Source organism: Pelecanus crispus, chromosome 6 (assembly GCF_030463565.1).
Source record: "Pelecanus crispus isolate bPelCri1 chromosome 6, bPelCri1.pri, whole genome shotgun sequence".
In the NCBI taxonomy this organism is placed as follows: domain Eukaryota; kingdom Metazoa; phylum Chordata; class Aves; order Pelecaniformes; family Pelecanidae; genus Pelecanus; species Pelecanus crispus.
In genome coordinates this window covers 40651890-40796068 of record NC_134648.1, presented here as the reverse complement: position 1 = coordinate 40796068, position 144179 = coordinate 40651890, and the positions used below count along the sequence as shown (strand labels likewise).

General features: G+C 38.3%; 1 protein-coding gene across 3 annotated transcripts; it reads left to right on the top strand.

The window, feature by feature from the left end:
- Positions 1-34213: 34213 nt before the first annotated feature.
- STXBP6 (syntaxin binding protein 6) lies at positions 34214-126179 on the top strand. Of its 3 annotated transcripts, none has more exons than XM_075712944.1 (5): positions 34214-34367; positions 92500-92630; positions 94430-94595; positions 120674-120810; positions 126156-126179. In XM_075712944.1, exons 1-5 carry the CDS (start codon positions 34214-34216, stop codon positions 126177-126179), a joined length of 612 nt encoding a protein of 203 aa, XP_075569059.1. The 3 variants fall into 3 exon arrangements, with proteins under 3 accessions (XP_075569059.1, XP_075569058.1, XP_075569060.1); XM_075712943.1 differs by having other exon boundaries at positions 120653-120810; XM_075712945.1 differs by lacking the exons at positions 92500-92630; positions 94430-94595 and having other exon boundaries at positions 120653-120810.
- The last annotated feature ends 18000 nt before the right edge of the window (positions 126180-144179 follow it).

Genomic DNA, 144179 nt, shown 5'->3' with positions numbered 1-144179 from the left:
ATTTGGGAGGAGGGGAAGAACAAACACTTGGCCATATGCAATCCACACTTGGAAACTCCCTCTTGGTAATTAATACAAGCTCTAGGATGTTCACAAGCTTCCTCTTGAATTGTTTGCCTTTATGGGCTATTATCTGAGCATATCGACTTTCTCGCTTCATTTAAAGAGACACAATGCTCAGGTCATCATCGTTAGTCGTATATAGAAAGAATTTGATCAGTTGTTGTCAGATTAGTATTACTCTGTGGGAGTGAGTTCCTGTTAGTTCATTTATTTTCTTGAGCTTGTATAGCTTGTTACTGACGCTGTAATAAAAAGTGTCCAAATGTTCTGATATGCCCTGAGGTTACTGACTAGCCTGTTAGCACCTTTGTGACTTTAATATAAACACTTCAATTAGTTTTGTGGAGTGGGAATTTGTTCACTGTAGGTTAGTAAACAGCTCTACCCTCCAACAGCATACACTTTGTTATTTGGTAGGACTCGGTGTTGGGTCATTAGCCTTTCAGGCAGCACGCACTGGAGAAGGGATGGGTGCTCAGAGATGTGCTCCACTTGTGCATGGCGATGCAAAGGGACTTGTTACTGGCTCCCTGGTGGCCATCGGTTCCTTGCTGATATGCAGTTACTGCAGCTGGGCTCTGTACCTGTGGCCTTTGCCGCTTTCCTTCACTGAAAGCAAGTTACAAGATGCAGAGGCCAAAAAAAGTGTCTGGTGTGACCATACATCTTTCCACTGGAAAAGACCAAGAAAAGTACGTACGTTCAGCTGCCCTTAGTCTCTCAAAGACCGGTTTGGAGGTAGGTGTTGAAACTCAGAATTCACAACTTAATTTTGTCATTTTAAAATTTATATCTACAGAAAAGTGATTGCATGAAGAAAGCAATCTGACTTAAAAGTGCAAAAAACCAGATCATCACAGAACAGCTGAGGTTGGATGGGACCTCAGGAGGTCCCTTTTTTGCAGATCTATCATACCTGTCCCTTTAGAAGAAAAACTATGTTAAGATTAGCTTTTTGTTTTGTTTGTTTTGGAAGATGTAGAAAGGAAATTGCTACTTGTAAATTCAGATGTTCACTAGTTAAGACAGAATATCTAACTTAGGAGGCTTTGTTTTGTTCTTTTCCCTTTGTTTTGTAAGCAGATGTCTGAGTGAGGTCAAGGAGGCATTCATAGGTGGAATGGAGTTCTTGTGTTCTAGACCTGAAAAGTTCCTAACATATTTTTTCTGAGCCATCTTAAGTTGGGACCTTTCAGTATTCCATGGGCATGTTTCAGAAATGTTGGTGTTACTTCTCTCCTCTTTCCCTGTGGCTTGTGGCCACACTGTTTTGCTCTCCTGTTATTAGCAGGTTGCATTAACAATCCATACTGTATTAGAAATGGTGGAAGGATGATTCTGTTTCTAGGCAGAAGGAATGGAATTCTTAGTTACTGGAGCTGAAAAATCTGTAATTGTGCCCAAACTATTTGTTTTTGTCTTGATCAGTACAGAAGTTCAATTTCAGTAAAAACACAGTTTCAGTGTGTTGTTTGGGGAAGGATTATTCTTGACTGGTTTTAATAACACTTCAACTTAAGAGAATTGAAGCCATGTGTCAGTTGTTCATTTAAATTTTGAAAACATCAGTTTTGCTGTAGCCTGTATGCATTTGCAGCTATTCAGAAGTGACTGTCAGGGGAGCAAAGAATGATTCACCAGTGTATGAAGTGCTGGATACTTCCCACATTGCTGGTAATGTAGTAAGATCTGTATTTGAAGAATGCAACCAAGAGTGAATATTACATGTTTTAAATAATTTTTGTGCATGACAAACTGGTTTGGGTAGGTTATGTTAGCAGACTGAGGTTCCTTTAAGGTAAGATAGTCAAATCACTTTCAATTTGCCAGGGCCTGAAATTTGCATACAGAAATTCATGATTGAAGTGTGGTATTTGAAGATTCTGACTTAATTTAACTCCTGTGGAAATTAAAGAAGAGGCTGTAGTTGGTTCATTGGGACTTAGGCATGCTTTGTCCCATGGAGTTGCTTTACTTTTCTATATCTTACGTATTTAGGTAGGTTTCAGACACTCCTTTAATGTGTAACTATGGGACTACGTGACATACGTTTCTCAGATGATAAGGCTGTAGTTACAGTATATAATATATTCTTGAAATACCCACATCTAAGATTAAGGATTTTTCTTATGGTGACCAGGTGTATCTTGCAAAGCTGTTAATTAACCTGCAGTTAGATACAGATTGCATTTGTGCTTCAGTCTGTGCTTAAAACTAGAGTCTTTTATGTCAGGCCTTGCGTTGACTCTTGTGAATTGACACTGTCTACTTGAGGCACCTGATTATCCCCTGACCTGAGGTGTCCCCATTTCCCGTCTAGTCAGTGGAAGGAGTTTGACGCCTTGAGGGCATGAATCGGAGCATTGTAGTGTTTCACGAAATAGTAATGGCATTACTTCAGTAAGCAGTATTAGAAAGCCTGAACAGAAATAGCTTTTATGTGAGTTGGGAATAAGGCAATAAAATTTTGTGACTGTACCACGTTAGGTGATGCTAGCTATGTCTGTTGGGTTACATACCATTTACACATCTCAGCACACCACCGTCCCTGCACGCCCCAACTTACCAAGGTGATGCTGAGCTGTGGATGGTTCTTGTCCCTAGCCCAGGGGATCAGTTGCATGGGGGTGTCACTTGAGAAAGCTTTGTAAAGGTAAGAGAATTCATTGATCTGTGAAGTTTCTCAGGATGAAGTTGAGACTTGTAGCTTATTTTTAATGCCTTAATGGCATCTTAAATATTGCATCTAACATCTTAAAATAAAAACAAAACCTGTGTGTCCAGTATGATATTTTAACTCAAAGCCCTTATCTGACAGAAGATTAATATGCCACCCTTTAAAGGAGTAAGAAACCAAAATGCCTATACGTTGATTAAGGAATCTAGTAGATGTGAGATATGTATAGGACACCTTCAGATACTCAGAAGAATTACATAAAAGACTACTAGTTTCAGGTTCTGTTCAGTTGCTTGACAGTGTTTCAGTTTAGGGGACAAGAAGTATGAAGTTAAAATATTTTGGACCCTGGTAGCTCTTCATCTTTTTTTTTTTTCTTTAAAAATCATGCATTTTAACCTCCTAAAAAAGAAAAAAAAGCCTCTGTCAGCTAAGAAATGTCTTGATTCTTTTTACTTTTTTCCATAAAAGAAAAAAAATATATGTATGTGTATATATATATTTTATTTATAATATGTGTACACACACGTTCGTATTGGACTTAGTCATGTCATGTAAAATAAAACTGCTTTGCTTTTTTTTTTGTGGTGGTTATTCTTGTGAAAGAGACAGTAATGTTTTAGAGTGGGAGAATAAGTGCTTATGATAGGCCTTGTAAACTCCTTTGTCATGGTTCCAGATGTCTGTGGGTCCAGTTCTTCTTCTACTTACTTGTGTCTAAATCGTCTAATTCATTCTTCTAATAGAAATGACTGATGATGCATGAGAGTGAGCAGGCCTGGGCTGAGGTAACGCTTGATCCTGTTGTCCTTAGAGTGCAATAACAGTGCTTCTGCATCGCTGTTAGCGGGGGTGATAAGAATGTGTTTGGAACTCTGCTTTCTCTTCCCCACTAGTAGTTTATTAGGGAGCTGACTTGGTTTTCTGGATGTTTGGGTAAATAAAACTGAAATTCTCCAGTGGTATCGGACACTTGGTTTTTTTCATGTTTGTCCCCTATGGAAGCTTGTGAAGCAGTGCATAGTTGAGATGCTGAAAGAGCTTGTGATTAGGTGCTTGTTACATCCCCCTCTGAGAAGTGATCAGGCTGAGGAATGCAGCTGTGCAACGCCTGTAGCTGGGACCTGGCACCTGAGGTCCCACAAGCGCTTACCGTATGCTGAGCTCTCCCATACATCCATGAGCTGGGTGTGGTGAACCCTCATTTGCTGCTGAAGTAAATGACCTTCAGTGAGTCCTTCAAGGTCACGTAATACTTCAGTGGTAAAACTACAATAATAGTGCATCTATTTCCATTTTTATAGGTTGCTGGTGTATCAGACTTTATCTTTTAAGCAAGTCAATAAAAGACTTGAAATCAACTCAGTGTGCATTTGAAGTCCCTTGGTATTTGAATTTGTGGATTTATGTCATGGAGAATCTTGCCCAGTTGGTAAGACAACTTTTTCTCCTTTCCAGATTCTAACAAACCTGTTACTTACATTTCTAGAGTAAAATAGGCAACGATGTGCATGGACTATTACATTTTCTGCTTCTTTCTTTGTGCATCTGTTGTGTCTTGCTCTGTAGTCTGACATAGTTTGTGCATGTACCTTGTCTCTGCACCAGAAGGGAAATGAGATTTCACAGGTGGAGCAATAAAAGCCACCCATGTGAAGGTGTAGCATCTGGGTGTTTCATAGAGGCCTGGTTTAGTAGCCAGAGTTACACGAGTGCAATTGCTCACTTCCTGCTGGTGACAAAGCAGTAAATCCAGGGTTAGTTTCCTGTATGTTCCCTCTATGATGTGGATTTATTTCATGTTCTTAAAACATAGGCTTGTCTGAACTTCAGGACGTGCCCAGCCTTGACATTAGTGCTTGTATTCATTTTTGCCTTATCGTTTCAACATCCTCTCCCCTATTCCCCCCAAAAGGGTGATATGAGGTAGAGGTGACAATTTGTGTCTCTTACGGCTTTGAAAGTGAACCTTGTTCTTCTGAAAGGGGAGGTAAATACACAATTTTGCTGGCTGTAAGAGAAATACCCTTTTTATTTCATTGAGATGCCCTGGAGGGGGACAACAGGGATCAGAAAAGTGGAACCTAGAGTATGAGCTAATGTATTGTAGTAAGCTGTTCTGAATAAACTCTTCTGAAAATAGAAAAGAGGTATCATAGGCCTTTTGGAAAGTGCAGCAGTCCCCCTTTAAACATGTCTGAGATAGAAGAAGTGAGACTTCAGTACCACTGAAAGACAGAGATGTGCAATGAGTAGCCTCTCACACTAAGGTATGGAAGCTGTTGGAGGTGTTTATCTCCTTAATGAACCAGCAGCACTGGTTCAGCTGTCCTCCTCAGATAAGGATTATTCCCATGACCTGGTCTCAGCTGTGTGTTACTGTCTAATCTTGCTCTTTGTATTTTCTGCCTTTGTAACTTTGTCTATTCTTTCAGCATTTCTCATCTTGTCATCCTTTGTATGTCTTTCAATCATCAGGCTGCTTTCTTTCAAAGCTCATTTAGCTGTCCCCTGGGACTTCTGAAGGGACTTAGTAGGTATGTGTTTGCTTGTTGTGCCTCACCTTAAGTGTTAACTTCTGCATCTTTGGACAAAAAATTTTGCCTAGAGGTGGATTTCTTCTGTTGACAGATTAGTTCTCCCCTTTCCTTGTTTTCTTGTTTCCTTATCTAAATAATCAGACTTTTCCAGCTTATCTTGAAAACAAGGTATCTTCTGTGGAGAATGAGATGTGATACTTCTTTTCTAGCTTCCACTTCTCTCTACTTGCCATTTTTCTTCCCATTCACGAAGTATCTTCTGTCGTTCTTGTGAGAGTTGCATACTTTAAATAAAACAATGAAATTATTGATGATAAGGGGTAAAAGGTAAGTGTTCTGTAAATGCCACTGTGGTATGTTCTGGGTCTTTCCAGATATGTTGTTACACTCTGTGACAGGAGGATGTGAAATACTTCACACGCATTGAGTAAATAATAGCTGTTAGGGCTAAACGCTTTTAAATTAGCAGAGCTGGATAACTTGTTCCAGAAAATCCTAAACAAAAAGCTGGAAAAAGTGTGGATAGAATAAGGGGTAGAATTTGGGAATGCAAAATGGAGGGAGGGCCCTGGAGTTATGTTAGATAAGTAACTAAATGGTTGCTCTTTATGGAATAGTGGAGCAAAAGAAACCAATACAGTGCCAATGCTGAAAGGAGAAAATAGGAATGAATGGTCACTGAAAATAAGAAAAAGACAAATTTGGGGTGGTGGGTGGTTATTTGCCTCAGAGTAGGGTGCTGGCAAGTCTAATATATGTATTTTAATACTGTGCGGAGTATTCTGTATGTAATGAAGCTTGAAATTGGAGCAGTGTACATTCAAAGGTAAGAGAAATAGATCTGTTAGTTATCTTTTATTCTTTCATTGAAAGGAGTAATTGATTTCAGTGTAGGATTGCCTGTATAACAAGATACAGGACATTGAAGGGCTGCCTCCTCTTCTGGTTGGTGTTTTTTCTTGTTCTAAAAAGTCTGAGCACTTTAAATGCTGGTAATATCTCTACCATACTTCTGAATTTTCTATTGCACTTCTTTAAAGTTAACCCTGAACAAATAATTTTAGTATACAGAATTTGTAAATTAATTAGACATCTGTATTTGAGACCTCTGCTTTTTAAGAGGTGAACTTGTATCTTTGCATATCCATAATGTGCAGGTTTTTTGTTTGATGTTTGATATTCGTTTGAAAAGTTGGATTTGAATCAAATGTGAATTGTCCTGACTTCAGGTATCTGTAAAAATCTGCTCTGATATAGCGTATGAAGCTGAATAAAACCAATGGTCTGTTTGTAGAGCTTCATTTTGTTAGCAGTACATAGAATACCTTAGAATGGAAGTGGTGTGAGCACTGTTATGTTTTGGATTGGTAATATAAATCCTGATAGATGGTTTATTGATTGGTCTGCTGTTTTGATAGAATAAATCCATATATGGTTTTTTGTCTTTGGACTGAATGGACAGCTGAGGTGGCAAAAAGCACTTCTTGGAAGATTTTTGGAAGGTTTTCTAACACTAGGTCCTTGCTTGATTCCAGGTGAAAATCTTTCAGTTCTCTTTGGGGTTCCTGTGAAACTGTTCTTTCCTGCAGTAAGCAAATAGTCTCTCTCAAATATATAAATGATGCTAGAATTGTCAAGCTGACTGAGCAACTAAAAATAATAAGTTACAAAGAATTCAAAGTATGCATCTGGCTATTAGGGCTATACCCACACTTTTCTGATATCATCCTTATTTGAAAAACGTCTCTCGCTTTCTTCACTTGCTGTGCAGATGGCCATACAAAAGATTGCTCTTTGAACAAAGAATGAAGCATCACCAGGCATAGTAGCTAAAGGCACAGAATGCACTTAATTCTGTTCGCCTCAATCTCAAAATCTCTCTCTTGTGTGGATTTAGAAGAGGTGCCATAACGATGTATCTTTTGAGAAATTGGTATCCTTGTAAAAATGAAATGAAAGCCTTCTAAGAAGTTGGGAGAACAGTATTTGTATCATGCTGTGTGCCTACACTCATGGCTCTTGCATTATAGATGCTGTTTTTTCCAGCGTTGCCTGTCCGTTCTTGCAATACTAACTGTATGAAATCTTGGAGAGACAGAAGGTTCTCAAATAGTAATAGAACCCGTAGCCTTTAAGACATATATACTTTGCAAATGAAATGCTTGTTTCTTTCTTCAGGCAAATGGAGTAAATGGAGTAATGCGTGGCGTGTTGTTTTGGTTTGCTTTTAAGAAAAAAAAGAAATACTAAGTGCTCCCCCGCCCCCCCAATATTTTGGGAGATTAACTTGGAAAAAAATCAGGGGACTCCTGTTTTTCTTCTTTGAAACCTTTCTAACATATAAACAGGAATAATAAAGATTTTTAAGTACTGCAACCTTGATAGTATCCCACTTTTTTAAAAGCATTTGGTGCTGTTGGAATCTTGATGAAAACATCTGAACTTGTGAAAAGCTAGCTACCATAGCTCAGAATGACCAGAGGAAAGCATACATAGATATGTGCATGTACCCATTGCATCATCAGACCCTTTTCAGGGTGATGTTTAGTTGTTCACTTTTTTGAAACTTACTTGCCTATCTGTATGTATTGTGATTCATTGGTGGCCTCACTGTACCTGTTATGCTGGATATTGTCTGTTAGTTTATATTTTGGCTCAGCATCATTCCTCAAATACATACGGTATATCTGCATTGCACGTAAACACTCTATTTAAAAAAAAAAAAAAATCAAAAACCAAAAACATTTTAATCTTTCTCATATCTGCCAAGGCTCGAATTCAGACCTTTTGAGTTTCTTGGTTTGGTTTTTTGGGTGGTTTTTTTTTTTTTTGGGGGGGGGGGTGTATTTGTTTATGTGGGTACTGCTTTGATCTGAGGTGCTGATGAAGATGGAAGAATTCTGTAAGCCACGTAGTCTGTTTTAAAGACTAAAACTTGCCATATTCAAATCTCAGAAAGTTAGAGCTGTGATGGTAACATAACTGATCCTTACCAGAGTAGGGATGAAAATGTTATTTGTAAAGCAAATATGTGCAAAATCAAATGGGTCTGTCTTATTATCTTTGTGGGGTATGGCTAATATTTTTGTTTGTTTGGATTTCTTTGCTTTTGTTTTTTGTTTATACTGTGTTTAATGTATTATATTAATGATAATGTCTATGATAAAATGCATGGCTGAATCCTCATTCCATAGTGGGAGAACTACTGGAAGAGTTGTTAAATATGAAAAATTATCTGTGAGGCTTTAATTACCTGTCTTGAAGATCTCTCTCAGGGATTTCTTCAGTTGTTGAACACAATGAGTACAGAACATCATTGACTTTAAAGATACTTATGTATAGAACAGGATCCTGGCTCTCCATTGAATGCATGACACTTACGGGTTTTCTTCCTCTCAGAGGAGGAAATTTCTCCTTTCTTATGTCTGTCTTGTCCCTGTTGCAGGCTTGTCTTTATGTGAAAATTAATATGACTTCCCTTCCTTTCCTTCTCTTCTTTCCTCCTTATCAATTTTTCTTCTCCTTATCCTGGTGTGTACTTGGATTGCTTTTCTTTTATCTCCTGTTCCCTCCCTTCACCAAATTTCTCTTGGGTATGGCTGGTTAAGAAGACTCTAGTTGCAGCAGGATGCCTACTCAGGTTACAGCATGATTAGAGTGAAAGCTTAATATTAAAAGGAGAAGACCTTAAAGAAAAAAAAAGTGTTAAGCTACCAGTAAAAATGTGCAAAACTTTGATGTTTAACAAGGTGTAGAATGACATGCACATTGCAGTGAAGAGTACCGATCACAAAAGAATATTAATAGCAGTAATCTGAATAAGATTTTAACAATTCTAGGACAAGTTTTCTAGTTGATGAAAATTTGTTTAAAAATACTTTCCTTTTGACTTGAGCATGCATTCTCACAGCTCTCTGCCCTTCCAACTGAATTGTAACAGGGCTCAAAAACCATGAGTTAGGCCATTTTTCTTTCAGAAATGAATAGAGGAGAATTGTGTTTCTGGTGAAGACAGCTCTAGAGCTGTGTACGAGGAAATACTAGATCTGAATTGTTCTTACTGCAGTTGTGAAAAGGCATCAGAGCAGTAAATAATTCTATTGTGTAGCAGCAAAGACAACTAAAGGACAGTAAACATTTGGTTTCAATCTTGAATCTGATTTACATAGTTTATTTAACAAGCCTACCTGCTTTTAGAGTAGAAGAGCAGGCAACTTGCAGTGATTATAAGCTGAGTAGCAGTTTGAGTTGCCATGTGTGCCTTCCTCAGGTTTTTCTACCTTGGGCTTACTGAGTGTGAAACACCTTGAAGCAGTTAACATAACTTGCAAAAGCTAGAAGGAATACTGCATACATTTGAATACTGATCAAACATTTGTCCTTTATTTTAGGTGAGCTTACAGGTATCAGAGTAAACTTAGAAGGCACCAAATGTGCTGGTACACTGAAAGCATGTCTCTTCAGTGTGAACACAGCTGTATGAGCTGGCTTCTTGACTACTGGGAAGTAAGATCCTGAGAAGGGTAAGTCCTCCTAACAGAAGGCAGAGAAAACCTGACAGCGTTTGAAGGACCTAGTTCTTTCTCTCTGTATGTGAAATATAGCTACCATATCTTTGCAGTACAAGGGAGGAGAGAGTTGGGCAACCTTCCTGTCAGAGCTTCAGAGTTCACGCTGACTGGGTTTAAGGGGTTGTATGAAAAAAATCCTGTAATCTGCTGGCAGAGTAATGGTATAGTCAGGGAGTAGGGCTGAAGTCTGCTCTTAATCTGGTTGGGGTGTTGACAAATATGAGAACAAAAAACAAATTACATGGGCCTGAAGGGAAGATGAAATTAATCATATTTCATCCTCACTGAGGACAGCAGTAGTAGCTAGAATAGCCTGTTGATTTCAAGCAAGCTGTGCAGTGTTGATTTAAAAGCCCCTACAGAGGTAGAACCACGTAAGTTTATGAAACTCGTTTCACATGGAGCCTTTGTTCTCCCTTTCACCTATACCCCCTCCATTCATGTTTTGAAGTTATACCTCCAACTTCAATCATACGTGATTGCAGTGTTGTAGGTTTCCCCTGCCCCCTCTCCTTAAATAAAGGTAAGGAAAATAAGGTTTATTACTGTTCTTGTTGAAAGTGTGTTGTTGAGGAATAGCAATGAGGGCATTTTATTAAAACTGTAGAACTATCCTAGATTGCTCTCCCATCAAAACAGTGTTCTTCAAACAAAATGGATTTATGGTTTCTTGCTTTATGAAGTATTCAAAAACGTGGTCTACTAATTTATTTTAATTGGAAGAAATAGGCTCAAAGATGTGGTTGGTTTAAGCATTTTTTTGGAACTAAAGCTATATAAGAAGTGGCAGTTGGTCACTTCTCTGTTACCTTCCCTCCTTCAGGGAGCACACCCAAAAAGTCAATAAACACAGACTTGTATGGGTTGGAGTAGGTAATGTTCGAAGGTTAATGGCATTCACGTCTAACGCTTTGCTTCTAATTCCTTTTCTTCTATACCACCTACATATTGCTGCCCCTTTCCCACCTAAAAAAGTTACATACTTAAGATCCATAAATTGGGCAATTTGATAAATGATTTAATCTCCTATAACAGCTAAGATCATTATCTCTTCTGTCTGTTCAGGTTGTGGAATGAAATTTGGGTATTTGAATCGCTCAGGGCATTCCTCAAAAGTATATCCAAACAGCACAGGACAGGAGTTACAGCTTGACTGAGTTGGAGTAGAGAGTTGTCGAACAGACTGTGGTAGTGTGGTGAAAAAAACAGTATTTCCTTTGTGTCTGGATTATCATAATAATGTTAAAAGATAAAGGACGTTGGTGCTGATATAGCATGAAGATGAAGATTTTTCTTAAACTGCATAATAAAAAGAAACTTTGCAGTAACATCTAAGAGTCAGACAGTTCCTGGCAGACAGCAGAAAGAATTATGACTATATTGATAGTTGCATACACCCCCTGCCCCACCACACACACTTTCTGAAGTGGAGGTGGTGGTTCCTCTCATAGAAGATGATTTCTGAGCTCTTCTGTTAATGTGTGCAACAGTGAGTGCCAGGAAATGGTTCTCTAAAAATGCAGTCTCTTAAGGCAACTGAATGCTTCATTGCAAGCAGTTTTTTTAATCTGCGAGTCAGTAGGCATCAATGCTATTTAATGATTCAAGCTCATGATGGTTCAAGTTTTAAAAGAAAAGCATTGATGTCATACTGAGGCTTGCATAATGTCAGTGCTGGTTGCTTAATGCAGATTATTTCTATGAGTTACTCTAAATTCTAGACTTCATTGGTAATGCAGATACTATACACCGTCTTCTGAAAACAGAAAGGATCCTCTTTTCTGCATTATTTTCAATATCCTAGTTTCAGAGTAACTGAAGAAGGTCCGTTTGCCTACCATTTTCTATCAGTGGCAACAGCAGTGTTCCTAGATATTTCCAATTTGGCAAAAGAAGTTTATGAAGGTAATCAAAGAAAGGCTATTTTGAAATAGAGGAGGAGGAGAAAGGGAGTCTCTCCCTATGGGTGCTGTCACTATGCCCAAGTGTGAACAGCTTGGAAGTCTGTCCTTTGCATATGGATTTTCTCTTTTCCCTTTTTTTCTTGGTTTAATAGTGTGAGTATACTGGAGACAAACCATATAACCCCTCTGTCGTCATATGTGGAAATGCTGTCTCAGAAGAAAAATGGGAAGAGGGAATCTTATGTAGGACAGCAGAAAGATACTAATCATGGTGAACTTCCAGATCTACTGTTTTATTTCAGTATGTTTTCAGTTTGCATCTGTTTATTTACTTGAAACAGAATTACCACTAATTGCTTAGACCTTTCCATTTTTATTTTTAAATTTTGGTTTTGTATTTTGGAGTACTTTGTTCGTAGTAATAAACCACTTGTTAGCCTAAAATGTTACTGTTTGCCAGTGAAATTCATAATATCTTCTGCTTCTTTGGCTTAAAGGAGGAAGTATGCTCTCTGCTCATATATTACTTTTTTGTTTTGTGTGATTGTGCTAAAAGGTGGTAACTGGCACCTTGCTTTTTCATACAATTTAAGGATGCTTTTTAATTAATTTTCTGTGCTGTTCTTCAGGGTAAAGAGTTCACCTATTCAGTCTCACAAGAAACTGAAAGGAAGTTACATGGAATATTACGTGGCTGTTTCTCTTTTGGCAGTGCTTAGTAAGCATGTTTCATCACCGCAGAAAGGCTGTTCAGTCTGAGCCTAATTTTGGAAAACAAGAAAAACTGGTGGCTGTTTCTGTCTGGAACTTCCTTGCTACAAGGCAGAAACTTTGTAACTGAAGGAATGCATTTAATTTGTGTTTGAAGAAATTAATAACCATAAGGAAAAATTTAATATGAGTTGGAATCTTATGTTTTTCATTTGATTTTAGTTGTCACTGGGGAGTGGCTGGATTGATTTAATGCTTCACCTAAATTCTGAGTATGCTCTATGTCTCTGGTCTCCTTCTCCTTTTGGATGCTTGATGGCTCTCACTGTGGATTTTTAGTTAGTGAAAATGACAACTTCAGTATAAATGACAGTTTTCAAATCCACTTTCAAATAGACACTTTTTGTTCGATTTCTTGTAGATTGCATTAATCCTCTTGCACTGTTTTAATGGGTTTGTGGGGTCTCTTTAGCAGTCTGTCTTACACTACTTGTCAGCATCACCGTTTATAGTTCATACAGAGTACCATCTGCTTGCTGCAAAAGTGCTGAGCTATTCTAGCACGGTTGCATGTGACCTATGAGTCTGTTGCATACCTTTATCCTATGCGTAAGCACTGCAGTTACCTTATGTGTCACAGTATGGGCATGAACCCGGTGTGTAACACAGAACGCTGATGCAATAGAGTAATGCTTGGTGGAGCAATGTAATTAAGTGTGATACAAACAGGACGTGTATTTGTCAGACATGAGCTGTTGAGTACAAATAAATGGTCGTCTTTTGGAAGGACAGATGTCGAGTGTTTTGATCTGTCAGGTGCTAGATGACATGATTATCAAGTGCTAAATAGAAAGCTCTTAAATTTTTTTTATGTTTTAAATATGAGTTTAGAATACTGTCATCGTTTAGCCAGGTATTTTATTTTAGCCTTTGTCCTGATCTGTATTTCTTCTAATGCTGTTCAAACTAATTTTATGTTAACACATGGACAATAGTTTCTGGCTTTAAAATGCCAGATTCCTAGTTTTATTACTACTTTTTAAGATACCTATGCACTTTGCATAGGAAGACAGCTTGGTGATGTTTGTGAGTTTGAACTATTACGTAGAAGCAACTGAGCCTTGAGTGGTATAAATGACATTAGTAGTAGCATAGGATAAAAGGGTATTAAAGCAAGCCGAGGAATAGCTTGTTCCCTTTTTTGTCCAATATGCATGAAGTGATGGGTTCTCTTTGGTTTAGACAGATTTAGGAATGACATTTCCTGAGTTTTATCTCCTGGGGGGAAAAATACCTCTGGAAGGTGTTTACCTTGGAGTGGCATTAAAAACAGCTTAGAGAAGTACAAGTGGTAAACGTGTGCTAGAGCTGTCCACAGGAGGGACTGGATCTTTTTAAATGTTTTCCAGGCCTATTTACAGAGTTTCAATATGAATTTGTCTTCTTTCAGAACAAAAACTTCCCCCTGCTCTGTAGCCCTGTCCCCAGAAATAAGTTGAACCATTTTTGATGTTTTCCTACTATCAGTGATTCTTAACTGGTAGTTTGCTGGCAATAGTACTTGTTTATTTATGTTTTGTTGCTGTTTTCTCCTTCAAATCTCAAAATATTGCCTCTTTATGCAACAGAGAAGGCTGAGAAGAATCAGCTTGGTTTATCAACAAGTGGATATAACAGTTCTTGTTTAAAATGGGCACTTATGATCTTCATTTTATACATCCGTGGACCAAAAGTGGACGAAACCTGTGGGAAATAATAAAACCTTTGAAATTCATCAAGGGCTATTATGAAATGACATCAAAATTTCTCATAACTGTTCAGGGAGAAGTTGCAGTCTCTTATTTTATATACAGCTAGCATTTTGAGAGGTAGAATTAATTAAACTATTAAGGTTTGTAGTCAGTGTCTTATCGATAGTTACACTTACTAGTAATCTGTGAAACGATTTTAATTCTTTCTGAACTACTGCACAAATTGCACAAAAAAATTGATTTAAAATGTTAATTTCACTGTTTTGCTTATAACAATGCTAGCTATTTGAAATTTCTTTTTTTTTCTTTCTGTTCAGACATGCTTATAGGTTCAAGGATTTATTTCTCTCTTAACTTAATTCAAGTTTACAGGCTAGAGTCTCTCTGACACTCAGAAGACTGCTCATTGCTGAACCGTATTGAAAGGGAACCATATGGAACTGTGGAGCAAGACCATTTTTTTCATAATTCTCCTTTCTGGCCTGCTCCGTTTATCTTCTCACTAAAATGGGATTATGCCCCCAGGATGTTGGTAAATATTGATAAGGATCAGTTGTAGTCTGAGCAGTTACTTCTGTTATGCATGAACTACTGTGTTTGAATAAGAAGAAACTTTTATTGGCACTGGTATGATGTGTTGCACTCTGTAATTATCATACCGTTGTTAAAGCAGTTATCCGTCTCATCTTGATTTACAGTGGAAGAACTGGCAAGGCTTGGTGGGTCCTTTGCCTCCTATCTAATTTGAATTTCTTGCCAATGTCACCGAACCAATTTTTTAATGTGCTCTTATTAGACTAGAATTGCTCATGTCACTTTTATTTCCCCACTAAATCTCAGCTCAGAGTTTGTCAGAAGGACTAAGTATGTTCTTGCGATGCTGGTGAGTGTTTTGAAGAATGTCATTAGTCACTTTGTCCCTGTGCATTGAGGCTTGCCTTCAGGAGACATGGTGACTAAGGGAGGTGGTGTAGCCTTTCTAGGTCAAAGTCAAAGCAGGCTGCTTCTGTCATTCTGCAGAAGTTTCGCAGCCCTCCCTCGGAAGATCTGTCTGCAATTCTGAAGTCCTTGTTGCCCTTGCTAACCGCAAGTAAGCACAAATTTCTTGATTCAGTGGTATAGCTTTCAGATGCGTTCTGTTGTCCTTCCCGTGGTTGAGCTGCTGGTTCTGGGCAGTCTCTTGAATAATTACCTTTTCTTTGAAGAAGAAAAGTAGCTCAGGCTGGCTACTGCTGCTGGATGGGAGATCCTACTGTGTGCAAGCAATGGTTAGGTGTTTCTGTTTCCTTCCTTGTGCTTCTCTGCTCCCACAGGTTGGCTGTCCTTCACTGGTAGCTTCCACAGTAGTCTCTCTCATGCTATGCAGTCCATTACTTAAACCATCTGAAAGCAAGTAAAAATCAATTTTGTTTGCCCTATTCCTTTGTCTTTCCTTTTCCCTGTCACAGTGAGACTTGGAGTAACTGTGTGACAGCAAAACGGGTGGGTCAATACGGGCCTTGGATCCTGCTTGCTGCTTAGTACATTTACTCAAGCTGTTGTTGATGTACATCATCCTTGTGCAAATAGTTGCTGATGGCTTTGAGTTGCTCTTTTATTTCTCACCTTGGTTAAACCTGGCTGGGCACCCATGGGCTGGTGGCTCCCTGTGGCCAGGGCACCAGGAGCGGTGGGGGCTCCCCGGGGGCTTGCAGCCAGGGCCGGGGCAGCCCCAGCCTGAGGTTGCCACCTCCCTGGGGATGAGGACAAGCCAAGGCCAGGCCAGGCCATCAGCCCACCGGGGTGGGGGGCAGGATCAGGCCCGGTAAGAGCAACCATGGTCAGACAGGGCTGGAGGGATGGGCCGAGGCTGGGCTGGGAGGTGGGCCCGGCTTGGCAGGGCCCATGGCCGGGCAGGGCAGGGCTGTGGGGAGCTGGAGACCGGCCCTGCTGTGGTGTCGCTGGGGCAGGGGCTGATGGCCCCGGGGGCTGAAATGGGGTCCTGCGCCGTGGGCAGGGTGGGGGAGCCCTGCGGTCTGGGCAGGGCCAGTACAGCCTGTCAGGGTCCTGACAAAACCTGTACAAAACTTGAGCTGTAAAATTAAAACAACTAATAGAACTGTTTAAAATGCGGATTTAAATATGAGGGTTTTTACATGAAAAGAGTGAAAGACTGCAGCAGCATTGGTGGCTGTCAGATGTGCAGAAGGCTGGACTTGAGGGTATTTTCTAGCACAGAAAGATCATGAACGTATTGGGGACGTTTTTTGACAACGTAAACCATAGCTTTTTAAAAACTTGACTGGCTATGGCTTTGACATGCTTATTGTAAATTTCTTTTCTCTAAGAATAAGAGGTGCTGTACAATTTTCATATTTCTGCTCTGTCGTGGTTTAACCTCAGCCGGCAACTGAGCACCACACAGCCGCTTGCTCGCTCCCCGACCCCCGGTGTGATGGGGAAGAGAAGCGCAAGAGTAAAAGTGGAAAAATCCCCTTGTGGGTTGAGATAAGAACAGTTTAATAATTGAAATAAAATAGTAATAATAATAATTAAAAAAAATCATACAAAGCAAGTGATACACAGTACAGTTGCTCACCACTTGCCGACTGATGCCCAGCCAGCCCCCAAGCAGTGTCCTCTCCCGGCCAGCTTTCCCCTAGTTTACATACTGAGCATGATGTCATGCAGTATGGAATATGCCTTTGGCCAGTTTGGGTCAGCTGTCCGGGCTGTGCCCCATCCCAGCTTCTTGTGCATCTCCAGCCTTCTCAGTTGGTAGAGCATGAGAAGCTGAAAAGTCTTTGACTTAGTGTAAACGATACTTAGCAACAACTAAAACATCAGTGTGTTACCAACAATATTCTCATCCTAAATCCAAAATGCAGCACTATACCAGCTACTAGGAAGAAAATTAACTCTATCCCAGCCAAAACCAGGACCCTGCTGATGTAACATGAAAGATGTAGCCCTGCGGATACTTTCAATGTACAATTTTCTCTTTCGGTCAGATTGAATGTTATGGAAATAACAGCTTGTCAGTGCTTGTTTGCAGATGTCTTCTGGCAGAATTGTAGTTTACACTTAAACCTTGGCTGAGAAGAGAGGGTTAATTCCAATATTCCCTTCTCCATCCATGTCTTTTCTTCCACCTTTATGCTAAGTAAGAATTAGTATGTGAAGAACTTTGTTCATCTAATTGATGTGCCAAAGATCATATGGTTTACAGCAACAACAAAAAGTCTGTGAGTTTTTCCACACTAATTTTACTTTATATGGTATAAGACAACTTGGTTTTTGCTGTTGGCTGTACATAAAATGAGGTTAGTAGTGCTACATATTTATCTTATTATGGATGTTATGCAAAGCAAATGGTTTTGTGAGAGTATTTTCTTTGATGTACCACAACTGCCTATTCCGTTTGGGAGAAATTTGCTTGCTGATTTACTTCATTTAAGGTAGAAAGTAGACAAAAAGTGGCATAATTCTAATACTGCTTTTCATAGCTCTGAGAATAAATTAATTTCAAATTTATTGGGAAGAATGCAGTGGGAACGTGCCAAAATCACTTCTCTAAACCTAGCAGTTCTCTGGTTATCAGGCAGTGACCAACTGATGGATGTGCTGGTGTATTGAACTTGGTATGATGTAACTGACCTCTAGCTGTTGTGTTCTGTACTGTTGTAGCTTTGTCAGATAGCTGACAATGCCATTAATAGACCTGAATTTAACAGTTGCATGTTGCTTGCTTTGCTGCAGAAGTAGAAAATCAGGGGTGGTAGTGAGGTGGTGATTATAGCTTTTTTTTGGTTTTGTATTTTTCATATCAAAATAAGCATACAGTTTACTAAGGAACTGGTTACATGCATCATACAGTGGTACTAAACTCTTACATCACCAGCGCAAGTTACATCTGTTTCTCAGAGTGATTAGTCTTAGCTTGGGCTACATCTGTAACTCAGATGAGTAAAGGCATACTTGTGTTGGTTAATTGCTGTAGGGTATTTCCAGATTGTTAACATTTCAGCTGCATGGATGCATGTCTCTTCTTGCATTTGGTATGAAAACTGTGAGAAAGATCTTTCCTCTGCAGTACTGAACAGTATCTAGGGCATTCAGTAATGACCAGAGATCCCCTTAAATGCTAGTGAAATGTAATATATTTGAGCATAAATAAAACAATTTGAAGTGAGGAGTTTCTGATGGTGTGTTTGGAGCTGGTTTCTAGCCTCATGGATTTCACTGAAGTATGGGTACTTAGCTTCCAGTAATGTTTTGAAGTGCCAGGTTTTCTTCACTGGGATGCAAATTAGATACACCTTGGAGTAGTGTTACAAAAGAAACTGGATAGGAAGGAGGAAGTATTATATTAGAAAACAATGAGCCATGTGCAGAGGAGGATACAGTGATGACGGGGTGGGGGAGGAGAGCACAAGTGTGCGTCATAAGTAAATTTATCTCTGTTGAACTGGTTGATACTGGGATTCTGTGCATTTTAGGGGTAGACAAAAATAAATATTTTATTTACAGCGAGAAGTGGCAAGCATCATGTAGCGGTTACTTCTCTTAAGTTAGCGTAACTCCACTGATGTTATTCAAGTGTGTAGTGAGAAAGACTTAAAAATTAGTTAATTAACAAAACTTTCTAAATGAAAACACTACTGTTTTGATGTCAAACTGAGCAATGCTGAAAGTTATTTCTTTCAATTTCGTTATCTGTTAATAAACTGCACTTGGGCCTTAGTTTAATTTCATGTCACAATAAACAAATAATAGTAGTTTTTGCTGCATAAGACCTATGGAAGTAAAAACTTTAAAGCCAAAACCCTGAATATTTAGAAGTTACACATTTTTACAGATTATAACTGGGAAATGAAATCTTTATTGGCAAGACAGTGTTTTCTTTTTCCTAAATAAGTTGTTCAAGCATCAGCAGCATCCACTGCCATTTCAGTTTTAACACAATAGGATTTAGAAAAGATAAGGCGAGAGCATGACTGTCATGCTTTATCTTCTGCGTACAAAGTGAAGCCTGATATTTTTGAGCTAGACATACTGAAGGAATTAATTCATCATAAACAAAACATCTGTCTCCCCAGCAATTTTTTTTGCTGGGATTGGAATGAGTCATGGGTTTGGGAACTGTGCTGGTCTCAGCGCAATGAGATCACCAGAAGACTTAAGGGTTTTCACTGTGCTTTCCAAAAAGAAAAAATGTATTGTGAAGTCAGTAAAACTTACCTTCTTTTTACACTTGCACATGGCCTTCTACTTTTGAGCCTTTACTATACTAGGAACTCTCTTCCAGGAGAGCAGTTTCCTTTTTTCCCTGTTAAAAGGATTGAAGGGACTTGGACAAAATTTTCTGTATTAGTAAAAGTAAGAATCTGAATACAATTGAGAGGGGAAATGAAGAATATGGCAAGAGTGGTGAGGAACAGCATGTTGTTGCCAGTTCAGTTTTGACGTAAATTTATACATGGGTAAATACCATCAGTGAGGGAAGAACTGGCAAATAGTAGTACAGAAATGTTTTGAAGAAAATCAGATTTTAAACACAAACTACTTGAAAAGCAGTATTATGGCACTAGTTAGATGGAAAATGGTTGTTTCTTCTTCTGGCAGACTGTGGGTTCTCTCTGCTCTCCTGATAGGAGGTGGTGATGTTATATGGGTTGAAGAAAGAAGTTTTACCTCTTCATCTGGAATGTGGAGAACTTCTTAAAATCTCTTGCAGCAAAATATTTCATAACTGCTACTTGCCAAGATCTTCTAAATCAGGGGCCTTTTGCACTTGGGGTTATTATACTCAATTTTTTTATTGGTATTTCAATGAATGTTCTCGGTCTCCCATCCTCCCTTCTTCACTGCAAGATGGGATTGCTCTCTTCTGTAAGCTTCTTCACTGTACCCATACTGTTTTGACAAACATACATTTGTTTCACCTGTATCTCTTTTTTCCTGTAACTGTGCAAATTTTGTTGTAATGAAAAAGAGAACAATGAGAGAGAGAAACAGAACCGAGGGAAAAACAGGTGATGCAACTGCTCACCAGCCGCCAACTGATGCCCAGCCAGTTCCCGAGAAGCGATCCCTGCTCCCCGGCCAACCCCCGCCCAGTTTACATGCTGAGCATGATGTCATATGGTATGGAACATCCCTTTGGTCAGTTTGGATCAATGGTCTTGGCTGTGCCCCCTCCCAGCTTCTTGTGCACCTGGCAGAGCATGGGAAGCTGAAAAAGTCCTTGACTAGTGTAAGCACTACGTAGCAATGACTAAAACATCAGTGTGTTATGACCATTATTCTCATACTAAATCCAAAACTCAGCACTATGCCAGCTACTAGGAAGAAAATTAACTCTATCCCAGCCAAAACCAGGAGAGAAAGTTGTTCTTTTCTTCTTTCAAACAGCTTGTTTGCTAAATCTCGTTAGCCACTATGAAATGAATGTGTTTGAAGTAAGTTGTCATAGTGATTTAATCTAATGAATGGACAAGTGTTGGTTTCTGAAGCCCTGCTTATTTACATACTGACTGTGTGAAATAAAAGATAAAGTGAAGTTTGATTTGGATCACTGATGTTATTAATTTTTTTTAATGTAGCTTATTTTGTAGGTGGGTGGTTTTCAGGAGTGGCAAGTCTGGAGATAATGCTAATGATATCTTTATGAATTTTTTGGTTTGTATCGTTCTTCTCTGTCCGCAGAATATATGAAAGGAAAAGCCTATAGCAAAGAGATCAGTTGGTCGAGTAAAAGATATACTTGTAAAGCTTTCTGGATGCCGGGTGTGACAGGTAATTAATAATTGCTTTTAACTACTTATCATGATTGTTAGACTACTTGAAAGGCAAAGTAGTTGAACAGTTTTGAATAAACCATGGTGTTAGGAAGAGTAGAGGTGACATGTCCTGTTGAGTAAAGAAAGAAAAAGAAGCTGTGGAGAGGAGTCTATAGGTTCATTGTAACAGGCACCATCACATCATTGTCTCTGAGACCTCAGTTAGGATTCAAGAATAATCAAGTTTAAGAATGTCATTCTCAGGCTAAAGGCATTTCCAAAGGCACCTACAGAGGTGAGGGTAAGGATTCAAGACTGAATTAACACAGTGAACTGCAGATTATTGCCAAAAGTAGTGCATATTCCCACCAGTTCCACTGTGTTGATACTAATGATGTGCTGCTGCAAATTTTAGTGTAGGATTAGTGTTCTGATGAATTGGCAAAAAACTGGCAGGTGAAGGATGTTGACTGCTTTATTTGGCAGCATCCTGCAGTTAAGCTGGCATAAGATGGTGCTAAAAAGCTTCTTTTGTCTGAGGATGGGACTGGACTGGATTCTTTGTGAAACATTTTCCTACTTGTAACTGGATGTTTCTGTCCTTGAGCAATTGTCTCAGTTGCTAATACTGCATAGTGGTTGGTTTTGCACACGTGGAGGATTTTCATGAGGCTGTTCATGCTGGAATAAGAATATTACATTTAAGAGAAGTATGTATCTACATGGGTTCCTCTTCTAGGCTACACACAATGGGGGATGTATGGCTGGCAGTTGTTTTCTCTGAGACTGTATTCAGATGTCTTAGATCAAGATGCAATCTATCTGGTTTTGTTGCTCTTGCAGAAAGTATTTGTGGGATAAAAATCATAAGACTGTATGGGATATGTGGTTGTTCTTTCAGATGGATGACATTTTATCTAAGGGTGTTGTCATGTAAAAATTTTTTTTTGGATGGTTTCTGGTACTAAACAGTTTGAAGGTTGGAGATGCCATTTTGTAATATCAGTGTTTACAGCTCAGTACTAGATGTGGGATGTATTAAGTTGATTTTGGCACAGAATCGTTGCAGATAATTTGTTGCTGTGGACGTTGTCAATTATTATACTTATGAATTTGATGGGGGGAGATCGAAATTCTTAGTCCATTTGAAAATGTGTATTTCTAAATTTGGTGTACTTCTAGTGCTGTAAGTATCTTTGTGTAAGCCTGTGAAGATATGCTGAGAGATGATGTCGTTTTGAGGTCCATAGCTGTGCCGACTGTTTAGAGACAACGTAAATTATTCACAGTAAAGTTGTGAGTGAGATTAAGATTGGAAAAATATGTGATACACTGAGCTGGTATCTTCTGGGATCAGTCTAATGAAAGATGTATATTGTATGTTTTGGTTTGTGGGTTGGTTTTTGTTTGGTGGTGGTGGTTTTTTTTTTTAAACAGCCCTCCTACTTTGTCACATGAAGTGGGTAGATGCCTAAGGGTTATAAATGTAAGTTCTGTGAGCAAGAAGCATAGAATCACTCCTAAATTTATTAAATGAATGCTGCAGGTCTTTTGTGTTGTATCGTCCTGTCCTGTTCTCCCTTCCTTGGATAGGATGTTTCTTACACAAGCTTAGGTGCCACTGTTTGGTTCACCTTCTCCTGCCTCTGTGTTGTATTCTCTCAGTTCAGGCGTGCGACGCGCACGTAATTATTTGAAGTGAAAACGTTAAGAGAAAGGTATTCCACTGTCTTCCTCTTTTGGGAAAATGCAAAAAAACATAATAGAAAGAACTAGAGAAGGATGGGTTTTGTTTGTTTTGGCTATCTATCTTCCCTTCTTTCATCCCTCCCTGTGCTATTACACTGTTGATCTCAAAATTCAGTGTAGAACTGTAAAATGTTACTATGTGTTTTACAGGTATCCCAAAGGTTGATTAATATCAGTGTGGTATGTGAGAGATTTTAATCTAAAACTTAGTATTTTGTCCAGATTCATAAATCTGATTGAAGCTTTCACATCCTCAAGAAGTTACTACTTGGTCCCTGAAAGGAGTGCAGAGGGGGGAAGCTTAATGCAAATGTTTAATGGAAATTTTCTGGTTGTTAAAATAGAATACTTCTACCACTGATCGCTGATTGCAAATTACTATGAAAGCATCAAGGGAGAGGAAAAAGCCAGTAGTTTTCCTTCGAGCTTTTCTCAGATTTCTGTGAGACTAAACAACAAGCCATTCATTTAAGAAAAAAAAAAAAAAAAATCTTCAAACATACAAGGTCTCTTTGCAGTGTTGGGTGGTTTGGGTTTGTTTTTTCCCCCCCCCTGAATTGTGTCAGGAGTGCAGAGTAAAGCAATCAAACATAGTGGGGGGATAAAAGCCATGGATGGCATTTTCAATAATTCCTGAGATGATAACATCCCTTGAACAAAACACTGGAGCAGAGCAGTTTTTTGTAATTTCTTCAGTATGCAGGACTCTCCGCGGTTTCGCAAGCTTTATTGGGCTCACCTATTTTTGAAGTGGGTGATGCTTACTGTTGGAGGATTCCTGGGAAGAAGTATGCAGTATGTCAGAAATGTGTTCGGCTTGTGTTATTTGCCAGAAAGAAAACTGTATTTAGTTAACTGCTAGAAAATATCAGTACACTGCCAACAGATGGCTTAAGCCTTTTACACAGTTCTTGTTTTCCCCTCAAGTAAAACGTTGGTGTAATACTTTACAGAGGTGTCTCTGCCCTTACAGAGATTCTGATATCCCCAGAACCCGATATATTCCATTCTTAAAAGAATTATGCATTTTGCTAGTAAGTGATTTTGCTCACACATTTGGAGTGATTGGAAAAAAATACTTATACTTACCAGAGAAAGTTGGTTCACGTTGGATGGATGAAATAGAATGCTTTAATCCCTTGATGTTATGTCTTATCCCATTGTATTACTCTGCTGCTGTACTCTTCCCTAGTATTAAAATAATATAAAGGAACATAATGATAAAGAGTTTACTTCCTTTTTTTCAGATGTGGGTGTTGGAGGTTGCAGTTCAGAAAACTGAAAATTGTCAGCCTGAGACACCTGACTTTGTTTCCTGCTTCTCCTTTGGAATATTTCATTTAATAGATGACTGTAATGTGTAGAAATTTGCAGTTTGTACCAATACCAGATATGTGAGGAGGAACAGAAATGGGACTGTGAAGATTTGGAAAACATGATTTAAGAGCGTACTGAGGTATACTAGTTGTCGTCAGCCAGTGGCAAGAGTACTGCGTGCTAGCTGTTAGCTGTTTGGGGTTTTTTTTCTTTAAAACACCTTCAACTAATACTGTAGTAATATCCTATCTCTCTGGCAACCTGTACACCAAATTACGAATCCATTTAACATTGGATTTTTCAGTGATCAGCACTCAGTACTTGCAGAGTTTGTCCTTACTGAGCAGCTGTGATTGTTCATGCTTAAAATCAGCTTCCTGTGAGATGTCTTGCCAGAGTAGCTGCCGTAACTTAGTGTGTTCTAGTTATGTAGGATATACTGCAGTAATAGCATTGAGTAATATTTTTGTATATACCTATATGCAGCACGTTCTGATTTAGTGTAGAAATTGTACTGCATGCTAACAGAGCCTAACTTCCAGCCTGCCTTTTTGCTATGCCTCTTTTTAACCCAACAAATAATTGAATCGGTATACCAAGAAATTTGCTCCTATCTTGAGACATGTTTGTTCTTACCAGGGAGAAGACCCCTATAGACTGTTTATACTTGTTTCTTTGTTACAAGTTTTGGTTTTGAAAAATTTTGTCTAGGTTGGCTCTGTGCCATGTTTTCAGTAAGCCAATTCCGCTATTTGATGAAAGCTCCTGACATTTAAGGTTTTGCCTTTAAACTGCAGTTTCATGATCCTTGTAAACTAATACTGCTGGTGCATAAGGCAGTCCTCATCTTAGCCCTGCTCTTCCTTCCCATGTGCTGACACACAGCTGGGTAGTGAACTGAGTCAGGGAGCTGATCCAAGTAAAAACTAATCACTATTTTCCTTTTAAATGGGATTAAACCTGGATTAATTCTCATCTAGTTCACTGCACTACCATGTAAGTACTTGTGTTGTCATAAGAAAGAAAAGTGCACAGGCAAATCGATCATTTCTGTCAGCACAAATGCATGAGGTGGGCATAAATTAAATGTGAGACAACACAAACTGGTGAAGGAAACTGTTCATGCTCCAAACTGCAGTCCTTCAAGCCAGTTTCTCTCTCCCTGGGGAATGTGAGCTGCTCCTTCTTACCATTGCAAAAAAACAAAAAAAGAACAAACCCTATTTTTAAGGAACTAGAGAGTGATTGGAGAGAGAACTCCAAAAAAAAAAAAAAAAAAAACCAAACAAAAAACCCCACACAAACAAAAAAACCCCAAACCACCAAACCAAAAAAAAACCCCACAAAAAAACCCGTCAAACCAATTGATTTGGTTTTGTGTTAAAGTATTAGGCCATGTGAATAAGTTGGAACTGGAAGATGTATCTTAACTTTAATGGTGCCTTTGATACTGTCTCGTGACGTTAGTCATGAGTGAACTAAGGAAATCAAGTTCACATGGAAATAATATTAAGATGTAGGAACACAAAAATCATTGTAGCAGAGGAGTTGGTATCTTTCTAGTTCTAATTGGAGGAGTGAAGGGGGGCTGTGCTGGGCCTCAGACAATTCTAACTGACTGAAGTGATGGCACACAGAATAGAATCATAGAATCATAAAATGCTTTGGGTTGGAAGGGACCTTGAGAGATCATCGAGCCCAACCCCCCTGCAGTAAGCAGGGATTGAACCTGTGAACTTGGCGTTATTAGCACCATGTTCTAACCAACTGAGCTAACCCGGCTGGTCCTGACTTTTGTTGGGTGTCAATCTAGAGACCTGCAAGTGTTGAAAGACAGGATTGGAATTTAAAATGATCTTACAGTATTGGAGAAATAGCCTGAAATTAGTAAGTACAAAAATCCCCTGTTAAGTGGGAATAATTAGTTATCAGATGTCAAATGTCTTTTTTTCAGAAAAAGATCAAAGAACATGGTAGATGTTGAACTGAAGCTCTTGTCTTTTGCTGACCAGTTGGAAAAGATCTATGTATGGCAGTAGCTGTATAAGCAGGGGTGTTCACTCTGAGGACTATAACGTAGAGAATCATAGAATATCTTGAGTTGGAAGGGACACATAAGGATCACAGAGTTCAAGTCCCTGCTTCTGGCAGGACTACCTAAAACTAAACCATGTGACTAACAGCATTGTCCAGATGCTCCTTAAACTCTGACAGGCTTGGTGCCGTGACCACTTCCCTGGGCCTGTTCCAGTGACCAACCGCGTAGTTCTTCCAGTTGACTCTGGTGCCATAAATGAAGTTGTGAGTCCAGAGTTGAGGATTGCATTTCAAAAAAGATGTAAGACAATGGGAAAGGGTTTAGAGAGGTGAGGTGTCTGCAATAAGAAATCTGTGAGGAATGACGGAAGCAACTGTGATAGTTCAGCCTGCAAATAAAAGTCTAAGGGCAGATATAATAACTGGTCTTAACATATAAAAATATCTAAAAGGTCATAAGAATCAAGCTGACTTCTTAAGACTATAATTTTCAATGTTGCTATGCAGAAGTAGTAGTTCTTACTGCTACAAATGTTCCAGTGTCCTGAAGTAATAAACACAACTTTCCACAAATGCAAATGTGGTCTTTCTGGGGCTTTGTTATAACATCTGGCAGTTCCTAAGTTTCTCTGTGAATATCTTTGTGAGATTCAAAACGTTCTTCTTTCAGAAAGATGACTCCAGTGGCAGTCTTCCCAAGCAGTTCTTGGTTGCCTTCAGTAAACAGTTTTGTTGTTTGGGTAGTGCTGCTTAATGTGGCGTTGTCCATCCCTATTTTCAAATTCATACATTCTGAAACAGTAACGACTTTCAGATTTTGGGACTCCTCTAATGAAAACCTCTCTGAGTGGGTCCCCAGCTGTTGCTCTTCCCTCCCTGGGGCATCTCCCAGAAGCACCCCCAGCTTTCCGTATGGGGTCTGGGGGAAGGCATGTTTAGGGAACGCTGCTGCTTTTGGCACTTAAGAAAATGCTTAGAGAATGAAGTCCACAATGTCCACCAGTTCTTGCATTACGCTTTTATTAACTTCTTATGTGTGTAGTCTTGATCCAAAATGCTATGAAAACATAAGCAGCAATTAATTTTAATTTGCTGCAGTTCGTGAATATATGGTCATTTCCTTGCATGCCTGTTTAAAGCAGTCTGCTGCTAACTGTCTGCAGCTGTTCACACACAGAATTCCAGTACAGAAATGTTATACATCTTATATTTGAGTTGGGTTTTTCCACTTTGCAGTATTGTCAGTTCACTTCAGAATTAACATCCTTTTGTGAGCAAAGTTTAGCTGGGACCTACCATACTGTTTACTCTAGGACATTAGCTGCTAGATCTGGAATTGCTGTGTTCTTGTTAGAACCAGAAAAAAAATGTTTGACCTGGAATATACAGTAACCCATCCATCAATATGCCTCTTCGGTGCCTTCTTGTACTGCCTTCTACTTAATTTTCTGTACCTCTTGGGGAGAGTTTGGGGGCACAGAGTCTGAAAAGAACCAAGTGGTTTTGCATCTTCTGCTTTGGCTACCATCTGGCTTGAGGAAGTAACAGTACTGGTTACGGTGATGCTGCATGTATGCCTCTCACTCAGCAGTAATACACCTTTACTAGAGCAAAGTGCAAGAATGAAAGCAGCTGCTCGTGTCTTCTACGTGAAAGTGGAACTGGTTCTCATTTACCCACTTGTGGGATTTCTGTGATGTGCCTGATAATCTGTCATTGTAAGTAGGTGGGGCGTTTTTGTGGGTGATGGAGGGAGGTAAACAAAACTAGGTCAACCTTTTTTATTTTTTAAAAGGATTGTGTTATGGCCTGCCAGATTGAGGCGCTGGATGATGTAAACTCAAAGGTACCTTTCTGTTCTGCACCCCTTTTTTATCACTTCACTTCTTTATGAATACATATTCCATTCAGGGCTCTTGATGCATTTGATCTCTTTAGATCCATAGGTCTATACAACTTGCACAGAACTCGGATCACCTTCCTTTGGGATGAAAGGTTGTAGGAATTGCTCAAGGCCTCAGGCTGCCTGCCTCAGGTGAAGAAACATGTCAAACATCAATATTTAGGCACTTAACTGCTTCTGTCTGACTTTAACATACTACTACTGTGCACTTTGTCCCTCTGTTGTTGTTTTTTTTTCTTGGCTAAAAACATAACATATTCTCAGGACACGAAGTACAGTTCCCATTCCTTTTGCTTGTTCTAGGAGTCTTTTGAGAGATTCATAGATCATTCAAACCAGGCTGCTTTAAGGGATCAGTAAACAATGCTGGAACGCTATTAAATCCCTGTAACCAAACCATCGCTTGCTTAAAAACAAAGTTAGGACTGTTTGTATTTTTAACTTACGGTACATTCTGCCTGACATTGGTCTTGGATCAGATGGGCTACAATATAAAGCCTCTGTAGACTCCACTTAAAAGAAAGAAAAAAGTCACTTCACTGCAAGAAAGACTCAAGTTTTAGATTTAGGAGCCACTGCTCTCCAAAGTCTGCTCATGTCCAGTTCAGCTTGATTGGGTAGAGACTTTACTTTGTAATTATATATGTAATTAAAACCACATTTCTTGTTTCTATTTTAAATTGCCACAAATACAGTTTACAATTTCATAATTTTCATATTCTAGAATTAATATTTTATTCAAATGAACCAGTTGTCACTGAAAGCTTATTTGAAAAAATGAATTGGAAATGTGACTGCCTACATATAACTCTGGAGAGTGATTTTTTTTTTTTTTTTTCCAGTAAATACCTGTGAAAGTCCTGAAGTCATGTTAGTAGGATGTAATTGAGTTTTTCTGGCCTGTACAGTGGCTGTCACTATTGTCCTAATTTAAACAAAAGTCTCTCAAGCAGAGTTAGATTCTGCAAACAGGAGGATGACAGAGGATATTCTGATTTTCTTGTTACGTTCTATCCTTTTACAGATTTTTACCTTGACTGTTTTAGAGTAAGGTTGATCTACTGGTTTAATCCTTGTTTGCAGAGCTAATTAAACTTGGTGTTATTCCTTTAGGATAGAGTTAAGCTTAATAAATCTATTGCAAACCAACGTTAGAAATTGTATGTTCTAATATTTGCTTTTTAAGGATTTATAAATTATTTGCCTTGGTTTAGCAATGATTTTGTGCCTCTCCAAAGTTGTACTAGCTATTTGTTTGAGACGACAACAAATAAAGAATTTTGATGAAAGGTAATGATCAAACAGGTCTCAGCATTTCCAGCAAGTAAATACCAAGCAGTTATCACAATAGCAGAAGCTGGGCTTTTAGTAATGGTGTCTTGCAATGATTTCCTAAAGTAGATGCCTTCTGTCAGGATGGTGGCTTTATTAAAAGCAGATTTGAGTGCTTGCTAGAGCTACCAGTGTAGCCCCGTCATAGTTGGTTGCTCAGATGATTTCACACTGCAGGCAGCATTTCAGTGCTTAGCCTGTCCTGTGAGCCCATTCCTCTTTGTGATTAAACTAAAGATCCTTGAAAACAGCAAGACTTAACGTACTGAACATGTTTTCTTTTTTTGGAAAACATTACTTGCTCTTCCTTCTCTGGCTTCTTCCTTCATTTCTCCTTGCTAATTTACTACTATGTAGATTCTGCATGCTGAGGATTAGTTTCCCCGGTTCCTTCTGTGTACCAATACCTCAACAAAGATACTGTAAATCTCCTTTTTTCCACTTACTTGCATGGTCCTATAAAACATCTGGATGTAACGATAAGTCAGCCGCTTGCTGGCTGTCTGCCTGAAATAGTCGGAGATTCTAGCTGACCAGAAAATGGTCCAAGTTTTTTGTTACTGATCATGTGGGATCTGTGAAAGTATCAGCTTAAGTACCTTGGTTCTATTTAGTATCTGTTTTTAGAAATTACCTTTTATCCCCGTCCCCTCACACACACATATAGAAGAATGGTCAGCTCTTCCTGGGATGAGGCTTTAGTGATAGAAATACCACAGAGGAGAATTGCAGCAGAGACAAATCTTAGGAGATGTAAATGGGCAGTGTGTTACAGGCACTAGTTCAAATCTGCACAGGAATCTTCCCTCTTGGGCACTTCTGAGCGCTGGGGGCACAGTGTAAATGTTGACATCCTCTTCCATAACACTGTAATGGCTGGAGTGAAAATCTGCAGGAGGAAAATGGAATTTTCTTTGTTCAGCCAAAAGCATCATTATAATAATTTGAGCAGAATTAAGTATGTGGAACAAAGAAAGCATGTGAGGCAGGAAACACGGGATCTCTTCAAAGACTGACAATTACTGAAACGTTTAAATCCCTCTTGCCACAGAGGGGTAAACGTTGTGAAGAGTAATGCACAGTCTCAGAGTGCTCAGAGATCCTCCAATAAAAGTTTCAACTTTTCAGGCATTTTATATTCAAGTGTGGGGGCAACTGTTTGCATTCTGAAGTGTGTGAGTCCGCATGGGCCATGAATGGAAACTACTGATGGTTAGAATTCATCCTGGAATGTGTGCCAAGGACAAACATTACTGTGTAAAGAAATCTGCATGTACTACATGAAGTTTTGCATGTACAGCCAGCATCTTTTTTTTTTTTTTTAAGATGAAAAGAGGAGTTTTTGTTGGAGAATGGGAGAAATTGACTTATTCATGTTCCTTGAGCAAGTCTTCCATGTATTTTAGTAAGACTAGTAAAAAGATTCCATTACACCCGCTTTTGAAAAAGAAGAGTGCTGGAATGCTTTACTTAAGACTTTAATATAACCTTTGCTTTTCATAGAATCATAGAATGTCTCAATTTGAAAGGGACCCGTAAGGATTATTGAGTCCAACTCCCATAGATCTACCAGTAAATATGGAGAAGGTAGCTTATGTAAACCCAGCTGCTGGTTTTTTTTGATTTACGAAAACCAATTTCATCCAAACTATATGGACAGCTTAATCTCAGAAGTCTCTATCCAGGCACACTTAGTTGTTTTCTTTTTTAAATAAATAGGCTTTTGTGGTTTGTGCCAGTGTCAGTTTCCACATTAGATTCAGCAATCATATCAAGTAACACTGCATTAGATTAATTGGTTAATTCTGGCATCTGAGGCTGTTGCAGACCAAGTATTGGGAACAGAAGGATCACAACCTCCTAGGCAGTGAGTGCATGCTTTAGTCGGAGGTTCCAGTTACAACATTTGGTGTCTACAGCATCTGTCTGTGTACAACTTCTGGCAGATGTCTATACAACCAGCGTAATCACAAAGCAAATATTGGCATGCGGCAATAAACTGCAATATTTGATTGTTCTATGTCATGTCTTCTGTGTCTCTACTGAAAGAGGAGATTTAATCTGTCTTGGGATATTGCATTGAGCTAGGCTTTATTTGAAGTTGGATTTGTATGTTTGTGCGTAAAAGCACTTCCATTAAGAGAGAGGTGTATACATAGAGATGTATGTTAATTAAATCTCCTAGGTTTTGCATTTATTTTGGGTTATTGTCTATGTGGCAGTCATTCCAGTTTCATGCTGTAAGTTGCAGTGCACATATGAAGCAAAATGATTTGGGAAATCTATGAAATAGGATTTGGATAGTGTCTCTTGTTTGGCTTGCCTCTTGTTCAGCAGAGTCTTATCGAATGCAGCTATATGCAGTGAGACCTATTGCTTGTAATATCCTTAAAGGAAATCTTGAAGTACTATATGACAGTTTTGAGGCTATAAACCAATGACATTTTCTGCTACAACCAGTTGTAGGTAGGGAAAATTTATATCCTCTCTTAATCCAGGAAGCCTTTATATCACTGAGTATATCTTTGAAATCACACTTTATTTTGCAGCGTGTGAACCTCAAGAAAACATCTGAGGACATCTATTCAACAATTCAGTTGCAGAATAAACAGCATCAGATTGTGGCAAGCTGGAGAACACTTTTTCAGTTGGCTGTGACTTGGGTACATTTTTACCTGACAGCATTTGTGTGTGTTTTCCCCATAAGCTATTTATTGAAAATTCTTTAAGCATGTGAAGGTCTGAGACTGAAGTTATTTTTGTGAAGTTTATCATTCTTTATCTCGGTCAGAAGGAGGGCTGTGTGAGTAAACCCATGGTCATTGACAGTGGCCTTGAATTAAGGAGGAAAAAAACCCAACCACAAAAAACCCCACCAAAAACAAAAACCCACAACCAACATCCGCCCCCCGCCCCCCCCCCCCCCCCCCCCAAAAAAAAAACAAAACCCCAACAAAATAGCAAAAAAACAAAAACTGTTCATAACCTGCTAGCAGCTCACATGCTGGTATAAGATATACTGCAAATATTTTCATATTTCATAATACAGAAGAGGAGAAAATTATGGTATAATGAACATGAATGTGAAAACAACCATTTCTAATTAGCTAGCAGGTAAAATTATTCTTGTAAGTCTTTTTCATGTTGGTATATTTGTTGTTAAATGATAGGTAATTTACATGGCAGGAGTTATGAAATCACATCTTTTCAGGAGCTGCGCATTCTTTCTCCCTTTGAAATCATCTGGATTTTTCTTTTGATGGGGCCATTTTTAAAATGCAATTGATTTTTGTAAAGGTGCATGTAAAATAACTTAATACTAAAACTTGTCAGAATTTGCACACCTCAATATTGTTTAACTGAGGTACAGTATTACAGATTATTTTGGCAAAGGATTCTGTTTGTGTCCTGAAATAAATTGGTGGTGAATTTCATTTGGACTAATTTGTGCTCTTTCACACCTCCATGAATACAGCTGCTTTTTTTTTTTTTTTTTTAAAGATAAGGGAATATCATAAATAAGTGCCAACAAAATGTCGAGACTGAAAGTATTAAGACAATTACTTTGCTGATAGTATGCACACTAAAAATAATGGATCCATGACTCTTTTGGCTTCATAATCTGATTTGACTGGAATTTATCTATGTTTAGTAATAGTTAAGTTGTGTCAAATATAAAATGATCCCACAGGCAGAATTTTGGCTTCAGCAGCTGAGACCTGAAGATTATCTTATGCTAAGAAAGCTAAGGAGGTCAAAAAAGGTCTGTGGGCTTGAAAGTCTTAATAATACGCAGATATGGAGTGTAATGTATGTGTATTGGAGGATCATTGTATTTGAACAAGTAAAAGGGGCATTCGGCAGTCTCTGTCAGTGGGACCTAAATACTTATTAACAGATTTCAGTGCAGAACTAATTGGAGTTATAACTGTGGTGCTTTCTAGAAAAAGAGCCTGTTAATATCCCCTCTGTAACTGAATTCTCTCTCCTTTAGTTAGGCTCCTCTGAAAGCTGTGGTCAGATCTACCTTTATTTTGCTGGACATGCCTGAATAAGCAGCTGCTTTCTCCCTCCCTGTTCTCTACAGGGTTTCCTCCCCCGGCAAATGTCTCTCCTAAGTTGACTGCGCTGTTTTCTTATGAAACGCATTGAGGAACTGACCTGGGTCAAAATTACTTAGCAGAAAAGAGGAAGTGTGGTTTTGTCTGCATGAACCCTGATGCTTTCCCTGACACTCTTTCTGTGCAGTTGCCCAGTTGGTACTTACAGAGGAGTTGAGGGGATGAGGTGCTAAAGCTGCAAGAGGTGCAGGAGCTGCTTGATCAAGTACTGTCACCAAGAGCAGTGCTCCTGAACGAGCAGTCTTACTGAGTCTGAAGCTTTCTGTATCTTCTGTGAATGCAACTTGTCTGCCAGCACAACCAAGCCTGGAGAGGACGCTGATGAACTCAACCACCATGTTCCTTCCCTATGCCCTTGCAGTGCTTTCCCTGTCTGTGTGGAACAGATGAGCTTCCCTCCAGTTACTGGAGAGGGAATTAATGAAGCTTTTATGCTGCATGAAGTTACAGGATGTCACTCTGAGAAGATTTTACATCATACTGAAGTGGTAGCATGGACAGCTTCTGCCCAAAATAAGCTACGTTAGTTTAAGAGAATTTGAGAAGTGTGGAGGACAGCTTCAGTGAAGACTCTTAGATACTTTGAAAATTCTACCTCTAAGTGCATGAAATTATTTTCTAAATTCTTTGAATCATTAAAACTTTATTTGAAGGTCAGAACTGCTAATGCCCATGTAAGTTAGCTGAACTTTCATATAACATTAGAAACTCCTAAATTTTTTTTATTTATTATTTTATTTTTAGAGAGCAGCAGTCTGCTATATTTGTGATCTACAATGAATGCCAAATCTGCAATCAGCAAAGAAATTTTTGCCCCACATGATGAAAGGATGCTGGGAGCCGTCCAAGTGAAAAGAAGAACAAAAAAAAAGATTCCTTTCCTAGCTACTGGGGGTCAGGGTGAATATTTAACATACATCTGCCTGTCAGGTAAGATTAATGATTTTGACATCCAGTTATCTGTTTTGGTTTATCTTTGATTAACTGATTAGATGTTATCGGTAACCATAAAGAGCTGGGTGACTCAAATCTTAATAACATAACCAGAGAATTATGGCGCTTGTGCCTTTAATCTTGAGAAAACCATATGCTCAAGGCTGTTAATATTTATACCATACAATAAATGGAACAGGTGGTTTCATTGTTTAAGAAATTAGGTGTTCTCTCAAAGCATAGCTGCAGCGTATGAACAAATATTTGGTAAGTCTTTGCTTAAGATCTTTCTCAGAGGGATGAACTTCACAATGTATTTCCTTTTAATGCCCTGAAATTTTTTTTTTTTAAGCAAATATGCTTTTGTCTTCTTTTCATATTTGCCTCTGTGTGTTACGAGCTCTTTGGATACTTAGATATGCAACTTTCAGTTAGAATATTTTCAGTTCATGGAACAGAACAGTGGTGCTATGTGTCAATCACCTGACTTTAAAAGGGATGAAGATGGAAATATTTGGATTGAAGAAGAAAAAGATGTGTAAAGACATGTTTTTTGAGAGGTCACAGGGAACAGGGAGAACTGATCTATTTGTTACTGATGTGTTCAGATGAAATTAATTTTAGTTTCTCCAAGGCCAAACCAGCACTCGTGAGAGTCTGGGTTTCAGGAACAGGGTACGTAGTAGCTGTATGATGTTTTGCTTTATATTTTTACCCTTTCTAATAAAAGTAAAGCTCTACTTAATTTTTTTTTTTTAATGTGTATAAATTATACTCATTGATTGGATAACTTGTGGTTAACTGTGGTATCATAGGTTTTTGGCTGGCCTTTTTTTTATGTTTTGACTACTTTCTGGTTATTGTAGTGAAATTTACCTTAATTAAGATTATGTCTCAAGGCAGTTGGAAAGCAGTTTGTGATCCTGATTTGCTTGTAGTTTATACCTATTTTCAAACTTAGAGTGGAATTCAGTTGCCTGGAAGTAGGCATTCAGTGCATTTCTAGGTTTCTTGCCCTTCCTCCAGGTAGCTCTTTAGAAAGACACAAATCCGTTGTAGTTTATATGTCTGCCAGCTGAGTGTGTGACTATCTTTGGTATCCTAGGGTGATTTAGGCACTTAAGTTTTTATGCGTATCAGTTGTTGCCTTTGAGTGTGTGCGTCTTACTGGAGGTAAAACATGGTCAGAGGAAGAATCATAGAATCATAGAATGGTTTGGGTTGCAAGGGACCTTTAAACCAATCCCCCTGCAATGAGCAGGGTCATCTGCAAGTCAATCAGGTTGCTCAGAGCCCTGTCCAACCTGACCTTGAATGTTTCCATGGATGGCGCATCTATGTCTCTGGGCAACTTGTTGCAGTGTTTTGCCACCCGCATAGTAAAAAATTTCTTCCTTATATCTAGTGTGAATCTACCCTCTTGCAGTTTAAAACCATTACCCCTTGTCCGATTGCAACAGGCCCTGCTAAAAATTCTGTCCCCGTCTTTCTTATAAGTCCCCCTAAGTACTGAAAGGCTGTAATAAGGTCTCCCCAGAGCCTTCTCTTCTCCAGGCTGAACAACCCCAACTCTCTCAGCCTTTCTTCATAGGAGAGGTGTTCCATCCCTCTGATCATCTTTGTGGCCCTCCCCTGGATCCTCTGCAACAGGTCCATGTCTCTCCTGTACTGAAGACTCCAGAGCTGGACGCAGTAGTCTAGGTGGGGTCTCATGAGAGCAGAGTAGAGGGGCAGAATCACCTCCCTCATCCTGCTTCCTGCTGGCCATGCTTCTTTTGATGCAGCCCAGGATACAGTTGCCTTTCTGGGCTGTGAACACACATTGTTGGTTCATGTCCAACTTTTCATCCACCAGTACCCCCAAGTCCTCCTCTGCAGGGCTGCTCTCAATCCCTTCATCCCCCCCCAGCCTGTATTGATACTGGCGGTTGCCCCAGCCCAGGTGCAGGACCTTACACTTAGCCTTCTTGAACCTCATGAGTTTCATACAGGCCCAGTTCTCAAGCTTGTCCAGGTCCCTCTGGATGGCATCCCATCTCTCAGGAGTGTCAGCTGCACCACTCAGCTTGGTGTTGTCTGCAAACTTGCTGAGCATGCACTCAATCCCTCTGTCGATGTCATTTGTCGATGTTGGTGTCGATATTAAACAGTACTGGTCCCAATACAGACCCCTGAGGGACACCACTTGTCACTGATCTCCATTTGGATATCGAGCAGTTGATCACTACCCTCTGGATGCAACCATCCAACCAATTCCTCATCTGCCGAACAGTCTACCCATCAGATCCATATCTCCCCATTTCAGAGAGAAGGACGTTGTGGGGAACCATGTCAAAGGCCTTACAGAAGTCCAGACGATGTCTGTTGCTTTTTCCTTGTCCACTGATGCAGTCACTCCATCATAGAAGGCCACTAGGTTGGTCAGGCAGGACTTGCCCGTAGTGAAGCCATGCTGGTTGTCTCAAATTACCTCCCTGTCCCCCATGTGCCTTAGCATAGCTTCTAGGGGGACCTGTTCGATGATTTTTTTCCCAGGCTGACAGGTTGGTAGTTCCCAGGGTCCTCCTTTCTACCCTTTTTAAAAACGGTTGCAATGTCTCCCTTTTTCCAGTCACCAGGGACTTCACCTGACTGCCATGACTTTTCAGATATCATGGAGAGTAGCTTGGCAACTACATCAGCCAATTCCCTCAGTACTCTGGAATGCATCTCATCAGGTCTTATAGACTTATGTATGTTCAGGTTCCTCAGGTGGTCTCGAACCTGATCTCTTACTTTGCTCCCCCGGTCCTTGTCTTGTGGTCCATCCACTCAAGAGGTATGGGAAGAGAGGCTGCTGGTGAAGACTGAGGCAAAAAATTTGTTGAGCACCTCAGCCTTCTCCTCATCCATCATTAGCAGTTTGCCAGTCATGTTCATCGGGGAGGGGTACGCTTTCTTTAACTTTTCTTTTCTGGCTGACATACCTGTACAAGCCCTTATTATTATTCTTTGCATCCATTGCCAAGTTCAGCTCCAGCCATGCCCTGGTCTTTCTGACCCCATCCTTACACAACTGGGCAGTGTCCCTGTACTCTTCCCAGGATACCTGTCCCTGCTTCCACTGCCTGTGTATTTCCTTCTAGCCCTTTAGTTTCGCTAGCAGGTCTCAACTCATCTATGCCAGTCACTTGCCTTCCTTTCCTGACTTCTTACACCTGGGGATATAGAGCTCTTACCCTCTATGGAAAGCATCCTTAAATATCTGTGAGCTCTGTTCTGTTCCCATGTCCCTGAGGGCAGTTTCCCAGGGTGTCCTATTGACTAATTCCTTGAACAGCTGGCAGTTTGCTTTCCTAAAATTCAGGGTCCTGAGTTTACTCTTCGCTTGACCCATATCCCTCAGGACTGCAAACTCCACCAGAACACGATCACTGCAGCCCAGGCTGCCTCTGTTCTTAATGTCACCGATTAGCTCACTTGCATTGGTGACCATCGGGTCCAGTATCGCATACTCTCTGGTAGGGCTGTCTATTACTTGGCTTGAGAAGCTCTCATCCGTGCACTCCAGCAGTCCCCTGGATTGCTTACTGCTCACTGTGCTATTTTTTTCCAGCAGGTGGTTGAAGTCCCCCAGCAGCATGAGAGCCTGTGAGTGTGATGCCTCCTGTAGCTGGCGTAAGAAGGCTTTGTCAGTAGGCTCCCCTTGATCAGGTGGCCTGTAGTAAACACCAACCACAAGGTTCCCTTTGTTGCCTGTCTCCTAATTCTTAGCCATAAGCAACCTGCTTGTGGCTGTTCTTCAGAGACAGCTCTTCACAGTCTATCCATTTCTTGATTAGAGGGCAACCCTTGCACCCTTCCTTCCTTGCCTGTCCCTTCTGAACAGCCTGTAGCCATTGATAGCCACACTCCAGTCCTGGGATTCATCCCACCAAGTTTCAATAATGGCAACTAGGTCATAGCTTTCTAGCAGCATGGTGGCTTCCAACTCCTGTTTGTTTCCCATGCTGCATGCATTGGTGTAAAGGCACTTCAGCTGTGCTATTGGCCATCTCAGCTTCTCAGAGGAACACACCTTAATTCCTTTGAGGTACTTCACCGGTGTTTCCCTGTTGGCTCGCATTGCCTCAGAAGCCCTTGGCTCATCTCCAGTCACTTCGTGTGCTCCAGCACCCAGCGCATCTCAGAACAACAGGCTGAGGGCCCTTGCTAGCACCCTGTCTGACCTTGGCATGTTGTCCCACAGCTTGTCACAGGCAAGCCTGATATTATCCCTCTCCCCCTTCCAGTCTAGTTTAAAGCTCTGTCAGTGAGGCCTGCTAGCTCGTGAGCAAAGACCTTCTTCCCCTTTTGAGAAGGCTGAATCCCATCTGATGCCAGCAGGCCTGGTGCCACATAAAGCATCCCATTATCAAAAAACCCAAAGTTGTGGTGGTGGCACCAGCCATGGAGCCATGTATTAGTAGACTGGGTCAGTCTGTTTCTTCCAATGTCACTGCCTGCAGCTGGAAGGATAGAGGAAAAAATGACCTGTGCTCCAGATTCCCTTACCAACTGCCCCAAGGCCCTGAAGTCTCTTTTGATTGCCCTTGGACTATGTCTTGTTGCTTCATCGCCACCCAAGAAGTGCTCTGTGAATCTCGGAAGACTGCAATTATTTTTTGGACTAAGTGAAAGATAGTGTTTCATGGACTCTTTCAAATTTTTTTCCACTGAAAACTGTGTTAAAACTTTCAAAACGTAGGAAGTAAAACCCAGTGACTCTGCTAATGGTATAAGACATCACACACATGCACACAAAATATACATTTATTGAAGGTTACTGAATGAAATGTTATTTATATGCATATGTACAAATGCTTATGTTAAAATACAAGCTGCAGAGTATATGCACACACATACTGAGGACAGTGAGACAAAACAGAAGACTTCTCATTTCCAGCTGAGTGTTCTGCTTGTTATTTTCCCCATATACAGAGCTTCAAGGAAGGGTTTAAAAACTGATTTCCCAAGGCTGTTCCCTAGACTTGTGGTTGGGATACTCTTTTTAGATGTAAGGACTGCAGGTTTCAATCCTCTCAGCTTGTAGAAGAAACTGAATCTAGGTCTCCCATCTTTTAAAAAGCATTCAAATCGCCAACCTTTTGAAGTGAAGCTCATCTCTTCTTCCTTTGGTAGTCAAATTTTTCAAGTGTCAGTCCAATTTTTTTTCCAAGTCATCTTATTTTAAAGAACAATCCTGTTCTAGGGCCCTACAGTCAGTTTTGGAATACCCAGGTGTTTGATACCCATGTTCCTGAGGAACCGTTAGGGGTGTGATCTGTGTTTATAGTTTTCTGTAGGCTAACCCTATTCAGTAGATGGATTTTTTTTTTTTTTTTTTAAATTGCCATTCTAGGGAACCTAGCCCTCCTTCAGCTCCCCCACCTCCATGTTGATGTGTAGCAGACAACATGGATTTTAAGAGACTGAATGATCCTAGATGCATCTAATGTGTTTCTGGAACAGAATAACATATTATGAGTAAGGAAGAAACAGCAGGTGTCCTGACTTCAGCAGAGTTTCTCACTGATGACAAGGAGAAGCATTCAGGATCTAAATAAAATCACTGTATGGTGGGCACCAAAAAGCTGCATAATTGTATTGGGAGAGCCCTCATGCACGGTTCACTATTAGTGGGGTTTTGCAGGGATCTGAGACCAGTTGTTTTATATACATTTATAGTTTATATTATGGAATCATAGAATGTACAGTATAATTGGTAATTTCAGTAGACAACGAAGTGATTAGGGAGAGAACTGCCTGGCTGTGTTTTTGTTTGAGGGTGGTATTAGAGTTCCAAACAGTCTGATCAGAACAATGATGCAATTCAATAGAGTCAAGTGCAATTAGTTATTTAGTCAGGAATAATCAATGGCACAAAACTAAGGGGTAGGGAACAACTGTTTCTGCCACTGTGGTTAAAGGAAATTGTGACAAGGATAAACCATGGGTTTTTGCTATTCCTGATGGCTGTGAAGCAATAATGGTTTTAGTTGCAGCAAGAAGTTGTTACAAATAAAACGTTTTCCTTTCGTAAGGGTAAGTTGATGATGGGATGGTAGTTTAGCTGTGTCCCCAAGTGGTCTAAGATGAACTGTGTCTTGGGATAACAGAATATACTTGGTGACCTTCCATTTTTCTGTGATTTGGTACAATGAATGAGACACGATGGTGGCTGCCCCTGGATTTTAGTTCCCATTTCAAGAGACACATGCTTTAATGCAGTGTTGCAACATCTATCTTGGAAACACCTTTATTAGCCTTTGACTCTTGTCCTATTTTTCCCAGGTTTGATATGTATTAATTAAATGTAGTGACTGGAATATCTTTATGTTCTTTGTTTCCTTGGACTAATTCAGTTTGGCCTTTGCTAAAAAGAGTTTGTTAATTTACTGTTTAGAACTGAATTTGTCAGTTAAAAGAACACACATAGAAACTGACTTGTAAGTGACTTATAAATATTTGGAGATGTAAAATATCCTGCCTAGTTGTAGTTTTGTTCAAGATATAGGATACAGAAAACTAAACATCAGCCATTGTGATAACTACTTTTATTTACTGCTCAGTTTGTAACTGACAAATTGCACTAATTGTTATAATCAGAGCTAAATGTTTTTCTTTCTGTGTTGAATGGAAGATACATTATATCATAATCGTTGTCTATGTGCATTTTTGTAAGCATGGATAGAGATGCTGAGCAGGGTGAATGCCCTTAGGCCTCAAAGAGATGGGATAGTGAAGCATTAAAAGAATCAAATATTGAACAGAGCAAGATGGAGCTTCCTTAAAATTTATATTTGAAGTACGTACTGGATTTTTTTTATTTGACTGAATTGGTTAGAAGGAAATACTCATTAATGTTCCAAGAAGCCCATCATCTGAAACTGGAGACAGGTTAAAGAAAGAAAGCTGTAGCAAGACTGTTTGCCAGACTAGTGGAAACTGAGCAGCTGGGTTACCTGCAACCTTCTAGCCTGCTGTAGTGGTGGGGCTGGCCAAGTTAGACTGGCAAGCAGAGCCAAGAGAGGTCTTTTGGGAGTTATTTAGTTGAAGAACAGCAAGAAAGGAGTAGACAGATGGGAAACACAGAGGTGGGGTGGCTGTAGGCAGAACAGAGAAGATGAAAACTGGGAATTTTTTTTTTTAAACGTTAGAAGAGGATTTAACACAGAGAAAAGACAAGAAATTCAGAGCTGAAAGTGGGTATTTATCACCTCCTCCACACTAGCAGACCTAGTGACAGTTATTGGATCAGATCTAAGCTTTAATTTTGTCATCATTGTCTTATATAATTGAAACATTTTTTTTAAATTAGTTCTTAGCCTTATTTAGAATTCTGAATTAAGTATAAAATACTTAAAAGGTCATTTCAGAAATATAGGACACTGGCAATATCTCCTACTTGCTTGTGCACTGTTCTGTGTGTATTATTTCCTTTGACACCCTATCATTACGGTTTTTAAGTAACTTCTAATATTTAAAAAGGTTTTTAATTTGTTATAGCGCATTGGAAGTGTTCCAGTTCTACATATGGATGTGGCATTGACCTTTCAGGACTAAAATTCTATTGCAGTTGCAATGAACTGAATGAACCAGATGGTTCCTTTTGAACCTGAATTCCTGTGTGTCATAACACTTTCAGCTTAGCTGCACCGCTCTTTCTAGTCCTCCTGCTGAAAAGCTTGGGATTTGACTGTAAAGCTAAAGTTGTTTAAAACTGAGAGTAGAACTTTTTCCCCCTGTGGTTACAAGTTTAATAGTGTTATTAACATAGCGTCAGTTCAGGGTGGTTTTTTGGATGGCTTGTATGCAAAAGTACAATCTATCAAGAAAGGTGCTAGAAACGCTAAAAGGAAATACAAAGCAATCATAAGAAATTATATACAAAAATAAGATGTACATGCAGTGGGAGAGTGTGTAGGTTTTTCTTCCTTCGTTAAGATCATAGAATAGTCTGGGTTGGAAAAGACCTTTAAGATCATCCAGTCCAACCATTAACCTACACTACCAAGCCCACCTAAACCAATCAAGGGTAGACTAGACTAAACCATATCCCGAAGTGCCACATCTACCTGTTTTTTGAACACTTCCAGGGATGGGGACTCCACCACCTCTCTGGGCAGCCTGTTCCAATGCTTGACCACCCTTTCCGTAAAGAAATTTTTCCTAATTTCCAACCTAAACCTCCCCTGGCGCAGCTTGAGCCCATTTCCTCTTGTCCTATCGCTAACTACATGGGAGAAGAGACCAACACCCACCTCACTACAACCTCCTTTCAGGCAGTTGTAGAGAGCGATAAGGTCTCCCCTCAGCCTCCTCTTCTCCAGGCTAAACAACCCCAGTTCCCTCAGCCGCTCCTCATAAGACTTGTTCTCCAGACCCTTCACCAGCCTTGTTGCCCATCTCTGAACACGCTCCAGCACGTCAATGTCTTTCTTGTATTGAGGGGCCCAAAACTGGACACAGGATTCCAGGTGCGGCCTCACCAGCGCCGAGTACAGGGGGACAATCACCTCCCTGCTCCTGCTGGCCACACTATTCCTGATACAAGCCGGGATGCTGTTGGCCTTCTTGGCCACCTGGGCACACTGCTGGCTCATGTTCAGCCGGCTGTCGACCAACACCCCCAGGTCCTTTTTGGCCAGGCAGCTTTCCAGCCACTCTTCCCCAAGCCTGTAGTGTTGCATGGGGTTGTTGTGACCGAAGTGCAGGACCCGGCACTTGGCTTTGTTGAACCTCATACAGCTGGCCACGGCCCATCGATCTAGCCTGTCCAGGTCCCTCTGCAGGGCCATCCTACCCTCGAGCAGATTGACACTCCCCACCCAGCTTGGTGTTGTCTGCAAACTTACTGAGGGCACACTTGATCCCCTCATCCAGATCATTGATAAAGATATTGAACAAGGCTGGCCCTAAAACAGAGCCCTGGGGAACACCGCTCGTGACCACCTGCCAACTGGACTTAACACCATTAACCACAACTCTCTGGGCTTGGCCACCCAACCAGTTCTTTACCAAGCGAAGAGTATGCCTGTCCAAGCTGTGAGCTGCCAGCTTCCCGAGGAGGATATTATGCGAGACGGTGTCAAAGGCTTTGCTAAAGTCCAGGTAGATGACATCCACAGCCTTTCCATCATCTACCAGGTGGGTCACCAGGTCATAGAAGGAGATCGATTTAACCTTATTAACCTAATATAACTATATATTATAACTATATTATATATAATACTACTTATATAACCTAAGATTTAACCTTATTGACCACGTCACAGACTTTTTCAAAAGACAGGCACTAAATAGCTTGGCTGTTACAGTTACCCCAGAAGCTTGACTGATTAGCTTAAGTAGTTCTGTGAACATCCTCATTTGTGCTTTTACAGCACACTTACTTCAGCAGATATCTAACCACACCACTTGGTTACACTTCCAACATAAGCTTTGTATTCTGGTTTTTGCCCCTAGAGTCAATGGTGCTGTGAAGTTGATTTTCCAAATACGAATTTGTTCCTCCCATGCTGGCTGCTCATGGAATAGAATACTATCCAGGAATGACCTGTATCTCTTGCTCCTTTGAAGGTCACCTGACATGGCTGCCAGAAATTGGCCATAATTTCATGGGGAGTTCAAGGGCAGATTAAGTGCAATTGAGTTTTCAACACAGTAGCTGAAGTGAAAATTGGAAAGTAGCGAGAAGGAGCTTCATATCAAAAGAATTCAGTTTTCTCCTAATGTGTTCTCATTTTCCGTTTGAGTTTTGCTACTGTACTGAAGTGACAATCTCCCAATTTATTGTCTGTACTTTTTTTTTTGAAGAAAATATCCCATTTTCAGGAGCTTACACTGCAGAGGATTCTCAGGGTTCCTTCTCAGGACATGAGAAACTAAAATGAACTTAATTTTCCACTGACTTTCCAGGAGAATGCTGTAATTACCTCCCCACAGGGTGTATTGATGTATTACTGCATATTGGGGGGGGGGGGGGGGGGGGGGGGGGGAGCATTTCCCCTCTGCTTAAATGTTAAGGAGTGAGAATAGTACTTCAGTGTTCATGGTCAGACACAGGGCATTCGCTTTGAGTCTGACCCACTTAGATGTCTGTCGTGGTTTAACCCCAACCGGCAGCTAAGCACCACGCAGCCGCTCACTCACTCCCCCCTGACCCGGTGGGATGGGGTGAGAAAAACTCCTGGGTTGGGATAAAAACAGTTTAATAATTGAAATAAAATAAAGTAAAATAGTAGTAGTAATAATAACAATAAAATACTACTAGTAATAATAATATGCAAAGCAAGCAATGCACAATGCAATTGCTCACCACCCACTGACCGATATTCAGACAGTTCCCGAGCAGTGATCGCTGCTCCCCGGCCAACCCCCCCCCCCCCCCCCCCCCCCCCAGTTTATATACGGAGCATGGCATCATATGGTATGGAATAGCCCTTTGGTCAGTTTGGATCAACTATTCTGGCTGTGCCCCCTCCCAGTTTCATGTGCACCTGGCAGAGCATGGGAAGCTGAAAAGTCCTTGACTAGCATAAGCAGTACTCAGCAACAACTAAAACATCAGCGTGTTATCAACATATTCTCATCCTAAACCCAAAACACAGCACTATGCCAGCTACTAGGAAGATAATTAAGTATCCCAGCCGAAACCAGGACAATGTCAGACTCTCCACTGAATGTTCAATTATATATGCAAAATAGAACATGATTGACGTGAGAGATTCAGTCAGCCCAGAAGAACATGCATACCTAATGGTCGTCCAGTCTTCTGCAAGCTCTGACCTCGACAGCTGTTTGCAGACAGCTGCAGAGCAGTTGTGGTGCTTTCCTTAGCTCCATGGACCCACATTGGCACAGCAGGCTGAACATCTGGGCATAGGTTGGTATGTTCAATCAGGGATCGGGGAGATATTTCTGGTACCTGTACTTAACGCAAGGGCTACCTGTTGCAGATGGTGGCTTTGACGTAAACACTTATATTCCGTCCCTCGGAGAAGAGGGATGTTGAGTATTCCTATGTCTCAGATCTGAGTTCCTTGAGTACTAACCATGAGTATGAAAAGCGTGGCTGCCCTCACCAATTCTCTGCCTAACACTTTTGCATTTTATTTGAAAATACCTGATAATTTTCTGATGGCCAATGGAGAAACTATTCCAGATTTTAATGGACAGGACTCTGCAGTGTAGAAAATGTAGAAAATAAATTACTGTTCATTCTTTATTGGTTTTTTTAATGTCAAAGCACAGACATATTGAAGACTTTCTTCAGTTGGCTACTGATCCCTCTAAAACCTTCTCATTGTACAGAGTCAGTGGCTGCTTTTGCTGCCAATTACTCGGAGATCTACCCTACACAGATTTTGTGCAAATTTTGCATCCATGTGACTAAGTCAAAGTGATACAATTTGCTAGTGTAGGTAGAGTTGAAGTTATGTGACATTCTGTGGTTTCCACATACATGTAGTTAGGTTCGAGTTTAATGGCAACTTCTTCGTGTTTATTCCTGGACTTCTGTGGACTGATGCCTCTGACTGCCTTCCTAGTGCCTACACTGGTGTTCATGTGTCCATATAGTGAGCTGACCATAGCAGCTCACTGAAGCTTTCTACCAGTGCTCGTGCAGCTGAACTGGTGCAAATATGTGAACAAGAATCTCTGGCCATGAGAAATGAACAACTTCAGTTGACTTTCGCTCATATGAAACCATTAAGACTAACATTACAGTTGTAAAAAAATACAGTACAGTGATGAAAATGCTTTGAGCAAACCATTTTTTTTTATTTTTAAATACATTATTACGTAGATTTTTTTTTCAGAGTAGCTTCAGCACAGAGGAATAAAAATCAGTAATATTGCTATTTTCTGATGAATAAGCTACTGATTTTTTTTTCCCCATTTGCCAGATACCTTTGATATGCTTGGATATAAATGTGTTGGCATATACCTATGTAAAATGCAGTCATACTAAATCCTTTTATTTTTATTCAGTCTTCATACAGTAACTGTTTTACCACCAGAAAGTACGTAAATATATTCAAGTGTTGTCAGCCTTCACATGACATTTCATATATACTGTATCTTGTTTCTGCATTTCCATTTTTTTGTTTGTATTTTCAGGTTAGAAAATCTGGGAAACAAATTTCTGGGTGTGTACAGCACACCATCTGTATAATACTTAGTGTATAATTGGAGCTTGTAGAAGACATTTGAATATTTAGTTTTAGTCCTTCTAGCCATGGTTCAATCTTGAAAAATTGGCTTTCCTCATCTGGGGAAATACTTCGTTCACTGAAGAAGCTTTCCAGGAAACAAGCTGAAGTATGTAAGCTCTTCAGTGAAATTTAAGGGCATGTGTGAGAATTCCTTAAGTGAGTCAGGAGGCTGTGGCAGACATTAAAAAGGGTCAAGAACTATGTTGTTTTCAATATGTATGGTTTTGCCTTGAAACTTTCAATGTTTGGAGGGTGGGATAATCTCATTCCACTTTCTTCTTTGCTTTTCTCCATTAATTTAGAAAGAAAATATTTATCATTCCAGTGCTTATCAGTTCTACTTCTGAATGTGATAATGCCCTCTTGGATTGTGTACATGGTAGATTACTCTGTTTTCTTTATCACCAAGTGTGTTTTAGGCTGGTGTTTATATTTGTTGTTTAGCAAAGTTTTATTTCCAGTGATTATATCAAATTCAAAAATTTCATTAAATGCTATACAAAAAAACCCCCATGCTTACTGACTGTGTAAGGATTACTATAAAGTCAATTTCTGCATAACGTAAATTCTCAGTGGGAAAACATTTGCATCATGAAATATGCAAGAATGATTATGGCCTTTCATGGACGGATACATTTTTCCCTTTATTAACATTGCTTCAGAAGTCAGTCTGAGGGGAGTTAAAATCCTTTCTAAAAGCAATAGGATTGAAGCAAATAGGTCTCTTCAGCACCCCTACCTTGTCTTTACTAAGGTTTCATTTAACCTTGATGAACAGTCATAGGAGTTTGAAGGAATTCTCTGACGTTTACTCTGCCTCTACTTCTCCTTTTGAAATAGCAACCCAAAAATCATCAAAAGCTTTTGGTTAAAATTCTTTGAGTTATATAAATTTTACTGAATTATTTTTAAAATAAGGAAATAGAAGTTTACATATGCAGAGGCATTACATTATCATTAACCTTTCTGTGGGGTGATCTAAGGTCTGTTACAACCTTGATGTTTTCTGTTCTAAGAGAAATAAAAAAATAAATAAAGTCCAAGGGATGTTTCAGACTTCCTGTTCCCTACCATGAGCCTCTAACCAGGCGTGTGTGTTGCTCTGGGTTCAGGTGTTAGCTGTGGTGGTTTTTTTTGTGTGTGTTTTGTTTTAAAAAACAATAACAACCTAAGTATTGTACTGTGTTTTGTGGTGAAAATGCAAATCCTTTTTTTCATGAGCCAGAATAGGGAAAAAAATAAGCAAGCTTCTCTTCCTTCCACTTCTTCTAAGGGTAAAGTTTGTAACCATCACTGTCTCATCTTGGTAATGGCTTCTTTAAGATGAAGGTTTAATCATTGAGGTACCTGTAGGGCAAATTAATGTCTAGCTCCTCTTGCTGTGTGCTCAATGACCTATATTCACTGCTCTGAATTGACCATTAAGTTGGTGAAGGAGAGCACTGATATTTTTTTGAATTGTTGCTTAACACGGTTACATTCATGTAGTGTACTCTGTGTGTCTAAATAAACATATATTAAAAGTATACATATGTATGAAGCTTCCATCTACTCTTAGCTGCAAGCGTCAGGGCCTGTAGAAACTATGGAAGCAGTTGTTTCCAGTAGCGCTGCTGGATTGTAACTGGCTGTGCTTAGAGGTATCTATCTTGTGTTGTGGCTTGGAAGACTGGCAGCACAGGCAAGGGTAATGCTTGTCTCAAAAATAGCTTCCCTGTTGCATCACAGCTCAGTGAATTTGCCACGATGTTGATGTTTTGGGTGCAGTGCTGATATTAAACTGTCAAAATATGATTGCCTTCATCTACTTACAGTAAGTGATTATGATACTGAATACAGTGCTTAGCCAAGCCTCTTTTCCCTTATTTATCAGAACATGTTTTGTCTTTGTTAGGTGTTTCTCATGTTTTAACTCCATGGTTCTCAAAAGGAGTTCTAGAAGTCCAAATATCACCTGCTTTTAATGATAATAAATGCCAAATTCCATTTTATAAAAGGATTTTAAAAATCTGTAGTCATGTAAGGGTCTCTGAAAAACTTCCAGTGATCAAATTGTAGAAGTGAAAAACTGATGGCTTTTGGGTGGAAGCCAGATTAACCTTCTGTTCTTCATTATTGATCTTCTTGTATTTATTTACAATAGAAGAGGGGAAATGATGAACTACTTTGGCGGGTAGGCTACGTTTGTTGATCATATTCAGAGTAATACCCTTAATATATGTTGATACTCTGATCCCTCCTGGCTCCAAATTGTTCAACTTAATGTAACCAGTACTTTTTCACAAGAATTTTGTGTAGGAGGGAATCTTGTTATAGCAAAGCTACAGAATTGCGTATTTGAAAGCGTCTGGTCTAAGATTAGTGGACTCTTTTTTTTTTTTTTTTCTTTCTTAAAGTGGAGAAAGAATGTATCTGTGCTCCCGTGCATCCCCCCAACACACTATTTGCTCTAATTTGCCTGCAGGAAATATTTGCTAAATTGCAAGCTGAAGGTGTGCAGTTATGTGTCTGCTGTTTAGCTCTTTTTTTCCTTCCTTTTTTTTTTTCGGAATAGAATTGTAGCAGATTGATAAAGCTTAACAGTTAACTATTGTGCATTGCTTTCAGTTTTATAAAATGATGTGTCAATCCAGGGAACTTCTGTTACTAATGTTGCTGTCAGTTTTATTCAGAATTGAGCTTTTGGAATTGCTTTTCTCTCCACCTCATGCATACATGGACTCCTTGGAAAGATTTCCAAAATCCCACATGAGATTATCTTGGAAAAATAAGAAAGGAAAAAAACATGAGCAAAACAAAACCATAGAAAACTTGATGGGAAAAGTGAGGCATCAGATCTGTTCATTTAGTCACATACAATTTTGCAGTAATCAAAAGGTATAGGTTTAATATTCATAAATACAGAGCCTGCATTGATGCAATAAGTTTTACGCATAAAACAAGTTGGTTGCAAAGCTGTGTGTTGGAAGGTGTACACTGGAAGCTGTATATTGCCCCATTCACCATAAAAGAAGCTTGATGAGGTTATTCTGAGTTGGAATTTGTAGCCTTTTCCATGGAGGCATCGAAAAATTGCTGTGAAGGCTTACACAAAGTAGTTAGGTTGCAGACTTTCTTTTCCCCCCTCCATGTTCAGAAGAGGATGGTGGCTCTGTAGTACTTTATCTGTTCATTGGAATTACTTGTGTTGGGTAGGTTTGTATTCCTCAAGAACTGGCAGTAGCTTCCTTCAGTGAGTGAGTGCCGCATATTTCACTGCAGTGTTTTGCCCGGAACATGGCAGATGCTCGCATCAAGTTTAATGCCAGGTTAAAATGTTTTAATGTCATGCTGTCTTTGGAAGCAATTTGTTTGTTCTTTGTCCAAGCGAGGCTTTTGGCAGGGCTTGGTGCTATCTTATATGTGATAAAAATGCAGAACTCGAAGTGAGGATGTACTAAACAATATTTCATTGTAACTATTGCTTCAGGTTTAAGTATAGCAACTATGCGCATAAGACCTGTGTGAGTATCCTCTAATTGCTGGCTTTGGTGGAAACCATTTTCATTGTGCCATGGCAAAACCGGTATGTTTTGCTTTGAGGTAGGATTCATTTTGAACAGTTTTCTTAGTTTTCATGGTATTTCTAATACCCTGACTCACTGCGTTGGGGATTGTTGAACTTGAATCATACCGGGCAGAAAACATCTGGATTGTTCCCTTGCGGTTGCACTTCAGAAAGCATTTCTGTCAGTTGCTGTGTAGCGCTCTCTCAGTAGTTGTATCAGCTTATAAAGAAAACCAGAAGTTCTCTTTCTGCCTGACCAGTGGCTGGTGTATTATGGACTCTTTTAGTAGATAAATATAAGATTAAATTTTTATCCTTTTATAGTATTCCAAGCTGTAGGAGTCAAATCCTGTAAGTTTTCATCATACTTCTGACCTTTGAAGACTGTACTATCAAATAATACTCAGTGCAGAGCAGCACGTAAGAAGTACTTAACAAAGGAATTGCTAAGCCAATTAGAATATTACATCAAGCTTCTCTATCATTAGGTAGGTTTTCTTGTTGCCTCAACAAAGAAAAAGATGAATAATGCAGTCCTGATCTCTAAATACTTTCTGTTTGTGATTTTAATCTATAAATAATCTTTTTGAAGTGAGTTAAATAGAAGAACAGATCAGAACTGAAGCCTGATCTGCTGCGATTTGCTTGTATCCCTCAGTTTATCCAAACTTCTGCCACAGGAGCTCAGATACTAATCAAGTAGCATGCCACCTATAAAATACAGTGGGGAGGGAATTTTGAACTAATTTTGTCCAATTCTCCCTCACTGGTGTAATAGATAAACATTTCTAGCTGTAGCAATAAAAACAAGGTCATGGTCTCATGCATGTATATATGCTACCACAAACAATTGTTCTGCATTTACAGTAGGCAGTGTTTTTCCTCCAACCTACTTAATGTAAGATTTTTACGTAACTTGGTTTTTGTAGTCTGATTATGCATATCCTAACAAGAAGGAAAAAACAACATATCAAGGGTGGGGAGGCTGAGAGAATATAAACTATGCAAAGCTTTGTTGGCCTTGTATCAGGGAGGAGCCTACCCGTTTGTCCAAGTTAAAACAATCTCTAGTAACTGTTTAGCTGGAACAACTTCATAGAGAAAGTCTGGCACACCCTGTCAGCTGCTCTTTTGCTGTGTTCCTCAGCAGCACACAGTAACTTTCAGTAGCCCCAGGGAATGATGGAGTTAAAACCCTACTGCAGCTCAAATTCTCTAACATTAGTGTTTTGAAGAAAACTTCATTTAGGTGAAATTTTTAAGGGGTAGGTCTGAGATAGCTGTATAATATTGTGGAACATATGCATCAGACAGTGAAGTTTCTCAGGCAGTTTTATCCCCTAAATCTGGGTGGCTATTGGAAAATGGCTTTAAGCATCTAATTGTCCTTCCATGTTGTCTCCTCAGACGTGTCTTCAGAGGACAGACTCAGCTGGAAGGGAAGCTGCAACATAAACTTCTTGGTGGATGAAATAACTAGTAAATGCTTTTAATGGATAATATGATGTCAGCCCCTGCCGTGTTAGTTTTCTTAAATATCTGCCTCTTGTCACTCTGTGGAACACAATAGTTACAGCAAGAGCAGTTTTCTGTGACTGGAACAATCACTTGGAAGAGAACAGAACTGTTAAAAAAAATACTCTCTTGCTTCTAGCGAGAGAAGCATTTACACAAAGTATTCAAAGCATTTGCACAAAGTATGCTTTTCCTGAGTGAGGTGAAAATTGAAACCTTTAAATAAACAAAAGCTTTCAACCTCCAGTCGTTGTGTTCATTCACCTGCATTAATGATTCCTAAAGAAGTCTTGGGTGTTCAAGTGTCTGGGATTATAAAAAATTGTCTAAACCACTATCTGATAAGATTTTTGGCAGCTGAATTTTGTTAAATTTACTTAAAAGGAAGACAGCAAGAGTTAGGCAGCAAACTTCTGTAAAAGTTCTGAAACAATTTGTGTTCTGTTTTATTTTTGTATTTGGATATCATGGTTTCTTTTAAGAATAGCTTTCTTAAGTTTAGCCCACATAAATTTAGCATACAAATACACACATCATCCTTCAGCTGTACCATCTGCCTGAGGGAACGCTGGTTATTTACCCAGTGTTCATTCTATAATGGAAGGTAGTTGGGAAGCAAAAGAACAAAAATTGTCCTCAATTTTGGAGAACATAAAGTTGGAAAAGACTTGGTGGGATACTTTGAAATTTTTCAGGAGTTGGAAAAAGGGATGGCTTGGACCATGGCATTTGAAAGATTCTAAACTGATAGACCACTCTGTGTGTTGCATGATAAAGCCATGAAGTATTCATGTTTTATTCAGTGGGACTCCCAAACAATTCTAATGTTTTTTTTTTTTGTAAATTTAAATTTTAAAAAAAGTTTTCCTGTCCTGTCCCCAGGTACTGTCCATGTCATCATATCTATCCCTCCCTCCTTCCCCCCCCCGCCCCCAAAAAAAAAAAAAAAATTGCCTTTGGATATGTCAAGTTCTTGAAGTAGTGATTAGTGGTCGTAGCAGACTGTCTAAAGTGATAAGTATCAACTTTAACCAAAGGTGAGGTTTGTTTGTTTTCTAGCTAGAAACTGATGTAGCCTAATAAAACATTTTCGTGCTAATGTCAAATAGTGGTTTTTTTTTTGTTGTTTTTTTTTGTTTTTTTTTTTTTGTTCTTGGCCAGGGGGAGAGGTCCGGAGGGGAAGAGCAGAATGGAAATAATCAGTGTGTGTGACTGCACAAGCTGGTAGAACTGCAGACTTCTCTTGACTCTAGTGATGTTTTGCAGCATGATGTTGCCATTTTGCAAGACAGGTCTTTCAGTCCATACTGAGATACTGTGAGGACTAAAGAACTTTATCACTAACTTCCAGTGGCAGTGGGGTTTTTGTGATCCAGGTGATGAGAAATAACATAGATTTCATTACAGGCTCTAACTGCCTTTTAAATATGACAAAAATGTCTCTTCAGTTATATTCCAGTCCTTATGTTACAATAATCGTAGAATGGCAGCACAGCCCAGGTTGGAAGGGACCTTGAAAGATCATCTGGTCCAACCTTTAGTCATTAAAGAGTGTATTCAAAAAAATAGTGTCTGGTGAGACAGTGGTGTCATTCAGGCAATCTGCTCGAATTATTCAGAGGAGCGGTCTAAATGGTAGAATTACTGTCAAGAATTGTATTAACGATTCATTTAGATAGCACAGTCTCAAGGAGTTGAGTAATCAGAGGTGTACTATTGCTTTGTATCACTTCGGACTCAAAATTTAATGAAGTGGAGAAAATATCATAGGAGTTATTTGTATTTGTGACTTTCTACAGCTCAGCTTTTCCTGTTGTAAGCATTTACCCATAACCTATGGTTGCAGACTGTTTCAGCTGGGCACTTTCTTAATGGACTCCATAAAGACTGTTCTCACCTCTCTGCTTACTGTGGTTGCATTCAGACATTCATTCTTCCCATTTTCTCATTTCTTTTTTTTTTTTTGGTTTTTTTTTTTTTAAATACACCTACATGATTTAGGGGAGTCACCTTGGTTTCATGCTGTCTTTCTCCTTTTTGCATAACTAAAATGCCTTGAAAGGCTGGGAAAATGTTTGAAATGCCCTTCTTCTCTAAGTAGCTCCTATTTTCAAACCAGCCAACCTATTGTGGACAGCTTCTTTTAGTCTTATTTGTGGAAAACTTCAGCAATGTTTCTGTGTATTACTTCTACTTTTAAAATACTACTTTTTCTTTATGGTTAGCTAATTGGATTCTTTCTGCGGCCATTTATATTGCCTTTTTCTATCTCAACTGCTTTCTGTCAGCTGATTCTCTGTGATTCTCTTAGGCTGCAGCACCTTCTTGGAGAAATTTCTGTCACTAAACGTAGTTCCTTCACTCAAGTTAATTCTCGTTTTAATTTTGCGCACTTCCTTCCTGAATGTGAATATTCACTAGTAACAAGCCATTGTCATCTTGCCGCTATTTCTGCTTAACTCAATTTCCAGCTGTCCAGCTCTACATAAGCATCTACCCCTTTTTTTTTTTTTTAAAATAAGTATAACATAACACTGTTCTTCCTCTGTCAACTGTTGTTTGTGCCAACCTCTTTCATTCCGAACAGACTAGTAATGTTGCTGATGGTCTTTTAACCTGATTTTCCCATCCCATTTTACCTTCTCGCTCTTTTTAAGCAGTCTGCTCTTCTGACTTTTCTGTCTTACAGTCAAGCTCTTTAAATTTCAATACCTCCCTCATCTGCTCTCTTGGACCATATTTTGGTTTGTTTTGCTTTGTTTTTCCTCTTTCCCTTTGTTTCTAGAATCCTGCTACAGCTGTAAACCCAGGCTTCCGCTATGCCATTTCCGTGAAAATTTGATATCCTATCACTTGGCTTAGTTCCCTGCTCAGGAGGAATCATTTGGAGTGCAGAATTCCTATTTCTTATTCTCCTTGCACTCTATGCCTTCAGCTGAATGGGATGTTTGCTGTTTCTCTTGGGTTGTGTGAACTCTGTGCTCTGTTAGTGTCTATTGGGAGGTCAAGAGGTATCATTCGGCTGATTTGTGTAATACTTGATTAAAACAGTCCTAACACGAGCTTGTCAGCTCTCTACTGGGAGGGTCACATAGCAGAAGGGCAGAGAAATTGTTCCTGAAAAATGGGTTGGGTTTTTTTGGCCACAGAGCCTGGTTTTAAAGCCATTTGGAAAATTAAGAAGTGCACCAGAATAGCAAAGAATAAGTGTTAGAGCAGCCTTGTAGATCTATATTTTTTGCTGTGCATGTGTTGTCATTAGGACATGTTTGTGGGGATGGATCAGTGGAAACACCTGTGGTGCATTCTCTTAACTGTTTGGGGTTCAGCTGTAAAGTTGTGCTTTAGTTACTTGTGCTCTGGGTTCCTTTTCACCTGTTTAAGCATATTACTCCTTCCCTCTAGGAGAACTTTTTGGCTTCACTGTTGTTCATGCTTCATTCTCTTTTGCATATTAATCTCAACAGAAGGAGAATTTACAGCTTCTTCCTTGCTTTTTACACAGTGTTGTCCATAAGTAGTTTCATGTATATGTATAAAAAAATAGTCTATTACATTTTCCTTGTGTTGAGGCTTCAGTGAACAACACAGGAGAGAGGAATACAAATTGATGTGTTTCAACATATCCATACTCATATGTTTTAAAATTAGCTTTAGACCTAGTTTGTCTATTTGTTATAAGTTGTCTCACAGCACTTCTTGCAAGAGAGTATGGATAAAAATTGAGTAATACAGTGACTTAATTTTTTTCTTTTTCATAAATTGATTTATCTCTGATAGTGTGACATGTCAATAACACAGTTTGTCAAATATCTGTATGTATATAGAATGTAGAATAAAAGAAAGGCATATTCTTTGGGCCTTGAGGTGCTGCCTAAGCAGACACTTTCTCTTAAATCCTAACAGGAATGCATCAGTTTGAAGGCTGGTTTTGAAATGATTTTCCCTAAGTATAGAAATGGTTTTGAAAGGATGGGTTTTGTTTCATTTTGAGCATAATACAAATATGTCAAGAATTGGATGGAATTGATATTCAATAAATTCTGGAAACTTAATATAATATATGCGCATGCAACTTTGTCAAGCTATGTCTTGACTGTGCTTTTATCTGTCAAAGCAATCTGACTCAGAGTACACATAGAATTTCCTAGAATAGGAATAACATCTTAAAATAAGGGACACGTCAGTCAAGTTATTTTTACTGAACCAGTAGTTTCATAATCTAGTTATCAATATTCTTGAAACAAAGGCAGTTACCACCAAGTTGCGAAGTGACTATAAGCTTGCATAAGGGGTAGTAGTGTAAGGAAAAGGGGTAGACTGCCCACTTCTAATGTTTCTGTTACAAAACTAAGAATTCTTGTCTAATTTTTCAGGTCTAGTCTTTGACACTGAGTGGTTGCAACTTATATAGAAATTAGTTTTGTCTTACTGGATAGCGAGTACCAAAAGATAAGTTAGAAGAACCCTTAAATCATAATGTAGCTGATTGCAGGGTTACCTTTCCACAGAGAATGCTGTTTCCTTATTGCCTGAAACGTTGGGTAGTGCTTTGTTTCATTTTTTAAAGCAAATGGAAGCAGGACCTTTATGAGGTACAGACAGTAGGGAATCTCAGGGGACAACTGATGCCACGCTGTGCATGGTAGGGTGTGCAGCCTCCATCACTAGAAGGGTGCAGCTGTGCAACTGCTCTGCTCGCATCCACTGTGTGGCCAGATCTTCAAGTGCAGTATCACCACCCACAGGAGAGTGAGGCTCAGAGCCTCTGGGGCACATTTTCATAAATTTGGTATTTTAGCTAATGGTATTCATAATTATTTTATTGAAATTGAATCTGGATTAAGGGAGTAGCGGGAAGAAATCATTCACTGGGAATGATGATGGCTGCAGAACATCCAAAATGTGATAAAGGAAGGTATCAGGATACTATTTCTGAATATTTCAAATACCATGGGGGTCTGCAAGGTTTTCTTCACTGCTATAATACAGTATGGAAAGAACAAACAATAGAAGTAATGAATTAGCTTGCATTCCCTTTGGTGTTGACCATAATGAATTGAACAAGCAGACTGAGGCACGTAAAAGGAGATTGATTTACTAAACTGATGTATGTCAATATGTGCAAACCCTGTGCTGATAGGTTCTAGAATCTGGAAGAGGTCATAATACTTGAGAGGTAAAAGGTGATTCTTATGGACGTCTCTAAAAAATTGGGTGTGCTTTGAAAGCAAATGCTGAGTGATATGATTTGTGTTACCCCTTTCCACCTGTGCAACTTTGGGATTCTTTTGTTGCTCTGAAATGCAGAGAATGTTCTCAAATGACTTTGTCATCTTCACCCTATCTTTTTTGTTGTACCAGCAAGTGCTTGATGTACAGTGGATAACGGTATTGATAATTTATAAGAATTTAATGTTGTTTTCTTCCAGGTTCAGTGTGTTAGCTGTTTGAGATGCACTGTCCAAGGAAGTTGGTGAGGTGTAAGGAAGCATAACCCAGGCAAGGGTGGGTGGAGATAGAGAAAAGAACTGTAGTTCTATCTGCAGCCAGTGTATCCTGCTGACAGTACAGCTGATCTATAAAATGAGGTGGATACTACCATATCCAGTTCAACCAAATCTTATTTTATTTTGTATCTGATATACGGTGTCTGCATTTGCTCAGAACGTCATTAAAGTTATTACACAGGTGGTTTGGTCTCTGTTGTGCCCGACCTGCTGTTGGATTGTTTGAACTTGGTTATTAGTGTTCTACTGGAGTGCTAACAGGGATAATCACACACCTATTAGGTGGGTTTTCTTTAGATAAGACATTTGAATTTATTGTTCTAGGAAACTTTGACCTTTTATTTATAAAAATGTTTTGATGCACTGGAGGAGAACAGAAGTTTACATTTTCCCAGGAGTAATTCCTAGTCCTAAGAATACTGGACCACTGCTGCACCCAAATACTTGGTTATTCAGTATACTCTGACATACTGCCTGGAAAAATCTTCCTTTGAAGACTGAAAGGTGGTTATCATGTAAGGTCCTGCTATTCTGATTCCTATTTGACTATAATTTCAGAACTGTTTACTTTCAGTCATAGATTATATGTAAACACTAAAAACCCAAACCCCAAGCCCTTAATACTGTTATCCGGAACCTCCGTCTGTGATAACAAACAATACTGTATCTGTGGTCCCATAACGTTAAATCATTCAGCAGGAAGATCTCTTATGTAATAATCTGTAACCTCAGTCTACAGATTAGCATTGTTTATCATAATGCAGTAATGAAGTTTAATAATTTCCTACTCATGCATTGCTGTATTTTTTAAATCTACAGGGTCATCCACATGATAATCACTCTTGGCTGTGTCTTGTCTGTATTATGTATTCCACAGAATCTCTGCTGGTAACATTTGTATAAGCTTTCAAGATGCACCTGCTGCTTATATTATTAAATCCTTTTCGTTATGTATTCTTTATATAAGTATAAATACACATAGCTTAAATAACAATGGCAAGAGAACTTATTGCAGTCTGGGGCTAAACAACTGCAATTTGTGTAGTATTGTGCAGTATGCTATGTTCAGTTTTAAAGTTTGACATCATTAATATACCAAGAATCTGCTATGAACTTGCTGTATAATTTCCAAAATTAAACTTAAGGCTGAGCTTCATAGGATGGTAGAATGAATCATTAAGAGGCTGGGATTCCTATTAAAGCTAACTGATTAGTATACTATATTGTCAAAAGAAAGCCCTCAAAGTGATATTAATCTGAGGACAATGGTAGTAGGTACAGTATGAAATTCCGATTTAAAAATCGACTATTAAAAAAAAAATCTAAATATCTTTAGTACTGGGTATTAGGATTTATTATTTTTTCATGGAAAATCTTCTAAACAAAAGAGCCACCCCTCTGCAAAACCCTACCTATAATACCGTGCATTTTCTAATCTCTCGAGGTATGACCCTTTCTGAGAATTGTTCAGCACAAAAATTGGTCTGCACTGCATATGTAGAAAGAATTACAGGAACTTTAAGTAGATACTGAGGTGGTTGATTTTTCTCAAACAGCTACAAGCGGGTGGTGGTGGGGAAGTAACTCAGCCAAGTATCAGTTTGTTTCTACTCCAGGTACTTGAACTGTCTGATGTCATTCCAGGCCATGGGCTTTTGAATCCATGTTTATTTGCTCTATTGAGAGAAGTATATGCAACTCCAATAGCTCTTTATCTTTTTCAGTGAAGGAGTATTTGAGTGAGATTTTTGTGGTATTGAGGAGGACTCCAGGCAATCTTAAGCAGAATTCCTGTGTTTCTACATCAGATTTCCAGAAAAATATGTATGAAAGCACACGCATTGCAAGTCCTGAAGTGTGTGTCGTGGTTTAACCCCAGCCAGCAACTAAGCACCACGCAGCTGTTCGCTCACTCCCCCTGCCCCGGTGGGATGGGGGAGAGAATCAGAGGAGTAAGAGTGAGAAAACGCCTGGGCTGAGATAAGAACAGTTTAATAATTGAAATAAAATAAAGTAAAATAGTAGTAGTAATAATAAAAATATAATAGTAATAACAATATACAAAGCAAGTGATGCACAATGCAGTTGCTCACCACCCACCAACCAATACCCAGACAGTTCCCGAGCAGTGATTGCTGCCCCCTGGCCAACTCCTTGCAGCTTATATACCAAGCATGACATCATATGGTATGGAATAGCCCTTTGGTCAGTTTGGATGAACTATTCTGGCTGTGCCCCCTCCCAGTTTCTTGTGCACCTGGCAGAGCATGGGAAGCTGAAAAGTCCTTGACTAGCATAAGCAGTACTTAGCAACAACTAAAACATCAGTGTGTTATCAGCATTATTCTCATACTGAATCCAAACCACAGCACTATGCCTGCTACTAGGAAGAAAATGAACTCTATCCCAGCTGAAACCAGGACAGTGTGTTAGATGAACTGCAAGTGCACAATCAGTGCACACATTGTACAGGTGTTTCTCAGGATCCTGGTATATTGTTCAGTCTCAGTCTCACCTGAGCAACAAATTGTGTGGGAGACCTCATGCAAGTATTCAGAGTCTTCAGCTTATGTTTAGGGAAGACTTCCAGATGGAAAGAGGAGGATTATCTGAGGAAATCTGAACGTAGGGCAGGTCTGTTTCTTAGGTTTGTTTTATTTTCAGTGTTCTGGAAATTGACTTGCTTTATAAAGAAAACATTGGAATAATGGCCTTGTTTGATAATGTTAAAATAATTGACCTGCAAGAGATGACAGATACTTACATAGAATTTTTTTAAAAGCTTACTGTACTCTTATATTGTGTTTTAGGATTTGGGGACCAAGTGCGAATCAGCCTGGATTATTGTGGTTTAATTTGATTTTCCAGATTAGAACACTTTATCTTGTCTTACCCCAATTTGTAATCAAATGCATCTAGTGGATCCTCTTTCTGCATACGTGGAACACAGTATCTTAAACAGATTCATAAAGCCATGTTTTCCCATTCCTGTCTGAACAGGAATATCCCTAGCAATGACCCAGAGAACTTGACACAGCATTGATATAGGTACATACTGAACTATGTACACTTTTTTCAACTGTAATGATTTGGGTGAGTTTAGTAATATATCCAGTGGTGCTTATTGTTCTGATTGTTATAAGGCTTTAATTACCTATTTCATTTTGTAACAGTTACAGCCAAGTCCTAACTGGCAGTGCTGCCATGGGAAGGTGTACTTTAATGCTCTATTGTCAGTGCTTTTGTTAAGGAGAGCAGTTTCTGGCTAATCTAGCAGTAAAAAATAGATTAGGTGTTACCCCTGAACAAAAATTGCATACTATTTATTTTAATGATTAGCAAATTGTTGTTATATTGGTGGGTGAATTGGAAAGTAGATAGGGTCCTAAGGCAGTAAGGTTTATTCAGCAGTTGCATTTACAAAAATAAAGGAATTGACGACTTCTAGGAAATGTGCTTGACAATAACTCCAAACAACTATTTGCTGAAATGAATAGTTCCCTCTTCTAATCTCATATATTAAGCTGTCATAATTTTAGGTAAAGTCATTGGGTGAAGTATTTAAATGAATTAAATGCTGTAAGGTATAGTTCCAGTCAAATATACTAGCTTGAATAGTATAATAGGAAACACAAGTCAAGAAACTGTTTTAAACTAGCCAGTAGGGTTTGTTTCCTTCAGGCAAGTAAATTACTGTGGTTTCATTTTTGACAACTTCATTGCTTCTTTCTCAAGCTGCAGAGTTTTGGTTGTTTTTACTTTTCTTTCTTCAAATAGTTTGAACCAACCATTAAATCAACAGGAAGGCCATAACTTGAACCAAAATGTAGAAAACATAGAAGAAACTCAGTCTTTAATCTGTCTAGTCTCGCCTCTCTGGTAGGATAGGTCCCAGAATACTGCCCAGCAAACTGAGGTTGAATTGGTATTTAGTCAGCTCTTACCCAGTGTAACGGGGGACTGACACAGTCCAGGTCATGGAAAACAAGTAATTAGCTCAATAATGTATAATGTACTGGGGGATGTGTCAGAATGGGGGGGGACCCCAAACCAAAACCAACCAACCAAAAAAAAAAAAACCCCAAAACCCACCCAAAAACAAACAAAAAAAAACCAACAAAAAACAACCTGCAAACAAACAAAACCACCACCACAAAACCCCAAACAAAAACCATAGGTCTGAAAGGAGTCTGCAAATCAAGTCCTTCAGCATAAGTCTTCACTCTTAATGTTTTGGTGGCAGTTTTAGGGAGTTGCTGTTCTCTCCCACTCCAATGGCACTGCAGTTTGTGCGGTCGTATACTGACCCAGGTCACGAACTGATTCAACTGAAAAATATTTTTCTTTTCCTGTGTTCTTTTCCAGCCTGCTCACTTTGCAGTCTGGCTTTCTGTGACTATGAAACCCACAGTATGGGACATAGTGAAAGCCAAGGCAGTGGGAGGAGGTAGCTGGCAGCAGTACCTCATTTAAGGAGTAGAGGTACCAAGCTTCTAACCATAGTTGGTATTGTCTCTGCACTGCAGGTCTTGTTTGGTGCTGGTACAAATCCTGAACAAACTGATTCCATGCATTTGTGCAAAACTGTATTTGAGCTTGGTGAGGTCTTCGTGAACAAGTTATGCATTTATCAAAAGTAAAATCAAAATGGGAACAAAGTGAAATTCACAAGGCTTGAGGTATTGTGCAAGGGTTTTCTTAAGCAGTACCTATTACTGTGACCTTAATACTTACTTCAGTTATGCTTTTTATCCAAAGACTGGAACAGTAGTTCACATAGCCTTCCCCAGAGTCATGTGTACTAGGGTAGGTGTTCAGAGGAAGCTAAGGGGCACAACAGCCCTTTACGTAAAGGAGGTGTTAGCAAGCTGCTCAGTGTTCTCAGCCACAGAATGGCAGCTCACAAGCCAAGTAAGTGTTCAGCTTTGTTGCACAGGCCTCTCAAGGATGGTTGTCTGTGTCCCATTGTAAAGATGATATCTGTCTTATAGGCATTTATCCCTGCCAGAATTATGTGAAATGTGTGATTTATTTCCTTGGACTGTTGTTGTTTATTTGCCACTGATTGAAGATTTAGTAAGTATCAACATTGTAGATGGTCTCAAATCTTCATTTTTATATTTATTGCAATGAATTAACTAAATTAATATTATATTTATTGCAAAAGTAGCTGTATAATATCTCCATCCTCATCTTTCTAAGGAGAAATGTTGTTTCTGATTGGCAATATCAGGTGAGTCTGGTAGAGCATATGGCATTACTAGTTTTCCTGTCGCATTCTGATCCTTGTGAGTATCTCATGGTGAGATGTAAGTAAAGAACTGCTTCCTTCTTAAGGAAAAGTATTGCATCAGGTAGCATCCCTTTTCCTGGGTTTTTATGCAAGTATGGTGCTAATGTGTGTGTGTTCCATGGGTAGGAAAGAAAGCTGTGTAGCTTGAAGGTCTTTTATTACCGCACGGATGACCTTTCTGCAAGGTCTGTTTAAAACGAAATTAATAGCTCTTTTGTGTGGATAATTTGACAAACACAGAAGGGTGGAAAAGTTTCTGTCCCTTTTTTAGATCACTCTTTAAAATGCCTAGTGTATGTGGGTGATGTAGCTGTGAAACATCACTTGGCTGATGAAGCATTTCAGCTCTCCTGAAGAGAAACTGATGTGGATCAATTATTTGCTTTAAGGTAATTTGATCCTAGTTATTTTCTTACAACCTTGATGGTCATATTCAATACCTGTTATTCTGGGAATGGTCTGGCCTCACTCAGCATGTAAAATCAACTGAATCAGACATCCCTTTAAAATAAAATTAAACCCAAGAAGCCTTACTATTCCCATGGTATTGTCCAGTACTCTTTGAGCATGTGTAAACTATCGGGAAGCTTCTTTAATCAGTCTGTTCATCAGTACTGTACTTAGTGATATGCTTCATGCTGTTGAGTTTGACTAGGGAGAGTGAGACATTAAGATAAAACCCTTTGAATGGGATAGGCCTGCTCTGCTCCCTTCCCCTGTAATTTTAGTCCTTGCATCCTTTCAATCCGAATGCCTTTTCTTTCCCTGATGTTGTAGTTTCTATAGCTATTCTGGATCACATTCAACTTCTTGTGTTGGCAGTCTTTGCAATTATACCATATTCAGTAAATCTCTGACAAGGCTAAATTGACTTCTGAAGAGCCTTTTGAAGGCCTCATTACCATCAGTTTCTGTCCTGACATGCTAATAGGGACACACCCCTGCACTTCTAGCAGTGCCAAAGAATTAATTGCTTGAATACCTGTCCCTATGCAGTATAAATTTTCTAGGATAGTGCTTATTTCTTTTAGTTTCAAATAGCATATTCTTCACAGCTGTGGTGGAGTGGGTCTGTGGAAACCTGGAACTAGGATGCAGATGTGTTTACTTAAGAACTTTTAAACCAACTGATGCAGCAACTTACTGCTTGTAATCTTGTGGATTTAAGATTCTAGTTCATATAAGAGCCATCAAATGTTATAAACAGCTGTTGCAGTAGTTAGGCAGGTCAGATGATAGGTACTAATTACTGTATCCCAGTGATTCCCAGATACTCTGATGTCCCGTTTATAGTTTCATGAACAGAGACTGAGTTCTGAAAGAAAAGTTACTGCTTCTTGAAAAGCCAGTGGCAGAGAAAGTGCCAGGCAGGGGAGAACTTGAACGGGAATGCTGCAATGGTTTTTAATGCATAATTTCAAATTAAGTCTTTTGATTTCTCAAATGGTCATGTGAAAAGATGGAAGGGGGGAATGAAACCCCTTAAAGCAAGGGGTTCTATTTCTTGATCCTTTTTTTATTTATTTCAGAGGAAAGCAAAGTAACTTAGGTTTTAGTGCAGCATCTTGCCTAGCAGCAGAATGCTGTTCTGAGTGAACATAAACTGAAATGGTAGTGTTTGCAACAGGTCACTAACTAAGAATAATTACTAGATGGAAAAGGAAATTAAATGGACATCTGTGAAACAATGAAACATTTCTCATTAAGAGAATTAGCCTGTAGGGTGGAGTATTCCTCCTGGCACCTTTTTTTTTCCCCTTTTAAGATGCTGTGTCTAACTGCTACTATTAATGTGTACTTATGTAATTAAGCTAATGAATGCTGGTAAATTTTTAAAACTTGTGTTTCTAGGAGATTCCTGTGGTGTTATTTTCTCTTAACTTTCACTCTGAAGCAGCTTAAATAATGTAATGTCTTTATTACTACTTTTTTTCTTTTCCATTTTCATGTTTTACAAAGGCTTGGGACTCGGAAATTTCCAACTGATTTTCCAGCTTAGTTTCAGTGGGACGCAGGGTCAGATGTGCAGGAATTATGGTAGCTGTTGACATTCTGCTGCTATTGTAAATTCTTTGAAGTTGTGAAAATGAATCTTCATGGTGTGAAACAAACCCTGTGTGTTTTTTTGGGGTTTTTTTGGTTTTTTTGGGGTTTTTTTGTTTGGTTTTTTTTTTTAATATAAAACTGAAAACTCAACTTAAATGCTTAGAACTTCATTAAGTACCCAGGTTTTTGCATTTTCGTTTCAAACACTTTTTACATTTCAGCTTTGTTTCCAGCTTATAACACTATTCTGAAATTTAAATTTATTTACTCAACAAGGTTCCATTATGTAAGATAAAGGTTTGTTGAACAGGGTTTGTGTTTGCAGGGACTGATCTCTGAATATTAATTGGGTTTTTTACTGCTTCTGTGGAAAAATAGTGAAATTCCACCCCCACCCCCCTCCCCCCCCGCCCTGGAAATTCTTTAGCAACAACTCTGTCTAAGTTTTTTCATTTCAAAGGAATTTAATAAATACTATGTCTGACTTTTCTAGAAGGAAAAGTTATGGAAGTACACTGTACCTCCTTGGTGGGTAGAGGAGGACAGAGATAGAAGTTTGACTTGCTTTGAATTATCTCTGTCTCCTCAAAATGTGTGCTTATCTGAAGGAAACAAAACATTTATGTGATTTATTGGTTGAGCTTTTTTGTACAAAAATTGATTCCTAATGTTAGACACCCAACTGCAAATTGTAAACCACAATAACAAAACAGGTCTTGATACAGCGTAGTGAGTTCTTTCAGGCTGAGCAAATCAAAGCAGTTATTTATTATTGAAGCAGGACATGGTTTGACACTGTGTGGTTGAAATCTGTTTATACAAACAAAAAAAAAAAATAGTGTGTGTATAAGACAGTGGCTTGGAACTGTTTTCCTCCTGACACACCGCCCAGAGACATAGAGCTCTGATATAGTTATCTCTTGATGGTTGGGGACGTCTGGCTGTGAAATGGTGTGGAAGAGAACTGTTAGGGGAAAATAGAGTGTGACAAAGCTTCTTGTCATGTTCTCCTTTTATCTTGACTTAAGAAGGTTGTCATGCCGTTGTTGCAGGGCTCTGATAGGAAAGGGAAGTGTTACAAGTCTGAACTCTGCAGACAGTAGTGGCATGTAGTACAAACGTGCAGTTCAGTTAAGCATTGAGAAACAGTGATATATGGGCTGCAATCCTTAATTTTCCAGCCCCAGTTCCTGAAACTGTGTATAGCTGAGCTCGGTAATGTAAATAACCTTTGATTCGAAATGAGAGAGACTTTCACTTGCTTATACCAGTATGCTTTAGACTTTTACAATATTCTTTTCACTGCTCAGCATCTTGCTTTAGCCATTTTGAGTCCTTTAAGGACTTCACAGAAGGCAGCTGAGAAATAATTCTCACTTTTCTTTTTTTCCCCTCAAAGTCAACTAAGCATTTGGTAACTTGCAAAGAAACATGAGTCAACAGATTTGGATTTTATTCTATAGTGGGTTTTGATTGAATAGTGTAGTGCATGTCTGTAAGGAAGAGTTTGTCTATGACTGGTTGCTCTGTAACAGCGATACTGAAAAGGATTCATCTAGCCCCATTTTCTTTGATACTGGCTAATAACGAGTACTTGGAAAGCAAAGACAAGGAAAGGACAAAGAAACATCAATATATTCGCTAATATATTTTCTAGCTGCTTCCTAAATCTTAGAATTACTGAACCTGATACTGGATCTTTACAATTTTTTTGAAGGATCCTTTTTTGCAAGCTTGTCTAATCAATGTTTAAATTCATGTACATTTTCTAATGTTTTATGACAATACTTCATAGAATCATAGAATGCTTTGGGTTGGAAGGGACCTTTAGAAGTCATCTAGCCTAACCCCCCTGCAGTGAGCAGGGACAGCTTCCACTAGATCAGGTTGCTCAGAGCCCCGTCCAACCTGACCTTGAATGTTGCCAGGGATGGGGTCTCCACTGCCTCTCTGGGCAACCTGTTCCAGTGCTTCACCACCCTCATTGTAAAAAATTTCTTCCTTATATCCAGTCTAAATCTACCCTCCTTCAGTTTAAAACAATTACTCCTTGTCCTGCCACAACAAGCCTTGTTTAAAAAGATTGTCCCCATGTTTCCTATAGGCCCCCTTTAAGTACTGAAAGGCCGCAATAAGGTCTCCTCACAGCCTTCTCTTCTCCAGGCTGAACAACCCCAACTCTCTCAGCCTGGCCTCATAGGAGAGGTGCTCCAGCCCTCGGATCATTTTTGTGGCCCTCTTCTGGACCCACTCCAGCAGGTCCATGTCCTTCTTGTGCTGAGGGCCCCGGAGCTGGACGCAGTACTGCAGGTGAGGTCTCACCAGAGCAGAGTAGAGGGGCAGAATCACCTCCCTTGACCTGCTGGCCATGCTGCTTTGGATGCAGCCCAGGATATGATTGGCTTTCTGGGCTGCAAGCACACATTGTTGGCTCGTATCCAGCTTTTCGTCCACCAGTACCCCAAGTCCTCCTCTTGCTCTTAATCCCTTCATCCCCCAGCCTGTATTCATCTCGGGGGTTGTGCCGTGCCAGGTGCAGGACCTTGCACTTGGCCTTGTTGAACCTCATGAGGTTCACACAGGCCCACCTCTCCAGCTTGTCCAGGTCCCCTTGGATGACATCTCGTCCTTCTGGCGTGTCAACTGCACCACTCAGCTTGGTGTCATCTGCAAACTTGCTGAGGGTGCACTCAATCCCACTATGTCATTGATGAGGATATTGAACAGCACTGGTCACAGTACGGACCCCTGAGGGACTCCACTTGTCACCAGTCTCCATTTGGACATCGAGCAGTTGACCACTACCCTCTGGATGCGACCATCTAACCAATTCCTTATCCACCAAACAGTCCACCCATCAAATCCATATCTCTCCAATTTAGAGAGAAGGATGTTGTGGGGGACTGTGGAAGGCTTTACAGAAGTCCAAATAGATGACATCCGTTGTTTTTCCCTTGTCCACTGATGCAGTCACTCTATCATAGAAAGCCACTAGGTTGGTCAGGCAGGACTTGCCCTTGGTGAATCCGTGCTGGCTGTCTTGAGTCACCTCCATGTGCTTTAGCATGCTTCTAGGGGGATCTGTTCCATGATCTTCCCAGGCACAGAGGTGAGGCTGACAGGTTGCTAGTTCCTAGGGTCCTCCTTTCTTCCCTTTTTAAAAGTTGGCCCAATGTTTCCCTTTTTCCAGTCAGCAGGGACTTCACCTGACTGCCATGACTTTTCAAATATCATGAAGAGTGGCTTGGCAGCTACATCAGCCAATTCCCTCAGGACTCTGGGATGCATCTCATCAGGTCCCATAGACTTGTGTACGTTCAGGTTCCTCAGGTGGTGTCAAACCTCATCTTCCATGTTACATGGTTTAATTTTGAATTGCATGTGTTTTCTTTGATTAACTTAATTTAATGCCTTGTAGTTACGGTGAGAAACTGTGAGGAAAAACTGAATAGTTATTCCCTATTCATTATCTTCATGCCATTCCTGAAGTTAGGACTTAGATTATACTCCTCCCCTGCCTTCACCGTTCCCAGTGTTTAGCACTCTTTTTTCTAGTTTGAAAAATGATACTTTTATTTTCTCATTGCAAAATTTCCCTCCACAATCTTTGATCATTCTTGTTACGTTACTTTGTATTGCTTCTAGGTTTACTTTACCTTGTACCAGATGGAAGTACACCTACAGTGTTACTGAACGCATACATGGGTATCTTAATTGTTGTAAAGATCTTAAGTAAAATATATTTAAATCAAATTATATAATATGGACTATAGAAACATGTGCTGCATTATAATAAAAGATGTGTAATTAGGAAAATAATATTGCTCTTGTGAGTTGGAACTTAACCTTGTTGTAAAACTGACCTATTTAATTTGAGATAAAGCCTTTGTCAGATGATGGTTATTTAATAATTTCTCCATTTTGTATTTCTCTTTTCTTCTTCCTATCAGATAATATTACATCTTGTTGAAATGGTCAGTGGTTCCTTTTAAAACTGATGATACCAGAGTCTTTACAAACCTTTTGTTTTGTTTATTGGGTTTAGTGTTTCTGGTTTTGCTTCTAAACTTGAACTTTTTGAGTGGAGTTATATTGATTCATTGCTGTGGTACTAATAATGTCTTGTCCAGAAAAGATTCAGTAGGTTAGCTAGCTTCCAAGCTACAAAAATCACTTGTGAGTCTGTAAAATTGTCTCTGCATAAGAAAAAGGTATTATATAAGAATATTAGTTAAGACAAAGGGTTTTTCTAATCTAGATGAGAGTAGTCTTAATAAAGTTGCGCAGAGAAAAAAAACCCAAAAACAAAACCAAAACAAAAAAAATCTAAATAGATATGGTTGGGGTAAAGGGGGGAACAGTCTAAAATCTGTTTATTAGAAGTAGCTGTTCTCTGAAATAAGTCCTGGTTCAACTCTGGGTGGTGTTTAGGCATTAAAAAACTGTAGAAATAGATACTTACGGAAAATGTTTTCTGCTTGTAATGCTTACATTTATTTACAGAGTATCCTGTTACAGTATTTGCCAAGACTTTTTTTTTTTTTTTTTTTAAATATGAGGATTCTTAATAAATACAAGAAACCACCCACTGGAACCGCTAGTGATAGTGAAATTGCTTCTTTTCTTGCTTTGGCAGAACTTTGTTGTCCTCTTGCTTCTTAAATCTGTAAAACATCTGATTGATTTGCGTCAGCTGATGAGCGGATTTAAAGGCCATGTGTTTAAATTGAAGCTGGATGGGGACTTATGCCCTCTTGACAGCCTATTGACCAACTGGACAGACCACAGTCCATGGAGAGGGACTTCATGTCTTTTGTCTTCAATAAATGATAGCTCTCAGTAAAATAGGGTGTCTTTTGGTAAGTCACTTTTGGTTTTAGTAGAGGGATAGTGATACATCAAAAGCTTATCATTTTACAGTATTTTAATTCTTTAAGTCTGAGTTAAGACTGCTATATTGTTTTTGTGGAATTATAAAAGCTTTATTCACTAAAATGAGTACTTTTGAGGGGTCATTTTGATAATGTAAATCAGTTTAAATCACTGGACAAAGCTGTTGAAGCTTGAGTTTAGTGACAAAACCTGGCTTTTTTCAGGAGGATTATTTTAGGAAGCTTATATTAGGAAGCTGTGTATTAGGAAGCTTTGACCCTGGCCGCCTTGGTCAGCTCTCATCATACAATTTCTGAATGTTATATTAAAAATATGGCTATGCCTGTCATTGATCTGTAAGTGTACCATTTTCTTTCTTAATGCTTTTAAACTAAATGATGTTCTAAATTTTACCATTTAAGAACTTGGTTCATCTTGATACCACATGGCAAATGTAATTTCAAAGGATGTTGTGCAGTAACTTTTTTCTTACATAAACTTAAGATCTGTATCAGTAATTGATTTACCAGGAAATCTTTCCTAATCTGCAATGGAAATACGTAGTATTACTAATAGGAGGTGTAGGAAGTAGTGACAATTTACTTTATGATGCTGTCTGTTGGAAAGGCTATTTTTAGACTGTTGGAAGAGTCTAAAAAACTGGGAGAGAGTAATTAACTTTATACATTTGTACACTTGGAAGTATGTCTCAATTATAGAGATACACACAACAAAAAAACATAGAATGTGGTAAAATCTGTAAGTATCTTCCAAAATATATTCTTAATTTATGTAGCATAAACAGAAATACTTCAGGGAGTATCTTAGTGAGGTACTTTGATGTAACTTTTGATCAGTGATCAGAATTTACTTTCTGAATTGCCAAAGCGGCATACAAGTACATGTGTTACAGTGATACTGATCCGGTTCATGAATGCATCACTCAGGAACAGTCCCACTTTTTTTGATTTGTCTACAGCTAATAATAATTTAACAAATGCAACTGCATTTTTATTATAATTTTATATAATAATTTATATTGAGCTTTTTTATTTTAAAAAGGCAAACTATTGGTTTTTGAGAACATGGCTAATTACTGGTTTCTTTAGCTACTACTGTAAGGGTTTAATATTTTTAAGACTTTCAGCAAGCTCCAAAAGAATTTTATTTCAAATAGGGTAAACGCTTGAGGAAACTGAAAAAGCTGTGGAGTTATTACTGCCAGTACTGTAGTTCAAGTTTAAGGCCATTCTGTTCACATCTTAACCAATTTCAATGTAGTTTCAAGCCCTTGAAAAACACATTGATACATATAAACTAAGCAATTTACAGCAGATATATTTTCTTCTTTGCTGCACCATTTAACTGGTTTTATCAATGAGTATTTATGTAGGACTTTAACAGGGTAATTACAGGATAGCCTTCATAGACTAGGCAGCAGACAAGCCAACACTCATGGTGATTTTTGGCTCTAAACTATGCAGTGGGAAGCAGCTATTAGCAGCAAAATTTACAAGCAATGAGGCTCAGAAAAATTGAATATATTAATACTGTGTATTAGAGAACAGGAAAATCAAGCAAATGCTCTACCATACATACAATATCAGATTAGACATAGGAGCTTTCCTTTCAGGATGGGATTTGTCTGGTTCAGGGGTATATAAAGCAGAGAATAAGAAACACACTCCAAAAAGTCATAATCAAGCCAAATAAATGTTTAAAAATGCATACAAATACAAAAAATGCATGTAACTTGCATAGTAATAAATTTCATACAAGAAAAATAGGAATTGGTTAGTTGTATGTTGAAATTCTGGTTGTTAGTACTGGTATTTGGAGATTGTTCTTTTTCTTGATATTAATTTAAATTGAATAGGGAGAAGTGGGTAATTTGGTAGAAATGTTGTGGCTTTTTTCTTTTACTTAATCCCTTCGCTTTAAAGTGCTTGCAATTTTTACAGAGTACTCAGCACACTAAAAATTGATCAGAAGAAAATGCTGACATCAACTAAGAGGACAGTTAAGTTGAATAATAGAATTATTTCTGAGTAATAGGTACGTAATTTCTATGTATTTTTAGAGTCCATTCAAGCTTTCGCTCTAAGCTTATGTAAACATTACTTAAATTGAAATTTGGAAATCTGCTCAGTGGTAGGCCCTTGGACACTGTGTTTAGCATTGTATAGTTGGTCTGATTTTAAGTGTTAGGCCCTGAGCCTTCAATAATTAAGTAATGCTAAAGCAGAATATTGGTGAGGGTAAAAATTACGTATTATATAAAATTGACATCAAAAGACAGAAGATCTCTAGCTCACTGTTCTGCATTACAACAGTAAATCAATGTATCGATGCTTGTAATGGAATTTATAAATCCTCAAGTAAATCTGATATCACTCAGTTATCATATGGGAACGTAGTCCTGTAGAAGTGTAGCACAGCTTTCAACGCTCTGCCTTTCTGTCCTTGCAGGCAGATAGGGTAATTTGGAGTGGAGAGGTGGACTGTGAGGTGAGGGGAAGAGCTGGGGGGACCACGGGGCTCAAAGGTGTGATTCTGTGTCTCCTCAGTGGAGTCTAACTGGCCAGTTGCTGGTGGCATAGCGCAGAGGCTGGTGCTGGAGCCGATCCTAGTTCAGGTCCGTGTCTATGACCAGGGCAACGGGACGTGCTGTGCTTCCCTCAGGTGTGCAGGTGGTACCAAATTGGAAGGGAGTAGTCAATACACAGGGAGGGCGATAGGACTTTTAATAAGCGGCATCTAGATGGGGGAATGGGACGACAGGAACTTCATGACGTTCAACGAAGACAAACGTGGGCAGCACCGGGGCTGGAATAATCCACTGCTCGGGCTGGGGCCTGGCTGGTTGAGTCGGGAGCAGCCTTGTGGGAAAGACCAGCTGGCTAGGGGTCGGTGGACCACCCTTGCAGCAGTGAAGATGAACTGCATGGTGAGCTCCATTAGCAGGAGCGTAGCCTGCAGGTCAGCAGGAGTGATTATTCTCCTCTACTGGCTATATGGGACTGCATCTGGAAACCTGTTTTCAGTCTCCTAGTGTAAGTCGTGTACTGTTAAACTTCAGAGTCTAGCGCAAGTCATAGAATCATAGAACGCTTTGGGTTGGAAGGGACCTTGAGAGATCATCGAGCCCAACCCCCCCTGCAGTAAGCAGGGATTGAACCTGTGAACTTGGCGTTACTAGCACCGTGTTCTAACCAACTGAGCTAACCCAGCTGGTCCAGCAAAGGTATTTAGGAAGCTGTAGCATATAACAGGAGGAGAGACTGAGGAAACTGGTTTTGTTTAGAAAAGATCAAAAGAGAAGACAAGGCCGGGTGTGGGGGGGATATCTAATTGCAGCCTTCCATTCCCTAAATGTTTCATGGTTGTAGAGAAGGTAGAACTAGATTCTTGTCAGATGTGTACGGTAGAAAAATAGGAGGCAAAGGTGACAAGTCACAGTCGGAGAAATCCCAATCAGTTAAAAGGGAAAAGAAAAAAACCAAAAAATTAAAATCACCATGGGAAAGTGATGTTATGCACTTAGTTTTACTATGTTTTGCTACTAAGCAACCTCACTGAATGTTAATGTTTGCCCTGCTTTGGGCAGGGGTTTGACTAGATGACCTTGAGAGGTCTGTTTCAATTCTGTGATTCTGAATTGAAAAAACAAGCAGGCAGTGGTGGAGAAACTGCAGCATGTTTAGACAAAGCAATTCCAGTCTGTTAAGAAATCACAAATGTTTTGGGAATCCGAGTGCTGTGTACAACAGGAGCTTCTTTAAAGCTTCAGAATGGAATTGGAACAGGTAAAAAAACTTTTCTGGAGGAAGAGGAAAATACTAGATTTAGGTTAAATGTCTTTAAGAACATGCTGGGTGCTTCCTAAGGCTGTCACTGATATCAGCGGACATTTTTGGTTGTGGGGTTTTTTGGTTTTTTTTTTTCCTTCTGGACATTGAGTTTGGAGATACTTGTTAGTCATGAATTAACTTTGCTTTTAATGACAAGTACATTACATAAGAACTAGGATGCTGGTAAATGCAAGACATTTAGTGAGAGAGGGAAGCTTCTATCAAGATAAAACTAAACTGATTTTATCCTTGTTCCTGATAAGCATTGCCAAAAGTATCACTGCTCAGTCATAAGTTTGTTGATTATCTTTTCCAAAATTTAGCAGTGAAGTGTAGCGAGATTGTAACAATATCATGCTGTGAAGGAAATTGCATTTGATTTTAACTTTCCCAGGTTAATCTCCCTCATGAGGAAATTTCACAGTAAAGTCTTATTTATTAAAGTTGATATTTGAATCTTACTTTACTTTTCAATGATGGCTGTTACTTGTTCGTTCTGTAACTGTTGGTTGGATGTGGTTTTATTTGGCGTGTTTCTGTGCCTTAGTGTAGAATGGGTGTACCTAATGTGTTTTGCTTTAGGTTAAATGTTGCAACAGACATATGAAAGTGAACACAAATTGCCCATTTTCTCATGACTTCTGCAGCAAGTGTGCTGAGCCTTCTTGCTAGGTTACTGTAGACACAAGAAGTAGTCTCATTTAGGGACTCTGTTTTAAAGAAGTCAGAATAATTATTTTCTTCTGGTCTTGTTTGATTCTTCTAGTGTCTGGCTGGAAGAAACCAAATGCATTTTCCATATCAAGCATGTTTCCAGAGAGTTTTTTGTAAAACGTGTAGCGTGGTAGAGGTTATCCACACTGTTATCTCCAGTGCACTGCAAGGGACCAGGGGAAGAGGGGGGGAAAAAAAAAAAAAATCAGTCATGAGACAATAAAATGTCTTGAGACAAGAAAGCTGTCAGATTTCAGTTTGCAGGTTGTGCGTCTCTTTAGAAGTAGTTGGTTTTAGAGATCATAACTTCAAATATACGCTTTTAGAAAACCCACTGGAATTTGTTGAGTTGTTTTTACATCATTAACATTCTTGCCAGGTACCAAATTTGCCTGATTGTATGCTGGTCTGCACCTCATTTCTTACCACGGAGAAGCTAAAAATCAGAAGAATCAAGTACAGGGAGATGTAATGAGCAGTTCGTCCATTTTAAAATAAATCCCTCATATTGCATTCTGCAGTGAATACATAGTGACAGCAGTAGGAACAAATCTGCAAGGTGTTACGGTGATGCTTCTAGTATCAGCTCACTTTATGTTCAGACGCTTTTTGTGTAAGGACACATTCAGTGAAATGCAGATTGGGTTTTTTTGCATCATTTGCATCATTTTTTCATACCCAGGTTTTCTTAGCTTATTCCCCCTCCACCCCCAGTTTAAAGTGATCCTACTGTATTTCTCCTGGTTTGGGAATTATTTGTCCTCCAGATACTACCATGGATTAGGGGTTTTTTTGCACCATTGTAGCATTGTATTTTTCCTGTCCTGATATGTGACTGTTTGTGGGAATAACTCTTTTCTTAATTTGATTGCAGTAGTACTAATGTCCTCTGTACAACCACCTACCAAGACAGCAGGTAGCCCCACTCTGTTACAGCTCTTGTACCAACAATCACAGCATGACTGTAAGCTAAGGGGGCACACCTGCTGACACAAGTTTGAACTATTGAGTTGTCCTGATTGTATAACTTTTGCTAGATAGTGAAACTATTTAAAATATTTAAGATACTTGATTTCTGTGAACTATACTTCCTTCATGTTTCATGCCAGTTCTTTTTCTTTGATGGTTTGTTTTTTTGTTTTTTTGGGTTTTTTTTTCTCCTTCACAGATCTTTCAAACTGTTGCGTTTGTCTGCTTCCGAGTATCTTTGGTTTTAACCTTTGAAGGTACAGGGAGTCAGGATCTGAGAAACAACTGGGTTTTTTCCTTCCAACTGTTTTGGTTTGGCTATAAACGTAAATGTGTTACTCATACACACAATTTGCAAAAGAAAATAATTGGTTTTCCCCTCTCAAAGACTGATACTAGTGTACTGTGTCTGGGAATGCTATGGATATTGCTTTAAAGAAAATACTCTTTCCTTGGTGTGTGAGTTTCCTTTATGTTATCCTTTGTGTACTGTCAATTCATTTATACTTTCACTGGCTGTTTTCTGGTAGGAAATTGATCCAATTCAGTCATGCAAAACACACATTTCCAGCCAAATAATTCATAGTTATCTACTTGGACAGATAAAATCCTATTGTTCAGATGATTTAAAAACAAAAAAACCCAAACCCACCACCAACAACAACAAAAAAACACCCGAAAAAAACGAAATCCAAGCAGTAGTGCTTTTAACAGACATGGATTTATTCATGCTTTGGGGTTTTTTGTGTTTTGGGTTGGGGTTGTTTGTTGTTTTGCAAAGCAGATGCCTGGACTACATGTGTAACAGTTTTGCTGCATTTTATACTTTTCTGCAGAAGAGGTTTTGTCTTTCTCTTGTTTTTCCATAAAGTGTGCCACAGCAGACCAAGCTTAGATGAGACAGTACTGAAACACTGATATGCTGATCTGTTTTAAACCAGGCATTAGTATGCATTCCCTGTCCATAGAGCTTAACTGAGAGGACCCCAGTCATTAGCTCAGTTGGCCCTGTGTAGGGATGATTAACAACCCTTCAAAAGGCCAACTCAGTTCATAAAACGTGGATGTTGATGTCTTCTTTTGCAGCTCTTGGTGCATACACTTCACTAATTATCTCCTGATGCCATCATTCAACCTCTAGAAAAACCAAGGTCTTGTATTTTAGTCTATATATTGGAAGTGTTGAAAATAGTTGCTAATTTCTTGCCCTGTGAAGGAGGAGAAGGACTTTTGTGGTTGCATCTTATTGGAGGAGGGAGAGAGTCACTGTTTGTAATCTCTGAGGAAAAAAATGACATATCAGTAAAATCTCTATACAGTATCAAAATTGTCTTTGACAGTTGAAAGAAGCGCATGCTATAGCACTTGGGTGCTATACTACTGAATGCTTCCTATTGATCTTAAATGGAATGGTGACCACTAGTGTATAGTATAAAAATAACTTTTTGAAAGTTCTGATTTCATTTTTAACCAATTCTTTGGGTTTCTATTTATTTATGGTGTGAATGAGATTTTTGCTTTTGGGGGTCCATGTATTTTAATGTTTTTTGTTGTTTTTTTTTTCCTTTGGGGGCTTTGTGACTTGATAATTGATACTTGGTAGAGGGAAATTGGACTGTACATCTGTAGTAGCTTCTATTGTTGGCATTTACAGACAGTAGACAAAATTAGTGAGATCTGTACAAGTTTGTTAAATAACACTTCGGTATTGACCTGGGACCCAAAACAAAACTTTAAAGTGTTTCCAAACTCTTTTCTCTCTTGGCTTCATGTCGCATTTCAGCTATGATAGGTCTGGCCTCTTAATGTATCGCATAATGTGTCAAAAATTATTTCATGGCCTTTGGGTCTGTTAGTTTTTCCTTCTCTGCTCTCTATCCATTTTGGTAGGATCACAGTGCTTAGAAGGCTTTAGTGAGTGTGTATTAACCTGAAAATTACTTTCATTACAAGCCAAGCTAAAGAGGAGAAAATAATTGTAGGTTGTTGTTTGGTTAGGGGTTTTTTTTTTTTATTTGGTTTTGGTTTTTTTGTTTGTTTGAGGTTTGGTCGTACAAAGGGGAGCAACAGTAACAGTAGTGTGTAACATAACAAAAGTATAAGAGACTTTTTTTTATCTGTTTAGGTGGTTTTAGTACTTTTACCAGTGGGCAGTTTCCTGTGTTCTGTTTTTCTTTGGAAACAGTTGTCCTCTCCGGCAGGCCAAGCACTGACACAGTCCAACTGAACTATTGGCAAACTGTTAATGTGCTGAGGAGCAAACAGTGAATCCTGTCAGATGAAAAATGTGAAAATATTACTGTGAAACATACTCACATTACATGGATTTTAACAATCCCGTTTGATTAAGACCATAATTTCCTATGTTTAGTAAAGACAGTGCTTGTGATCGTTGCAATTACTGGAAACAGGTTTTTTCAGTTACAACTAATAACATGTCTCTAAGCTGGTAATGACTTTCTTTTGGGGGGGGGCAGTATGAAATATTAATAGTTGTTTTTGGTTTTATGAAATGTAATGAAAAGGATGTTGTCACTCATAGTAGTGCAGTAAATGTGTACAGTACAGTAGAAAAATAAGGTCAGCTGCAAAGGCCTCTTGCTATCAGGATCTATAACGTGCAAAGAAATAACGTTGAGTCACTCAGTTTTTGTGCTCTAAAAGAAATTAATGAAGAAAACTCCTTTTGTAACACTGGCAGTATAGATTATTTTTCAGAGGAATTTTCAAAGGAAAAATTTTCACAAAGGAAAAGCTACTATAAGCAGTAAAATATTAAAGCAAATTAAAAATTAATGCTACATTAGCACAGTAAGTCATTAAAAGGTTTTTAAGGTACTATTTTCTATTTAAAAAGTGTAAGAGTTATTTCTAGTCTAGATTCTTTTTTTTTCTTTTTTTTGAGCCATTTCTATGTCTGCAGGGTATCTATTTTTCTCATTAAGCATGAGTCATCAATTGTATCTTAAAACTGTTTCCAAGTTTTTCTTTGGTTTGAAATTTCATGTGTTAAGTAATAGCCAGGGGCTATTACTTCAGGTGAGGTTTTCATAGCTTCACAACTGAGATTAAATCTGAATCCAAATTTCATTAAATTGAGTTACTACTAAAGAGAAGAGCATAGTCTTCGACATTACTGCAAAGAAAATTTGGGGCCTATAAGGACTACCCGGAGTATATTCCTTTAAGAAGTATGCCTATAAAATAGCAGTAGTTAATCCTGTAATATACGCAGCTATGCATTTTAAGATACACAAATCAATAGGCCTTCTTCAAATGGAAAAGAATGCAAACTGGAAAAAGAGCTGGTGAGAAAGAAGCTGGTGGCATGCACTTGAGATGTTTAGTCTTACCTTTGTATGCATGCCCATATACAAACGTAATGAGGAAGGTAGTTCATGTACCCAAACATTGCATGGTAAGTAATAAGGTAAACTTTATCCTTTGATATCTTTTTAATTGTGTTTTTCTGCCTGCAAGTTACCTATTTCAGTGAACCCTTTAGAAAATGGAAATAGCAGATTGAATACCAGTTTGATCGCTTGCTATTCATTACACTACACCATATTAAATAGCATAGATTAAAGCTACTAGGTTAAATGAGATTAAATCCACACCTGATCACATTAAATCTAGTAGATTTAATGAACCTGCTGAAAATCTTTGAGGTCAGTAAAATCCTTGATGAAGAGAACTGCAAACAATTTCTCTGAGGTTTCTTATAACTAGTTATGGGGAAGCACAGATACAGACACTTTAAAAATACAATTTGTAACTGACTTGCTGAGAGTCCATGGAAGAAAGCTGCAGAAAGCTGTGCATCTGCTACAGCAGCTTTTGGCTTTTCTGACAATATATGGGGTATTTCCATATAACTCATTTTACTATGATGTCTTGTATCTATGATTTTCACTATTTGGCTTTTGTTCAGCTGAGCAGTCTGAGAATGTACCTGTTCAAAATGAACAACCGAGTATTTTCAAAATTTAAGTACATCATCATAAATCACTAGTCCATGTGACTTCAGAAAGTTAGCCTTTTACGTAAAGTTTGGAAGATGTGGCTCACATAAACTTCCAATTGACAGAGGTGATCTTCACCTTAAGCTTGTGGTAGTTATATAGTCTATGTTCTGGGGTATGGAAGCTGTTAGGGATGTCCTTCAGCTGTCCCCTAATTGCATATCAAAGTGAGACCTACCTGTGCACAATTCTCTCCTGCCACAAAATGCTCCCTGATAGACCTTTCTTTGGTAGAGTACCTTTTAAAATTACTGTTCAAGGAGCTGTATTTCATTCTTTGATTGCTGTGGCCTCGTTAAGGGGAGTGATTAAGTTGGAGAAATAAAACCTGTTAAGATTGTTTGCTAACAGTGTGCATGCTTTCCTTTCTCTTTTACTGTTAAACCTGTTTGTCTTACTCTCTACAACAGATTTTTTTACCAGTTTCTGGGTTTTTTCTTCTTTAAAGGCTAGGAAAGTTCTGTGATTAGAAATAGTAGACTTATCCTTGGTAAAGAGAGACAAGTGATGCTTTGGAGAGTTTTCCCAAAGAATAGTAAATATGAGAAAACTGTCATTTAAGTAAAATTTTCAGTCCTACCATTGCAAGATTGTGCAATGGCAAATGAGAGTGGTTTTATTCAAATCAAACTATCTGAGTTAAAAGAAGCACATTTTACAGGGGTGCTCTGAGATTCAGGGCTTTGCAGAGGACTTTAATAATAGTAGTAACAATTCAGATGCCAAGTATTTACTTTTTAGTTTCTGCTCTGGTCCCTTACAGTGAAATCTTTTATGTCAATAAAGGGAACTGTATGCAGGTAACTTAAGATACTACATACAGTAACTGAATGCTATCTGCACATAGCACCTTTAAATAAAATCTAGTTCACTGCAGGTGTGAAATTTGTAGTGTGGAATATAGAATGAAAATTTTTCTTGCGGTTCAAACGTGTTTCTACAGAGTCTAATGAGGGATATATTCGTACTGGGTATGTTTGATCTGTGAACGTACCTAGGATCCAAGTACTAAGAAAAAAGAGTAGCTGTTTATAACATGGGTAAAATCTGTGAAGCTAAGATACTCGGATTCGAGTGTCTGTTCAAAGCTTGAGAAATGATGTATCTTCACACAGTTAAACTATATTGCTGAAGGTCTTTCTGCATTGGTTTTGCTTTTCTGAAGATACTGACCAAATTAGTCAGCAATTGATACTTGCTGTGTTTAAAAAAAAAAAAAAAAAAAAAGCCATTCAAATGGTCCTACTGAAATGCATTCAGGTGCAATGGTGGTGTGCTGTGTTCTGAAAATGATTTCTTATAACATGAAGTACACATTTGCTTTGCTGTTGATTTCAGTAAATGTTATGAAGTAACCTTTTCAAGTTAGTTTTCAATATGTTTAATATATATTGTGTATTAACAAATACACAAGAGTTCCAGAGTTTGTTGTGGGGCCTTTGTTGTTTGTTTCCATACCAGTAGCAGAAGGCTGCATTTCCTTAGTTCATACCATAAATACTTTTATTTCACTCTTCCTTCACAACATTTTAGTGTGACAATGGAAGGTACCTATATCATGTGATTCACTGACCCATTCTTGTAGGTTCTGAGCGGCTAATGATTTCTTTGCCACAAAAATCATGCGGCCTTAATGCATGTGCCTTCAGTAGGATCAGGATTGTGTTGAGTATTTTGGAGTGTGCAGCCAGGGAAGCAGGGAGTGGAGAATTGAATTAGACTTTTGCTTTCCTGTTTTTGCTGTCTAACAAGAAAGGGGACCAAAATGGAACTATTGCTTTAAATGGTCTACCATATTTTTCTTCATGTTTATTTTTCCATGTATTTTTAGAGTTGTAACCAGTTGTTCAGTGTTTGTCACTCTCATTTTTCTGGTGTTGCCTGTGGCTGTTTGTTTGCTCTCTGTTTATTGTGGTAGGGCCTTTCGATGTCAGTCTGTAAGTAAGCGCGTTGGTAAAGTACTAAAGTACACATATACTTCAGCTTCTAGACACTTTAATTACCTGCATCTTGTTCATGAAGTGAAACAAGCTCAGTGGGTAGCTGCAATAAATCAATAGTTGAAAGAGAAAAAGGCAATTTGAGAAACACCGTCACTGTAGAAATCTAAAATGGAGCAAGAGAGTAAAGCATAGTGGAAAAGGATGGAGGCTAAATACACAACCGAAGCGTTGGGTCCCAGTTCAGCAAGACACTTACTTCTGTAAAATGGACTTTTGCAGCACTTTTTAAGTTAGCCTCATTAGGGTCTCAGTTTTACCTGGTTTTCGAATCACTAGTCATGTGCTTAAAGATTTCAAAATTTTAAATATTACTTGCGTATGACCTTCCATGTCATAGTCTCAATGTGCTTTGCCAGCCAAATTGGCATAAAAATAAGTGGAGATGCCTTCTGACCCTGAAATGTTGTTGTTGAACAGCACATGGAAATAGTCATGAACATCTTGGCAAGAGACCATGCTGTGTCTCTTCAGATAATTGAGGCCGTAGAGAATATTTGTGAAGGTTTAAGAAACTCTCTGTTTATTTTGTGGGTCATGTCAAGAATACTTGTTGGTTGATGCCATTGAAAAAGAGGCCTTAACCACTGAACTCAGCGTGCAAGAGCAAGCATTGAAAACGGTTGGTTGCCCATGGGTAGAGAACTGATTTCCAGAAGCATGATGGGCATTGGAAGCATGACAAGGACACTGTCTGCTGAACTGTCCATAAAACACCGCACAGGATTCTGTCCCATGGAGGTTTTGGTCTTACCTCTAAACTGCCTTGATGGTGGTTAATACATAAATTTGTGAAGATTGGTGTCTAAAGTTAATTGGTTGCATTCACGCTTTTTAAAGCAGTTAAATTGGGGGGGGTAAGATTGCATTTCAGAAATCTGATCATTCATATATATATATGAAAAAAGTATTACTCTCTGGAATACTACTGGATACGTAGGATAGAGATGGGACCTGCTGATATGTCAAATATCCTTTGGATTTGTGTAAAACACATAACGTGTGCGTTCTCTCAGATCTAGTAATAGTGGTACTGGTAGTCTTATTTTTATAAACTGAAATCAAGATCAAAATATTCAGAATATATATACTTTAGAGATTTCCCCCCCCACTTTTACATCTCAGGCTAAGTGCTACCTGAAATATATATGCTGCTTGCTGTATTTCATTTTAGTTGTCTGCAGAAAATAATTCGGACAGCAAAAAAAAAAAAAAGCACGTAAAAGCATCCCTTCACAGTAATTATCACACTTCCGGCAATAAGATGCAAGAGAGGCTGGATATCTGGCTTCTGCTGAGTAAACGGGTTATGTACTGTGGGTAGAGTACTTCATAGGTTGAGATACTGTTTCTTGTTGAATGGACAGGATTTAAATAACTGGTTTCAGTTAAAATAATGTATGATGATAACTTGGGATTGCAGCCGTTGGCCCACTTGTTTTTCTTCCTGTCTGGCCTCTCCTTTAGTCACCCCCTGTATTTCCCCACATATGTGTTTGTGGGGTTTTTCTTGTTTTGGTTTGGTTTGTATGTGTGTTTGGTTTTTAATTTCTTCATAATCTGAAGTAATCAAAGTCTGCCAGCCTTTTTTAGTTGCTTATATTAAAACTTGGATGCTATCATGCCCCATGTGAATGTGAAGACTTTTGTAGAATTGTGTCCATCTGAAAGTTTGAGTCCTAAGAATATGGAATAATTTGCCTGCTGCTGTTCTGACTTAAGCCATTGTATAGCAAAAGCTACGGACTTTGTATTGAACAGTAATAAAGTCCTTTCTTGCATCTGCTGTGTGCAAAGTATTTTCTTTAGTAGTAGTCTCATCTACTGTATTTTTGGTCATGGATTAAGTACAAAATCAAGAAAAGAGCACAGTTTTATAAGTCACTTTAAAAGCTCCAGTAAGCACTCTGCCCTGTTACAACAGGGTCCTCTTACACTGTAGAATCTTAAAAGCCTGTCAAGTTATCTAAGCGAACATATAAATGGAGAACTATTTCATAATACTGTACTTTTTGTGCGAGTTACTGAGTAATGAATTTGAACCTTAATTTTCCAGAGCCTCTTCCTGCCCCTCAGGACACTTGCTGTGAAGTTCAAACATTGTTTTCAGGCTGGTGAGGTAATTCCTAGTGTACTCTCTGCATGCGGATGCACATCTGTTAACTTGTATGGGAATTACGCCAAATTCCACTTATTAAGAGTAGAAGTGTGTTCATGGTGTTGACTTTAACTGGCTCTCCATAGTTGCAGGTGCGGAAGTGCCTAGAATGTGATAAAAGGAGTATCTCAAGCCACCCACACAGATACTCACTGTGGTCTGTATCTTGAGCTTTGATTCTAAACTAGATTGAGGTGGGATTTTCTGAAGTGTGTGTAAATGCTTACACAGCTATTTAAAGTGTCCTGTTCGGCAAAGTCTGTGTAGGATGCTGCCTTCCTTTTAAGGGAGGGAGAGCAAAGAAGTTTGAAGCTGTAAATGATCCAGACTAATGCAGAGGGGCGCATGCTATCGTGGGCTGAAATTCTCAGTCACCAAATACCTTACAGTTCAGAGGTAAGGCTCTACCATCCCAGGATACGGTGAACTACTAATGTGAAATGCTCTAGGCCAGAATCAGCAGGAGCTCTGAGTTGGTTGAGAGGTCCCTGATGAATACTTTGGTCCCTAGGTTGTAAGGAAGTCATTCCTCTTCCGTGGGACATGGCTGGAATACCTATTATCTTCCCTTGCAGCAACAGTGCCTTGGTAGATATGTCAGAGCACCATCCTGTCCTCCTAACTAGATTTTAACTCAAAAGGTATACACAACTCAAATCTGCTACATTTGTAGACTCTTGAGATATTTCTAGTCAAAAACAGCTGACGGTCCACCTGCATGAAAAAGGAGATGGGAAAAGTTTGAAAGTTGGCTGCTTTGCAATATGGAGTAGTAAAAGGCAATTCCAACAAAACCTGGAAGTTCAGTCGTCATTCTGGAAGTGAATATGTGTTTAATAAGATTCCTTTCCAAATATTTGCAGTTAAGCAGAAGCTTCCTCTCTGGCTATAAAATGAAGTCTGCCGTTCTTTCCACTGTTAACTGCATCTGTCTATGTAACTGTGACAATATGAAAAGCAGTTGCTTTGGTGTCAATACCTTAAACTATATTGCTGTCATATATGAAGAATAATTTAAGCAACCTATTAATTTATAACTGCAATACTTCTGTCTTTTTAGCTTTAAAAATTTGATAGGAATGAAAAATGAGTCTGTCAAGAAACTGTAAAGACTGTAATGTGTGTGGTATGATGGGGGCTTAAAGTGTTTGAATGGGCATAAAAAGTATCTTTGAAGACATTTACATGGTTCTGTGAAAAGGAAATATAATGGAAAACCAGGTGCAAAACTGAAAGGCAAGGCACCCTGCCTATAAGCAGCAGTTTGTTATTAATGTACTCGGTGTGTTTGGAAAATATACAGGCTCTTGCTTCAGGCTTATAGGACTTCATGGTATCTTAGACATGGGGAAAACAATTTTTTTCATTGCAACGCAAGGCAATCTTTTTTTTATGCTTATTTTTTATTTTTTTTGTTTGTTTGTTTGAAGATACCAGAAAACTTTTGTCTAGTCTTTCATCTTGGGAAGATAGCACATACCTTAATCTGAATTTCCAGGGTAACTAGGTTTGGGGTTTTTTTTTTTAATATTTTATTTTTGTTTTACTGTTCAGCAGATAAGCATAACTTGTATGTAGAAAGAAAAAATATTACTTAAATAAAACTATATTTTGAATAATATATGGATAAACCTTAATTGAGATACATATTTTGTACATTTTTATCTGGAAAGCAATGAGAGTGAGGCTGGCAACTTGTTACGGACAGTGATGCAGTAGATGCTGATTTAAGCAGACAGATGATGCAAATTGTTTGTTATTTGAACTGTTGGGAAGGTCTCTGGGAAAAACGGTATGTGTTTAGACTTACGAGTAGTTTGCCTCTGTATCTGAGAGCTTCTCTTTTTGTGTTTTCCAATTTGATGTCAAAACATTAAGGTGTGCCTGAAGAAACAGAAGGAATTAATTTTTGATTAAACTGCTGTGTATTTAGGGCTGCTGACATCCCCTTGTCCTATTTGGCAAGTGGAGAAGGTGAGAACTGTGCAGCTTCTCCCTGCTTTCAGCTTCTTAGATCCAGATGGTGAGAAAGCAGCATTGTCAAAGGAAGGAAAGACGGCAAAAGTAGGAAATGCAATTCCGAGTAGTCAAGCCTCAACTTGTCAGCCATTTTGATACCTGGCAAGCCTTGACCAGCAAGTGGGAACTTAAACCTGCCCCAGTTTTAGCTGCTTTTGTTTATTTTCAGTGAGAATAGCTGTCTCTTACTGCAAACATACCCCTTTTTTTCTGTACCTAAAATTAGTGCTGGAGGTGGCAACGTAAATCTGGGTTCTTATTAGCACTGTCTTCTCAGAGCATCTCTTTGTGTTATAGATAGCTGAGGTCTAAGAACCATGTCAGGTACAAAGATTGCAGGAGGGTAGCAGTTGGACAACCACAGTGGGGTGGCTCAAAGTTCTAGAATTAATTTAGACTCCACATTAAATCAGTGCTTAGTTGAAACTGCTCTGAGAAAACATGAAATACTACAAGTGTGGTGTTCAAACTCAAAGCTGGAGTTGATAGACAGCACAGCTCATAACCATCATGTGAAGTAGAGACTGGAAATAGTTTTCCTGAAATCCACATGGTATACTAAGACAGTTTCATGTATCTGGACCTTATTCTTTAATACCTGAATAGGTCAGAATGTACCCTTTTGCTCCATCTTACTTAATCCTCAGCTTCATTTGTCTGATTGTTGGAAAGTTGCTTTCAGAAATTCTGGAAGTTGCTCACCAAGGCCATCTTTTGCTTATAGGACCATGTGGTCTGAACAGTAGTAGTTCAAACTACCTTGGAGCACTGCAGAACAGCAATAATACAAGCTTCTACTATTGTAACGGTTGAGGGATGTGTTATTTAGTGTCCTTTCCCCTGTCTAGACCCCATTTCCTCACTCTGGGAATAAAGCACGGAGAGTAAGATTTTTGAGCTGTGTGGAGAAACAGTTGTAAGGTTGCTCTGGTGACAGAAGGAAGAGCTCCTCATGTTGGAGGAATAGAGATAAATGGGGTTTTATTGCTTTGGAATGATGTAGGTGAGAATAGCAAACGAGGCTCAGTCCTTATAGATACGTTGTTGGTGTTGTCTTTTGTTTGAGCGCTTGTACTTTATGACCTTTGCAAGAAAGAAATCTGTCTTGGGTTTCCTCAGACTTCTGAGGTATTTCCACAAGTTACTCGTCCTTTGTCCTCTGAATACAAAAACTCAAACGTTGCAGAATTGAGTAGCAATTGGACAAAGAAACAAAAAAGTCACTATTTTTTTGACGGTCAAAAACTGCAGACCGTCAGCCTAACTGGTAGCCATAGCTTACTAGCATTTTGTACGTGACTGTCAGAATTTTAGTCAATGAGCTTTTTGCAAGTTTATGAAATAGTTGTTTCTTTGGTGGCTGGGAGTGAGGGGACACACAGAATGAGAATTAGATGTAATTGCACAAACAGAAGTCTAGAGGGAGAAGACAGGTTTTCCATATGTAACTCTGCAGAACTGGAAAGTATAGAGGAGTAATTATTTCTGTCACAGTCTGTTCATAACCTACTTTTTTTCCTTAAGAACTGGCTTGAAAAAAAAATGCATGTCTGCCACAAATACTAATACGTAATTCTATTTCCTAATAAAATATGTATCAGATATTAAATAATATTTTTAATTAAAATGTGCTGCTGCTTTTAAATTTGCTCTTTTTATTCTGACTGAATCAAAAGCTGTTTAGGAAACTCCTGGCTGTTTTTAGACTTAGTTGTACTGTGGAAAGAAGAGTTTTGCTTTAGGGCAACATTTCTACAACAAGGTAGGAATGATTAAATTCTAGATACAGTGACTATGAAATCATATCACACTGCCATGGTATTGAGTTCAACTTTTTCTTCATCAAACAGGCCTTTTTTTAAAAGGCTTTAGACTGTCTTGAGTGCATTCTAAAGATTTTTTTTCCATTATTAATTATTAACAGCCAGTTTGACAAACTTCACATCATTGGTTATTTGTGAGTTGAGGGATGAATATCCACTGTACAGGATTTGACATACAGATATATTATGCTGATCTAACATTAAATTGATGAATAGTTTTGGATTGAGCTACACAGATAGCCAGTGCCTTCAGTAGACTTCTGCAGGCCCACTCAGGAGTGAGTCTGTCATGTTCACAAATGAAAACATTTTGTAGATGAAAGTAATTTTTTGAGTGATCTTACTTCATTTGCATTATTTTCTCCATTTCCTCCCCCATCTCCGCAAGAGCGAGTGACACAATAGCAATAAAAGTTTAAGGCTGCTTAATTTATTAATCGGAGCAGTGCCCAGATAAAAAAAAAATCTTGTTAGAATGTGAACAGTTGCAGCAGTCACTGCCTGCTTCAAGACTTTGTACTTTTTAATTTCTCCCTTCAGCAGTTATTTCAGTCATTCAGCACTTCAGAATTACACTGCAGTATGACTAGAAATTTTGTGAGGCAATCAAGCCATTTGTCATAAGATTCCTAATTACCTAGAGTTTGAGTTATTAAATACACAGATCCAAATTTAAAGAACATCCAAAACAAACACAGATATTCAGAGTCAAGACTTCAAGGACAGACATTGCTTTTAAAATACGCATTTCAAATCTGATAAAATAAATAAGAGTTCATAGTGTGGTGGTTTAGAGCTTTGAGACTGTTTGTTTTTCAAGGCCAAGTATTTTGGGGTAGGTATTTAAGGAATTAACCATTCTTCATTATTTCATCTTTTCCATTCAAGTAAAGATACTTTAGAAGACTGAAAAAATAAAGGAAATATATTCTAGACTGCAGATGAGATGAAGTTGGACTGTGACTTTAGTCTCCATTAGCTTTCTGTGTGAAGAGCTGTATTGATTTGCTGCTATAGGTGCTAGACATGCACATGGTACTGGATTCTAGCTGAGGTCTGGAATTCAAATACATTTGTTTCCATGTGTTCCAAACAATGAGAACAGTGACTTTCCTGACTATGTCACAGCATTCTCTAAAGCTAATTCTGATCTGACTATTTCTGCCTCGTATTCTATGATCTGCTTTTGAAACAGAGTATTTCACTTAAATGTGTGCCTCATCCTTTAACAAACTCTTTGAAACTTAATACTGTAACTTATTTTTATTTATGATGCAAAATTGTTAATAATGTCTTCAACCCCAGAAGAAATAGTGCTGTTTCTGACTTGAATTCTGGTTGTATGTTAAACTAGTGTTTAAAAAACCCCAAAAAAACAACAACAAAAAAAACCACACCAAAAACACCCACCAAATTCACAGTGGTTTTCGTCATAAATTGCTGTAGCTGAGTTCTCACACATTCTTTCTTACTTTACCAATAACTATATGTTCCTTTTAAAAATAAATAAATAAAAATTAAAAAAGCTTATTTCATAGAATCATAGAATGCTTTGGGTTGGAAGGGACCTTGAGAGATCATCGAGCCCAACCCCCCTGCAGTGAGCAGGGATTGAACCTGCGAACTTGGCGTTATTAGCATCATGCTCTAACCAACTGAGCTAACCCGGCTGGTCTTTATTTGCATCTGATGAGATACAGAAATACCATATGGACCTATCATCTATTGATGGGTTACAAATAAATGTGCTTTGTCCACACTACTACGGCTTCATATTTTGAAGGCATAATGTTAAGTTCTGTTACCAAAAAACAGGCAAAGCAAACAGAAACCCCACCTAAAATTGAAGCATAACTTAAATATTGTCTTTTATTTTATTAAAGTAGATAATGATTGTGGAAGATTTTAGCAGATGCATCTGAAGGACTTGTCAGAGAGGGAATGTGGCTAGGAGTATGTAATTGCTTCCAGTTTTTTTCAGATCTAAGAAAAGACTTATTACATGTTTACAAGGTAACACCCACTCAGTGGCTTGCGTGGAGGTGCTCTAGTTTGCAGAGCAACATAATGAGCAGCTAGTGAGGATGGTTTTTGCAGCTGCCAAAGAGCTTCACAGAGTTGTAATGACTGCCATACCACTGTCAAGCTGTCACGGACTAAATGAACATTTTAAAGCACGTTTGGTGGATTCGTGGGTAGCTGGTTTTTTGAATGTTCTGGAAATGCTAGCTTTTTCCTAAAATCCCAAGACACAAAAGGTGAAATGCAACTACATCTGTTTGGCTGTGCACAATTATTACAAGTGTGAGACCTAAAGGTAGAACTGCTGTTTTTCCAAGAGGATCACATCAGCTAACTGAATGTCTACCCAGGATGACTGAGATACCCAAGACTCTTAGAAGCTCTTCTGTAGAAGAGCAGCCCTCTCAGCCTCTCCCAGACTTACTGTGTGGTGGATGATATAGAAACAGTCATCTAATTAAGATGTTTTTATAGTTGATCACTAATAGGCATTTTCAAGAGTTTATGAAGTTTAGGCGCTTAATGTGATGTTCTTCTGCCAAAGTACGGAGTACTGATGGCTCCAGCTGAAGGCAGAGCCCCTGTTCATTGGTTATCAGAAGTGCTATACAGAGAGGTTTGGAGAATTGGATTTTGGATATGTGAAATCAGCCAAACAATTTACGGAGATGTTGAGATTAGACATTTAGTGTTTAACTATGGTATCTGTAAAATTTGGTGTTTTCACCTTGAAATGACCCCTGGTTTTCAGAGCGCTAGAATGTATGCCATGTAGAAGCCTTCAGAGCAGTGAGAAGTTGTATTAAAGTTGAAGGCTATACATCTCATAATTGATTATCCATCAGATTCTGAGGGGGAAAAAATAGCGTTTGATCGCATAATTGTTCTGTCTAGCTCTTCGTGATTTTGAACGCTTTGTTTTGCAGTGCTACTGGTGTTAATTCTATATGTGGCTTATGTATAGTGTACACAGCTTTTTAATATGTGGCTCATTTAGCAGTAGATTATTGCCTGTTTTGTGTGGAAAGGGAATAATCCACAGACCATAAATCTTGAGCCACTGTTAGATAGCCTTCTATTAGTACTGCTTTGTAGAAAATATGTGAAACTCAGTCCAGTGGAGTGCTGTAGAGTCTGCCAATGGGATTGCTGGGGTTGGCAAGAAAAGATGTGAGTAAATATTAGGAAGAGTGAATTCAGGGAAGGTGGGGACATGAGTCTGTGGTCTGCTTGTGTAACTTGAATTTGTTTCCTACTCAGTGGTGTGTAATCTTGCAGTAAAAACAGAACCTGTATATACTATGTAAGTATAGATAGGATGCCTGTCGCCTCTGCTTTATTGATGTTGTTAGGCTTGGGTGCATAGGCCATTGAGCAATCAATGAATCTTTTAATACTAATCTCTCTTCTTAGTAATATCTAGTCATTGCACTTCAGTAGTTGTTCTGATCTAATTTTGCTGTTCCCTTTTTGAAGCTACATTGATTTTTTTCTCTGTTCTGTACCATTTGATGTGCGATTCTGAATCGCATACTGCACCAGTTTGGCTCTCAGTGCTTCAACTGATGATTAAGAGACTTCTGGCAAGCTGCTTATTACATTCTTATCAATAGTCTAGTCAATATATTGCATACAACTATGCTTTCTATTCCAAAGTAACTTAAAAACAATTATCTGCCATGTGGAATGTTAGTATCTGATTTTTTAAAATTTTTTTTACCTATTAAAATTTCCTTGGAAATGAATTTTCTGTTTATTAAATTAAGTTCTCATAAGGGTGCTTGGACTTTCATAAGCACAGATACACACTGAACTGGAAATGTGTAGATCTGAGACATTGAAAAGAACTTTTCATATTAATATGAACTTGCTAATCTATTCCGAAATATTTTTAACATCAAGACAGTGATCTATGCATTAGTAAATTTTCATTCTAAGAAACAAGATTAACTTTTTAACTTTACGGAATGATGAGGTATTACATCAATGTTAACTTACTGTATAACTGTGCCCCTGAGTGCAGAAGTGTATGCAGCACGCATCTTCAGAGTGGGAAGTCTGTTAGTTTTCCCAGTTATTTGGTTAAAGGGGGTACACAAAAATCAGCAATCTTGCTGTTTAAGTCTTGATTATTTTAAAAGCCACCTTTAACTGGCAGCATCTAAAAGCAGAGCAAAGTGACTTTTCCAGTACTACTCTTTTTGGAGTACCATATGTATAAAAGGGTTTTTGGAAGTAAAGAGTTTAAGGAGAAAAATAAATGACACACCAGCTTTAGTAGATTGTGCAGTACAATGAGTCTACAAATTATTTCTTCACAGAAAGTGGAAATGTGTTTGAAAGTGACTTAACATACAGCAATAGATGAATAACATGTAAATAAAATACAGGTTATGACTGTAGAAAGTGCCTAAAACTGCTTATAAAACTTTCATGGAGGTTAAAAGTTATACTGATTAAAAGAAAATTTATTTGTTTAGAGAAAAAGTCTAATACTGGAAGCCAGTTTTCCTGCTGTTGAAAAGTTAGCTTTAATGTTTAAATACTCTCTGAAAACCTGATGCTGAGTTAAGGATACACTGATTGGAGTGTTTTCTGTTGCTTTTTTTTTTTTTTTTTTTTTTTAAAGCAGAGATGTCCTGCATGACTGACTTTGTGGGATTTTTTTAACATAAATTTTGTTTATAACAAGTAAGATTGTTCTCATTTATGGTCTTTGTTTGTGGTACCTAATATTGGGGGGCGGGGGGGGTGTTGAGTGACCTTTAGTTCCTTAATTCTTATAACTGTATTTTTCACAGACTATTGTCTGGTTGGGTGGGTTTACTTTCTCAGTGCAGTAAGTGCATATACTATGTCTGTTGACTGGAAATTGGGAATTGAGTGTCATGGATGTTAGTGGTGTTATAGAAGCGTGACCTACACGTGACATGTTGTGAAAAGACTGGAGAAATCTGTTTTTTTTTTTTTTCCAATCAATCACCAACATGAAAGTCAGTCTAAAGTAACAGGTTTTTTTTAAAAAAGGTGCATAAATGGACTTAGACTTAGATGGAGATGTCTTCTTTCTTTTTTTTTATGTTCTGTTGTCTAAAATGACAAGAAGAGAAAGACATGAATAAGAGGCTGGGTATGAGAAACCTCTGCTAATTAGCATGGAGAAAAGAGAACAGTAAGGTGATTGTAAGAATGCAGATGGAAAGACCTTTGGTTTAGTTCTGGGGTTTTTTTACAGGATGTTGGCAACTTAAGCTGATAATGGCTAAAATATATCCAATTTTGAGTAGTATAATGCTTGTTTGGCGTTGTGCCATCATCCTGACAATAAGGAATGTGCTTTTCAGTATGTTATCCAGGAAAGGAAATGTGTTCTACTGTCAGAATCAGTGACATGTATTTACTTTGTGGGACATTGTAGAAAATACACTAGCAAACCAGCTACTGATACACTGAACTAAATGGCACATTCCTGAAACGTTAAACCCATTTCAGTTATATGGCTTTTTTTTTTTTTCTTTTATATGTTCAGTGACGAACAAGAAACCAGCTCAAGCATCTATTACGAAGGTGAAGCAATTTGAAGGCTCTACGTCTTTTGTCAGGAGAACGCAGTGGATGCTCGAGCAGCTTCGCCAGGTCAATGGTATAGACCCTAATCGGGTGAGTTCGAACAGTTCTAGAAAATGAAAATTGAGCTCTTCTTATATTTGTGAATCAGGAATTCTTTCACTATTCAAAAGGTGTCTGGACAGATAAGACACAGGTTTAAGTGCAAATTCTCAAAAAAGAAATAACTCAATGGAATATGTGAAATAGATTTTAATGGAAAGATGGGAGGAGGCCAAAACTCAGTCATACGGGTTTTTTTCTTCCTGTCTTTCCCTACTTTTCTTCCTACTCTCTCTCTCTTATTTGTAAACAGAAAAATAACAGCCTTGTTTGCCTTGTCTTCAGCTATAAGCCTCTTGGGGTCCATTTTGGCATGCAGCTGTGTTGTAAGATAGAGCAGTAAGTAGAAGCCAGGACAGGAGAGGTTACTGAGGTTGAAGTTTGTGAAATACTGTGAACCTTGCATTTTTTCTAGAACAGTCCTCTCCTCAGATACTTCTGCATTTCTTAGCTTTTTCTACAAGGGGTGGTAGTATGGTTTAGTTGCCAATGGCACGTGAACACTGATTTAAACAAAACAAACAAACAAAAAAACCCCAAAACAAACAAAAAAGCAAACAACCCCACCCACTAAATAGTTCTGGAATGTGGAATAGACAGCCTGCCTTTGAGCTGTCACAAGACAAACTTGTACTAATATGTAATAAGCTTATGAATACAAATCTTCAGTAGTAAAACAGCTGAATTAGAAGTTAGGAATGTGGCTTGTACTGTGTGATCACCAAGTGACTTACTGTGTTCATTGTACAGCAGAATATGTTTGTGACCCCCTTGGTTTGGTCAAAGCTGTTCTCTGATCAGACACCTAAGCATCTTAACAATGGTGCACCAAATTCTGTTACTACCCAGTAAAGTCTCTTGTACGAAAAAAGAAGCCCTTTGGCCACGGCCCTATGAAATGCAGGGCATGGAATTAGATTTTCTCTAGGTAAAGGGACAATGAAAACATGAGTAGTGACAAATGGATAAGGGATATGAGTTTTAGGCCCTTTCCCAGGATCTGCTATGCAGCTATGTAAATAACAGATACTTGGGATACTCTCGGATTGAAATTCCTAACAAGTTCTTAAGCTTAGAGATGTTCCTTTCAAACTTGTCTTTCAGTGATTCCTAGTGTCATTGATTCAAAAAAGCATTTACTAGATTAGATTACAAAACAATATTTAGCAAACTCTTTCATAAAATCCATCTATTTTGGCAGTTGATGCATGCTATAGAGCTGGGCTTTGATTTGTTCTCGGAGTGTTCTTTTGTTCGTGTTATCCTGAGACCTATGCAACACTTTATCATAATACATTAAATACAATAACCAGGACTTGCTATTTGTTTTCCTTCTTTGGTTGAGCATCGAGAGCAGAACCACATCTTCTATAATACAGTGTGAAAGTAGATTTTGTGCTGAGAGGCACAAATCCTTGCGTAATATAGAAGACACAAGTAACTATGTATCTGGATTTCTTACAAGGATTTCTTACAAGGATTTCTTACGAGATTCTGACTTTTAATTTTTTGGTCTGAAGTATTTTTGTTTTCAGGTATTTTTGTAACAGGTGAATATTCCTCATTAAAAATGCCTGCAATAAAAAACTTCCTGCCTGTTTTGGGTTTTTTTTTTAATCCAAAAATATGCAAAGGAAAAATAATCCCAGGATGGTCTTGAAGTTGCATGACCTTTGTGCTTTTTCCAACATCGTACCTTTTAAAATAATAGCTCTACATCTTTCTCGAAATCATTTCAAAAAGTGGAATAATAGTAGTGTGGTTTTTGTTTTTTTTTTTTTTTCTTCTAGGATTCCCCAGAATTTGATTTACTATTTGAAAATGCTTTTGACCAATGGGTAGCAAGCACAGCTTCAGAAAAATGCACATTCTTTCAGGTTCTACATCACACTTGTCAGCGATACCTTACAGACAAGAAGCCAGAATTTATCAATTGCCAGTCTAAAATTATGGGAGGTAAGTTAATCGAAGCTGGAGTACTTTGTACAGTTGGACATGAAATGATTTGCACGAGAGTTGTTCTGTGCTCAAATGAGCTTGCAGTCTAATGACATCTTGAAATCATGGGTCCAAATATGCTAACCTCACATTGGTGAACTTCTAGGTTTCAACATTTCTCCATCAAACACAACTTCACACTATTCCGCTGTCTTTGCTTTCCTAGTCTACAGTTCTAGGGGCAACATTCCCTACCCAACATGTGAGAAGTTGATCTCCTCCCTCTTTTTAGCAGCCTTGATTTCGATTTGTCTCTCTACTTTTGTTCATCCAGAAACATTTCTGGGTAGCCTGAAACATTTCCTACTAAAAGCCTGTTCTGCATTGCCATTTCCTCACAAGTCTGTGAAAAAGTGGTTATTACTAAACTTCCTATGGGTTTTTTGGAATTTACCTTGATCTTGACAGAGATGAGTTAGTTTAGAGTTTTGTTACATTTAAGTCACATCGCTTAAGGTGAATTTCCAGGATTAGACTAAAAAACGCCTGGGTAGGTAAAAAAAGTCTGGTCAGTATGTGAAATTGGTATTTACCATCTATGTCCCGAGCAACAAAATCTCTTTTTTGGGGAGGATTTTCACGTATTTCATGAAGTGTTCTTTAGGATAATAAACTGGTTTAGTTGTTCCCTTGGACTGAAATTTCTGAAAATAGTCTCCTTTTTGTCTCCTCCAAAATAGAACACTTTTTTAAACTCTTACACCTCCCATGTTCTGCACAGATGGAATAAAAAATTTGTTTTTCTCAATGAGTCTCCAAACTGTAGAAGAGAAGTGTAAGCTGCCTTGGTGTTTTGTTTCTTCCCCCCAATAGACATCAGTTATAAATATGGCAAGCCTTACTCAGTTCTTTCTGGTAATTCTCCTCTCATAAATCTAGAATGCATTCCTGTGTGCTATTATCAGAACTATATTTTGTGCAGCCACCTTTATATGTTCTTTTTTCCGGCTGTTATTTTGTCTTGTATCCCTTTTGTCTAAAACACCAAAGCTAAACTTGAGGAAGGGGGAAATAATCTCCAGTTTAGTGCTTACATTTTAGCTACTGATACAGAGGTTACCACTGATTTTGCATTCATAAGTCAGAACTGTTCTGTCAATCATCCTTTTCTTCTAGTGTCTTCTCAAACTAAGAAAAAAGGCACAAAATTTCTTGTGAACTTCCTGTCTCGCTTTTTCCCCTTCCACGTAAATAGGACTTCCTTTGTTTTCTTTTTTGTGTGATAGGGAGGAGTAGTTTCTGCACTGATGGGAGAAGATACCCTCTACTGTTCTTCCATTTCATATGGAAGAAATCTCATATCAAGCCTTTCTTTGTCATCTGTGTGCTAAAGATGCTCACTTCCATCCTTCCTGCTGATAAGTCAGTATTAATAAACAACCACACATTTCAGCCTCTGAAATTATTTTATTCTCATAAGCTTGACCTGTCCAAAATTGAGTTCCTGATTCAACTGGCCCAAATATTAACCTTTATCCTAAACAAGAGTTATCACAGTGGAGGAGAAGAAAAAAAATTACCACTGAGGTTCATAAACTTCTGCTTGACCTCTACTTTTTCAACATGCTAAACCCTACCATGTCCCATGAACATTGTCCCATGACATTGTCCCCATGAAGCATACCCACATTCTCTCTATTACAGCTTCATAGCTAAAATGGGCTTATTCAGCCATCCTCCAGTACCAGATGCTGACTGTTTCCATATTCCTTGCCTGTCATTCTGACTCCACACAGATGCGGTCTGTGTGTATACGCACACGGTACAGACTATGGATATGGTACAGGGCCAGGGACTAATAAATCTCCTCATGGATACAGTGCTTCTGCTGTTCTTCATGCTGTCAACTTTTTCCTTACACTGGGTTACAGACTCCCTGTGGATAAGTTTAAATTTGACAGAAACTATGATAACTGTAAACCAAGTAATAGTTGACCTAAATTCCAGTGATTTTCTGTATGGCAACCTCACTGAGCAATGGGAAGTCTACCAAAATATGGGGGAAAAAAAAAAAAACCCCAAGAGTCCTCATTAGCAAATAACGGGTATCAGTAATTATAAAAGGCAATGCAATCATATTATTGGAAATCGTCTTGTAATATGTAAGGTGCAGTAGTCTGTTTAAACATCTGCTGTTCCTTTCAGTATTCAGATTGGTATTCTTAATGCAGTGCTAAGTTTTCTACAGAAATACTGTATCTATACTGTAATTACAAGCTATGCTGGTATGTTCATGCATACGGATAAATTCTTATTCAGTTCCAAAAGCGCTGTTCTAGCACCCATGCTGGTATTTCTGGAAAATATAGTTAGTTATGAAAAAACAGTTGAAACTAGCTTTTCAAATCAAATTTTTTTGAGTTGTGGAAATATTTTTTTGTTGTTGTTTAAACAACTACGTTGTTTAGTGTTTTTCCTAATGTTCTAGTGTACATGGGAATATATTTCACTAATCTTTCCATCATCTTCAAAAGCTTTTGCATTATTTAATATTTAAATGTATTTATCTAGTGGAGCCATGCTTCTTCCACCGATTAAAAATAAATAAATGTCACAGCAGCTTTGAAGTATCTCCCAGTTAAAGGCAGGTCTCCTTGGTAATATGTAATACTGCGAAGTGAGTTCAGTCACTGCTTTATGTTAGTTCATCTGCCTCAAAGTAACAGACTAAGTAATTAAGTGACTAGAAGTAGTACCATTCATTGACTTTAGAAGGTGTTCTGCAAGTTGGTAGTTGGCAGGCTCAGACACTGGGGAGATACCTGTGGTTCTGCTAGTCCTTTTTGAAGCCCAGGGATGGGCCAACTTTTTATCAAAACCCATTTAGTCTGAAACCTGCAGTATCAGTGTTTTTTATGGAAAATACAGTGAAATACGTTGTTGATCTCAAATTCATCCTGACTGGTAAAAGTAAGGTCCAGCTGTAGCTGAGCAAACCAAAGAACAAATACCTGAGGATATAGCTTGAAATGAATTAAAATCAGTTCAGAATTTGCAACTTGGTTTTTATGTTGTTATTGTTTTGTTGGGGTATTTTGCTAATTAGCCAGAGTCGTATATTCCAATCATTCTTAAACCTTAGTGCGGTCAGATTTCAGATGAAGCGTGTCACTTCATCCCCTCTACCAATGTAGCATTTATGTTTTAAGTGATATTCTTTTGAACTTTCTTGGGGGATGTGAAAAGTAGTATTTTTTTTGGATGGTTAGTCAGTTTGACTTCTAATACCCTACAAGTATTTTTTAAATACATTATTAGAATATCTATATATGCATACATGCCTATATATGTTATGATATAGATATGCACATCCTATATGTAATGTGTATCTTGTATCTAATGCATATTTTCAAAAACAAAAAAAAAATGGCACCAAAGAGCACCTCCTTCCAAGTGGAACTGAAGATAAAAGAACTTGAAGGGCTTGTTTACAAGCTTACTTATCTTATTGAGCCTTATTCCTTCCTAAAGGATATGAGTGAAGAAAGTGAAATTCATACGGCTTCTGTTTCTGCAGGAAGTGCTTAGCTGTTTAGCCGTAAGTAAATACGGGTGTCCCTGTGGAACTGCAGACCCTCTTCATTGCCTTCTTCCTTTTACCTCCCCCCTCCACTCTCTCTCCCCTTCCCTCCCTCCCTCCCCCCGCTGCAGGCCAGAGTTCTGCCCCTTATTCTTCTTCTCCAGAACCATTTTTTGCTTTATTTTCATTTGAATGGTACATAAGGATATAGTCTGCAGAGTTAAATAGGCTAGACTGTTTTCTGTAACTTGATTAATGACATTAGTAATTATAGCAATAATGAGAACTGATTAAAGGTGTGGGTGCTAATTCTGAGAACAAAGAACAAATTCAAATTTAGGAAGAGTGTAACAAGATTTCTCCCACTAGTGTCTTGTGCTAAATATTTCAAGTTTGTCTTTTGTTTAGAATTTAGAAGAGCTGTCTCCATAGCATACGTGCATTCTGGATGTTACTTTGGAAAGGAAAGGCAAGGCAGGCATTTGGGGGTAGAAGGTTTTTTGACTGAGGTAGGAAATATTTTCTACTTTTGTATCTATCTAACGTATGGGCTCTGATACTGGAATATGTCTAATTTGGGGTATCTTTGTGTTATGTTAATTGTGACTGAGTGGCCAAATTAATCAGATTGTATTGTTTTTACATCAGTAATGTAAAAAACAAAGTTGGAGATGCATGGTGTGCAGCAAATTTGTCTTCTACAGGTTGTGTTCATTAGAACGACTTAATTCTTGACATAACATTAGGCTGGTACTGAGGATGAATTTGACTCCGATTTCTGGATAGAACCCTGTGATACAGCATTTGAAGATCTTCAAAGATTAATTCTGGGCCTATAAGAATAAACAGTTGCTGCCACCTTTAGATACGTATTAGAAATGCATAATCCTTGGAAAGGAGCAAGACCTCAGGTTGAAGGAAGATGATCATCTTGTGATTTTTTTTGTTTTAAGTTTTGTCCTTCCTATATGCTTTTGTTTTAACAGTCATTCTGCTGAATTAATTAAAATATTCTTAGAAGCCCAAAGTAATGACATCTTTGCCTCTGTAACCTTTTCTCTGGGACAACTGGCAGGAGTTATTCATGGACCATTCTTTTTCTCCTCCAAGAATATATTGCCAGTGTGAGAATGGTAATGAGTACTTCTTTTTTCATATGCTATTGACTCAGCTTACCACATTTGAGACCTGGTAAGCATATAGAGGTGTTTACCACACTGTGCAAGATTAATGACTGACTAAAGGAGATGAACAAAAACTTGCCATTAGGAATCAAGGTGGGAAGAAAGACGATTGCTCCCCTCCCTCCTGTCAAATACCTGGTAGTTGTTGGTTTCAGTTCTTACCTGATAGCCTCTGAAAAAAAGTGTGTAATTGAACATATTATTCTTACAGACTTTCATTTGTAAATTAATTCTGATGCAAATGAATTTGACAAAAAAAAAAAAAAGATAAAAAGATGAAGTACCTACTGTGTTATTTTGGTGGTGGTTTGCTGTTTTGAAATCACCGATCAGATGAATCTTAGCAATGTTTCTGTACAGGAACAACAAATTTTTTTGTATTTGATTAAGATAATTCTTGCCAATGTATACCAAATACTCAGTTGTTTGCTTTAGAGAAAATAAAGGCCACTGTCAGTCTAGAGATTGAAATATTAGAAATAAATTTTCTGCTGCCAAAGACCATTTCAGGTGCTTGCTTTTATGCCCTGCATGTTCATGTCAAGATCAATTCTGCCTTACCACTTTTTTATTTAACTGGATTGAATTTAGTTATCTGAAGCATAAAAGCCATGTGTTGAGATCAGACTGGATAAGAATAGTTGAGTGCTTGTTCCACAGAAGTATTGCATATAATCAGAGCTCTAAATTAATTTTTAAAAATGGGAATCTTGGGAAAAAAAAATACATTAAGTTCTTGTAAAATCTTTAGGGGTACATAAAATGAGAAGGGATGTATACAGTATAAAGTTTGGTTCCTTTTTGATCTGTATAAATCAGAGACGAGATAACATAGAAAGCATTAGGCAATATATTTTCTTGCCTTTTCTGAAGAGTGAGGGTCTAAGTGAGGTGTTATCTTCAAGATGCAGAATATTACTGTGTGTCATAGAAATGGGAAATTTGTGTCAAATTATCAGATTTTTGGCGTTCACAGAGCCAGAATGGAGTTCTGTGCTTTTGTAGTAATTACTGATTCTGAAAGTTCCTGGTTGGTTAGACTTTCACTAAGTATAAATATTATTTAGTATTGAAAATATTACTAACATAGGTTAATATTGATTTTTATAGATCTATTATATTAGAGTTTAAAGTTTTCAAGTTTAAATAAATTTCTCAGTTTGGAAGAGAGTAAAGGTTGTGGTAATATGAAATTGATCCTAATTAGATACTTCCTTAATTTATAGCCGATCCACAATAACATCCTGTCCAGGCATCAATGCCAGTATTTTAAAAAAAAGTACATTTGAAATAGAGAAGATAAGTTTTTCTGAAAGACATTTGTGACCTGTCAATTTGTCTCTTAATCTTTGTGCTATATATTCTTCAGACTTTAGTTATTAATTTCTAATTTCTGTAATTTTGACTAAACTTCAAACTTCAGTACAGTATTTTGGAGGCAGGAAGGTGCTGACATCAATACTATATGGTGATGTTGAACCCTAGAAGAAACCAAAGTGTGTGAATGTAATTGGCTTGATGCATTACAGTGAACACTAGAGATCACATCCTCCAGCTATAAAGTTATTGTATTTCAGATGAAAAGCAACTGCTTGGCTTCCTAAACTAATGATGACATTGCTAAAAAGTCTGCAGCATCTTTGAAATGCTCGCTGTGGGTAGCTGCTGTTTGCTGTGCTTCTGTCGTGGTTTAACCCCAGCCGGCGGGGTTCAACCACCCAGCTGCTTGCTCACTCACCCCCGCCCCAGTGGCATGGGGGAGAGAATCGGAAGGGTAAAAGTAAGAAAACTCGTGGGTTGACATAAGAGCAGTTTAATAGTTGAAATAAAATAGAAATAATAATAATAGTAGTGATAATAAAATGGTGAAAAGGAAAACACCAAGAAAAGGAACAAAACCCAGAAAAAAACAAATGATGCAACTGCTCACCACCCACCGACGAATGCCCAGCCAGCGCCTGCGCAGTGGTCACTGTCCCCCAGCCAATTGCCCCCAGTTTATATACTGAGCATGATGTCATATGGTACGGAATATTGGCCAGTTTGGATCAACTATCTTGGCTGTGCCCCCTCCCAGCTTCTTGTGCACCTTGCAGAGCATGGGAAGCTAAAAAAGTCAATAGTGTCAGCACTACTTGGCAACAACTAAACCATCAGCGTGTTATCAACATTATTCTCATACTAAATCCAAAACACAGCACTATGCCAGCTACTAGGAGGAAATTAACTGTAACCCAGCTGAAACCAGGAGAGCTTCCCTAAAGAAAATTGCTGATAAATATGATGAAGAAAAGTTAATGTTTTTTTTTCTTTACTGATTGATTGGTCTTAGCACACCTGAGTTACTACATATTCAGTTTGTCAGTCCTGTAAATGCGCTTCACGGACTATTTGAGGTGCTTCTTACCGCACAGGTGGATTTTATCTTAAATGTAATTTAGGATCATAGTGGCAAAGCTATTCACTGCCAGTTCGATCCTGATTTGTTTTATGGAGATACTTTTTATTGCTTTGCTTTGCATAGCTTCATTAGTTTAGTGGTTTTAATAGATTTTTTTTTTGAAGGTACAAGTCTGATTTACACATACTCAGTATATTTATAGGTATATAGATATATTTGTGTATAGCTAAAACGTATGTTTGGGTTTGTGTATGTATTTTATAGCGTTTTGGAATTACCAGTATTTGCTTAAAACAGATGCTTGTTCTGTTTTGATGCTGCTGTGCATTAATTGATCAGTGAAAGCTGTCTCCTGGTCACCTTTGTGTGTAACCATGCAGACCAGCCAGAGTTCCTTCGTCCTTAATGAAACTTTTTGATCTACCTATACTCTGACATGGAAAGGTGATTGTCCATGTTCATAATGACTTCAAAACTATTAGAAATGGAAAACAGAATTGCTTCTCTTACTCTTTTAAAAAAGAAAAAAAGCAGCCTTGGGTGATTGCCAAATGAAATCTTTAAAAAGGAAAACTGCACCACCTGAATGCCCAGCTGTTTCAAAAGCTAAAATCCTCCTTTTCTGTTCCTGCAACCTGGTATTTCTTGTGTTTCTTCTTTAGGACTCTGTTACTTCATTTAATGCAGCCATTTTTCCCAGCCTGGAAAGTGAATGCAAGTGGTGCATCTATAGTAATAACTGAAAATAAACTACTGAAAATACCTGTATGGGACACACTTTTGTGTGAATCCAAATCCATTTCTTAATATTTGTGAGCTTCTTAAGTCCTTGAGAAGGAATTTTGTATAAATTCTTAGGTTGCTTGAGACAAAAAGACTCAAATGAAGCATTAAATAACAGTTTGTCTTAAAATTAGTGCCCAACCATTTGACCTCATCGTGTTTGAAAGTCACACAGCCACTAGCTCATTTGAAAAGCATTGCTCAGAACCATCTGGTGCTTAATGAATTGATACCTATTTTTTTCAGAGTATCTTTTTGAATTGTGATTCTTTCCAGTTTCAGTCGGAAAGGATAGGACTTGATCTGTCTCCAGAATCACTTGATCTTCTGGGTAAAAATCCTATATGCCATATTTTTCATCAACAGTCCCTTTTGAAGTTATAAGGCAATGACATTACTATACATCTGAATGAAGTAAATATGAAGTGTAAATTATCTTGTCCAGCATTATTTCCATTCCAGAAAATCATTCTAAATTTAGTACAGTGTAGCCCTTCATAACTAGCAGGAATTCAGTAGCGTTGATATTTTCAGTCTTCAGTACTTGTCCTGTTGAGACAGATGGGAACAATCCAGTATATATATCCCCACCATTTGGTTTCACAGCAATGGCTCTCTTGCTGCTTTGACAGCGTAGGTCATTTTTCTTCTGAAGGATTTTAGCATCTCCTTAGTCTTTCACAGTTCCCATATTGGGATAAGAATGCATAGAAGACCTTGTTTGGATAACCTTATTTACTAACATTTAATTTTTCTAACATTTGGATTTTCTTTCCGATTGTTCACATGCAAAGTTAATTTAATAGCTGCATTTTAATTTGTAGTATCTGTAGGATATGGGCTGTGGGCATTTTTGTTGGTTTTTATTTGTTTTTGTTTTGTGGGGGTGTTTTGGTTTGTTTATGAGTGACTATGGCTTACATTTTGCCTTCTTGTAAACGTGGTATTTGAAAACACAGAACTTAGAATATGTCACTACAGCAGAAAAAAAAACCAGGTTTGTTTTCCCTCTGGCTTATGTTCTTGTAGTTCAAAAAACCTTTGAATATGGCTGACCTTCCCAGGTTCAGGGCTTCCAAAAATTAATTGGAAAACAGTATTTAAATGTTGGAAAAGTCCATGCTAAATCTATGTAAAGGTGAGGCAAATGACTCAGTTAAACTACATTGTCTATCTCTAGACTTTCTGGGAACTGAGGGGAAGGAGGATAAAAAAAATGTTATTCAGCATCTGGGATGCTGGGAGGTGATCCCCTTGTTCCACAATGTAACAAAACATAATCCTTTCCAGGTCACCTGGAGTAGAACTTCCAGATTCAGGAGACTGGTTAGAGCAATAAGGGAGTAGAACAACTAAAATTACTTCTTTATGTGTTAATACGTAGTTAATTTTGTGTCAGCAAAACTAAATCTACAACAAAGAAATACTCTTAAGTATTTTATTGCTGAACAGTGTTCCCTCCGTGTTTTCATCTCTCTCTCTCTCCCTCCCCTGTATTTCAATTCTGTGTGCATAACTGTTTGAAAAAAAGTCTGCTGGCAATGCTGTTGGATAAAATAACCCATTCTAATTCTGTCTAATTCTGTTTTCCACCACCAATTTTAACAGCCATTCCATCCTAGCTTAATTATATATAGCCATTGTCCACATTTGAATAGAATGTCAGTCTCTGTTCTTCTTTGGCGTAGAAAAAAAAGCTAGTTTCTGGGTGTCTAGCATCTTTCATCTGGTTTCCAAATGAACGCATATATGAAAACTTCCTCCTAACCCAGGTTTTTAAACTGTTCACATTTCTAACCTGGAAGAGGTAAATTAAAATACGAAGTTGTAGACCATCAGTCTAGGTAGCAGATAAATAGGAAAATGTCTTCCAGGCTACTCAAGCCATTTGAAAAATAACTTATAAAATTTAGTTGCAATGACTTGATATTTTTATGATTCCTATTCATGGATTAGCATTATTGTTTAATATAAAATATAAGAAATAGAACAATGTATGTAGTCTTGATGATGTCTTAGACCAAAGCGTTAGGTGTTTGCTGTTCAGAATTACTTCCCTTACAAAAGGATTGTTTCAGAATGCCTGCTGTGGCATGAGAGTAATTTTCTAAGGATATAATTTATTGATTTGCTGTCTGTCTTTCTCTTCACAGTATTTAAACTCTCTCATAAAATGCAAAACAGATTGGATCTACATTGCCTTCACTCACTGTAGACTTTAATGCATTGCATTACATCTGTGCAGCTGTAGAACATCTTGAGGGGAGAAGAGGCTTGGTATGGACACCACTGTTTTGATTCCCAGGGGTGGAATCAAATCTGAAATTACAATCCCTAAAATCACTTAACTTTCCCATTATTGAAGGTTAGAAGCTGGTTCTAGCTACTGAAAGACCAGTTATACTGGCTAATTGTGATAGATCCTGTGCTGCCATCAGGCTACAAACAAATTTTGTAAAGACATTTGTCTCATCTCTACATTGTTAGAAATATTTCTTCATTAAAATAATACATAATTGATGGATCTATGAAATATTTTCCATTCTCTCTCCACTGCCAGACTACTAAGAAGATATAACATCAAATGGTTTCTTTCCCTCTTTGCCTTTATTTACATTTGACAAAAATATAAAATGAGTACCTTGGCCTGGTTGCTGTTTCTGCTTACCAGTACATACCCTCAGTTTGCACACCTATATAAACACTATTCTTTCCTCTGTTTCTTTCTCCTCTCCTTCCCCCTCTAAAGGACTAGTGCTGAAATGATGCTTTAAGACAGTTGTGGATTTGAACAGGAGAGTACAGAAGGTAAAGTTCTCTCTAGTGTTGACTTAAGCTTGCAGTTAGAAGAGACATTGCTATTCTGACCTGGACAGATTTTTAGTAGCATATCCTTCCACTCCTGCTGAGTTAAGATCAGTAATATCTTTCAGACTTCCCTTACGCCCTGCTTCAGGGGGGGTAGCATAGCAGACTCCGCTTCATTCACTGTGAACTTCAGCTTGAAGTTACTTAGCTGTTGAGCACCTGGATGCTGTGATTGTTCTGCGTGTTTCCTGCTTGATAGTGCGCAAAAGTGAGGAACCTTTATTCCATCAGTGTCTCATTTAGAACATTTCCACAAAGCTATGATAAAAAAGCTCATGCAGACAAGTTGGGCGTAACTCTACTAGTAAGTAGAGTACTATCAGTAGTCTAGTTATAGCAGTCTTGAAATCAGAGCATTTACTTAGGTCCTCAGGTGGACCTTGCAGCCTCTTCTGAGCTTTGTGCATTGTTGTGGTTTAACCCCAGTCAGCAACTAAGCACCACACAGCCACTCACTCAACATCCCCCTGCCGAGGTGGGTTGGGGGAGAGGATTGGAAAAAAAAGTAAAACCTGTGGGTTAAGATAAAACCAGTTTAATAGGACAGCAGAGGAAAAGAAGGTAGTAGTAGTAATAATAATGATAAAAGAATATGCAAAGCAACTGCTGCACAATGCAATTCCTCACCACCTGCTGACCAGTGCCCAGCCAGTCCCTGAGCAGCGATCGCTACCCCCCGGCCCACTCCCTCCAGTTTATATACTGAGCATGACGTCATACGGTATGGAATACCCCTTCGGTCAGTTTGGATCAGCTGGCCTGGCTGTGCCCCCTCCCAGCTTCTTGTGCACCTGGCAGAGCAGGGGAAGCTAAAAAGTCCTTGACTAGAGTAAGCATGACTTAACCCACTGATGTTTTAGTTGTTGCTATCAGCATTATTCTCATACTAAATCCAAAACTCAGCACTATACCAGCTACTAGGAAGAAAATTAACTCTATCCCAGATGAAACCAGGACATGCATCTGTGATGATCTTATCTGCAAGACCCTGGATAGCTAGCAGTCCAGATCTGGAATGGCTACGTACTCTGCAGTCATTGCAGGAATCTGAAATATAGACACATTCTTCAGTGAGTCAATCCAGAAAGAGTACAGAGCTTCCTTTTTTAGCTTCCTTTCCAGCAAATAGGTTAAAACCAGGGCTAAAATGAAAAGTGGGATGTTACTCACTAGACTGATCTTTTTGGTTGGTTGGTTGCTTTTTTGTAGACCTTAAAATGTACCTTGCAAATCTAAAGAGCTGACATGGCTAATGAGAGCAGAGGAAGAAACTGATCTCAGTTGTCAATAAAGCTTATCTAGTGTTGTTGTTTGCTGATGAAGGTTTTGCAGCTGAAGAGTTAGGATTATCATTTTGCCTCCTATATTCTTTATAATCAGTAGGACCTTTTTAAAAGTATAATGTTACCATTCACGAGGTATTTTTTGTTACTGTTAGAAATATCTTGGAAGCATCTGTTTAACTCCCAGAATGTAGATATTACTTAACTCATAGCAGGAATAAAATATGCTCTTTCCTCATGTGAGAAGTGGGATATGTTAAACTTGGCTTTTTTTTGGCCTTAAAAGTACAAGATTACAGACATATAAAAAGAATTTGTATGCAGACGTAAATAACAGATTGAAAAACAATGAAGTGACAAACTAGGATTATATTAGAACATGTTGTTACAGCATAAAATTCTAAATTACTAGAATTAATGTTACAGGCTTCATTTCAGATGTTGCAAATCAGGAAGACTGAAAAGGATGGGATCATATTTTAAGAAGATTATAGAGGTTTAAAGAATGCTTATAACCCACTGTTTGTTTTTAATTTTTTCCTTTCTCTCTTCTGTGCTTTGAACAAAATACCAAATTAGATGGATTTTTAATCTAAAAGATCTCTGCTTCAAAATAATATGCAATACTTGCCTGCATTTTTCTATTCACAGCTGTCCTTGGCGACTATTGGCATTAATGGGTATTAAAAGATTCATTTGTGTTGGAAGAAATTGCCTACCCTACATCAAAACAGAGAAAAGTACTGTAATCGGTCTTAATTAGAGATTACTTCTTACTCTGAAACCTGCATTACTTTCCTGAGCAGAATCAGATTTTTACAAAGGTGGAACACTGATCCGTGACTTAAGAGTACAGTGACTCTTCATGTTGCATGATCACTACGAGGTAAACTAAGCGCAGAATATGTACCACTTCTAACAGTTACCAGACTTTGGTAACTAATGTTTCTTTTGAAGGTCATAAACTTTCCAGATTCAGGTGTAAAGACCTGCCAAAGTGTTTTGTTTATTTCCAAAGAAGGTGAAAGTCCATGGAAATCCTCCTGTTCAGGCTGAGCTGGGAGATTTCTAGATTTTAAGGCTTAAATTTAAGCTGGGAAGGACATTATCCTTGAAAGGTAGATTGAGAAATCGATGTTCAGATTTAAATCTGCAGCTTAAAGTATTTCAAAGTTATAATTAAATTAATAAATTCAGTGAAGATACTACTTTCTATGAATGTTCTGTCTTTCAGATCACTTAGTCATCGTTTCTGGCTGATAATTTAAATATTGAAATTATCTAGAGAACATTCCATTCATGTGACATGGGAATTCATTAATTTGTGAGAGGGAATGATCTAATAGGATTACAATCACAGAAATACTATTTCTGTAATCTACTTAATAACTCGAGCTGTTTAATAAGGCTTTCGCGTGGCTTTAAGAGAGTTCAGAAACCTTTTATCTGTTTGGTTCTTTTTAGCAGCAGTTTCCTCTTTTATTCAAAAGAGCTCCTAAAGGAGGCTGTCAGTGCCAATACACGTGAAAGGATGTGTAACAGTGATGTGTGACAGTCACTTGGCAGGGAGGTGAGAGGGATGAAGGAGGAGGGGAAGGACGTGTTTGTCCTGTTGACCTTTATGATCAGCTGTTAGATTACAGTAGTGATGGAAAGCCTTGGGCTAATGATAGTTGTAGGAACTGTAAATCTCTGATAATGATGGTTTTAAGAAAACAAGTATGCTCAGTAAGGAGAGGCAGCTTATGGAAGTGTGAAGTGCCACCATCAGTTGGAACTTCATCAGTCTAAATATTTTGATTTTGAAATACCTAAGCTTTCTGAGTTAAAAGCCTAGAGTTCACTTAGGCCTTTATTACTGTTTTAGTGTTTCTGGTGGGTCATTCCACACACAGCTGTTCATTGTGGTGAGCAGTTTCCATGACAATTTCAGTGAAGAGATTTACCTTCATGTCTTCGCTGCTGTGTTGCAGTAGTGAACAGCTGTTAATTTTTTTTAAATGGCATAATTCTTTCTCCTAACAAAATTTATTGTTTTGATTGCTGAATCTGGCTATATGTGGGAGTCACCTGATCCTTGACAGCCTAGGGGAAACTTTCAGACTAGAGAAACTTGTAACTTCCTCTTTCCCCTTTTTCCTGGAAAAACATCCCTTTCTAGGCAGTTGAATTCCCATCTGAACAATGCCAGGTAAAAAACCTGAGCTTCCTGTGGTTGCTCTCTTCTTTCTGAAGTGGTGTTTTCAGTGGTACAGTACAGTTTGGAGGGTGGAGGAGGAGGTGGCTTTTGTGAAGTGCTCTCTAAAAGACTGACTAATCAGATACAAGCTACATTCAAGTTGATCTTTACTATTGACGGTAGCTGATCAAAACAGATGGGAGAAATGTGCACAATTAACAGAGAAAACATTCAGACATAAACATAGTCGTACCAGTCCTTGGTGACTGGGGTGTTCCTAAAAGATTGGCCTTAAATGTATATAGCTCCTAGGTTACCAGATAACATTCTCCGTGAGGGCAGCTGCTCTTGCACAGCCGGTCAGTCTCAGGCCAGATACTGCATTTTTCATTTGATGTGTTCAAGCCATTGCTCTTGACTGACTCCATCCTGACCTTGACCAATATACAGACTGAGTTTGTAGCAAACACGGAATTTTCAAAGTCACCTACCTGATTAAGGAGTGTGAATCTGTTGACAAATACACCGTGTTCCATGCCTCCATTGCAGCAGGTTAGTGCATTATGTTCTCAATAATAATTAACACTACTTAATCAGAAGCTCAATCAATAGTATTGACACAGTGACTGTAAGCAGTACCTTTGTTTAGAAGAATCCTGTGTTTTATCTTCAGGGCATGCTGCTACTTGATTCTCCCACCCACCATAAAAGAAATGTCAATACTTTGGTGAACTGAATATCATAGAATCATTTAGGTTGGAAAAGACCTTCAAGATCATCCAGTCCAACCATTAACCTAACATTACCAAGTCCACCACTAAACCAATTAAGGGTAGAGTAGCAATTTCGTGTTTCCTGGCTTGGTAGCTGGATTATTTTTAATGAAAGTAAAAACTAGAAATCATTAAGGTTGGAAAGGATCTCTAAGATCATCAGTCCAGCCATCAACCCAACACCACCATGCCCACTAAACCATGTTCCAAAGTGCCACGTCTGCACGTTTTTTGAACACTGCCAGGGACGGTGACTCCACCACCTCTCTGGGCAGCTTGTTCCAATGTTGACTGCCCTTTCTGTGAAGAAATTTTTCCTAATATCCAATCGAAATCTTCCCTGACACAGCTTGAGCCCATAGTTGAAACAAATTTGAAGTTGAAACAAAACAAAACAACAAAAAAATCTGCATCTGGAGATGTGTAAACCCTTTGGATTGTTATGACAGGGAAAAGGTGAATTAGGCTTTGTATTATATTTGGCTGGGATGGAGCTCATTTTCTTCATAGCGGCCAGTATAGTGCTATGTTTTAGATTTGTGACCAAAACTGTGTTGATAACACACCAGTGTTTTAGGTGAGCAGTGCTTACAGTGTCAAGGCCTTCTCAGTTTCTCATTCTGCCTGCCCCTAGTGAGTAAGCTGGGAGGGGACACAACCAGGGAAGCTGACCCAAATTGACCAAGGAGATACTCCATGCCATTTATCAGCATGCTCAGCAATAAGAACTGGGAGGGCGGGCAGCGACTACCTTATTGCTCAGGGACTGGCTGGGCATTGGGCAGCTGGTGGTGAGTGATTGTTTTTGCATCATCTGGTTTTTGTTGTTTCCCCCCCTCCCCCCAAATTGGTTTTATCTCAACCTTTGAGTTTTCTTGCTTTTGCCCTTCTGGTTCTCTTCCCCCATCCCACTGGGTGGGAGTAAGCAAGCAGCTAGGTGGGAGCTTACCTGCCAGCCAGGGTCAACCCACCACAGGCTTTCATTCAAAATAGATTTTTTTTTTTCATATTAAATATAACTCTCTGTAGTAGTCACTGTCTTTTTATGCTATATGAAATCTGTTTCCTCTTTCTAAATATTCCTTATAGAAAATTGTTCTGATTTTTAGTAGAATTTGATTGGAAATTTCAGCTTGTGGTCATGAAGATATGTAGAAATATAGGACTTTGCCTATGGGCAGAAATTGCTGAAAGGTTTCGACCAAACAACCCATACTTTTTCTTTATAGGATGACATTAATGTCAGTAAAAATCCACATTGAAGTTATCCCATTTCCAGTGATTTTACCAGTGAGCTGACAGAAAGCAGCAAAGCTCATAAGCTTTTTCAGTATTCACAACTTTCACAGCTCTCCACTTGTGGCCCAAATATAACTTCATTTAAGATAAATGTTTAAATTTGGCATCTCACTCTCAAACAGAAGCTTGCCATGGTGTGGAGCTGCTGTTGTTTTAATTGCACATTATTCTACTTGACAGGTTGGCTGTAATAGTGGCATTCCTGTAGAATTCCATAACTTTTCCAGAGTAAGCCCCTTTAACGCATAATTGTCATAATGGGCAAATATCACTGCTCAGTAAGATTTTTAGACTTTATTGGTTCTATAATCCCCAAGAACATTACCCTTTTTAGAGAATAAATTAGGCTTTCTTCCTTCAAGGTTTTCAAAGTTACTACGTATAAAGTCTTTTCCAGCTTGGATCTTTAGATACGAAGTTTTTCCCAAAGGTGTGAAATTCTGTGTATGTGGCCTGTATTTGATATACTGGGTTAATAATCTTGACTGTAACTGTTTATCATTAATATGAGCACTAATATTAACTATCAGCATTAAATGTTATTTAATACTGATTTTATCAGGATTTATCTGTAAGATATTTGCTTAAATGTAGTAAAAGTAACAGCAAAATCCCCTCCGCCCCCTCCCAAGGATTAACAACATTTTGAGCAAAGTAAAGATAAGAGACAAATTCCTACAATAAATTGAAGCAAAGATATGTTAAGTGATTTTTTTTCTGATTTTACTGTTTGAAATTTGAATCAGTAATTTGATCAGATAAGTCTCTTCATGCCTAGTGCAGGCACTCTTAAGAAACACTTTTCATATGCAGATGTTCTCTTCCTTTTCTTGGCCTTTGTCGGATTTTCTGTAGAGAAAATCTTTTTTGATCCTTTTTCTCCACATTTGAATCTGGTCTTACTTAGGTGACCCAACACAGTAATAATTCTAAAGCTTTACATAACACGTTTCACATTATAATCTATGCAACATAGCTTTCTTTTAGTATCTGTAAGGACACTTATCTTTTCAGTCAACACAAATAATCTGTGTGTATAAAAGCATTTATATTAGTTTAACTGTTCAAAAGTATGAATAGTTTACTCGACACCGTTGCTATGGAGTACTGAATAAAACAGAAAAGAATCTCAGTAGATCAGGAGGTATTCTCATTATGAAGAGATATCATAAATTAAAAATCTTTTTTTTTAACTTTAATAGCCCCTATGTTGTTTAATGTCACTATTTAAAATAAAAGGGCACTAGCATCAGAGATAATACTTCCATTTTCTTCCAACTGTGGCAAAAAAGCTTATCCTACTCAACTGTCCATGGAAGTGATTTTTATGGTCCCTTGCAGAACCATAAAAAGGGTGGGTTTTTTGTAATATGGCTCTTTATAAATCTAAGATTTTGCAAGCCACATTGAGAAATTTGGATACACCTTGCTTGTTAGAAATAAAAATATGGAACTGTTGAACCCTTAAGGTAATTAAGGTAATCTTTTTTTTTTTTTTAAGACCTCATCTTCTCCATTTGATTAAATTTTATTCCCTATGCTCTGCAGAAGTCATTCTGTTCATGTGCTGCTTTCAGGTTTTGGTCAGCTAATGGTCTGCTGTGTTTCATGCTACTTGATTTTCTTTCATTTGTGTGGTTCTGGTTAGGATATGTTAAAATAGGGGAGAAACAGCAGGGATCATCCAGATGCATGTATTTGGTATATTTAGAGATGATGTTATTTGGCCAGCTAAAAGTGGGGTCGGTTCTTTTCTTAGAGAAGTTTATGAAAAGAATTCAATCAAGATGATACAGGCAAAGATATTCTTTGTCTCATGAAATCCCCAAAGCCACAATAGTTGGAGACTTGGAAAATATGCTAGGTAAGTATCACTATATATTTACCTTGCTGTAAAACTTTTTTGAAAGCATCTGCTGATTCTTGTAATTTTCTTAAATGTCCATCAATTTTTGTTAAGCAACACCTTCAGGAGTTTTCTTGGAACATAATGAACATTCAGATAAGATCAGACCAAAATCTGTTTAGCCTGGTATTTTGTCTTTGATAGCAGTGATCACCTTAATTCATTATTCGCCAAACAAAATTACCAATTGCTAATGCTTTTGGGGAGAGGGAGGGATATGCATCCTAAAGGAAAGGTTTACAGCATTTAAACCGGTTAAAGCATGATTGTCTGAAGGAGATTGAACAGCTGGCTTCAGTATAGTTTGTATCTGTAGCTAGACTGATTAAAGTGAAAGTAAAATTAAATAATAATATGGCCATTAGACATGTTACTGTTGGCAAGCACTGCTAACTGTAACTCAGGATTGAGACTTCTGTGACTTGTTCTAGCTATTGTGAGTCCAAAGTAATGTTGTAGGAATTGTTTGATTTCTGCTATGTTCAGAAAGACGCTAGTTTTTCTGAGGAGCAAATCCCAGCTCTCATCCTTGAACACGGAGAGAAGTTTTGCAGTGGAGCTGCTTGTACTCTAGTAGATTTAGGGGAGGTTTAGGGAAGCCTGCATCAGGGGTGTTCATGGGCTGCAGCCTGCAGATCCTGGTTACTCACAAGCTGTTGATCAACACTGCTGGTGGAAATATTTAGCTGGAACAAGTACAAATTCCCACACAGCCGCCCACATGAGAGGATTTCTTCCCCCTCAATTTCCTGCTGCTTGAGCCACAGTACCTTCAGCTTTAGCACAATAAACATTATCTCTGGCAGAGAGATAACCTACCAGAAACAGAATGCTAAAATAGCAGCCTTTCACTAACAAAAAGACATTAAGTGTTTAAAAAAAAAAAAAAAGTTTCATTATGACTAGTGTGAGCTGCCATACTGGTAGATTTGAAAACTTTTTTCCTCCAGTCTGTTAAAACTTTTTAAAGAAGTAGTGAATGAGTTTACGATCAAGGAAATACTGTGGATCTTTGCTGTGCAGTAATTATGGGTAGGTGTTTTGCAAAACCTTTTATGAAAACCAAGATGGAGGTAGATAAAAAAGGTTTGACAATTCAAAAAGAAAAAAAAAAACAAACAAAAAACCCCCCAAAAACCCCAAACAAACAAAAAAACCCAAACCCAAACCACTTCTACTTTGAGACATGCAAATGACTGTAGTAATTTTTATCAGGCCTGGAATTTGAAAATGAATCCTTGACATCGACAACCAAGACAATATCCAACATGAATAGCCATATTATGTGTAGAACTGAAGATTAAATGAGGTTTTCATGAGTTTGAATTCTGTTTGCAGCCATAGACAAGCTTTGGTATTTTACAATTATTTGAACCAGGTAATAATTCTGTGCTGAAAACTTTAGTTGCTAGTTAACTTGAAACACATTTTCTTACCTTTGTAAGGCTATTGAGCAAATCCTTGGGAAAAACCTTTCTAGACACAGAGAGGGCAAGGAATGCTGGCACCAGAGATTTGTTAAAAGCAAATTGTTCCCAACCAGCTTGTCTTCTGTGATGAAGTGACTGGCTTGGTGGATGAAGGGAGAGCAGTAGATGTCATTTTCCTTGACTTCAGTAAGACATTCAACACTGTCTCCTCTAGCATCATCATAGCAAAGCTGGGGAAGTACAGACTGGATAGGTAGACAGCAAGGTGGGTGGACATCAAGGGTAATCATCAGCAGTTCAAAGTCCAAATGGTAGCCAGTTGCTATAGGCGTTCCTTTTAAGTCAGCACCAAGGCCTATGCTATTTAACAGCCTGGATGACAGCATGAAATGCTAAGAGAGACCTAAGAAATTAACTGTGGTTCTTTAAGGAAAAAAATTAACTTCATGATATTTCTGAAGTTCATTTAACAATAGATGTATTATCTTTAAAAATCACAGAAATACTTGACCTGAAATTACTGTTTCGAGCATTTTTCCCATGCTTAGGTAGCTTGCCGGTAAGAGATTTGGAACCTGAGAACACAAATTATTGGCAAACTGAGGTTTTTTTCTTTGTAATTTTACTTATAATTTAGTCAAATTTTATGTATGTGTATGAAGTCTAATAATAATCCTTGGTATGAAGGGTTAGAAAACTTATAACTAAGCAAAGAATTTAAACCTGGTCTGATATATATGTAAGTCAAAAGCATCATCATTAATTTTAGATGGAAATTGAAAAGGTGATTTATTTTCAAAATTCCCTTTTGAAGCTATATTCTGTCTTTGTCACCTCCATTTTTGAGGAGTGATGAGATAAACTGGAAAGTAATCTTAGTTCCTAGCTATAATTAGAAATACAGACTTACGGTTTCTTTCACTGTTCTTTGTCAGGAAACCCAGAATTTATATTCATCTCTTCCCCTCTTAGTGGGTTTTTTTTTTTTTTAATATCTATTTGGCTTTTGTCAGTTTAAACTGTTTTTTCAGTAAGTGTTTTGAAGTAACTTGGGAAGAGAAATAATGCTATACTATACAGCCTCTTCCCTTCTTCAGACCACTTTCCCTACTTACAAAAGCATCTCTGTGATACTGCCTTCTTTCACAAGGATATGTTCTTTAATTGTTCAGCACCATTCTCTTCTCCCTAGAGTCCTTTAGTTTTGTGTTGATGTTTTAATTGTTCAATGCTTTTGGCTCTTAAGTGATGAGTGCACAGGCAGTTAACGAAACACGAAACAGCGAAGGAGAAAAAAGCCATTCTTCGTATTTACAATCAGTGTTTCCAAACGTCTGTTGAACTTTTAGTGGCACCAGTATATGCGAGTGTAAATATCGTGTAGGCATATAGAATAATGATGTTGTGATAGAGGTCGTCTTGTTAATGAACTTGAACTGATTGTCATTATGATTTTAACCTTTATTCAGTGATAAAGGTCCAGTTTTATGCAGTTCAATGGGAACCATAAATACCTGTTTTCTTTAAATTAAAAAAAAGCTTTCATGTGACAGACGGGACTTCTTAATTATCGTAGCTAATTGCACTTATTTCCTTCTCAGAAGAAGGTAGTTGCTAAATGCTGTATTCATGCATATACAATTAAAAAGTGAATGCTTGCATTTACAAATCAGTCACTGTAGAGTCTTACCACTAATGTACAGATAAATCCCTGCACTGAACTGAAATACATTTGATACGGCTAATAGAGAATGCAATGAACCTTTTATGAGTGTGTGATAAAACAAATCATGCAAAATAAATAATGGTATCTCTAGAGACCAATTGCTTTCTTCAACAAATAGACTGGTTCCCATGCTGATTGATAATATCTCTGTATCTTTCAGGTAGTGGGTATGGTGGGTTAAGGATGTAATTTTCTCTTGCACATGATAAAAGGCTTAAAGCAATGCCACCTGCTTTCATGGGCTGCAAGACCTTCTGATACAGCTTGTGATCGTAAGAACCAAAAATTTAAAAATTAGTCTGAGAGGAGCTGCAGTGCTTCCTGCAAAGTGTTATTTCTTCCGTTTTTATGTCTGTAAGTAAGTAACACTGCTAGGATCACTGGTCTAAAGTGCTCACCCAAGGGCTGCTACCCTTCTGCTGTTTCTGCACCTTCAGGCCCCAATAACATTATGTATAATTATACAGGTCACTAACTGAATTTTCTAAGGGGAGAGAGGAGTTTAATTCCAATAGTTTATATTTTGCTAGAGCAAATTCAAAATAAAATGTATAATTTGCTTAGCAAATTGGATTACCAAGCTGTGTAGCTGTTGATTGATTTGGAAATCTGCATGTTCTTTCCTCTGGGTAGATGACTTCAGATAATAAGACAAAAAGTATTACAGAAGAAAAAGCTGTATTAGAAATTACCTTATTAAGCCACTTGTTGGAGTAACTGAAAATAAATTAGCAGTATGTTTCTGTGCTTTTGTATATAGCAAAATTAAACTGAAGAAACCCACTGCATTAAGCTTGATTTTAGTTTCAAACTGAAGTTGTCCTAAACATACATGTTTTGTTGATACTAAAATTAGTATTAACCTTATACTTTATATTAAACTCAGTATAAATACATATTTTCCCCATGTTATCTGGCAGTATTTGCTCCACTCAGTGAGTCTGCAGGTGCTCTTAGATTGCAAAACTGTGTGCTTGCCCTTAGTAGAGACTCAAAAAAAAAAGTTGTTTAATAAAATGACAAAATACATAAACTTTTCTATTTTCCTTCCATGTTTATTTGAAAAAGTCTGTAGTATCAGCTGCTGGGTCTGTTCTACAGAGCTATAGAAAGCTGTATGTGCTCCAGAAATGGGAGGATCTCCATGTACCTTAGAAAACACAGCAACACAAGCATGTGACACTTTCTGCTCGCAGTGAAGGCTGTAGCCATGCAAGATTTGAGATCACAGGCCCTTGGAGTTGAACATCTTGGGAACAATGCATGTTTTTTCCTACTGTAAACAACCTGGAACATCAGCTGACCCATACCCGTATTTTGGTGGCGATTAGCTCATCTTGCAAGTGTTACAAAATCTCTTTCCTGAGAAGATGTACATGAAAAGCTGTTCAAGGTCTTCCATTGAGGAGCTTGTGTCTCTAAACTGGTAGATGAGAACTGAAATCCCTCAGACTCTTCATAGAGCAGGGGAAAAAAAAAAAAAAGGGGGTGGTTAACAGTAGTTGTCACATCTTTGTAAAAACTAGGCAAAGATGGAAAACAGTCTTTCCAGACTCTAGGAAAGAGATGTTGTCCATCACATTTCTTTAGGTTTTTCTTCAGTGGCTCAGTGCAGCTGGCTGGCATAAGCTGGGTACCTAAGTGAGTACAGTTCAGGTAGTTTAGTTGTTCAGTCATGGAACAAACTTCTCTGGAGATCTTGAATCACAGTAGTTATCTCCTGAAGAACAGCTTAAAAATTTTGCAGATTGTAGGTGATTTGTTCATAGGAATGATTCTCCAGTACATCCAGTACAAGTGTTGCTATTCTTGCAATGCTACTAATATAAGGACGAGGCATAGTCAATCATACCAGCAACCACCTACACGTGCTCTAGAAATACACTGATGAAATTCAATAGACTACTGACACATGGGTTTCTGTATTGCTCATAGATTAGAGTGGATTTTTTTTTTATTGTTTTACTGACATTCCATTGGAAAAGATTATCCAAAAGTAGTTCTCCAAAACAGTCTCAGAATAACAGCTTCTGCAAGTCACTGCCCATATTAAAATACAGCAGATTTTACCTGGAGAGAACACAATATTGTATTAGCTAAAAAGAAAAACAATTATTATCATTGTGCCAAACTTGCAAGTTTGTTCTTCTCTGCTGAAAACAATGTGGAGAAATAGATACCAATCTTTGGCCACAAATCCTGGTATTTTCAGGAATATAGAAAATACAGAATATTTTTGTTCTACAATTTCCTATTGACATTGACAGAAGGTCAGCAATATGATAACTTCTACTCGCCAGCACATTTTAAGACTCCAGAAGATGCTTAGTTTTATAAAGCTCTCCATGTACCCTGCTTCCCTTGAATTCAGCCGAAGCTTTGTGATCTTGCAAAGCAACAATAGAGTTAATCCAGTGTTGAGAGCTTTTAAAACTCTCATCCTAGAAAACTAGCACTGATTTATACAAGACGTTAAAGCCTTCAGATCACACCACCAAAAAAGGGAAACTATTTCCAGTGCAGCGTTGCCTAGTACGTGTGTTTATTGGAAAAGCTACCTGAACAGAAGCCAAAATAATCTCCTAAGAACTGGCTTTAAACAAGCAAATTATGAACAAAATAACAATTGACTGAAAAATCCTGAAGTAAGGAAGTATACAATATTTAAAGTTGTTTGGTTTTATTATCAGACTCCTCAGTGTCTGAAGAGAGACCACTTGAAACGATAGTTTTGTTTCTGTCTCTGCAAGTTCTACCTCACAGTATTCTCAGATATTAACCTCTTCAATGTTAATGCCAATCGTTATTTTCCTTTTCTAAATGCAGCCTCTTTGTTCCATGCAACAGTAGAAAAAAACAAACATGTAGCTGTTCCACATCCTATACGTCCATTATTTTTAATTACTAATGTGAAAAATATAACAATATTGGTATACAGGAGACCAGAGTGCTCTTTGCTTGGTATTTCTCATACTGACTCATCATATGTGAGTCATTGTGTGTAGGTTCTTGGGTCCCTCCCCCACCTCCATAGTTTGATACTAGTTGTGTTTTAGTTTAATAAAATTTTAAGGCAGTTTTTTATCTCAAGAGTTCCCACATGTGCAGCTTGTACTGTTGTTCCGCAGGCTACCTGGGGCAACCTTCAGTTGCGCTCTTCATTGTTCACTTGCATTATCTGTAAAATTAGTCTGAATGAGTCTTCTGTTCTTTTTCTTTATGAAAATAATAGCAAAATAACCCTTCAAATGAATGTTTGGGTTTTATTTTTTAACCTGGCAATATTTTTGAAGTAGACACGCTTTTCAGATTAATGATAAAAGCAGTAGGTTTGTGTTTATTTTCACTTGTCTTTGTATGTCCATAAGAACAGCAGACTTTGTTATAACAGCAGATTTGCTGTAGTGTTCGGTTCAGCTTCGTGTGTTGAACTAGTTTCATACCTTTACCAGCATAATTCATTTGAAAGTGTTATATGTTTGGTTTTAATGCTGTGAAAAAAGGCTCTGTGTGATTACAATATTTGGGGCAGTTTAGAAAACTGTGTGCCTAGTGGTTAATACTCTCTCTGTATTGGCTTTCTGGCTTTGTATATGTCTAGACAACAAATTCCTAGATAACAAATTCCCTGTAAGGTAGGTTAAGTTTTTAAAGCTTGTGGAGGAGACCACACTTTTGCTGAAAAGGGTAAAGGATAGGACAAAATAACTTTTTTTTTTTGGTTCTACATGTATTTTAATATGTACCAGTTCATACTGCTGTGTGTAACATTCTCTGAAGAGTTTTCAGTTTGTACTGTGGTTCATATCATAAACATTCATCAGCAGTTTGTTCCAGATCTTTCTGGATAATCCCTTCTGTTGAGAAGCAGTATAGAAAGGAGTACTGAAAAGAGTGAGCATTTAAAAGGGATAAAGGTAGAGGAGAAGTGCAATTCTGTTGAAAAGTTGAAGAAAATACTGCATTGTGTTCCAGAGAAGAAACAGAGACACTGAGAAGTTGATGTGGATGGTAAAGCTAAAGGCCTAGAAGATACTGTCCCTTGCTGGGACTTTGAATACCAAGGTTTAAATAAAGTACATTGTCACATGAAACATGGCTGGTGCTCCATGTGAAGGGTCAAAGGTAGATAGATCAGAGCAGCATAAAATAACTGTAGTAACAGTGTTTAGGGTGCACTTGTAAATGAAATATTATTATAATAATTACAATATGGAAAAAATGGTGAATTCATACAGGCATGTCCTGCAGCGTCAATCATTTATTCTCTAGGGAAATAGTGTAACTTCCAAAGAAAGTTAATCTATATTAACATGAATGTTGTGAAGAAGCTGTGTGCACTTGTGAAGGTTTCATTGATTTAGTAGAATGGCTTCCTGAAATGATGTATGAGCATAAAGCTTAAAAAAAAACCCCCACATAGTATGTCCACTGCTTCCGTATATTCCCTGAGTATTATTTTGCCATACGGTACTTATTTATAATTTGCCAATAACACAGTTTGAATGAGAAAACAATAACTTATCCCATTATCCAAAATGCAGCTAGATGGTAAACTAGCAGATAACACATCAGCTCTAGAACATTTTAAATGACAATAATTGTATTTAATACAAAGCATATATATATTTGGATGTTCTAATAGTTTCTTTTGGTATTGCAGGAAACAGCATACTCCATTCAGCAGCAGACAGTGTGACAAGCGCAGTACAGAAGGCAAGTCAGGCTTTGAATGAGCGTGGTGAGAGGCTAGGTCGAGCAGAAGAAAAGACAGAGGAGCTGAAAAACAGTGCTCAGCAGTTTGCAGAAACTGCACACAAGGTAAGATTTTGGTGGGATAAGGCTCTCAGTAGGTTAAAGACACACATTCCTTTATTTTGAGAGGAGGAAGCTCTAGAAAGAATTGCAGTCAATCAGTGTTTACAAACAGCTTGCTGTTTTCCTTGATACTGTTCCTCACTTGGCAGATTCTGGTCTATAACCTCCTCTGTGCATAGATCTGAGGTTTGCTGCATTTCCACTTGAATTGGAACTATCTATCTTCACCTTCCTGAAGCCTATTTAAAATCCGTCTTCCCACTGCTGTTTGGTACTATTCCTCATACTCTGTGCAGCAGTATAGTGAAATTATCGTTAATCCCCTTTGATAAGCAGTCATAGGCCTGTGACTATCTGTTTCTGAAGACAGATCTTTTTATGTCTGGAAATATATTTATGAGGATATCGAGGAAATGTTCTGCCTCAGGAATGTATGGACATTCCCTGTTCTTGGTGGAATGTATTGATAGTACTATGCCTGTTGCTTCTGCATGTGCATAATGGTGCTGAGCTTCCATCTCTGACAAATTCTAGGCATCCACAGCATTCAATTTGGTGGATGTGTAACACATCCATAGCAGAGAGAATGCTTTTCAAAAAAAAAGGTAAAAGTTTTCTGAACATGAGCAACCATTTCAGCATGCAAGTTTGATAGTTTTGCTGCTTAGCACATGTGTTACACTTTATCATGCTTATGCCAAAAAATGCCTGGCTACTGCATTAACACTAGAAATCCTGGATTGGTATCTTCCACTTCTGTTCAAACCTGTCTTATGTAGTTTTTAAAATGTCACAAAACATTTTTTTAAAAAACTTTTTTTAACATTTACTGGGATAATCCTCTACTTGGTGGCCTGTTTAGATTAGCATGGTTCAGCTTAGTGGCCTGAGCATGGTACGAGCCTGCTCTTGGACTCTTCCATCTAACACCACCGCCTTCCCCGCCCAGTGATGATAACTATGGCAACTTAGAAAACCAACCTTAAACAGCAGCTACCACTGCTTTAGGATAAGGGCCAGAAGGTTTGCTACTTTAGAATAAAGCATAGCATGCTGTTTGGTAGGGAGTTCAAAAATTACAAATGCCTCTGATAGTTGGGCCACTATGAATCTTGAGTAAGATTTGAATAGGTTTCATTAGTGTGTGTTGCCCTTTCATCTTCCATATGTGCAGAACAGCAGTTCCACAGATGAAGGCATGCTGTGAACAGAAACAAATCTTTTCAACAGGTTCTGTTAGGAAAATCTTATTTTAAAAATCTCAGGATTAAAGGATGCAGTATTGTAATAAAAATTCTATCTTTGATAGCCTGTGCTGTACCATGTTTAGAAATAAAAGTTTACAAAATCCTAATATAACAATTCAAAACCAAAATTGGATAGAAACATAGCAGGAATGGTGGAGAAGCTAAAAAATCCACAATACAAGTATTTTATTTTTTTAATCAAAAAATATGGGAAAATTCTCAATCTGGATTTTGTACATAGTCATTTGAGTTTACATGTCTCTGTGGCAGTAAGTGAGAACAGTTTCTTCAGGAAATGTCTAAGTGATGCAGAATAGAAAAGGATAATCTCTCTTTGGACTGTGTACCAGACTGACATTTATGAAACCTTCCTGCCAGTCCAGTTCTACAGATTACCAATCTTCCTCAGATGAGCATGAGGCCATGTGCTGTTGAAGCTATCCCAATTGCCAGCTGCCTGAAACAGGAATGTGACAGTCTTTCAGTGGATGATGGATAAGGATTTGCAATAAATGCTTGGGTTTGTCTTTTTAACAAAAAAATAACATCTTTGTGTTTGAAAAAAACATAATACAGCTTAGGTCTTAGAGGACTACAAATGAATGCTTGTCATTTTAATGATCATAAGGATAACTTAGTAAAATGGGGTTTACAACATTTTTTTTTAACTCGCAGATTTTTCTGTATTGGTGCCCTAAGTCCTGAATTGTATCTTAGAGGTGCAGTAGTCCTGCAATTCCTCTACTGTTAATGTCACAAAAATGCATAGGGCAGCCACCCAGGAATGTATTAGTTAGAGAGCCCGTTGTTTTATGGTGGTGTGCTTTGGTTTGCAAGAGAGTTTTGTTAGGGGTTTGGTGGAGCATTTAGGAATAAGTACAGTATTGTTTATTATTAATGCTTCTCTGGGTAAGTCTTTGAGGGCAATTGCTACTCAGACCTTAGATGTCTGTACACAAAAGAAAACACATTACTCCAGTGAAGCCAGGAAAGCGATGTCCAGCTGTGCTGGTTATATGGCAAAATTGTAACTTTCTGGCAAAACAGTGATAGTGAAGAGAAAGGCACCAATTTTAACTTACTAGTATTTGTGAATACTTTGTGTCAGCAAAGCAGAGTTCCCATTTTGTTTGCTTTATAGTTGCCTTCAGTAAAACAGTAAAAGTACTTTGAATTATTGTCAGCCCATAATTAATTTCACCACTATAGTATCATGACTGGATACAGGTTTCTCTTACAGCTTAATTTGTGTGTCTGGATGTTACGTGGGCAACAAACAGGGGGAGTTGGAAGCCGTTACGCAGCTGGAAAACTATGATACACTTGCAATCACAGAAACATGGTGGGGTGACTCATGCAACTGGAGTGCTGCAGTGGATGGCTATAAACCCTTCAGAAGGGGTAGGGAAGGAGGGAGAGGTGGTGGGGTAGCCCTGTATGTTAGGGAGTGTTTAGATTGTCTAGAGCTTGGTGATGGTGACGATAGGGTTGAGTGTTTATGGGTAAGAATCAGGGGAAAGGCCAATAAGGCAGATATCGTGGTGTTACAGACCATACAACAAGGATGAAGAGGCAGATGAAATATTCTATAAGCAGCTGGGAGAAGTCTCATGATCGCTAGCCCTTGTTCTCGTGGGGGACTTCGACTTACCAGATATCTGCTGGAAATACAGTATAGCAGAGACGAAACAGTCTAGGAGGTTCCTGGGGTGTGTGGAAGATAATGGAGTTGTGAATGGAGTTAAATCCAGTTGGTGGCCAGTCACAAGTAGTGTTCCCCGGGGCTCAGTATTGGAGCCAGTTCTGTTTAATATCTTCATGAATGATCTGGACAAGGGGATTGAGTGCACCCTCAGTAAGTTTGCAGACAACACCAAGCTGGGTGGGAGTGTTGATTTGCTTGAGGATGGAAAGGCTCTACAGAGGGATCTGGACAGGCTGGATCGATGGGCCAAAGCTAATTGTATGAGGTTCAACGAGGCTAAGTGCCAGGTCCTGCACCTGGGTAACAACAACCCCATGCAATGCTACAGGTTTGGGGAAGAGTGACTGGAAAGCCACCTGGCCAAAAAGGACCTGGGGGTGTTGGTCGACAGCCAGCTGAACATGAGCCAGCAGTGTGCCCAGGTGGCCAAGAAGGCCAACAGCATCCTGGCTTGTATCAGGAATAGTGTGGCCAGCAGGAGCAGGGAGGTGATTGTCCCCCTGTACTCGGCGCTGGTGAGGCCGCACCTGGAATCCTGTGTCCAGTTTTGGGCCCCTCAATACAAGAAAGACATTGACGTGCTGGAGCGTGTTCAGAGAAGGGCAACAAAGCTGGTGAAGGGTCTGGAGCACAGGTCCTATGAGGAGCGGCTGAGGGAACTGGGATTGTTTTAGTCTGGAGAAGAGGAGGCTGAGGGGAGACCTTATTGCTCTCTACAACTACCTGAAAGGAGGTTGTAGTGAGGTGGGTGTTGGTCTCTTCTCCCAAGTAACAAGTGATAGGATGAGAGGAAATGGCCTCGAGTGGCACCAGGGGAGATTTAGATTGGATATTAGGAAAAATTTCTTCATGGAAAGGATAGTCAAGCATTAGAACAGGCTGCCCAGAGAGGTGGCTGAGTCACCATCCCTGGAGGTATTTAAAAGACATGTAGAAGTATCACTTAGGGCTATCGTTTAGTGGTGGACTTGGCAGTGTTTGGTTTACAGGTGGCCTCAACAATACTAAAGGTCTTTTCCAACCTAAATGATTCTGTGATTCTACTTCAGGTATATGTCAGGTTATTTTACGATATAAAACATGTAATAGAGGCAGTGTAAGGTGCATGGCATAGGAATACTCTTTGTAGCATCTTTAAAAAAACACCTTAGTCACCTGTTAAAAAAACAAAAAAAAAAACAAAAAAAAACCCAACCACTTAGTTTGCACCAGAAACGATAGCATTTACAGAGTGCTTCTGTTTTGGCTACCAGAGTTTGCTGAATGAACGCATATATATATATTTAGTTGTGTAAAGGCTTTAACTTAGCTTAGGGTATCTATCCAATCCTCTTTATGACACCCTCTTCACCTTCTTTCTTTGCCTCTAAAAAATTCCTTCCCCTTGTTAGTGACTGCACAGGAGCTCAGAGTTACAGATTCTGTACAATAAAAACTTGTCAGAGTGGTCTGCTTAAAGAAAGACACATTTCTCTGGAAAAAAAAAAAAATCTTGTTTGAGGGGAGAAAGAAAAGTGTTGGTTGGAGTTCTTTCATGCTGAAATGCCTTTCCAGTATATCTCTACAAAGAATAATTTTTTTTTCAAATGGCATAGTTGTGACCAGGTCCTTGAGTATCAAAGGCTCACGTCAATTAAATTTGAGTCATTTATTGGTCAGCATGTCACTGGTAGCAAATGAGGAAATTTTAACTGCCCCTACCAGTTCTGGTTTCTAGGTAACTTCCTAGAGGGTTCACTCATCTCAGCTTTGTTAGCATGCTATTGTCTACAGATGCCAATGTTTTATTATACGGAGCCTAAAACTAAGTTCTCTGCTTGGTTTGCCAAAGTCAGTTTGTCTACACTTTTGATACAGGATTTAACTCACTTTACCTCTTTCTTCTCCATCTGATTCCCAGTTTTAAGTCTATTTTTGAATTATTTGAAATGGAAATAATCAGTAATCACAGAGGTGGAAAGGCAATCAGTCCTTAATTTATCATCATTATGTAGTGGCAGAGCTGCTGAAACAGGTGTTTTAAATTACTTGTCTAGAGTTTCTGATTGTATTTAACAATGCAAATCATTAGGTCTAAATGACCGTTCTTTTAAGCATGTCTGCTTCTAGCGTCTTGCTCTAGCCCTCCTCCCAGATAACAAAATAATGGAACATTGGGAAACACAGCTATGAAAGCAGATAAATCCTGCCTCCTCGGCACAGCAAAGAGAGACTTAGCCTGTCTGTCACAGTGAAGGGAATGACTGCATATCTGTGTGCAAAGAACTTCCAGATTTCAGGCATCTTTTGGAGAATTCGGTTTACAAACTTTTCTGATCCAAACTAGCCACATTAGCTTGATAGAGCTATCGTTATGTGTGATCCATCTTTAATTAATTTTTTTCTTTCTTTTTCAGCTTGCCATGAAGCACAAATGCTGAGATACTGCCCAAAGTTGAAATCTTCCCGAAAGAAACTGAAAAGGCTACATTCAGCAACTTTTACAGGAGATCCAGACTTCTGTGTGCTTTTTTCTTCCAGTTCAGTGGAGATGCATTCTTTCAGTTTCTGTGCAGGAAAAAGTGTTGCATTTCTACCTTTTTGACTTACTTTTGTTCCTCTTTTGTAATATTGCTACACAGTCCTGCAGTACTTTCTACCTGTATTTCAGTTGTTACAGGAGTGAAAGCAAACAGGGGAACTGGACCAAATGACAAGCTGATCAGGATTAAAATAGTAATATTCTTCCCCAGTTGTACAGAAAATTATTTAACTGGTTGTGGACATACGTGTGAAAATAAAATCCAAAGAAGGGGTATACTTTTCTTCCTTTTATGTAGCATCAGCAGAATGTGAATGTTGGAATTAAACACTTTGGGTTGTAACTATAGTGAAGAATAGACTGCTTTGTCCTGGGAAGCAGAAAATCTCGTTTTTTCTACCCAATGTAGGAAGTTTTGCATGTGCCATCACCAGCATTCAGGAGTGCATATCTGAATTTCATAGAGGAATCTGTTACCAGTGCTGCATTTTGAATATTCCTCTTTTCCCTTCCGGATTGGTTATTTGAATAGTATAATGAAAACTACAGAATGTATGCTTGAGGTTTCAAAATTGAGGAAAAAAGTAATTTTTACATCTATACACACATAGCTGTGCCTCAAACACAATCTAGAATTTAGCAATCTGGTATAATTTAACATTTCACTTTCTTTTTACCTGTGATTCTGTGGCTAAAGGCCTATGTAAATGAGAATGCAAAGGCCTGGGAAAATAAGAAAGCACTATTTTCCAAGTCATCTGTTTTTCATATATTCTACACTAAGAATTTTTGGGAATGCTTCAGAAATTTGTCTGATTAGAATGACTTCTGTGTTAGCTAGTCATCTGATTTTAAAAATAGAGGCTTTCAAAAAGCATGTTTTGGTACATTAGAATCATAACTTCTAGTTTGGGTCTCAGTTTTCAATATATATTATCACTGGAAGGATGACTCCCTACTTCATTCTATATTCACTAGATGCAATATGTGCACTGTATTCTCTTACAAAAACAAGTAGGTTACTCTTTTCCTTCACAGCTGTTTTCTTAACGGTTTTTAAGTTGTTCTAATATGCTTCTCAAATGAAGGAAAAAAAAAAAAGCTGCAATTTTTAATTTTTTTTTTTTAAACCAGTAAGGTAGAAACAGAAATCCTAGCAGAAGTTTCAGCCTTCATCTTCTGAAGATGCCTGCTCTTCATTTTTGTCCTTATCTTACCGGAGAGCCAGAAAGCTGGCATTATATGAATGTACTGTAGTTTTAATTTTCAATGTAGAACAAGATTTTTGTGTTATTAATGACACTAAACAGTTTAAAATCCTCAGAGCAGTGCTTGTAAGAGAGATAAAAGCTTCTGTAGTAATTGAGAATATCTTAGTTACTGCAAGCTGAAGTAACTGAAAATCTCTTGGAAATACCCATTTTGTAAGACGCTTGGCTTTAGGAAAACACTCTTATCTGAACTAAGGACACTGTCTAGTTAACTGATTGCACTCAAACGTTACGTCTCGGGGTTTTTTTCTGTAATTTAAACTGTTTTGTATGAAGCTTATTATTTAATTTCACACTGGGAATTGAGAGAAGGGGTAAGTTTGTCATCTGTGTAGTACCGTATGATCATTTAGATCTATTTAGCATCAGCTCTAACAATTACTACATCCAGCACTGTCAACTGAAAAGGAATTTGGCCACATCTGTTATAAATCAGAACAGGCTCATTAACAACATGAGTTCTGAACACTCTGTTGAGCTACGTACAATTTGTTGAGCTACGTACAATTAATGCTTGCCCTGGAAATGTCAGTTGCTTTCCAAGCACTATTGTAATGACTATGGGTATTTCTGCAAATTAACCAGGAAAACAGTCCCTCATTAGAAATTGAACTTTTGCTAGAGACAAAACATTAGGCTAATTTTTAAAAATAGCTGCATTAGAAATCAGTCAGGGAGTACATTTTTGACCACACAGCTATGTTCTGTCATCATCTTTTCCACTCTTACTTTTTTAACTATATTCTGCTGCTAACCTCGCAAGTCTTTCTCTTGAGAGAAAGAAGGAATAGGTTTTGAACTGCTGCCATCTAGCTGGTCTTCTAAGCTTGTCAGTAATTTAGAAGTGTCTAAAACCCAGATCAGATAAACCTGAAAAGAATTAGTTGTCTAAACTCAGATAAAAAGGCATAGGTTTTCAGGTGTTTACATGAATATGAGCTGGACAGGACAAGGTCACGGTTGCACTGCTAAGTTCCAGACCTTTTGTGAGTTGAACTGTTCTAAAACATTACTTTAGTCCCACTGACAGTTTTTCAGCACTTTTTTTTTTTTATATCCTCCAGTTAAGTGTATTGTGTTATGTATCATAACTCAGGACTTTTATCCAACCATCAAAAGCCATTTACTATGGGAATTCTAAGTAACCTAGTGTTAATGAATGAAGGAAAAGAGGTTCGTCTGTGTGTTTACTTTGTTCTTGCTGTTAAACTACAAGATTTGGTAGTTTTTAGAAAAAAATCAGAGGTGTATAAATGCCTATCCAAAGGCAAATCTTACAGCATTGCAGTTTCCTTCTGGAACTTAGCTTGTAGTGTATACAACCTAGTATTATTAGATAGTCATGTACATAACATATACTATAATTCAGGTTAATGTTTCATATGAAAGAATGTATTTGTAAATTGTAAGAACATCAATAGTTTCTTTATCTTTTTAAAGTTCTGCAAAGAATAAAAATAATGTATTGTTAGACTTGACTACCGTACTGCAAACTGTGTCTTAAAAGGCTACTTTTGTGTCTAGCAAAAGTTGTGCATTATGTGAAATATTAACAAAAATGTGCTCTCTAAAAAGTGATCTTAAAGGTAGCTAAGTTTTGCTATGATACGCCAGAATTGTAATACTTGCTGGTACCTATTGTAACCAATTCCTTGAAAGTTCTCAAAGATGTAGAAATTATTTTGTGCCATTCTGGGGAAAAAAAAAGTGGGACCTGCTCTCGAGTCATTACTGGAAACCCTGATTTTGTCATTAAATACTTTAACTGTGATGAAAAGAAAACTGTCCATGGATTATTTGTGTTGTCTATTGGAAATATAAATGATTTGTAAATGACATTTTTATATTTCACTCTAGCAGAATTATATTTCACTCTAGCAAAACAATAAAAATTAGTTTCCACTGTAATGATGAAACTTTCTCTAGAAGGAGTACTGTAATTAAAAAACAAGTAATGGGAACTAGGTTGAAGGATATTTCATGTCCAAGCAGATTCCAGACAACCTGTTAACACAGGTTTACATTAGCATCCCTAAAGGCTGTACAGGTTAAAAAGAGCTTCTGTGTTAATTTGCTTTCAATTTGCTATGAAATGCTTGTTCTCAAATTGTTATTGTTTTCTTTTGGCCATCTAATTTTATTGATAATTTTTTATCAAAGCAAAAGCAATTTTAATTGCCCTATGGGAATGAAACTATAAAGCTAGAATTCCTCTACACACAGAGAAGCAATCCCATGTATTCAAATGAGGGCTATTTGCAGAAGAATCTTGTCAAATATGAACTGACTCTGCTGCCATCTGTTTTTTTCAGGCTTAAACATGGTCCCTAAGATCCTAATCACAAAAATACCCTGTTGACAAATATTGTCAGCTGGTTAAATTACTTCAGTTATTAGGTTACTTTTGCTAGAATCCATGTCATCCATCCGATGTTGAATGCCATACATGCCCAATGCCCAAACTGTATGAAACTTTTAGTAAAAGAAATAGATCTCTGGTGGATCAGAAGCAAACTTGATCAGAACAACATTTTGTTGTAGTTTACGCATAACAATTTGGCAGTTCTTTCCCATTGTTGTTGTACATTTGTCCTGTAAGAATAGAAAAAGAAAATGTTTGGTTCATTTTCTGAGATTTTTTTTTAGATCAATTTCACCATGTTGGCATTTTTTTCTTGATCTTACGATTTTCATAAATCATCAGCCTAATCTGCTGCTGTGTGTAATTTATGGTAAAGGTGCTGGGGTTTTGTTTGTTATCTTTGAGTCATGAAAGAGGCTCAAGCATAAATGTTTACTGATTCAATATATTAGCATTTCTAAGTAAAAGATATGCTAGTGTGTCGAGTGTGTTGGAGAATATTATAGAATCATAGAATTGTTTAGGTTAGAAAAGACCTTCAAGATCATCCAGTCCAACCATTAACCTAACATTACCAAGTCCACACTAAACCAATTAAGGGTAGAGTTATACTTTCATGTTTCCTGGCTTGGAGGCTGGATTATTTTTAATGAAAGTAAAAACTAGGAATCATTAAGGTTGGAAAGGACCTCTAAGATCATCAGTCCAATCATCAACCCAACACCACTATGCCCACTAAACCATGTCCCAAAGTGCCACATCTACCCATTTTTTGAACACCTCCAGGGATGGTGACTCAGCCACCTCTCTGGGCAGCCTGTTCCAATGCTTGACTACCCTTTCCGTGAAGGAATTTTTCCTAATATCCAATCTAAACCTCCCCTGGTGCAGCTTGAGCCCATTTCCTCTCGTCCTATCGCTAACTACTTGGGAGAAGAGACCAACACCCACCTCACTACAACCTCCTTTCAGGTAGTTGTAGAGAGTGATAAGGTCTCCCCTCAGCCTCCTCTTCTCCAGACTAAAACAATCCCAGTTCCCTCAGCCGCTCCTCATAAGGCCTGTGCTCCAGACCCTTCACCAGCCTTGTTGCCCTTCTCTGAACACGCTCCAGCACGTCAATGTCTTTCTTGTATTGAGGGGCCCAAAACTGGACACAGGATTCCAGGTGCGGCCTCACCAGCGCCGAGTACAGGGGGACAATCACCTCCCTGCTCCTGCTGGCCACACTATTCCTGATACAAGCCAGGATGCTGTTGGCCACCTTGGCCACCTGGGCACACTGCTGGCTCATGTTCAGCTGGCTGTCAACCACACCCCCAGATCCTTTTGGCCAGGCAGCTTAACAAATAGGTATCTAAGAAAATTCTCATTTATATTTTAAACAATTTTACACGTCTCTGATAGCTAAAATAGTGAGAACTTTTGCAGAAGAACTAAAGTTCAAGCCTGTATTGTGTTGAAATTCTGTTGCTGCTAAAGGTGGGAGGACAAAGAGTTTTCTTCTGTCTTAAGTGTTCTTTTCTGGGTAGCACAGAAAGGAAACCAGAGGATTTTGATAGTGTTTCATACTATACCAAAAAGGAAATCTTCAACATATGCAACTAACATTAATCAACATGCTGGTTTGCAGCCAAATCAGTGACTGGATGTTTTTTACTATATCAGAAAGAAGATACAAAGATCAGAGATACAGTAAAGCTTTCTTTGGATTAGCATGATCAGAAAATCAGGATTTCTACAAAAGCTGCATTTACTTGTGGGAAGTATTAATATTTTAATGAGAATCTTTTTTTCCAAAACCTTTACCAGTTTTATTAAATACAGCGTCTGGAAATATTTATGACAGCTGTGAGATCTTTAGTGTTGTAGGTACAGTTGGCACTCTGATAAAAGGCATTTAGCTTTAATAATAGATTGCTACATTTGTTTGTTTGAGGATTGTAAGAGAGTCTAGCTCAGTCAGAAGCATCCCAATATTGCTCTTTAGGGATGAGGAAGTGTTAAGCACTGCTCGTGCTGCAAATCAACAGTGGCTAAATTCTGAGGTGAGGGTGGGCAAGATGAGGGAAGGGTTGGAGACTTCTGGGTCACCACGTGAGCAAGTCAGAAGAGGTGGTGAAGCAACTACCGAGTGAACCCTATGAAGATGCAGCTCCCAGGGAAGAGGACAGCAGTGGTGGAGGGCTTGCCATTAGTGTTTTCTCACAAGTGGGTAGCAAACCATCTGCAATTTTAGCAGCGAGTTCTAGTAAAATTTCTTCAGGACAGTCCTGAGGGGTTTTAAACCTATGGATAGAGAAATATGAGCGCCCTTGTTTTTTATCTTGCCTATTCTTTTCTGTTGCTTCCCCATGTGCAGTTGTTCGGCATTTCAGACAAGCTGGGGACAGGCCTGTTAAAAGTCAGAGCACTCAAACTCTGTGACAGGTACTATTCTTCACTGAGGCCATGAACAATTGCAGAGCTGCCAGTGTCTGACTGAAATAATAGCTGTACATATAGGATCATTTGTAAGACAGATGGCTGAGAAAGATACCATTTATCTGCCAGGCAAGGTTTCATAACTCTTAGCATCCGTTCATGAGGGAAGCATCATTAACTGTTAGCTATTGCTAATTACCTCAACTTAGTAGGTGTTAGATTAAAATCCTTTTTTTCTGAAGTCTCTATTCTATATGGCAATCTCTGCAATGGCACTGAAAGAGGAAAAGTAGGTGGGAAGGAAGAGGTTATGTGTTCATGTTCATTGACTGGGTACACTTCATAGAACCCGTTCCTCTGTCTCTGGCACAGTAAACGTGCAAGGTTATTTATGGCTTCCCTTACTACCCCAACAGTCCTTCCTAGTTCCCACTTTTGTACAGTCTTTCCATATTCAGTGTCATGATTTTCTCTTATTACTCACAGGTCCTTTATCCGAAGAGGTGGCTCCACAGCTGAACTCTTTGTACTTCATGTTGGCCTTAAAAATACCACTTTTAGCCCTTGCCCTTTGGGGTTTGAACAGCTCCTGTTGTGTTATTTATTGACTGTGTTTTGTTAGTGTTTGTAGATGAAGGCGTAGACGTGCACTGCACGTGAAATGAGGATACTTCACATCACAAAGGCAAAGTTGTAGTGAAGGAGTTTCAGCATGTCTGAAAGGATTTAGGACAAGATTTAATCATCAGAAATTCGTAGTGCTAGATCACCAACCTAGGTGTTTCTTCCTTAATCTTGCTAAAGGTTTTTCTCCAAAGTCTGTGCTGAAGCTGTAATAATACAAGGTATTTATCTTGAATGTAGCATTTTTCACCCTTCTGTAACAAAAATTCAAAGAGAAATATCAGATTTCTTTTATACAGATATAAGCTAAGGCATGGAAGTAAGTAATTTACAGTAAATTAATGGGCAGGAATAGAAAGGAGATCTGAGAATATAAAACCCAGATCTCTCTACTCCTAGTCGAAAATGTCAGGATTATAATGGAAACATTTTTAATTCCTTGTTTTGTTAAAAGCATCAGAAACAAAAGTAGGCTTCTGACAAAGACTTTTTTTTTTTCTTCCTGCTCTAGCAATATAATATCTTTCACAGTGTGTAGCATACATGGCCTGCAAAGCCCAATCTGTTGTTGCAAAATGTTTCTGGAGAGACACCAGAGGAAAGCTGGGCAAAGGCGGCAATAAAATCTCATTGCTTCTCTGCCTGGATTTTACAAGCGCTGCAAGAAGCTGTCAGCTTTCAGGCTGAATGCATTTGTATCAATGCAATGAAAGAACCCTGTTTAAGGTATTTGAGGGAATGCTGTGTATGTATGCCTTTTGTCAGAGGCTTCAGCAACTGTGAGGAAAAAATGTCTGTTGCCTTGCACTCAAACAGTTCTCTGACATTCTCTGGTTTAGTGTAAGGAACAAAAGCATGATTGTGTCAGAGCCACACAGAGCATCTTGTCAGTGTCAGCTTTCATTAAACTGCCCTTTGAAACACATAAACCATTCCTAAAAGAATGGAAGAAGTAATGCAAGGAAAAGAAGATAAATCCTAATAAAGCTTCAGAAATACTTGTATTCTGCAATGGTATTTGCTGTAGGAATTCATGCTGAAAACAGTATTTCAGGCAGCCTAACTTGAGCTGGTTTCTTAACTCAGCTGAATGAAATTAAAAAGCTCTTCAAAGACTTTCCTGTCCCTGCTTTTGGAATTTAGAAATTGAGCACTGGTATTGTCAGTTGAAGTGAAAGAGACTGTATTACAAAAGAACAACATGGAATAGGATGAGAAGTACTTTTAGAAACAAGACTTACCGCTACCCATGGATGACAGCCAGTAGGGGAGTCATGCAGTGAACACAGGAGACAAAGAGAGACCAAAAAGTCACAATAAGGAAATGAGGATTGACTGGACCACCTTGACCCTCAAAGGGCAACAGAACTCAGCATTTCAGGAGAGAAGTGATAGTCTGTGATTCATGGTTGTCATAGAAGAAATAAGCAACGCAGTCATATAGAGTTGAATGTCGTAAGATCATGCAGAGAATTTACAAATAGAAAAGTAGGCAGACTTTGGTTTTTAACATCAAATAGTTTAGCTATCTCTAATGAACAGCATAGGGTTCCATTTTAAAGGTATGCTCATAATGACTTTAACTCAAGCATTTTCAAGTTGCATGCCCTAAGCTGTAAGCAACTTTTCCATTCCTAATCAGATGCTAATGTAATGTCAGAGGGCTTCATTAACCCAAATGAAAGGTAAACAGATGTCCTAATTTTCATTCTAACTGGTCAAAAAATACAAGGAACTGTTCTTTGGCCATCCCCTCCATACAAAAAGATCTTTGCAGTGCTGGTAGATGAGTATTTCACCAGCTCTGCTAAGATTCCCTGTCCTGTAGTGGGGTTAAGTGAAAACTTCCAGTATCTGCTGTCTTCAAATCTGGAATTTTTCAGTTCTGACATTTGTAAAAATGTTACTGCTAAAATGACACAAAGCTTTCATATCAATTTTGTTATTTTACAGTATAGTTTCTATCAGAAACACATCATAGTAGGATTAGTGGCTGACAGCTCATGCTATGAACTGCAATAACTTGTCAAACCAGTGTAGTGTTACCCAGTTCCAACCAAATTCTTTATATTGGTAAATATTAATTCCTGTCTTACTAGAAATTATATTAAAATCTGTCATACTTTTGACATTCTGAGGATTGTAAAGCAACAGAGTAGCATTTTACCAGACAGGCAGTGATTCCTCAAGTCAGACTGCAAGTGCAGCTACTTGTGTCAGGGGAATCTAGAAATCTCTCCAAATAAAACAGGTTCAGGATTTTTATTCCTAAGAAAGTCAATGTAGAACAATGATAGAAAGGCTGTGGGAATGGTAGTAACAAGGTATTTTATTTTTTAAATTGAAGGGAATGAAGAGAAGGGCTGGCTGGGATCCCTACAGAGCTCACAGCAGAGGCTTTCTAGGAGGTGATGATAGTTAAGGCTCATTTTGTATAAGCCAAGATGAAGGCTTGTTTGTATAATCACAGACTCCCTAGCCAATTTTTGTGCCCCAGCTTCAGCTCTGAGATTTTTATGAGTTTCAACACAGTGCATTAAGGCACTTCTGAATCGGATGTATAGAAACCTGCATGCTGTCCAGGAAAATCCTTCAAAGATTTCATATAATACGTCTAAAACAAAGAACACATGCAAGTACACTATGTCTTTTCATGAAGACTAGAACATGTGTAGAGTCAAGTATTAAGAACATATTCAATGGAGTAAGTTAGCAAAATCACATTAGTATATGAAAATACTTATTTGCCAGACATACCTAGGGAAAAACTACTCATTATAAAAATGTAATCATATGTTCAAATGAAACAGAAGAACATCTTCCAGTAAGAAGATGCAAGTCCAATAGCTTACATCCTATCATCTGTAGCTGATCCCTAGAAAAACATTAGGCACATCATCAGAAGTAGTTCAGATACCGGGGTTTAATGGGTTCCTCAGTTATGTTCTGACACCTAACTGGGTTCAAGCCTAGCCAATAAAGCAAACTTGCTTAAACTACTTTTGTGAATACCCAGCCTTTGTGTTTTGAGCAAGCATGGTTTATTTTGCAAATAGGAAGTCTAAGAGAATCTACATGACAAGTTTTTATAGCTTGACTAGTGAGTTAGACTTGCTTGACACAGTATGGCAGAAGTCACATAGCCATAACTTAATGCTTGTCATTTTAGTTATTGCAATTAGTTTGCATTATCATTCTTTTTTCTCCCTTTTCTGAATTTCTGCTCAATACAATATCTGTAAGTGCAGATAACAGATTTCCTGAGTTTATATATATTCTTTCTAGACATTAGTACCACAAATGTAATCAAAATAAACACTTAGCTGTTCTTGCTGCAGTAAACCCCATTTGTCCATGTAAGCCCAGGATTTGTGTGGATTTTTCAAGACCCTCTCAGAAAGGTTTTGAAGAATGACATGAACAACATTCTGTGGAGGAAGTTTGCTGAACTTAAAAAAAAAAAATTAATGTGAGGAGAAACCATTTCTACTGTCAAAAGGCACTTACTGAGTTAATTAGCCTATTTACAAAAACTAAAAGGAAAATACAGTTTCTTACAATTCTTGTTAATTCTGTCATGCTGATTAATATGAACAATTATGATGATATGACTTGTTTCTTGTCTATTGTGTAGGCAATGGGATCCTAGAGGAGATTCAGAAAAGAATTTAAATCTCTTGAAAACATGCATACTGCCACAGTGACTTCTGATGTCCTACATGAACTGTTGTGTACAGAAAAAATTAATCCTTCAGTTACTGGTGTTGAAAGGATGTGCAACTATAACTTCTGAGAACGTGGGGGAGATGTTCTAGAAGTTTGTAATTTGTCAGAGGTTAAAAGTTATTTGAGCTGGCCACATGCTAGAATACAATTCTTTCATGTGAGAGGAATTGCTAAAGAAACATTATTTCCTTTATGAAGTATCAGGGAAAGGGAAAAACTTTGTGGTGTTAAGAAACTGTATATGTTCTTTACTACTTTTTTTTACTTGCATTAAGATAATAGTCTCACTCTTTTTCACGGTACTAATTTATCATCCAAATATTTGTCATGTAACAATATATACCATCAAGCATATGTGTGTCAGAATTAGTACAAGTTTTTTTCCTCTTTAACAGACATTTACACATTTTCAAGTATTTTCAAACTCTCTTTGAAAAGGATTATCCTAATCTCATTGCTACTTCTGCTGTAGGCACGTGTGTTCAGCAGTCACACTTGTTTTAAGAGAAATTATCTGAAATATTTTCATTTATTACAGTATGTGCTTAATTTTTTTTTTTGCTGCTGCTGTTCTCTGCATATTAGGCATATTTGGTCAATCTTCTCTGTACGTCTTAATAATTAAGACATAAATAAGTGGTGAGTTTCACACTAGGTCTGCCTTGAAGCTAAAGCACATGGAATTTTGTGATGGTCCTTTCTGTAACATTGCAAGTTACATTCAATGATATAGAAACTAACTTTCAATTTATTAATTTGGCCTCTAAAATGTTGTAAATTACAAATACAGTACAGATTCCCTGGTGAAATTTATTATTGTTGCAGGTGTTCTTAGCCTGATAGTTAAAATTGACTTATGGTCAAGGATGCTCTTGGCCACCTCTGGATCTGAGATTTCAGTTTCTGGAGTGGAACATTAGCTTGGATATATGCCCTGTGTTATATAACAAGCTTTCCTTCTCCTCTCTTGCTTTCCCTTTGTTTCCCTCTGAAAGAACAAACCCTGGCCATATAGGATGGAAGTGAGCCACACACTTTGAGATAACTTGAGAAAAGAGAAGGTGGGATGTGTGGCACAGCACATTTTCCTTCAGTCTTGACAGACCAAAGAGATAAAGACTCCCCTGTCCCACATGATAAATTGAGTCATTTAGAGCTCCTTTGAAAAGGTTGAAAAGTTAATATTCTTTATGTCTCAAAGTGTGACTTACAGAAAGTAGGACCTGAGAAATAGATTACTTCTGTGAGCACCGTAGAATGGCTTATCAACTGTAGGCAAGGAATGCAACAAGGAATACAAGAATTGGTCTTTCTGGTCTAGGATTAAGATTGGAAAGATGGGGATTACCACAGGGTATTCATTGTAAAAGAAAAAAAGGACTTCCCAGGCTTTCTGGAGCATCTGAGGAGGAGACATGAAGAAATATACTTTCTTATTTGTAATGGTTGTTAAAGCTAAAATTCCAATGTCAACTTAAAATCAGGGGAATTAAAAAAAATCAATTTGTTGGTCAACATAACTTTGGCTCACAATGGAGTTAGACAAGGCAATGGCACTAGGTCAAGTTGTCATGATCATTAATCCCTGCAATGACTGGAGTCAGTTTCAATTTGCAATAAATTGCATCTTTATTGATTTGCAAACAAAACAATGCTGCAATGACACTGGGATGAGGGAGCCTCTGTTTTGGGGTTTAGTTTTGTTTTCTTTTAGACAGGTTTTTATTGCCATCTCCCTGTCTGTGTATTCACAGTTTTCTATGAAAATAACAACTGGGTTTTATGTAAACATTTATCTCTCAGGCACTGTCCTTGTCCCTGGAGTTTAGAATTCTCATTCACACCCAGCTAGTACTTGTTCATGGCTTAGTATGGAAAAGAAAACAATTCATAGATGCACAAAATGAATATATAGAAATTCTATTACATATACACATGCAACACTCAAAACATACCCTCAATACATCATATTTCTAATTTGTTATATGACTCTACCATGTGACTAATTTTTTGTATAAAAATCCCCCATTTTCTGAGGAGTTTTGTATCCTATATCCCAGTTTTTCATTTGTATCTTAGTAAGATGAACGATGAGGTCACCTGAAGTAGACAACTGTCAAAAAATAAAAGATTTGCTTAGAAGATTATTTCTGAAACAGTAGGGTATTTGTCTGCTTGATAATAAATCCTTAACTATCATGAGCTGAACCATCAGTTCAGATTCCACTGTTTCCTGAAGCAAGAGGTAAAGAACGTGCTACCACAACTGGTGTTAAAAAATTTATTTTTCCCCTACTTAGAAGTGAGTGATGAGGTCAGACTGAATGGGTGCATTTTTTCTCTTCTATAGTTTTCCAAACATATCAATCTAGATTTTTTTTTTTTAATTCATCAGGGGCAAGAGATTTCTAGAAGCCACGGTTAGTTGTAAATATCAGTAATTAAGTAGTTGACAATCAGTCTGAGAAATGGTGACTCGAAGAAAAGCAAAGAGTTATTTGTCAACTAATTCTTGTTCCTGCACAGTACCAATTATATCTGGAGCTGCAGAGCAGAGATCATGATACTATAGTCTTTGAAATATGTTGTTAGTAATATTATTGTTATACTGAATTCACACAAAAGAAAAAAGCAATTCATGGCATTTTTCTTCATAGTGCTTTTCTGTCATCAATTCGAGCATGACCATTGATTCTGAAGGAGAGAAGTGTCCTCATCAATCAGGTAAGTGAAAAAGCAGAAGTAATATTGCTGTAGTATCCTTTTTTATTTTCCCTAAATCAGTGTATATGTGAATTTATACGTATAGTTTTTAGAGCATTACTGTTGTCACTCGGAGCAATTAAAACTGATGAACAGCCACACTGTGCTAGCAGTGATCATTATCTTAGCCTTTTAAAAATCACCAAAACTATGTTAAACAGTTGTACTATCCACTGTACATTTCTGAAAAAGCAGGTCCTCTCCTGAGTCCCATATTTAATGTGCAAACTATTAGGAAAGTCACTAGTAGCAAAGAAGGAGGAAAGTTCAAGCAGGCTCCAATTTTAATGACCCTATGAGCTAACTTTACTGTTGTAGCTATCACCTCTTATTTCATGGTTGTTCCTCTTCAGATACAATTCTTTATATTATCACTTCTGTTTTAGCTTATGCTCTGCCATCTTCTCCATACAACAGGGACTGTTTTCTACAGTTCTTCTGATAACATTATCCAAATTACACTAGGACTATTTTTTGGGGTTTTTTGCCTGTTATAATGGTTTCTTGTAAAACTTGAAGAGATGCTCTTTTGTCAAGAAACATGAGGAATACAAGACTTTTATTGCTAGTTAATTATACCTCTCAAACAGTGGGCTGTGCTATTAATGTACTCATCTATTAAATATTTTTTGTTTGCCTACTATAGTGATGTAAAATTTAGTTGAAAAAAGCTCTAAAATCCTTAAATGCTTTTGAATAAATTGTCTTACTCTTTAAGCACAATATATGAAATACTAGAATACAGTTAATGTATTACTGATTTTAAAAGGTAGAAAAAATAGAGCAGTTTCTCCAACAGAATTTAATTTCCTCTTTCAGATACATTTCTGAACTACAATGTTGTATTAATTGTTCTTTAAACTGAGGTAGCTGGTCAGTCTATATAGGAGATAATTAACTATTTTCCCCTAAACTTCCTTCACAAATAATGTGTCTTCTCACCTTGCTATAGTATATAACCACTATTGATTACCTGTTCTCCATTAAATTCTCCTTCTGTTCAGCACTGAAGGGCACATACAGGAGTTCTGACAGATTGATCAGGACATGCAGAATGCAGTTTAAGGAGATGATAGCTCTGACCTTCAACTGAGAAGCCAATCCAAGCTGCTGTGTGAAGTGTGTTCTTTAATTACTCATGTCATTGCATTGATATTTTCTCTAGATTTAGAAATATATATATACATATGGCATTTATGTAAGTTTCTATAGATACATGCTAAGCAAAATGACAAAAAGGAGTGTTCATTATGCCTGGCCATTAAAAAAGAAAAAAAAAAAAAAACAACCTGAATTTTGAAATTTTGAACGTTAACTTCTTTTGAAAAATGTAGTTGCTAGAAATAATACAGGAATACAATGCAAATCATGAGCAAAGTTCTAATGAACTTGATTTGACAGTATTGCACTTCTGGCAAACAAGGCATCTGACTTACACAAAGTGGTAAAGAGGAGAATAGAATTGGTATTGTCTCTTGGAAGAATGTTCAGTATAACAAATCTCAAAATAACCTTGGGTTCAAAAACATAGATATTAAGACTGTATTTTGGGAGTGAAACAGGTTAAAAAAATGCCAATAACAACAACAAAATATTAACAACACATTCCAAGTAACATAAATAAAGGGCAGAACTGGAATAATGTAACAGAAAAAACACTCAAGGCAAGTGTAGTATTTATTGAGCTCAATGATATCTGAATATCTCACAAAAGAAAATGAGAATGTAGATAGAGATATTTAACTTGACAGCCAATGGTGCCCTGGTGTTTGTGGGGCTGTGAAAGGACCGCTAAGGGAAGGTGAGGGCCAGCAACAGCTTTCAGTCCTGGCAACTTCAATGTGGGAACAGTCGCTAGACGTTTTCCCTTTTGGAGCTTGGCTCTAGCTAGAGTGAGAGACTGAAGGGACAGTTAGGTGACTCAGCAAGCGCTGAGCCCCAGTGTTGGTGGGGCTGTGAAAGGGCTGCCAAGGGAAGGTGAGGAACAGCAATAGTTTCAGTCCTGGCACCTTCCATGTGGGAGCAGTCACTGGACATTTTCAATTTTGGACATCGGTTCAGGCGAGAGTGAGAAAGAGTGTCGGGACATTAGGAGGCTAGGCAAGTGCTGAGCTCCAATGTTGGTGGGGCTGTGAAAGGGCTGCCAAGGGAAGGTGAGGATATTTACCTTGTCAGCCAACCCTTCATGCCATGAAAATGTGGTCATTAAGAACGAGCAATAATTAGTGATTGGAACTGGTTTAGTTACCTGCATCCTGAAAATACCTTGGAAGTGTCTTTGATCTGTATGTCTGACTGAGGAAGAAAACCTTGAAGAGGACTGTCTGTACTGTCCTTTAGAAAGCATCATGGTATCAATGTTGTGTTATATACATCATAAGATATCACAGAATGATAATGGCTGAACACCTGAGGCTCCTGTATGGGGGCGGGGGTGGGGGAAGAGGAGAACTTCCTCAGATATGGTGATACATTCTCACCTGGGTCTGTAACTCAGAGGATAACAGGTGATTTTAGCACCCCACCAAGAGTGGACATATGAGAAAAGAAAAGTGAAAATGAAGAAAACAAAAACCACAAAAAACTCTGCCCTTGTCAAAACTAGACCAAGATAAACTTAGCACCATTTCTGTCGATTTATTGTATGTTTTGCTAGACTTGCTTATTATTGAAGTAATGCAAGATCCATAGAGAAGGACAAAGAAAAGAATTTAACCAGAAGTCCTTGAGCTATTTTCCTGCTTACAATATGATGTGATTGTATCCTAGACCTCTAAAGATTTCAAAATATTAGGCCTGGTGTGCTCAGAATTTCTATTTTGACACTGGAAGTTCAGAGAGGTTCAGAGATATTTTTTATCATCTTGGTGAAGAGAGAAGCATGGTAATAGTTTTTAACTCCCAGCAAGTGCTAGCATAGCAAACAATAGAAAAAAGGTTCAGACACTGATTCTGTGATTGCTGAGACCTAGTTGTGAGCAAAAGACAGTATATTGGCAAGCAAGACCTGGATATTGGCTTACTGTGTCCTGAGGTTATGCCTGCTCTTCTTGTTGTATATAAACCTAAGTATGCTCATCACTTGAATCTATTTAAGTGCCACTATTAGATCCTGTTGTTTTTACATCAATGCTAATTATTGTTGCTGTCAGTGTTGTGTACTACAGGATAAATGGTGTTATGATGAGAACAGTAACACCTACCATAATTTTTCCCCCTGTCCTTTGCAAGGGAGCAGTATCAAACATTCAGAAGTACATCGTGACTCTGGGCTGAAACTGACTCCAGCTTAGGTCTCATTCTCAGCTATAGCTCCCTAACTTGCTTTAAGAGAAGAAAGAGGTTGCCTGTTGGTTGTTTTTTTTTTTTCCTGTCCTGTGCTGTCCATGTAGAGTTCTAAGAAAATTCAGATAAGTTTTCTATGCTAGATCACAAAAGAAAGATCTCCTGCAGATGAGAAATTATCTTTCCTCTGTTCTGATTCTTCTCCTCTTTGAGGACATCTGGCATAATTTTAAACCTGGAAGATTTCATTAGAGAACTCTTGGTGATGCCAGGAAAGAGCCACTTGTGGCCATATTGGTCCTCTTACTGCATGTGACTAGTAAATAGTGGATAGCTTTGGCATTGGTGTCTACAAGAGAGATGCAGATATCCTCAGGTGGGTATCTACAGCAGACAGGCTCAAAAGTGAGGCTTGAAGGACACTGTTACAGGTGGGACGAGACAATTGAAAAAAAGTACAAGTAACGCTGTGGGAAATTAAGGGTGACCACTTCCTTGTTGATAAAAAAAAAATATTTCCTTACTTCTCTGATGTCTTGAAGTATATGCTGCATTAGCTGACACATGCCTGGTGTTTAGAGATCTTTGAATTTCAGCTCTGTGTCCAAGAAATGTGTGTACTGGAACTGAAGTTCATTACATATAAATCTTTGCATTATTTCACTGCCTTTTTGGAAATGAATCTAAGATCTTGTATGCTGCAGAAAACACATCTGAACAAAGTAAGCAAGTTGCAAACTGAAAAATGCTGCATGGACTAGTTGCAGGGATATTTATCCCTTGGCATCATCGTCATACTGTGACTGAAGAAACCCCAAGACTATGTTTTAGAGTGTAGACAATCATACCCGTATGGTCTGCATTATTTTTTTTTTAACTCTTACCCCTTTTACAGTATTTATCAGGTGGCTAACTTTCTGCTATCGCCTGTTAAAGCAAGGCTGAGCAGCAGGAAACCTCTGTGGTTTGTTCTATTATTAGAAGCCAATTACTGTCTGGTGTTTTACTGTTGGGAAAGGTTATTCTTCTATGCCAGCAAATACAAACTGCAGCAGCTTGGTGAACATACCAAGGAGGCAGGAATATTGCTGTGATAACTGTTGTCTTATAGAATCATCGAATTGTTTAGGTTGGAAAAGGTCTTTAAGATCATCAAGTCCAACCATTAATCTAGCACTGCCAAGTCCACCACTAAACCATGGCCCTAAGCACCACATCTACACGTCTTTTAAATACCTCCCGGGATGGTGACTCAACCACTTCCCTGGGCAGCCTGTTCCAGTGCTTGACAACTCTTGCAGTGTTTCCTAATATCCAATCTAAACCTCCCCAGCGTAACTTGAGGCCATTTTCTCTCATCCTATCACTTGTTACCTGGGAGAAGAGACTGACACCACCCTTGCTACAGCCTCCTTTCAGGTAGTTGTAGAGAGCAATAAGGTCT

Excerpts from the sequence above, each read along its gene's own strand:
- STXBP6 (XM_075712943.1), top strand. The coding sequence starts at position 34,214 with ATGAATGCCAAATCTGCAATCAGCAAAGAAATTTTTGCCCCACATGAT. Across the intron at positions 34,368-92,499 it reads AACATACATCTGCCTGTCAG|TGACGAACAAGAAACCAGCT; the intron begins GTAAGATTAATG and ends TTATATGTTCAG. Across the intron at positions 92,631-94,429 it reads ATGGTATAGACCCTAATCGG|GATTCCCCAGAATTTGATTT; the intron begins GTGAGTTCGAAC and ends TTTTTCTTCTAG.